Below are 119,461 nucleotides of genomic sequence, written 5' to 3' on the forward strand. Positions count from 1 at the left end.
GAAAGGAGAGGCCTGGGAGTGGGAGTGGAGCAGTGTGAAAGGAGAGGCCTGGGAGTGCAGCAGTGTGAAAGGAGAGGCCTGGGAGTGGAGCCGTGTGAAAGGAGAGGCCTGGGAGTGGAACCGTGTGAAAGGAGAGGCCTGGGAGTGGGAGTGGAGCCGTGTGAAAGGAGACGCCTTGGAGTGGGTGTGGAGCAGTGTGAAAGGAGAGGCCTGGGAGTGGAGCAGTGTGAAAGGAGAGGCCGGGGAGTGGAGCCGTGGGAAAGGAGAGGCCTGGGAGTGGGAGTGGAGCAGTGTGACAGGAGAGGCCTGCGAGTGGGAGTGGAGCAGTGTGAAAGGAGAGCCCTGGGAGTGGGAGTGGAGCAGTGTGAAAGGAGAGGCCTGGGAGTGGAGCAGTGTGAAAGGAGAGGCCTGGGAGTGGAGCCGTGTGAAAGGAGAGGCCTGGGAGTGGGAGTGGAGCAGTGTGAATGGAGAGGTCTGGGAGTGGAACAGTGTGAAAGGAGAGGCCTGGGAGTGGATCAGTGTGAAAGGAGTGGCCTGGGAGTGGGTGTGGAGCCATGTGAAAGGAGAGGCCTGGGAGTGGGAGTCGAGCAGTGTGAATGGAGAGGCCTGGGAGTGGAGCAGTGTGAATGGAGAGGCCTGTGATTGGTGCACTGTGAAAGGAGAGGCCTGGGAGTGGGAGTGCAGCAGTGCAAAAGGAGAGGCCTGGGAGTGGAGCAGTGTGAAAGGAGAGGCCTGGGAGTGGAGCTGTGTGAAAGGAGAGGCCTGGAGTGCAGCAGTGTGAAAGGAGAGGCCTGGGAGTGGGAGTGGAGCAGTGTGAATGGAGAGGCCTGGGAGTGGAGCAGTGTGAATGGAGAGGCCTGTGATTGGTGCACTGTGAAAGGAGAGGCCTGGGAGTGGGAGTGCAGCAGTGCAAAAGGAGAGGCCTGGGAGTGGAGCAGTGTGAAAGGAGAGGCCTGGGAGTGGAGCTGTGTGAAAGGAGAGGCCTGGAGTGCAGCAGTGTGAAAGGAGAGGCCTGGGAGTGGTGCCGTGTGGAAGGAGAGGCCTGGGAGAGGAGCAGTGCGAAAGCAGAGGCCTGGGAGTGGAGCAGTGTGAAAGGAGAGGCCTGGGAGTGGAGCAGTGTGAAAGGAGAGGCCTGGGAGTGGAGCAGTGTGAAAGGAGAGGCCTGGGAGTGGAGCCGTGTGAAAGGAGAGGCCTGGGAGTGCAGCAGTGTGAAAGGAGAGGCCTGGGAGTGGAGCCGTGTGAAAGGAGAGGCCTGGGAGAGGAGCAGTGCGAAAGGAGAGGCCTGGGAGTGGAGCAGTGTGAATGGAGAGGCCTGGGAGTGGAGCCGTGTGAAAGGAGAGGCCTGTGAGTGGAGCGGTGTGAGAGGAGAGGCCTCGGAGTGGGAGTGGAGCATTGTGAAAGGAGAGGCCTGGGAGTGGAGCAGTGTGAAAGGAACGGCCTGGGAGTGGAGCAGTGTGAAAGGAGAGGCCTGGGAGTGGGTGTGGAGCCGTGTGAAAGGAGAGGCCTGGGAGTGCAGCAGTGTGAAAGGAGAGGCCTGGGAGTGGAGCCGTGTGAAAGGAGAGGCCTGGGAGAGGAGCAGTGCGAAAGGAGAGGCTTGGGAGTGGAGCAGTGTGAATGGAGAGGCCTGGGAGTGGAGCCGTGTGAAAGGAGAGGCCTGTGAGTGGAGCGGTGTGAGACGAGAGGCCTCGGAGTGGGAGTGGAGCATTGTGAAAGGAGAGGCCTGGGAGTGGAGCAGTGTGAAATGAGAGGCCTCGGAGTGGAGCAGTGTGAAAGGAGTGGCCTGGGAGTGGAGCAGTGTGAATGGAGAGGCCTGGGATTGGAGCACTGTGAAAGGAGAGGCCTGGGAGTGGGAGTGCAGCAGTGCAAAAGGAGAGGCCTGGGAGTGGAGCAGTGTGAAAGGAGAGGCCTGGGAGTGGAGCCGTGTGAAAGGAGAGGCCTGGGAGTGGAGCAGTGTGAAAGGAGAGGCCTGGGAGTGGAGCAGTGTGAAAGGAGAGGCCTGGGAGGGGGAGTGGAGCAGTGTGAAAGGAGAGGCCTGGGAGTGGAGCAGTATGAAAGGAGAGGCCTGGGAGAGGAACAGTGCGAAAGCAGAGGCCTGGGAGTGGAGCAGTGTGAAAGGAGAGGCCTGGGAGTGGAGCAGTGTGAAAGGAGAGGCCTGGGAGTGGAGCAGTGTGAAAGTAGAGGCCTGGGAGTGGGAGTGGAGCAGTGTGAAAGGAGAGGCCTGGGAGTGGAGGAGTATGAAAGGAGAGGCCTGTGAGTGGAGCGGTGTGAAAGGACAGGCGTGGGAGTGGGAGTAGAGCAGTGTGAAAGGAGAGGCCTGGGAGTGGGAGTGGAGCAGTGTGAAAGGAGAGGCCTGGGAGTGCAGCAGTGTGAAAGGAGAGGCCTGGGAGTGGAGCCGTGTGAAAGGAGAGGCCTGGGAGTGGAACCGTGTGAAAGGAGAGGCCTGGGAGTGGGAGTGGAGCCGTGTGAAAGGAGACGCCTTGGAGTGGGTGTGGAGCAGTGTGAAAGGAGAGGCCTGGGAGTGGAGCAGTGTGAAAGGAGAGGCCGGGGAGTGGAGCCGTGGGAAAGGAGAGGCCTGGGAGTGGGAGTGGAGCAGTGTGACAGGAGAGGCCTGCGAGTGGGAGTGGAGCAGTGTGAAAGGAGAGCCCTGGGAGTGGGAGTGGAGCAGTGTGAAAGGAGAGGCCTGGGAGTGGAGCAGTGTGAAAGGAGAGGCCTGGGAGTGGAGCCGTGTGAAAGGAGAGGCCTGGGAGTGGGAGTGGAGCAGTGTGAATGGAGAGGTCTGGGAGTGGAACAGTGTGAAAGGAGAGGCCTGGGAGTGGATCAGTGTGAAAGGAGTGGCCTGGGAGTGGGTGTGGAGCCATGTGAAAGGAGAGGCCTGGGAGTGGGAGTCGAGCAGTGTGAATGGAGAGGCCTGGGAGTGGAGCAGTGTGAATGGAGAGGCCTGTGATTGGTGCACTGTGAAAGGAGAGGCCTGGGAGTGGGAGTGCAGCAGTGCAAAAGGAGAGGCCTGGGAGTGGAGCAGTGTGAAAGGAGAGGCCTGGGAGTGGAGCTGTGTGAAAGGAGAGGCCTGGAGTGCAGCAGTGTGAAAGGAGAGGCCTGGGAGTGGTGCCGTGTGAAAGGAGAGGCCTGGGAGAGGAGCAGTGCGAAAGCAGAGGCCTGGGAGTGGAGCAGTGTGAAAGGAGAGGCCTGGGAGTGGAGCAGTGTGAAAGGAGAGGCCTGGGAGTGGAGCAGTGTGAAAGGAGAGGCCTGGGAGTGGAGCCGTGTGAAAGGAGAGGCCTGGGAGTGCAGCAGTGTGAAAGGAGAGGCCTGGGAGTGGAGCCGTGTGGAAGGAGAGGCCTGGGAGAGGAGCAGTGCGAAAGGAGAGGCCTGGGAGTGGAGCAGTGTGAATGGAGAGGCCTGGGAGTGGAGCCGTGTGAAAGGAGAGGCCTGTGAGTGGAGCGGTGTGAGAGGAGAGGCCTCGGAGTGGGAGTGGAGCATTGTGAAAGGAGAGGCCTGGGAGTGGAGCAGTGTGAAAGGAACGGCCTGGGAGTGGAGCAGTGTGAAAGGAGAGGCCTGGGAGTGGGTGTGGAGCCGTGTGAAAGGAGAGGCCTGGGACTGGGAGTGGAGCAGTGTGAATGGAGAGGCCTGGGAGTGGAGCAGTGTGAATGGAGAGGCCTGGGATTGGAGCACTGTGAAAGGAGAGGCCTGGGAGTGGGAGTGCAGCAGTGCAAAAGGAGAGGCCTGGGAGTGGAGCAGTGTGAAAGGAGAGGCCTCGGAGTGGAGCAGTGTGAAAGGAGTGGCCTGGGAGTGGAGCAGTGTGAATGGAGAGGCCTGGGATTGGAGCACTGTGAAAGGAGAGGCCTGGGAGTGGGAGTGCAGCAGTGCAAAAGGAGAGGCCTGGGAGTGGAGCAGTGTGAAAGGAGAGGCCTGGGAGTGGAGCCGTGTGAAAGGAGAGGCCTGGGAGTGGAGCAGTGTGAAAGGAGAGGCCTGGGAGTGGAGCAGTGTGAAAGGAGAGGCCTGGGAGGGGGAGTGGAGCAGTGTGAAAGGAGAGGCCTGGGAGTGGAGCAGTATGAAAGGAGAGGCCTGGGAGAGGAACAGTGCGAAAGCAGAGGCCTGGGAGTGGAGCAGTGTGAAAGGAGAGGCCTGGGAGTGGAGCAGTGTCAAAGGAGAGGCCTGGGAGTGGAGCAGTGTGAAAGGAGAGGCCTGGGAGTGGGAGTGGAGCAGTGTGAAAGGAGAGGCCTGGGAGTGGAGGAGTATGAAAGGAGAGGCCTGGGAGTGGAGCGGTGTGAAAGGAGAGGCGTGGGAGTGGGAGTAGAGCAGTGTGAAAGGAGAGGCCTGGGAGTGGGAGTGGAGCAGTGTGAAAGGAGAGGCCTGGGAGTGCAGCAGTGTGAAAGGAGAGGCCTGGGAGTGGAGCCGTGTGAAAGGAGAGGCCTGGGAGTGGAACCGTGTGAAAGGAGAGGCCTGGGAGTGGGAGTGGAGCCATGTGAAAGGAGACGCCTTGGAGTGGGTGTGGAGCAGTGTGAAAGGAGAGGCCTGGGAGTGGAGCAGTGTGAAAGGAGAGGCCGGGGAGTGGAGCCGTGGGAAAGGAGAGGCCTGGGAGTGGGAGTGGAGCAGTGTGACAGGAGAGGCCTGAGAGTGGGAGTGGAGCAGTGTGAATGGAGAGGTCTGGGAGTGGAACAGTGTGAAAGGAGAGGCCTGGGAGTGGATCAGTGTGAAAGGAGTGGCCTGGGAGTGGGTGTGGAGCCATGTGAAAGGAGAGGCCTGGGAGTGGGAGTCGAGCAGTGTGAATGGAGAGGCCTGGGAGTGGAGCAGTGTGAATGGAGAGGACTGTGATTGGTGCACTGTGAAAGGAGAGGCCTGGGAGTGGGAGTGCAGCAGTGCAAAAGGAGAGGCCTGGGAGTGGAGCAGTGTGAAAGGAGAGGCCTGGGAGTGGAGCTGTGTGAAAGGAGAGGCCTGGAGTGCAGCAGTGTGAAAGGAGAGGCCTGTGAGTGGTGCCGTGTGAAAGGAGAGGCCTGGGAGAGGAGCAGTGCGAAAGCAGAGGCCTGGGATCGGAGCAGTGTGAAAGGAGAGGCCTGGGAGTGGAGCAGTGTGAAAGGAGAGGCCTGGGAGTGGAGCAGTGTGAAAGGAGAGGCCTGGGAGTGGAGCCGTGTGAAAGGAGAGGCCTGGGAGTGCAGCAGTGTGAAAGGAGAGGCCTGGGAGTGGAGCCGTGTGGAAGGAGAGGCCTGGGAGAGAAGCAGTGCGAAAGGAGAGGCCTGGGAGTGGAGCAGTGTGAATGGAGAGGCCTGGGAGTGGAGCCGTGTGAAAGGAGAGGCCTGTGAGTGGAGCGGTGTGAAAGGAACGGCCTGGGAGTGGAGCAGTGTGAAAGGAGAGGCCTGGGAGTGGGTGTGGAGCCGTGTGAAAGGAGAGGCCTGGGAGTGGGAGTGGAGCAGTGTGAATGGAGAGGCCTGGGAGTGGAGCAGTGTGAATGGAGAGGCCTGGGATTGGAGCACTGTGAAAGGAGAGGCCTGGGAGTGGGAGTGCAGCAGTGCAAAAGGAGAGGCCTGGGAGTGGAGCAGTGTGAAAGGAGAGGCCTGGGAGTGGAGCCGTGTGAAAGGAGAGGCCTGGAGTGCAGCAGTGTGAAAGGAGAGGCCTGGGAGTGGTGCCGTATGAAAGGAGAGGAGCAGTGCGAAAGCAGAGGCCTGGGAGTGGAGCAGTGTGAAAGGAGAGGCCTGGGAGTGGAGCAGTGTGAAAGGAGAGGCCTGGGAGTGGAGCAGTGTGAAAGGAGAGGCCTGGGAGTGGGAGTGGAGCAGTGTGAAAGGAGAGGCCTGGGAGTGGAGCAGTGTGAAAGGAGAGGCCTGGGAGTGGAGCCGTGTGAAAGGAGAGGCCTGGGAGTGCAGCAGTGTGAAAGGAGAGGCCTGGGAGTGGAGCCGTGTGAAAGGAGAGGCCTGGGAGAGGAGCAGTGCGAAAGGAGAGGCTTGGGAGTGGAGCAGTGTGAATGGAGAGGCCTGGGAGTGGAGCCGTGTGAAAGGAGAGGCCTGTGAGTGGAGCGGTGTGAGAGGAGAGGCCTCGGAGTGGGAGTGGAGCATTGTGAAAGGAGAGGCCTGGGAGTGGAGCAGTGTGAAAGGAGAGGCCTCGGAGTGGAGCAGTGTGAAAGGAGCGGCCTGGAATGGGAGTTGAGCAGTGAGAAAGGAGAGGCCTGGGAGTGGAGCTGTGTAAAAGGAGAGGACTGGGAGTGGAGCCGTGTGAAAGGAAAGGCCTGGGAGTGGAGCCGTGTGAAAGGTGAGGCCTGGGAGTGGAGCAGTGTGAAAGGAGAGGCCTGGGAGTGGGAGTGGAGCCGTGTGAAAGGTGAGGCCTGGGAGTGGAGCAGTGTGAAAGGTGAGGCCTGGGAGTGGAGCCGTGTGTAAGGAGAGGCCTGGGAGAGGAGCCGTGTGAAAGGAGAGGCCTGGGAGAGGTGCAGTGCGAAAGGAGAGGCCTGGGAGTGGAGCAGTGTGAATGGAGAGGCCTGGGAGTGGAGCCGTGTGAAAGGAGAGGCCTGTGAGTGGAGCGGTGTGAGAGGAGAGGCCTCGGAGTGGGAGTGGAGCATTGTGAAAGGAGAGGCCTGGGAGTGGAGCAGTGTGAAAGGAGAGGCCTGGGAGTGGAGCAGTGTGAAAGGAGAGGCCTGGGATTGGATCAGTGTGAAAGGAGAGGCCTGGGAGTGGTGTGGAGCCGTGTGAAAGGAGAGGCCTGGGAGTGAGAGTGTAGCAGTGTGAATGGAGAGGCCTGGGAGTGGAGCAGTGTGAATGGAGAGGCCTGGGAGTGGAGCACTGTGAAAGGAGAGGCCTGGGAGTGGGAGTGCAGCAGTGCAAAAGGAGAGGCTTGGGAGTGGAGCAGTGTGAAAGGAGAGGCCTGGGAGTGGAGCCGTGTGAAAGGAGAGGCCTGGAGTGCAGCAGTGTGAAAGGAGAGGCCTGGGAGTGGTGCCGTATGAAAGGAGAGGCCTGGGAGAGGAGCAGTGCGAAAGCAGAGGCCTGGGAGTGGAGCAGTGTGAAAGGAGAGGCCTGGGAGTGGAGCAGTGTGAAAGGAGAGGCATGGGAGTGGGAGTGGAGCAGTGTGAAAGGAGAGGCCTGGGAGTGGAGCAGTGTGAAAGGAGAGGCCTGGGAGTGGAGCCGTGTGAAAGGAGAGGCCTGGGAGTGCAGCAGTGTGAAAGGAGAGGCCTGGGAGTGGAGCCGTGTGAAAGGAGAGGCCTGGGAGAGGAGCAGTGCGAAAGGAGAGGCCTGGGAGTGGAGCAGTGTGATTGGAGAGGCCTGGGAGTGGAGCCGTGTGAAAGGAGAGGCCTGTGAGTGGAGCGGTGTGAGAGGAGAGGCCTCGGAGTGGGAGTGGAGCATTGTGAAAGGAGAGGCCTGGGAGTGGAGCAGTGTGAAAGGAGAGGCCTGGGAGTGGAGCCGTGTGAAAGGAGAGGCCTGGAGTGCAGCAGTGTGAAAGGAGAGGCCTGGGAGTGGTGCCGTATGAAAGGAGAGGCCTGGGAGAGGAGCAGTGCGAAAGCAGAGGCCTGGGAGTGGAGCAGTGTGAAAGGAGAGGCCTGGGAGTGGACCAGTGTGAAAGGAGAGGCCTGGGAGTGGAGCAGTGTGAAAGGAGAGGCCTGGGAGTGGGAGTGGAGCAGTGTGAAAGGAGAGACCTGGGAGTGGAGCAGTGTGAAAGGAGAGGCCTGGGAGTGGAGCCGTGTGAAAGGAGAGGCCTGGGAGTGCAGCAGTGTGAAAGGAGAGGCCTGGGAGTGGAGCCGTGTGAAAGGAGAGGCCTGGGAGAGGAGCAGTGCGAAAGGAGAGGCCTGGGAGTGGAGCAGTGTGAATGGAGAGGCCTGGGAGTGGAGCCGTGTGAGAGGAGAGGCCTGTGAGTGGAGCGGTGTGAGAGGAGAGGCCTCGGAGTGGGAGGGGAGCATTGTGAAAGGAGAGGCCTGGGAGTGGAGCAGTGTGAAAGGAGAGGCCTCGGAGTGGAGCAGTGTGAAAGCAGCGGCCTGGAATGGGAGTTGAGCAGTGAGAAAGGAGAGGCCTGGGCGTGGAGCTGTGTAAAAGGAGAGGACTGGGAGTGGAGCCGTGTGAAAGGAGAGTCCTGGGAGTGGAGCCGTGTGAAAGGTGAGGCCTGGGAGTGGAGCAGTGTGAAAGGAGAGGCCTGGGAGTGGGAGTGGAGCCGTGTGAAAGGTGAGGCCTGGGAGTGGAGCAGTGTGAAAGGTGAGGCCTGGGAGTGGAGCCGTGTGTAAGGAGAGGCCTGGGAGAGGAGCAGTGCGAAAGGAGAGGCCTGGGAGTGGAGCAGTGTGAATGGAGAGGCCTGGGAGTGGAGCCGTGTGAAAGGAGAGGCCTGGGAGTGGAGCGGTGTGAAAGGAGAGGCCTGGGAGTGCAGCAGTGTAAAAGGAGAGGCCTGGGAGTGGAGCCGTGTGAAAGGAGAGGCCTGGGAGAGGAGCAGTGCGAAAGGAGAGGCCTGGGAGAGGAGCAGAGCGAAAGGAGAGGCCTGGGAGTGGAGCAGTGTGAATGGAGAGTCCTGGGAGTGGAGCCGTGTGAAAGGAGAGGCCTGTGAGTGGAGCGGTGTGAGAGGAGAGTCCTCGGAGTGGGAGTGGAGCAGTGTGAAAGGAGAGGCCTGGGAGTGGAGCAGTGTGAAAGGAGCGGCCTGGGAGTGGAGCAGTGTGAAAGGAGAGGCCTGGGAGTGGATCAGTGTGAAAGGAGAGGCCTGGGAGTGGGTGTGGAGCCGTGTGAAAGGAGAGGCCTGGGAGTGAGAGTGGAGCAGTGTGAATGGAGAGGCCTGGGAGTGGAGCACTGTGAAAGGAGAGGCCTGGGAGTGGGAGTGCAGCAGTGCAAAAGGAGAGGCCTGGGAGTGGAGCAGTGTGAAAGGAGAGGCCTGGGAGTGGAGCCGTGTGAAAGGAGTGGCCTGGAGTGCAGCAGTGTGAAAGGAGAGGCCTGGGAGTGGTGCCGTATGAAAGGAGAGGCCTGGGAGAGGAGCAGTGCGAAAGCAGAGGCCTGGGAGTGGAGCAGTGTGAAAGGAGAGGCCTGGGAGTGGAGCAGTGTGAAAGGAGAGGCCTGGGAGTGGAGCAGTGTGAAAGGAGAGGCCTGGGAGTGGGAGTGGAGCAGTGTGAAAGGAGAGGCCTGGGAGTGGAGCAGTGTGAAAGGAGAGGCCTGGGAGTGGAGCCGTGTGAAAGGAGAGGCCTGGGAGTGCAGCAGTGTGAAAGGAGAGGCCTGGGAGTGGAGCCGTGTGAAAGGAGAGGCCTGGGAGAGGAGCAGTGCGAAAGGAGAGGCCTGGGAGTGGAGCATTGTGAAAGGAGAGGCCTGGGAGTGGAGCAGTGTGAAAGGAGAGGCCTCGGAGTGGAGCAGTGTGAAAGGAGCGGCCTGGAATGGGAGTTGAGCAGTGAGAAAGGAGAGGCCTGGGAGTGGAGCTGTGTAAAAGGAGAGGACTGGGAGTGGAGCCGTGTGAAAGGAGAGGCCTGGGAGTGGAGCCGTGTGAAAGGTGAGGCCTGGGAGTGGAGCAGTGTGAAAGGAGAGGCCTGGGAGTGGGAGTGGAGCCGTGTGAAAGGTGAGGCCTGGGAGTGGAGCAGTGTGAAAGGTGAGGCCTGGGAGTGGAGCCGTGTGTAAGGAGAGGCCTGGGAGAGGAGCAGTGTGAAAGGAGAGGCCTGGGAGTGGAGCAGTGTGAATGGAGAGGCCTGGGAGTGGAGCCGTGTGAAAGGAGAGGCCTGGGAGTGGAGCGGTGTGAGAGGAGAGGCCTCAGAGTGGGAGTGGAGCATTGTGAAAGGTGAGGCCTGGGACTGGAGCAGTGTGAAAGGAGCGGCCTGGAGTGGGAGTTGAGCAGTGTGAAAGGAGAGGCCTGAGAGTGGAGCAGTGTAAAAGGAGAGGCCTGGGAGTGGAGCCGTGTGAAAGGAGAGGCCTGGGAGTGGAGCCGTGTGAAAGGTGAGGCCTGGGAGTGGAGCAGTGTGAAAGGAGAGGCCTGGGAGTGGGAGTGGAGCCGTGTGAAAGGTGAGGCCTGGGAGTGGAGCAGTGTGAAAGGTGAGGCCTGGGAGTGGAGCAGTATGAAAGTTGAGGCCTGGTAGTGGAGCCGTGTGAATGGAGAGGCCTGGGAGTGGGAGTGGAGCGGTGTGAAAGGAGAGGCCTGGGAGTGGAGCAGTGTGAAAGGAGAGGCCTGGGAGTGCAGCAGTGTGAAAGGAGAGGCCTGGGAGTGGAGCCGTGTGAAAGGAGAGGCCTGGGAGAGGAGCAGTGCGAATGGAGGGGCCTGGGAGTGGAGCAGTGTGAAAGGAGAGGCCTGGGAGAGGAGCAGTGTGAAAGGAGAGGCCTGGGAGTGGAGCCGTGTGAAAAGAGAGTCTTGGAGAGGAGCAGTGCGAAAGGAGAGGCCTGGGAGTGGAGCAGTGTGAAAGGAGAGGCCTGGGAGTGGAGCCGTGTGAAAGGAGAGGCCTGGGAGAGGAGCAGTGTGAAAGGAGAGGCCTGGGAGTGGAGTGGTGTGAAAGGAGAGGCCTGGGAGTGGAGCAGTGTGAAAGGAGAGGCCTGGGAGTGGAGCGATGTGAAAGGAGAGGCCAGAGAGTGGAGCAGTGTGAAAGGAGAGGCCTGGGAGAGGAGCAGTGTGAAAGGAGAGGCCAGAGAGTGGAGCAGTGTGAAAGGAGAAGCCTGGGAGTGGAGCAGTGTGAAAGGAGAGGCCTGGGAGTGGAACAGTGTGAAAGGAGAGGCCTGGGAGTGGAGCAGTGTGAAAGGAGAGGCCTGGGAGAGGAGCAGAGTGAAAGGAGAGGTTTAGAGGGAGAGGGTGGTAGGAGTGTGGAACTCCCTGCCTGAATGGGGTAGTGGAGGCAGAGACCCTCTTAACATTTAAGAAGTATTTAGATGTGCATTTGTGATGCCAAGACTTTGAAAAATCGGCTTAGCATACCTGGGATTCGGATTGGTTGTGTGGATGTTTTGGGGGAAAGTGGAATTAGGCTATTGACTTGGATGATTAACCATGATCATAATGAATGGCAGACCAGGCTCCAATGGCCTTCTATTTTCTACATTTTGGACTGGTTCTGTGCTGTGGACATCTGTGACTCAATGACTCTGATATTATCCACAGTTCAAACTCCCCCTGTCAGCATTAAGCTGTCCTGGAGCAGGTGGAACAGAGATCACCCGATTTAAAATCCCATTTGCCCAAAGATCACAAGACAAATCCCTCTTCCACCAATTTCCTCCACCACTCTACCTTTTCCCCACTCTGTCTCTGATTCCCAGCATGTGGACCGGTCAAATGTGGAGGAAATTTGAAAGTGATGAACGGAGAATGAGATCCGGATTAAACAGGTCCAACCCAGATCATCCCCTACCCACCCAGATTGGGGAGATTTTCCAAACAGTAAAGAAATTCCCAACACCAGGTGGATGACCGATCCATGAATTATTGTGTGTTGGGCTCTGTCCGGTGATATCCCATTAACAGAGTTAGAAAGACTGTTCAGAGTGGAGTTTGACAGATTGAAGTGTCAGGCTGCACGGGGATGTGAGCTGTCACCTGACCAATATGGAGCTCACTCTCCAAGTGTTACATCTCTCAATAAATTACTCCCTGTCTCTTCATTCTTTCTCATTCTTTAATTTTACACCTCAATGTTTTTTTTAAATAAATATTTTTATTCTCTTTTTTCACATTTTTTCCCAAATTTACCCCCACCAACAATAAACAATAATCAGCAACAGATATGTCAATCCCCATAAAAATAACAACAATACCATCCTCCCACCAACCCCCAAACATCATCAGCCCGCATGTTTACATTAAAAAATGACAAAAAGGCATCGGGAATTACCCATAGTCATCCTTAATATACACAGACCCCCTACCCCCCAGCCCTCCCACCCATCCCCCCCCAACTAATGTTCGATGTTATCCAGTTGATGTTATGCACTTGAAAGTGCATAATAAATAGTCCCATGACTTGTAGAACCCCTCTGAGCTTCCCCTCAGATCAAACTTAACCTTCTCAAGGGTCAAGTATTCCAACAGGTCCCCCTGCCACGCCAGGGCACAGGGTGGAGAGGCTGCCCTCCATCCCAGCAGGATCCGCCTTTGGGCGATCAACGAGGCGAAGGCTACGATATCCGTCTCCGCACCTGTTTCCAACCCTGGCTGGTCCGACACCCCGAATATGGCCTCCCGGGGACCCGGGTCCAGTTTCAAGCGCACCACCTTGGAAATTACCCGAAACACCTCCTTCCAGTACTCCCCTAGCTTTGGACAGGACCAAAACATATGAACGTGATTAGTGCCCCCCCCCCGCAACGCTCACACACGTCTTCTACTCCGTCGAAAAATCGGCTCATCCTCGCCCTCGTGAGGTGCACTCTATATACCATCTTCAGCTATATCAGCCCCAACCTCGCAAATGAGGTGCACCCTCCGGAGCACCTCACACCAGACCCCCTCCTCTATAACCTATCACAGCACTTCCTCCCACTTTGCTTTGATCCCTTCCAGTGGTGCCTTATCCTCCTCCAAAATAGCTCCATACACCGCTGACACTGCCCCCTTCTCCAGCCCCCTTGTCGTCAGCACCTCCTCCAGCAATGTGGAGGCCGGTTCCTCCGGGAAGCTCTGTATCTCCTTCCTGGCAAAATCCCGAACCTGCATGTACCTAAACACTTCTCCCTGCTCTAGCCCATACTTCGCTTCCAGCTCCCTCAATCCCGCAAACCGACCTCGAAGAAATAAATCTTTTAGCGTCTTAATCCCCTTCTCTTCCCATTTCTGAAAACTTCCATCCCACCTCCCTGGCTCAAATCTGTTGTTCCCCCGAATCGGCATTTCCCTTGACCCAGCCCTCAACCTGAAGTGTTGGCGAAACTGCCTCCAGATTTTCAATGAAGCTATTATTACCGGACTCGCTCAGTATTTCCCCGGAGCTATCGGGAGCGGCGCTGTTGCTAATGCTTTCAGCCCTGACCCCCTACACAAACTCTACTACATTCTGACCCATTGGGAATCCACCCCTCTGACCCAGCTCCGTGCCTTCTCCACACTCGCCGCCCAGTAGTAGTACATCAGGTTCGGGAGACCCAAACCCCCTGCCTGCCTTCCCCTCTGTAGCAGCACCTTTCTCACTCTGGCCACCTTCCCTCCCCATATGAACGAGGTGATCCTTCCCTCAATCTCCCTGAAAAAAGGCTGGCAGGAAAATCGGTAGGCATTGAAAAATAAACAGAAATCGCGGTAATACATTCATTTTAACCGCCTGTACCCGACCTGCTCGTGACAGAGGAAGGCTGTCCCACCTTGCCAGATCGGCTTTCACTGTCCCCACCAAACTAGTGATGTTGTACCTGCGAAGCCTCCCCCACTCCCGGGCAACCTGCACCCCCCCAGATACCTAAAGTGAGTCCCTGCCCTACAGAATGGCAGCCCCCCCCCCCACCCCTACCCCCACCCCCGGCCGAGACACCGCAAAATTCTCATTCTTGTCCAGGTTCAGCTTGTACCCCGAGAAAGACCCAAATAACTCACAGTAGCTCCAATATTCCTCCTATAGACGCACTCTGTTCCGACACATACAGCGGCAAGTCATCGGCATATAAGGACACCCTATTCTCTATCCCGCCCCGCACTATTCCTTTCCATGCTCCCGAACTTCTTAATGCGATGGCCAACGGCTCAATCGCGAGTGCAAACAGCAGGGGGGACATAGGACATCCCTGTCTCGTCCCACGGTGGAGAGAAAAGTACCTCGAACTGATATTGTTTGTACGGACACTCGCCTTCGGCTCATTGTATAATAGCTTTACCCAGTTCACAAATCTTCGTCCAATCCTAAACCGCTCCAGCACTGCCATCAGGTACCCCATTCTACCCGATCAAATGCCTTCTCGGCGTCCAATGCCACAACCACCTCTGTTTCCTTCTGTGAAAGTGTACAAACTCAGCAATAGCATGATGGGAAAAATAGCCAACTTATGTAACCAAGTGTAAGACAGCTGTGTCAGCTAAGTGCCAAGTTCAGACCCTGACAAACTAGACAAAGCTAAGAATCCACATAATTGTATCATACAAGGCCAGAAGAGGGAAAATAGTGCCTGACCTTAGTAAAACCTGATAACAAAGCCACGATCTAGGAATGTCCTAATAACACAACCTCCTCATGACCTAGGTCCATCTGCGTCAAGGCATCATGAGGGCAGAGGTGAAAAACAAAATAGGACCACGTCTTAAATCCTCTAAAGACAAAATACTGCAAATAAGCCGAGTCAGGGTCTTTCCATGACAACATGTTTGATCAGAAGTTATGACTGTATTGACATTTTTGAACAAGGTCTGTTTTTGTAAAATGATACAGCTTTTGTATAAATATTGAACGTTTTCTCCATGTCTTTGAGAGCTTGAGAAAGAATGAGCAGGTTTACCTTAACAGCTCTCTCTCTAACCTGTAGTCATCTGCATGCAGACTTTGGTCAATAAAGACAAAGTTATTTATTTCGAAACAGAGTTGTAAAGTTGTTTTCTTCACAGTCTTGAAGTAGGAAAAATTTTAATAGACGACACTTCCCTTCCACCGGTGCCATAACAACGTTCAAAACCCCCCTGATGTTCAAAATCAGCTGCCTCCCTTTCACGAACCCCGTCTGATCCTCCCCTATCACCTTCGGGAGGCACTCCTCCAGCCTACCCTCAGTACCTTCGCCAATACATTTGCATCCACATTCAGAAGTGACCTGGGCCTATACGACCCACACTCCGTCGGATCCGTATCTTTTTTTAGCAACAGTGTTAGCCAAGGCTTGTGGCAGCACTCCCTTCCCTATCGTCTCTTCAAACATCCCCACCATCAGGGATGCCAACTTATCCTTGAATTTTTTATAAAATTCCACCGGAAACCCATCCGGACTGCCACCTTCCCCGACTGCATCCTCCAATCGCATCCTTTATCTCCTGCTCCACTATTGCTCCTTCTAATGTAGTCCTGTTCCCCTCCCCTAGCCTCGGGTACTCCAACCCATCTAGAAATTCATGCATCTCACGGTCTCCCCCGGGTGGCTCTGACCTGTACAACCTCTCATAAAACTCCTCAAAAACCTTGTTAATCAGCTCCGGAGCCACCACCAACCTCCCTGCCCAATCCCTCGCTTGAAGTATTTCCCTTGCCGCTGCCTCCCTCCGGAGCTGACCTGCCTTATCTCCATGTTCATAAACTGCACCCCTTGCTCGTCTCAGTTGGCGCACCACCTTCCTGGTGGATAGTCAGTCGAAGCTTGCCTGTAGTTCCTTCCTCTTTTCCAGCTTCACTGGGTCCCGATCCTCTGCATACCTCCTATCCACCTCCAACATCTCATCTATTACCCTCTGCCGCTCCAACCTCTCCTCTTTGTCCACACCTCAAAGTTTTAACAGAATCATTTCACTGAAATGTGGAGTTTATCTGATATGAAACTAGTGATATGATCATTGACCCAGATTTATTTCTGAGGAAGAATCTAACACGAGACGAAATGTGTAAATGCATCACCCTCTTTATTTCACAGTGAGAAGACATTCCCAGCAGTTTTGAAAAACAAAAGACAAACAAAGACTAGAAGACGATGGTTTATTTACTCCACAAGAGAAACCTGTGAATGGGTCACCTGTTAACAGGAGTCAGATCTGAATCGATCATTTTCTCAATCACAGATTCTGTCTGTCGATATTCCCAATGTCAGCTCCCAGTGTGGGTTTGAGGAGATCTGAATTGAAACTTAATTCCACCTTCAGTCTCTGGATTCTAATTTTAGATTGGGATTCTTGCTCCGGTTTAAGGACCGGTTTTAAACTGCTTCACACCTGAGTCACAAAACTCCCACTTCACTTTCCTGACCTGGACCCATCTGTTTCCTGAACCTGGACTGGTCTGAGTCAGAACAAACTGGATTGAGAAACAACCTTTAAAAAAAATAAAGAATTTAGAGTACCCAATTCATGTTTTTCAAATTAAGGGGCAATTTAGCGTGGCCAATTCACCTAGCCTGCACATCTTTGGGTTGTGGGGGCGAAACTCGTGCAAACATGGGGAGAATGTGCAAACTCCACATGGACAGTGACCCAGAGCCGGGATTGAACCTGGGACCTTAGCGCCGTGAAGCTGCAATGCTAACCCATTGCGCCACCGTGCTGCCCCGAGAAGCAACCTTTTTAATCATCCCCACCACAATGTCCAGTGTTTGATTATCAAGAATGACAGGAAAAGGGAATACTTTACTCCCCATACAGGGTGTCCCCATTCACAGGTTTCTCCAGTGAGTGTCGTGTTCTTCCTACAGTGTACAGTGTCTATTCCACACAGTCTGTTATATGGTCCATTCCCATTATATTTCAGAACTATTCAAACATTGAAGGAAATTCTTCCAGATGATGTGATGAAAATCTCAGTAATTTACAAATGGTGAACACACTGTCTCTTTACAATTTAAACATTCCCTTGTAATTAAATAATTCAACCTGGAACTAACTCCGAGTGAGAGATCCCAGGATCAATCCCACATCTGAACACCTCATGATTTCACATTGACCAGCTTCAATACTCTGTGCTCTGTAGCAAATCCCAATTTCAATTAACTCTTTTCACATCAACTTTAAACATTCTGGTCAGTATGACGGATAGACATGGATATAATCCATCGCTGTGTGATGATAGGAAATTCCAGAACTGTATCTGTCACTCGGACCATCTCAGTCTCAGCCTGTGCACAATTCATTTAAAGCAAAATCACAGAAAAAGCAAATGCAGTGATTAATCCCCGTTACCCAATAGAAGGTCCTCCACCCTGTACAATTGAGTTTTGCCCTGTATCTGTGCAGTGGTGACAGACTAATATCATCAATGCTGCCTCACTGAGGTGGTTGGTCAGCAATGCTCTTGAGACATTGCAAAATAATTTGGAATTGAGGGGTACCTGATTATAAAAAATGTTAAAGGAACAAAAGGTAGGGGTTTAGCACAGGGCTAAATTGCTGACTTTTAAAGCAGACCAGCAGCGCAGGTTCAATTCCCGTATCAGCCTCCCTGAACAGGTGCCGGAATGTGGCGACTAGGGGCTTGTCACAGTAACTTCATTTGAAGCCTCCTTGTGACAATAAGCGATTTTCATTTCATTTTTCATTTCGATAGCAGCCGGGATTCCTCTGTCTGGGATAGCCAGATTTTCCAGGCTGGAGGCTCAAGTCTGGTTAATGTGGTTGGAAAACCATGTGATTTCTCCATATCTGGTTAGTTAAGTGAGTGGGTAAGATCATGGAGGCTGGAATATGATGTATTGTGAGAAAAAGTATAAATGTTGAATCATTTGCACTGGAAAATGTTGTTATTCGGAGAGGCTTGAGTGTCATTCCACATGAACGATAGAAATGTAATTATGCAGATACAACAAGCAAGTCTCACCTATTTGATCCTTGAATACCTGCCATTGCCTGTCCACTGTCATACCTTTCAGTAATATTTCCCAGTCCGTCATAGTCAGCTCATGCCTCATACCATCATAGTTACTTTTACTGAGGTGCAGGACCCTGCACACAGAATTAACTACCTCACTATTCACCTTGATAAAGAAATCTACCATATTATGGTCACTCATTCCCAGGGGTTCTCTCAACTAGATTGCCAACTAATCCTTTCCCATTGCACAACACCCAGTCCAAGATGGCCTGGGGTTGACCTTGTTGGTGACCAAGATGACCTTGTTAGTTCCTCAATATATTAGTCCAGAAAGCCATCCTGTATACATTCCAGAAATTCCTCCATTATTGTACTGTGACTAATTTGAGTTACCCAATCTATATGCAGATTAAAGTCACCCATAATCACAGATGTTCCTTTATCACATATGTCTCTGATTTCCTGTCTAATGCTATTCCCAACATTACCACTGCAGTTTGGTGGTCTGTATATCACCCCTATGAATGTTTTTTGCCCCTTGATGTTTCTTAACTCGACCCAGACAGATTCCACATCATCTGTACTAATATATTTCCTCAATATCGTCTTTAATCAACAATGCAACTCCACCGCCTTTCCTTGCTGCCTGACTTTCCTAAAAAATGAATAGCCCTCAATGTTTAGATGTTTAGTTCCCACCCTTGGTCACCTTGGAGCTATGTCTCCGTAATCCCAACTATATCATATCCCTCTACATCCATCTGCACAACTAATTCATGCATTTTATTTTGAATGGACAGACATTGCATTCCCTCTGAGGTAAATATATCCTGTCTTAAGTAAGGAGATGTAATTTATGGTCAATATTCCAGGTTAAACTCAATGTGTACTTTGTGGAAAATGAAAACAGTTTTAGAATAGAGGCCGGAATTCTCCGGCCATTCGCTGGCGGCAAGCTTCTCTGGTCCCGCTGGCAGGGTACCAGTGTTGTGGGGTCGCTTCAATGGGAATTCCCATTGACTCTGGCGGGAGCAGATAATCCCGCCGCCAGTGAATGGCGCTCCGCTTCCTGCTGCCGAAAAAACACTTGGCTGGAGGCCCGGAGAATCCCGCCCAGAGTTAAGCACATCTCACTGTTTAGTGTCCACAAAGGTAACAATACCTAGTTTTCAGCTTCTTCAGTTCTTTCAAAAAGAATGAACATGAGCCCACGTGTGTCATACCAAGCGATACGAAATACTTCTCCAAAACTTTGATTGTCTTCTTCCAAGTCTTGCTGGAATTGAGCCACGCGATTTTCAATTTCATCTTCATCAGCTTCCTCGTCAAAAGCCCTGGAACAGAATTAAGAACAGAGGAATTTAATTTTAATTCATCCTGACAATACCTGTTCGGAAACCAAGTTGGTTGCCAGGACAACAGGAACAGGAGTTGACCATTCAGCCCATTGAGGCGCCTCCACCATTCAGTTAGTCCACAGCTGTAGTGACATCATAAAGAAGCTCGCCAAAGGTACAGACAAGTGACAGAGTTTAATACAAAGAAATGTGATTGCTCTTTGAAGGTGGCAGCAGATCTTGAGAAAGTTGTCAATAAAGCATATGGGCACCTGGTTTCCCAGTCACATGGGTTGTGATGATATGAAGGCACCAATCTCTTATATGGATGGCATTGTCCATGGGGGGTGGGGGGCCCTGAAGCTCACTTAGAGATCAGGGTACCCTTTCAAAATGGCGCCACAATCTCTGAGGAGCCGGTCTCGCCGGCAGGTTCGGCCCGAAGTGTGGGCCAGACCGGGGGAAAACCTCCCAAGGCCGAAAAAATGACCATAAGATATAGGAGCAGAATTAGGCTATTCGGCCCATCGGGACTGGTCCGCCATTCGATCATGGCTGATACGTTCTTCATTTCCATTCTCCTGCCTTCTCCCCTAACCCCTGACCCCCTTATTAATCCATAAACTCCCTTATTAATCGAGCACCCCAGATTGGTGCTTCAGGTGCTGTTACCTACAGGGCTCCAGACCCAGAGCTGGAAGGTGGAATTAGCAGAATCGTTCTCTTCTAGAACATAAGAACTAGGAGCAGATGTTGGCAATTTAACCTCTCTAGCCTTCTCCACCATTCAATATGATCATGGCTGATTTCATCATGGCCTCAACTCTACCATTCTCACTAACCCTTAAACCCATTATGAATTAAAAATCGGTCTAACTCCTCCGTAAATGTACTCACTGTCCCAGCATCCCCCGCACTCTGTGGTAGCGAATTCCACTCATTCATGACTCTCTGGGAGAAAAAGTTTCTCCTCATCTGTTTTACGCTGCTGCTTATCCTGAGACTATGACCTCTTGTTCTAGAATGCTCCACAAGAGGAAGCATCGGCTCCACGTCTACTTTATCCACAGATTTCATCAATCATTAAAGTCGCCATAGTCCTAAATGACCATGGGCTGCTTTCCCCTTTGAGGGGGTGAGCTGAATGGTGGTGATTTAACCTGAGGGTCACCACACCTCAGGAGGGGGGGGCAAGGGTGGGGCCTTGATGAATAATCTCAGTCAGTAGGGGCTTTGAGCCCGCACTGCTGGCCCTGCTCTGCCTCACGAACCAGCTGATTCGCCAGTGAGCTGAACTGGCTCCCATATCACTTTTCTACCTTAATTTGATCCCCCTCATTCTTCTAAACTTATAGGCCTAAACTGCTCAATCTGTCTTCATAAGCCAGACCCCTCGGGTGGGATTCTCCATGCAGCGTCCAGTGACACCGGGATCACGAATCACAATTGGGCAGAGAATCGTGTGTCAGCTGAAAATCGAGGCCAGTGCCTGGCGCCAGCGGAATGCCGTGCTCCGGTGCCTCGGCAGTGGCATGAATGTATTCCAGGACGCATACCGGCGTGGACATGCAAATTATACAGTGAACACCATTGGCCTATCATTAACCGCCACGACCTGGCATTCTCCGGGCCTCCCGCAATGCTCCGCCTCCGCCAGGAGAAATTACTGACGGCAGGATTCACTTGTATTTAAAATGGGGAAACAATCACCATGGCTGCTGAGGGAGGTAGAGAGGGTAAGATATGATCCTAAATGCACAGCCATGGGCTGCCAGTCCTGCCGCTGGCCAGGAACAGTCGCGGGGGGTGGTGGGGGGGTGCAGCAGGGGATGGTGAATTGGGTCCTGCAGCGCATCCCACTGACCACCCACTGCGGGCCTTAGTTGCCCAGAGCACCACCGGTCGTACGGGTGTCCCCCCCATAAGGCTGCCCCCCTGAGGAGCCTACTGACCCCAACACCCCCACCCACAACCTGGCGCCACACTACTGCTGGGGTACACGCAGTACACCCAAGGGGTTCGCCCACAGTAGATCCCACAGGACGGGCTGCAGAGCGCACTGTTGGCATGGGTAGTGGAGCAACCGGTACTCCTGCTGGCAGAGTCACAGGGCCGCCCCCACCGCCCCAGTGCTAGTGGACAAGGGCTGCGGTGCAGATGGGGGCATGCGGAGAGGCAGCAATGCAGACTGGGGCCACCATGTAGCCCGTTGGACCTGGATGGACTCAGGTGTACCGTGCTAACATGTTCGCTTTTCAGCCCCTGCAGAGAATGGATTTCGGTATCCAACCGGGAATGGCTGGAATCTGCCTGGCCGTCGCAGCCCTGGCGGATGTACTGTGGCTGTACAAGCTGGAGATGCTCCACGAATACCCTGCCGAACAGGAGTCAGCCCCAGAGGAGCAGGGGCCAGCGGGTGGGAATGGAGAGCCGGCCATCCAGCAGGCGGAGGAGGAGGTGGGAAGGGGGCACTGCATCAGACCCTGTGTGTACCGGCAGCACCTGTCATTGGAGGACCTGCCGGACCCAGCATGTCACCAAAGACTCCGGCTGGGCAACGAGACTGTGCGACATCTCTGCTGCATCATGGAGCATCTTGAACCATGGGGAGTCTGGGGTAGGGCACCTGCTCCTCAAGGCCGCCAAGGTGATGGTCACCTTGAACTTCTATGCAACGGAGCCCTTCCATGTGCCGAGTGGGGACCTGTCGCGGATGTTCCAGACATTTGTGGACCGGTGCATCCGTGCCATATACCCAGGCACTGCAAGACATCAATCTCAATGTGGACCAAGCCCACCAGGATGCCAGGCAGCGGGATTCGCTGCCATCGCTGAGATGCCGCAGGTCCAGGCGGTGATCGACGAGACACGTCCCCGCATGAGGGGTTGGCCTTCATAAACCGAAAGGGGTACCACTCCATGAACATGCAGCTGACCACCAGCTGCACATCTGCGCTGATTGCCAGACAGCATGCTCAACGCCTTCATCCTGGCACACTTGGATGTTTCCCGACACATTTGAGGCACTACCCTGGGTGAGGGGTTGGCTCCTGGGCAGCAGGAGTTATCCACTGCGGTCGTGGCTGATGACGCCTATCCGGAAGCCACAGACCGAAGCACAGACCCGCTATAATGACGCCCAGGCAGTGACCAGGGGCATGATCGAGCAATGCTTCGGAACACTGAAGGTGCGATTCAGGTGCCTGGACCACTCTGATGGGGCCTTCCAGTAAAACGCTGGGGGAGTCTCCCACATTGTGGTGGCCTGCTGCATCCTCCACAATACCGCGCAGCAGAGAGACTAATTGCTGGAGGAGGAGGAAGTACGCCAGACCTCGTCCAACGAGGAACATGCGGAGGAGGGCCAGGAAAGCAGGGCATGGGGCCAGGGCAGCCTCTGGAGGCCGCACAATGTGTGCACCTGGGCCGCCACACACGGGACACTAACTGCCAGCAGTTCACCACACATCCACCTGTCCCCCATGTCCAACTGCCCCATCCCCTGTGCACCCTCCCTCCGGCACCTGAAACCCCCTTGGTGCTTCCTACCTGCTGCACTACAGGGTGCGGGCCCTGGGTTGGTAGTATCAGCGGGTTTGGTCCATGGGATGGAGGATAATGATGACCCGCACCGTGATGAGCCTTGGTGTTCCGCATTGCTGGACGCAGTCTGACTCCTGCCCTCAGCAGCACTCTCCACCGTCCGCCCGGGTGATCCCTGCATGCTCGCTGGCCAGTCCATCTCATGGTCCCATGGAAGCAGGGACGAGGTCCAGTTTAGGGTGGGGAACCAGGTAATGGCCCTAGGGGGTCATTCCTACCTCCAATGCCTGTGCCCCAAACCAGTGGGATCTGCCCCCCACACCACCAATCGGCACACCCTCTGCTCCCAGCCCTATCCATCCCTCACATCCTTCAGACAGAACACCAAGGCGGTTTGGAACGTTGATGAACAGTTGTTTATTGTGCTATTTACAGATATTGTGCTGTCGCCCCTCTCGCTAACCTCTGCCATCACCTGTGACTGCCAGTCCTAGAGGCTCGCTCTCGCATCAACCAAGGTCTCGATGTTCACGGCCGTGGAGCACAGGGCGTTTGCCACGTCCCTCTGAGACCATGTCATGTCACTCAGTGCCTGTGCCAGGTCCCTCTGTGGCTGGTTCAGGCCAGCCAGCGTCAGGCCAATAACGTCGACGCCGCAGCCTTGCCCTGTTGTGACTGGGCCACGCTCTGGAGCGCCGCTGCAATGTCGAGGTGGCCCTGGTACATGGCTGCCTGTGACATGGCTTCCTCACCCTGAGCCTCGGCAACCACCCATCCAGGATGCCCCAGGTCTTGGAGATTGTGACACACGGTCGATACCGCCGCACCCAAGACCTCCACCGAGATGCCAACTGTGCGGTGTTGGCCTGAGTAGCAAACATGGTCAACATCACCTCCTGCCCCTGCAGGAAGTTGGACTCCTCCAACTCTACCTGAAGGTGCTGGATGATTTTGACACTCCCCCATCTAGTCCCTGGCTCTGTGCCTCCAACATTGATGAGACCCCTGTTTCCAGAAGTCCGAGGCCAGTCTGGAGAGAAGCTGGAAGCTGGGGTCGGGCCATGCTCTGACTGTCCACCCCCTTGCGGGTTCCCTTCTCCACCTGATGTGCCCCAGCATTTGTGTGGCGCACACCAGATAGTGCCCCAGGAGCCTCTTCACTAAAATGTCCAACTGAGTTGAGTGCCTCTGGGGTGGTGGAGGGTGCCGGTGACAGCAGTGATAGGAAGTCATTGTTGTCCCCGGACTGGCCATCCGGCGTGTCATTGAGCTGTGCCTGGGGGCTGGCACTGCTAGCAGGCCCCGCCTCATTGCCAGATTTGTCTTGGCGTTGCGGAGCATGCCTGATGCCCCGCCTCATTGCTGGGTGATCCTGTAAGACAAAAGACAAGGCGCATGGTTAGGTCGTGGGTAGGGGTAGTGTTGGCATGTGGTGCTGGGTGGGGTGCATACTGAATTCCGGTGGGTGCGATTCGATTACCCTCTAAGGGGAGGGAGAGTGCCACGGGTGTGTGGGACGGCGACTGGTACCAGGGGCATGGTGGAGGTGGCTATCCCTGGTTCGCCTCACCCAGCCCTGCCTATCAGTCCGCCTGGTGGTGGCCGCATGGATGAAGCTGGGGGAGGGGAGGGGTTATGCGTATGGAGGGGGGGTGATGTGGGATGGAGGGGTAACTCACCTAGGTTGCCCTGTGGAGGTTCTTGTGCCGAGGCCTGGTTTACGTCCGTGGGTGGTTCCTTCCACCCTGGGAAACAGGGGGTCTCGCTTCTCCTCTATGGCATCCAACAATGTCTCCATCTCAGCACTCGCGAATCTCGGATCCGCTCTTCCAGATGGCATCACCTTGGCTGGAATGCATGTGTGTGGGGTGTGGGGCCTCTCTGCGGCTGCAGCCTGTGAGGCTCTGCAGTGCAAACCCCTACCCCGGAGAATCTGACAGCAAATTCATTGGAATTGCACTGCTTCCATGTGGCGCCAGTGCTCGCCATTAACATGTTCTGAATCACTCCAGGACCAGCGCCGCCTTCGTTACCGTGGAACTCTCGCGGTTCAGTCCCGGCGTCAGCGCTTAGTCTCTCAAGCAGAGAATCCTGGCCTTCATCTCTGGAATTAATCTAGTGAACGTTCTGTGAACTGTCTCCAATGTGACTACATCTTTCCTCAAATAAGGAGACCAAATCTGTGCACAATACTCCAACTGCGGTCTCACCAATGTCTTGGACAGTTGCAACAACACTTCCTTACCTTTATACTCTATTCCTTTACTATAAATGCCAAAATTCTATTCGCTTTCCTTATTACCTGCTGCACCTACATGCTAGTTTTCTGCGACTCTTACATGCGGACCCCCAGAACCCTCTGCCCCGGAATATCCCGATGTCCCTCCCAATTTAGTTAAAAGTTGCCATTCCATTTTTCCGACTAAAATGGATGATCTCACACTTATCCACGTTAAACTCCATCTGCCACATTTTGGCCCACCCACCTAACCTCTCTATATTCGTCTGTAAGGTTCTTATGCCACTGCCAGGATGCTGGGGCGGTATTGCCAGTGTGCCAGGGTGTCAGGCTGGCAGTGACAGGCTGGTGCCCAGATGCCAGGCTGGCATTGCCAGGGCCCCGGCCCCGGGGGCTTTGCCAGTTTGAGGGGGAATTCCCGGGGGCCTCCCTAAGGCTGGGGTGTGGGAGGGATGGTCTAAAGAGCATGGGGGCCTGAAAAGGAAGGAGGGGTTGGTGAAAGATCGGGGCTGTTGAACAAAATGGTACCCTGATCTGGGAGCAGCCTTTCCTGCTGAGGAGCTTCAGCTCATCTCAGCTCATCTAACGTTTCCGAGGCCCAAATAAATGGCAACGCGCTGTTGGATAGGGGGCTGTTTGTCGGCACTGCAGCTGCCTATAAACACCCACTAAACGTGCCTTTGAGCAAACTTCCACTGAAACGCGCCCATAGTCATTTTTTGGGTGAATCACGCCCCCTTTAAATATATAAAAGGGAGAGGGAGACCTTAGACAATGAGACTGGGAAAATAAGAATTGCAAACCAGGTAATGGCAGAGGAGTTAGATCAATACATTGCATCAGTCTTCACAGCAGAACACATGAATAGTGTTGCAAAACTCCTAAATAATCAAGAGGCAAAAGTTGGGGAGGAAATAAATACAATAATCACCAGAGAAAAGTTACTGGGGAAACTAATGGGGCTAAAGGCCAATCATTCTTATGGATCAGATGCGTTGCATCCGAGGGTAATCAAGGGATTAGTTACAGAGATAATGGATGCACTGATAATTTTTCAAGAATCCTGAAATTCTGGAAACGTTTCAGAGAATTGGAAAACTGCCAATGTGAAATCCTTACTTAAAAAAGGAGGGAGCACGGTGGCATTGTAGTTGGCACTGTTGCCACATCGCGCCAGGGACCCGGGTTTGATTCCAGTCTTGGGTCTCCCCATGTCTGTGTGGGTTTCCTCCGGGTGCTCATGTTTCATCGCACAGTCCAATGATTTGCAGGTTAGGTGGATTGGCCATGGTCAATGCACGGGTCTATGTGGATGGGGTGGGGGTGTGGGTCAAGGTAAAGTGCTCTTTGGGAGGCTTGGTGCAGACTTGATGGGCCAAATTGCCTCCTTCTGCATTGAGGGAATTCTATGGAGGCAAAAAATAGATAACTGTCGGCCAGTTAGATTATCATATGTCTTTGGGAAAATATTTGAATGCATTATAAAGGATGTAATAGCAGAGCATTTAGAAATACATAATATAAACAAGCAGAGTCAGCATGGCTTCATGAATCATGCCTGACAAATTTATTAAAATTCTTTGAGGTGGTAATGAGCAGGATAGATAAAAGGGAACAAGACAATGTAATATGCTTGAACTTCCTAATCGAGTCCGATAAGGTAGTATATAAAAAGTTACTGAATAAGATAAGAGCCCATGGTGATGGGGGTAGTGTCTTAGCATGGATAGAGGATTGGCTAACTAATAAGAGACAAAGTTGGGATAGGAGGGATATTTTCAGGATGGCAACCTGTACCTAGTGGAGGGCCACAGGGATCAGTGCTGGGGCCACAATTATTCACAATATATATTAATGACTTGGTTGAGGGAAGTGAACGTACTATTACCAAGTTTGTGGCTGACACAAAAATAGGTGGGAAGGCAAATGGCGAGGATGATGCAAAGGGTCTCCAGTGGGATATAGGCAGGTTAAGTGAATGGGCAACAACTTGGCGGATGGAATATGATGCAGGAAAATGTGAAGTTATGCGCTTTGGTAGGAAGAATAAAGGAACTGAAAACTATTTAAATGTAGCAAAATTGCAGAAAGTTGCAGCTCAGAGGGATATTATACTCGTGCATAAATCACAAAAAGCTAGCAAGCAAGTTCAGCAGGTAATAGGGAAGGCAAATGGAATTGTTGGCCTTTATTTCAAAGGGAATGGAACAGAAAAATCGGGAAGTCTTGCTAAAACTGCAAGGCACTAATTCGACCACACCTAGAATACTGCGAATAGTTTCGGTCTCCTTATCTAAGGAAATATATATTGCAATTGCAGGCAGTCCAGAGAAGATTCACCAGGTTGAGCCCGGGTATGGATTTTCTTATGAGGAGAGGTTGAGTAGGTTGGGCCTGTACTCATTGGAGTTTAGAAGAATGAGAGGTGACCTCATGAGACATACAGGATTCGCAGTATATGACAGAGATAATGAGGATTTTTCTCTCTTTGGGTGAAAATAGAACTAGGGGGCACAGTCTCAAAATAAGGGGGAGCCGGTTTCGGACTCAGTTGAGGAGGAATTCCTTCGCCCAAAGGGTTGTGAATCTGAGGAATTCCCTGCCCAGTGAAGCAGTTGAGGCTACCTCGTGTTTTTAAGGCGAAGATAGTTAGATTTTTGAACAGTGAAGGAATTAAGGGTTATGATGAGCGGATGGGCGAGTGGAGCTGAGTCCACAAAAAGATGAGCCATGATCTTATTGAATGGCAGAGCAGGCTCGAAGGGTCAGATAGCCTTCTCCTGCCCCTAGTTCTTATGTTCTGTCAGGGGGTAGTGAATCTTTGGAATTCTTTACCTGGGGCTGCGGAGGCTGGGATGTTAAGTATGTCCAAGGTTGAGGGGGACAGATATTTAATCAGGAAGGCAATCAAAGATTATTTGGCTAAGGTTGGGAAGTGGAGTTGAGGATTATCATATCAGATCAGTCATAATCTCATTTAATGGTGGAGCAGACTCGATGGGCCTACGTCTTGTGACCTAACGGTATGACAGTTTTTAAATGGTGCATTTAAACGTCGTGGAAGAGACATACTCTCAGTGGTCTGTCCTTATGGACACACAGAATTGAGCTGCACAGTTCGGCCTGTTTGGCTGAAGAGGCTCCAGGGTCAGATTCACCGACTCTTGCTCCAAATATGCCCTTACGTTTGCGTGGTTTTTCTGTGCAAAGATTGCCCGCAGAGATTCCTGTGCTACAACTCCAGCACATACTGTCCACACCCAGCAGATATCTCAGAAACTCCTTCTCCATCACCGTCTGTACTTTTGAAGGGAGAACTTCCATTTTTTCTGATTGTTCATGAGATCTGAATCCCTGATCAGGAATTCCTGGGGTGAACTGTTGTTCACAGGAATGACTGGCTGGAAATTCACAGACCCCCAAGTCCATGAATTTCTGCCAATGATTTAAATAGATTAAAAATCAGCCCATAATTTCTGACACTTCAGCAACGTCTGCTATCAAGGCTACAGATGAGAAATAGCATCACAGTTCATCACAACAGGAGAAGAATGTCAACATTGGGATTGTGCTGTGGTGTGACCCACGCCGATGGTGTGATATGGGGGATGTCGAATGAGGAATTGACTAGGCCCAACTCTGTTACTCTTGTTACAGTAAATCAAACTGACATTCATCATCCAGACACAATGTCTCCACCCCCCACCCCCCCCACTCCCCCCACAACCCCCACAGGTTATGGGAGGGTGGCGAGTAACATTGTAACTGTGTCAGGAAAACAGAGGTCATTTTAAGTGATCAATAGTTCCAGAGTTAAATATTAGGAATGAGATATAGCTTTAAGAGGGTTTAATTAAGTGTTGCCGTTTAAGGCAGTGTAAACCTGTCGATAGATTCATTCCAGACAGAACTGTTTGTATTTGACAGGGTCTAGTCAACTCTTCTTCTTTTGTGCTTAGAGGGGGTTATGACATGAAACATAAACAAGCTTAATAACCAGCGGCACTGTTAGGATAGGAATGCTTTCTGAGTGTAGATTTTGCTGAATATAGCAGTTGGTTTTCGAAGGCTAGATAGAGAGGAAACATCTCTTTCAGATTTGCTCGAAGAAAAGCTGTTCCATGATGCAATGGTTAAGAAAACAATTGCAAGGCAGCACGTTGGCGCAGTGGTTAGCAATGCCTCACAGTGCCGAGGTCCAAGGTTCGATCCCGGCTCTGGGTCACAGTCCATGTGGAGTTTGCACATTCTCCCCGTGTTTGGGTGGGTGTCATCCCCACGACCTAAAGATGTGCAGGGTAGGTGGATTGGTCACGCTAAATTGCCCCTTAATTGGAAAACTGAATTGGGTACTCTGAATTTATAAAAAACAAAGAAAACAATTGCAAGAAACTTAAAGATCAGGGGCGAGATTCTCCGACCCCCCACCGGGTCGGAGAATCGCTGTGGGCCATCGTGAATTCCGCCCCCGCCGCCTGCCAAATTCTCCGAAGGGAGAAAAGTCGGCAGGGCGTCAATTGCGCCGCACGCCTCGGAGAATGGCACAGGTGGGCGCGAGGCAATGGATTTTAAGGCTGCCGATATTCTCCCGGATGGGCCGAAGTCCTCACGTCGGCGTAAATCAAAACACCTTTAAATCGGCATCAACCAGTGCTCATGGTTGACGCCGACCAGCGTGGAGGTGGGTGGCGGCCTGGGGGGTTGGCCGCTGGAGAGGTGATGGCGTGGCCGCAGTCTGTATGTGTGGGGGAGAGGTGTGTGTAGGGTTGTGTGTGTGTGGGGGTGGGGGTGGGGTGGGGGAGGGGGTTAGAGTGAGGTGGGCTCCGGGGGAGTGCCGGGAGGGGGATGAGTGCCGGGGGGGGGGGGTCCGTGCCGGGGAGGGGGACGGGGAGGTGCGTGCTGGGGAGGGGGACGGGGAGGTGCGTGTCGGGGAGGGGGATGGGGAGGTGCGTGCCGGGGAGGGGGACGGGGGGGGTCCGTGCCGGGGAGGGGGACGGGGAGGTGTGTGCTGGGGAGGGGGATGGGGAGGTGCGTGTCGGGGAGGGGGATGGGGAGGTGCGTGCCGGGGAGGGGGGGGGGTCCGTGCCGGGGAGGGGGACGGGGGGGGGTCCGTGCTGGGAAGGGGGATGGGGAGGTTATGGGGGAGGGGGGATATGGGGGAGGGGGGATATGGGGGAGGGGGGATATGGGGGAGGGGGGATATGGGGGAGGGGTGATATGGGGGAGGGGGATATGGGGAGGGGGGATATGGGGAGGGGTGATATGGAGGAGGGGGATATGGGGGAGGGGGGATATGGGGAGGGGGGATATGTGGAGGGGTGATATGGGGGAGGGGGGATATGGGGAGGGGGATATGGGGGAGGGGGGATATGGGGGAGGGGGGACATGGGGAGGGGGGACATGGTGGAGTGGGGATATGGGGAGGGGGGATATGAGGGAGGGGGGATATGGGGGATGGGGATATGGGGGATATGGATATCCTGCGGGGGGGGGGGGGGGCTCACCCTGGCTGCCCTGACGAGGTCGTTCACCTTCTTGTGGCACTGGGTGCCTGTCCGTGGTGTCAGGGCCACAGCGCTGACGGCTTCTGCCACCTCCCTCCACAGACGCCGGCTGTGGCGTGGGGCGACTCTGCGGCCATGTCCGGGATACAGGGCCACCCTCCTCTGCTCCACTGCGTCCAGGAGCGCCTCAATGTCACTGGACTGGAACCTCGGGGCTGAGCGGCGGGCGGCCATCCGGTCGGGTCTTCTGGTCGGGTGGGGGGAGCAGCGCGTTTTATGAGCCGTCACGCCGTGCGGCGTGCACCATGTGAGCCAGCGCGGATAGCGTCCCGTCGCTGCTAGCCCATTCCGGGCCGGAGACTTTGCGACGTTTGGGGCGGCGCGAAGCATGTGGGATTTGCGCCGTTTTGGGCGCCGGTCGGCGGACATCGCGCCGATACCGGAGGATTTTGCCCCAGGGGCGCGATTCTCTGACCCCCCACCAAGTCGGAGAATCGCCGGGGGCTGGCGTGAATCCCGCCCGGCCGTGTCCCGATTTCTCCGCCACCAGAGATTCGGCGGGGGGCGGGAATCGCGCCGGTCGGCGCCGGCGGGCTCTGGGGTCCTGGGTGGGGGCGCGGGGCGATCTGGCCCCAGGGGGTGCCCCACGGTGGCCTGGCCCACGATCGGGGCCCACCGATCCGCGGGCGGGCCTGTGCCGTGGGGGCACTCTTTCCCTTCAGCCTCCACCACGGTCTCCACCATGGCGGAGGCAGAAGAGACTCCCTCCACTGCGCATGCGTGGGAAGCTGTCAGCGGCCGCTGACGCTCCCGTGCATGCGCCGCCCGGAGATGTCATTTCCGCGCCAGCTGGCGGGGCACCAAAGGCCTTTTCTGCCAGCTGGCGGGGCGGAAATTCGTCCGGTGCCAACCTAGCCCCTCAATGTTGGGGCTCGGCCCCCAAAGATGCGGAGCATTGCGCACCTTTGGGGCGGCGCGATGCCCGTCTGATTTGCGCCGTTTTGGGCGCCAGTCGGCGGACATCGCGCCGTTTCCGGAGAATTTCGCCCCTGGTTCTGGATTCTTTGTTAAAAGTGAAGTGGAAGCTTTGTTTGACAGGATAGTTGGAAAATCTGGTGTATTTTTAATTCAAACAGCTGATGGAAAGCATTGATTGAAAAAGTGTTTTAAAGCGTGCCTTTTTGAGAGTGGAGTTAGGAAACTCATGTGACAATCATCTGGGGGATTTTGAGAGAAATTCACGGAAGATCAGTTGATCGGCATCGACCATTTGGTTTTGGAGTGGGATATTATTTTTGAAAACTGTATATACATTTATGAACCTCGTGGAGTAAAGGAGCATTGAATTATAATCAAACTTTCCATGTTTAATAAATGTTTTCCTTCATATTATTAAAAACTTATGAGCAATCCAGTGACTGTTCCTCCACGTTTTCTAAAAAAACGTAAATGTTACAATCATAGAATTATAGAATTTACAGTGCAGAAGGAGGCCATTCAGCCCATCGTGTCTGCACCGGCCCTTGGAAAGAGCACCCTACTCAAGCCCACGCCTCCACCCTATCCCCGTTACCCAGTAACCCCACTTAACCTTTTTGGACATTAAGGGCGATTTTTAGCATGGCCAATCCACCTAACCTGCACATCTTTGGACTGTGGGAGGAAACCGGAGCACCCGGAGGAAACCCACGCAGACACGGGGAGAACGTGTGGACTCCGCACAGACAGTGACCCAAGCCGGGAATCGAACCTGGGACTCTGGAGCTGTGAAGCGACTGTGCTAATCACTGTGCTGCCCAAATTCCGCCCTTGGGTGACTGCCCATGTGAAATTTGCACTTTCTCCCCATGTCTGCGTGGGTTTATTCCGGGTGCCACCGCAGTCCCAAGATGTGCATTTATGTGGATTGGCCATGCTAAATTGCCCCTTAGTACTCAAATAGGCTAGGTGGGGTTATGGGTTATGAGGATAGGGTGGAGGTGTGGGATTAAGTACGGTGCTCTTTCCCATGGCCGATGCAGACTGAATGGGCCAACTGGCCTCCTTCTGCACTGAAGATCTATGATCTCTGATGTTGGCTCAAGAGCTGATACGTTGAAGGGTCATTTGGACTCAAACCATTGATTGCTTCTTTCCACAGATGCTGCCAGACCTGGTATGTTTATCCAGTTTTTCTTGTTTTTATTTTGATGTCAAATATATCAACAATTAAACTCACCTGACATAGAACCACTTATCAGGTGCGTTTCCTACTTGAAGTGCTTCATCTATTGGTTCCGGTACCACGTCGATTTCAGGAAGGAGCAGAAGAAATATGATGAATATCTCTTGTATTTCGCCGTTTTCCAAAGTTCCAAGAACTCCCCAAGGTGCAGAGATAGGAACAATTGTACCTGTGGATAAAGAAACACAGCAGTTCCAGGTTAGGGGACTGGGTCACTTTGCTGAGATGTGGAAAACACTGATGTGGTTACATTGAATTATGGACACAGAATGATACTTTTCCTGTGCCCTTTGCTGGAGTTATCCCCCACTGACCCACTTAAATGTTCCCCATCAGTTCAACATTTACCCTTTGAACGGCGCTATTGAATTTTCTTCCACCATCATTTCAGACAGAGCATTCCAGATCACAATGATTTATTGTTTCAATTAAAGTTTCCTCTGTTCTTTTGCCAATCATATTAATTCTCTGTCCTCCGGTTATTGACTCCTCTGCACTGAAAACAATTTCACCACATTTACTCTGTCAAAACCCTTCTTGGTTTGAAAACCTCTCAAATCTCCTGGTAACTTTCTCTGCTCAAAGGAAATTCCCTCCAACTTTCCCAGTCTCTCCATGTAGCTGAGGCCCATCAACACTCACATTATTCTCACAAATCTCTTGTGCAATCTCTCCAAGGCCCTGGGCTCCGTCTGGTCCCAGCACCTTCCCCGCGTGCATGGAGCTAACGTTGTCCATGATCTCTCTCTGTGCTAGTGTTGCTTCCAGGCCCCGTTTTCTACTCCCCCACAACTGATATGTCCAGTCCATCAAGGAACTGCTTCATCCAGGACTCCCCCATTGGGGGCCCTGAGGTGTACGAGCCCAGGATTAAACACAATACTCCAGCTAAGGCATAACCGGTGTTGCATGAAAGTTGAACAGAATTTTTTCACTTTTCTCTTCTATTCTTCTAATAATGCCAAGGATTCTGTACATTGTGACAAATCATGGAAACTGGTTGTCCCTGGTGACCACGTCCGCAGGAGGTGTGTCCAATTGCAGCTCCTGGTTGTAGCACACAATGACTTACGAGAGAGACGAGTAGAGATGAAGTCGATGAGGTTTTATTGAGCGAGACTTGTCCCCAGCAGTTCAACAACAGAATGGAGCGGCGGGGAGAAGCCCGGGTTCTTATACTTCACCTTCAGGGCGGAGCCAGGAGTCAACCAGGACCCGGGATCTGTCAGCCAATAGCATCATGGCTTCACAGTCCCACATGACCCCTAATACATACTACCACATTCACCCCTTGTTAAAAATGAACCCGGCGGGGTGGTGGTTCGCATGGTGGTAGGGGTTTACAAGGCTGGTCCTGGGAGGAAAATTTTGGGCATGTCATTACAGTGTTCGCCCTACACTGGGCTATGTATAAGGTTTGTACATTTACAACATTACACTATTTACAACATTAGTAAGAGAAATTTTTTTTTGTTACAGTCCAACAACATTCTTGGTGTCACGCCGATGCCACGAGTCGGGCGGGTGGTCTGGTCTTCCTCGTCGATCGCCTCAGCCCCGGTGGTGGTGCAGGTGCTTGTTCCGGCATTGTCGTCTCCGGGAGCGTTTCGGTGTTTGTTCCTGTTTCACTCCTGGGCGGACACGGGAGGAGGACCGATCCTCCCGGGAAGGGGTTGGTCGTGGGGTGCGCCGGTGGCAGGGAGGGGATGATCGGTGTCGGGGGGGTGCGTGTGTTGCCGGCGGAAGCCAGGTCTCGCAGGGAGACCGTGTCCTGTCGGCCGTCGGGGTGCGCCACGTAGGCGTACTGCGGGTTCGCGTGGAGGAGGTCGCGTGTTGGTCGCCCTCTCGACCAACGGGTCCGACTTGTGCGCCCGCACCTGTTTCCGGAGCAAGATGGGTCCTGGGGCCGCCAGCCAGGTCGGCAGCGACGTTCCGGAGGAGGACTTCCTGGGGAAGACAAGGAGGCGCTCATGAGGCGTTTGGTTAGTGGTGGTACACAGCAGCGACCGGATGGAGTGGAGAGCGTCCGGGAGGACCTCCTGCCACCGTGAAACTGGGAGATCCCTGGACCGTAGGGCCAATAGGACGGTCTTCCAGACCGTGCCGTTCTCCCTCTCTATTTGCCCGTTCCCCCAGGGGTTGTAGCTGGTCGTCCTGCTCGAGGCTATGCCCTTGTTGAGCAGGAACTGGCGCAGCTCGTCACTCATGAAGGAGGACCCCCTGTCGCTATGGATATATGCGGGGCAACCGAACAGTGTGAATATGGTGCCAAGGGCTTTAATGACTGTGGCCGCTGTCATGTCGGGGCAGGGGATGGCAAAGGGGAAACGGGAGTACTCGTCCACCACGTTCAGGAAGTATGTGTTGCGGTCGGTGGAGGGGAGGGGCCCTTTGAAATCCAGACTGAGGCGTTCAAAGGGGCGGGAAGCCTTGATCAGGTGCGCTCTATCCGGCCTGAAAAAGTGCGGTTTGCACTCCGCGCAGATGTGGCAGTTCCTGGTGACTGTACGGACCTCCTCCACAGAGTAGGGGAGGTTGCGGGACTTTATAAAATGGTAGAACCGAGTGACCCCCCGGGTGGCAGAGGTCCTCATGGAGGGTTTGGAGACGGTCTATTTGTGCGTTGGCACATGTGCCGCGGGATAGGGCATCGGACGGCTCGTTCAGCTTTCCGGGACGGTACAAGATCTCGTAGTTGAAGGTGGAGAGCTCGATCCTCCACCTTAAGATCTTGTCATTTTTAATTTTGCCCCGCTGTGCATTATCGAACATGAAGGCTACCGACCGTTGGTCGGTGAGGAGAGTGAATCTCCTGCCGGCCAGGTAATGCCTCCAATGTCACACAGCTTCCACTATGGTTTGGGCTTCCTTTTCCACTGAGGAGTGGCGGATTTCTGAGGCGTGGAGGGTTCGGGAGAAAAAGGCCACGGGTCTGCCCGCTTGGTTAAGGGTGGCCGCCAGAGCTACGTCGGATGCGTTGCTCTCGACCTGGAAGGGGAGGGACTCGTCGATGGCGCGCATCGTGGCCTTTGCGATATCCGCTTTGATGCGGCTGAAAGCCTGGCGAGCCTCTGTCGACAGGGGGAAGGTAGTGGTCTGTATTAGCGGGCGGGCCTTGTCTGCATACTGGGGGACCCACTGGGCGTAATATGAAAAGAACCCCAGGCAACGTTTCAGTGCTTTGGAGCAGTGGGGAAGGGGAAATTCCATGTGGGGGCACATGCGTTTGGGGTCGGGGCCTATTATCCCATTGCGCACTACGTATCCCAGGATGGCCAACCGGTTTGTGCTAAAGACGCACTTTTCCTCATTGTATGTGAGGTTCAAGGCGTTAGCGGTCTGGAGGAATTTTTGGAGATTGGCGTCGTGGTCCTGCTGATCGTGGCCGCAGATGGTTATGTTATCGAGATACGGGACGTGGTCTGCAACCCGTGCTGGTCAACCATTCGGTCCATCTCCCGTTGGAAGACCGAGACCCCGTTTGTGACACCAAATGGGACCCTTAGGAAGTGGTATAGACGCCCGTCTGCCTCGAAGGCTGTGTACTTGCGGTCACCTGGGCGGATGGGGAGCTGGTGGTAGGCGGACTTGAGGTCCACGGTGGAGAAAACCTTATACTGGGCAATCCGATTTACCATGTCGGATATGCGGGGGAGAGGGTACGCATCTAGCTGTGTGTACCTGTTGATGGTTTGGCTATAGTCTATGACCATCCTTTACTTCTCCCCGGTCTTTACTACTACCATCTGGGCTCTCCAGGGACTATTGCTGGCCTGGATTATGCCCTCCTTCAGCAGCCGCTGGACTTCAGACCGAATAAATATCCGCTCCTGGGCGGTGTACCGTCTGCTCCTAGTGGCGACGGGTTTGCAATCCGGGGTGAGGTTTGCAAACAGGGACGGCGGTTCAACCTTGAGGGTTGCGAGGCCGCAGATAGTGAGTGGGGGTATTGGGCCGCTGAATTGAAATGTTAGGCTCTGCAGGTTACACTGGAAATCTAATCCCAGTAATGTGGGCGCGCAGAGTTGGGGAAGGACGTAGAGCCTGTAGTTTTTAAACTCCCTTCCTTGCACCGTTAGGTTCGCGATGCAGAACCCTTTGATCTCTACGGAGTGGGATCCTGCAGCTAGGGAAATCTTTTGCGTACTTGGATGGATGGTCAGAAAACAGCGTCTTACCGTGTCGGGGTGAATGAAACTTTTGGTGCTCCCGGAGTCGATCAGGCATGATGTCTCGTGTCCGTTTATCAGCACCGTTGTTGTCGTCGTCTGGAGCGTCCGGGGCCGTGATTGATCCAGCGTCACCGAAGCCAGTCGTGGTCGTAGTGTCTCGGCGTCTTCTTCGGACCCCGTGGGGCCGTCGATGCTGGGGTCCTTTGTTGTCATCCAAGATGGCGGCATCCATGAATCGCACGCGGCCGGGGGTGGACAAAATGGCCGCCCCCATGGATCGCACTTGGTCGGGGGTGGACAAAATGGCCACCCCCATGAATCGCACGTGGCTGGGGAGTCACAAGATGGCGGCGCCCATCCCCCCCTCGTGGTGGCCGGGACCCAAAATGGCGGCGCCCGCGGGTCGCACATGGGGCGCTGGGGGGGGTTGGGGAGCGTTTGGGATGCGCTGGGCTCGTTCTTCTCCGGGGATTGCGGCGACCCCCCGGGACCGGCACACAGCCGCATAATGGCCCTTCTTGCCGCAGCTTTTGCAAATAGCTGCGCGGGCCGGGCAGCGCTGCCGGGGGTGTTTCGCTTGCCCGCAGAAATAGCAGCGGGCCCCCCAGGGCTGATCTGGCACTTTAACCGCGCAAGCCTGTGAGGGGGGGGGAGAGTTTGTCGCGACGGGGGTCCACGGAGCCAAAGGGGCTGCCGCGCGGTCGGGCCGTAGGCGCGGGCGTTTTGCGAGGCCACATGTAGGGAAGCTGCAATGGCCCGTGCCTCTGAGAGTCCTAGCAACTCTTTTTCTAAAAGTCTTTGGGGAGAGTTCATACCTGCCACAAACGCATCGCGAATTAGCATGTCCGTGTGTTCAATCGCGTTCACCGGCGGGCAGCTGCAGCCCCATCCCAAAATTAGCAGCGCATCGTAGAATTCCTCTAACGATTCTCCGGGACTTTGCCGTCTCGTTGCGAGTTGGTAGCGTGCGTAGACCTGGTTCACGGGGCGAACGTAAATGCTCTTCAGTGCTGCGAGCGCCGTCGGGAAATCCTCTGCGTCTTCTATGAGAGGGTAAATTTCCGGGCTTACCCTTGAATGCAGGACCTGCATTTTCTGGTCTTCTGTGATCCGGCCGGGGGCTGTTCGGAGGTAGCCTTCGAAACAGGCTTGCCAGTGTTTAAAAATTGCTGCCGAGTTCGCTGCGTGGGGGCTGATCCGCAGGCATTCCGGGGCGATCCGGAGCTCCATAGTCCTTTAAGCTCGCTCAATAAATTGTAGCGCACAATGACTTACGAGAGAGACGAGTAGAGATGAAGTCGATGAGGCTTTATTGAGCGAGACTTGTCCCCAGCAGTTCAGCAACAAAATGGAGCGGCGGGGAGAAGCCCGGGTTCTTATACTCCGTCTTCAGGGCGGAGCCAGGAGTCAACAGCTAACCAGGACCCGGGATCTGTCAGCCAATAGCATCATGGCTTCACAGTCCCACATGACCCCTAATACATACTACCACACTGGTTAGCCGTATTTCGGAGCTGGAGCTGAGGGTGGATTCACCGTGGAGCATCTGCGGCGCTGAGCAAGTCGGGGATATTAAGTTCAGTAAAGTGGACACACCGCAGGTGAGGATTGGACAGGCAGAAAGGGCCACCAGGCAGAGTAGAGGAAGGCAGGTGGTGCAGGAGTCCCCTGTGGCCATCTCCCTTTCTGACAACATACTCTTTTAGATACTGTTTAGTGAGATGACTGTGTAGGGAAAAGCAGTGGCAGCCAACTTCATTGCACCATGGGTGCACAGTCGGGGAGGAGGAATAACGTCAGGGCTACAGTGGTAGGGGGATTCAATTGTGGCAGCACGGAAGCACTGGTGCTTCACAGCTCCAGGGTCCCAGGTTCGGTTCCCGCTTGGGTCACTGTCTGTGCGGAGTCTGCACGTTCTCCCCGTGTGTGCGTGGGTTTCCTCCGGGTGCTCCGGTTTCCTACCACAGTCCAAAGATGTGCAGGTTAGATGGATTGTCCATGATAAATTGCCCTTAATGTCCAAAAAAGGTTAGTTTAGGTTACTGGTTTACGGGGATAGGGTGGAGGTGTGGGGCTTAAGTAGGGTGCTCTTTCCAAGGGCTGGTGCAGACTCGATGAGCCGAATGGCCTCCTTCTGCACTGTAAATTCTGTAATGGGAGCAGACAGGTATTTCTGTAGCCGCAAAAGTGACTCCAGAATAGAATGTTGCCTCCCTGGTGTCGAATGTCACTGAACGACTGCAGGGCATACTGAAGGGGGAGGACAAACAGGCAGAAATGAAGTACACATTGTTACTAACGATATAGGCAGAAGTACTGCAAGCGGAATTTAGGGAGCTAGGAAGTAGATTAAAAAACAGGAGACAGAAGGCAGTAATCTCCGGATTACTTTCAGTGCCACGTGAGAGTGAGTATAGAAATGGAAAATTGGTCAAGGTGAATGCGTGGCTGGAGAAAAGGTGCAGGAGGGAGGGCTTCAGATTTCTTGGACATTGGGACCGCTTTTGGGAATGGTGGGACCTGTACAAGGCAGACAGTTTGTACCTGAACCTAAATAGAACCAGTGTTTTGCATGGAGGTTTGCTCGTGCTTTGGGTGGGGTGGGGGGGGGGGGGGGGTGTTTAAACTAACTTGTTAGGGGGTGGGATTCTGAGAGAAGATTCAACAGGAATAGATGCACAGCCAAAATTAGAAAAGACATCAAGTGAGTCAGGAAGGCCTAGAATGACTCGACTAGTTAAGCCACAAGGGAGTTTGCTACAATTGGATGGTATTTAGTTCAATGCCAGGAGTCTGACCAACAAGGCAGATGAATTGAGGGCACAAATTAAAACATGGGGGTATGATTTCATTGCTATCACTGAGATATGGTTGAGAGAGGGGCAGGATTGACAGCTCAATATTCCAGGATACAGGATTTTCAAGTGAGATAGGGAAGAAGATAAAAGAGGAGGGGGTGTGGCAATTTTCATCAGGGAATCAAAAACAGCAGTAAGGAGGGACAACATCTTAGAAGGCCCTTCAACTGAAGCCATATGGATAGAACTTAAAAACCAAGGAGCGATCAGACTGCTGGGAGTGTTCTCCAGGCCCACGAGCAGTCCGAGAGAAATAGGTATGTGGGCAAATCTCAGAGAAGTATAAAAGTAATAGGGCAGTGACAGTGGGCATTTCAACTTCATCAATATTGACTGGTGTAGTCATACTGTGAAAGGTTTAGAGGGAGAAGAATACTTTAAGCCAGTAAGGAGAAGGCCTTCCAAGAGAGGGAGCTGTCCTGGTCTTAATCTTAGGTAACGTAGTTGAGCAAGTAGTTGAAGTGTCAATTTGCGAGCATTTTGCAGACAGTGTTCATAACTCAATCAGATTCAATATTGTTATGGAAAAGGACAAGGATGGGCCTGAAATCAAAGTCCTAAACTGGGGGAAGGTCGATTTTAATAAGATCAGATATGATTTGGACAGAGTGGACTGGAAGCAGATATTTTTAGGTAAATCTGTGACAGAACAGTGTGATACATTCAAAAAGGAAATAGGGAGAATACAGGGCCAACATATTCCAATCAAGAAAAAGAGTGAGACCAACAAATCTAGTGAAACCTGGATATCAAGGGATATACAGCTTTGAATAAAGAGAAGAAGGGAGGTTTATGCCAGATATCAAAACAGCAGGAACGCGAGAGAAATATACAATGTGCAAAAGGGAATTTAAAAAGGAAATTAGGAGAGTAAAAAGTGGAGGTGAAAGGTTACTGGCTGAACAAATAAAGGAAAATCCTAAATTGTTTTACAAGTACATTCAGGATAAAAGAATAACTAGGGAAAGAGTGGGGTCCATTCAGGACCACAATGGTAATCTGTGTGTGGAGTCGGAGGATGTAGGTAGGGTTCTAAATGAAACTTTATGTCATGTTCACTAGTGAGAGGGACGGTGTGGGTATTGAAATCAGGGAAAAGGACTGTGATAAAATTAATTGACACAGAGATTACCATAGACAGAGAGGAAGTTCTGAGAGCTCTGGAAGGCTTAAAATAGACAAACCTCCAGGTCCAGATGAAATGTTGCGTGTGGCAAGGGATGAAATAGCAGAGGTGCTGGCAATAATTTTCAATTCTTCTATGGCCACAGGAGAGGTGCCACAGGACTGTAGAAAGCCAATGTGGTACCATTATTCAAGAAGGAAGGAAGAGATTAGGCAGGAAATTACAAACCAGTCAGTCTAATCTCAGTGGTGGGGAAACTATTGAAAATAATTCTGAGAGGCTAAATTGTTCTGCAATTGGAGATGCAGATTTCATCAAGAACAGTCCGCATGGTTTTGTTAAGGGAAGGTCACATCTGACCAACTTGATTGAATCTTTTGAACAGGTGACCAGCTGTGCAGATTAGGGACATGTATTTTACATCGTCTACTTGGACTTCAGCAAGACTTTTGATAAGGTCCCCAATGGGAGACTGATAGCGAAGGGAAGAGCCTATGGGATAAAAGGAATTTTGGCAAATTGGATCCAGAATTGTCTGAGTGGCAGGAAGCAGAGGGAGATGGTAAAGGGAAGCTTTTTGGCCTGGAATCCTGTGTCCAGTGGGGTCCAACAGGCACCAGTGTTGGGGCCCTTACTGTTTGTGGTTTATATAAATGATTCAGACATTAATATCGGAGGATTGATCCGTAAGTTCTTGGATGATATGAAAATTGGTTGGGTGGTAAATGGTGAGGCAGATAGCCTTAGATTACAGGAGGGTGGACAGGCTGGTCAGATGGGCTGATCAGTGACAAGCGGAATTCAATCCAGATAAGTGTGAGGTGATGCACTTGGACAGGACAAACAAGGCAAGGGAATACAGGATAACCGACAGGGCCCTAGGAAGCACCAAGGATCAGAGGGACCTTGGTGTGCATGTACAGTAGGCCCTTAAGTTAGCAGGGCAGGTGGACAATAGCTATAAAGGCATATGGTACACTTGCCATTATTAGCCGACGTATAGAGTTATGCTGGAACTGTATAAGACGTTGGTTAGGACACAGCTGAAGTTTCTAGAAGGGATGTGATAGTAGTGGAAAGGTTGCAGAATGGATTGACCAGGATGTTGCCTGGGCTGGAAAGTTTTATCTATGAAGAGAGATTGGATAAACTGGGATTGTTTTCTTTGGAGCAGAGGAGACTGATGGGGGACATGATTGAGATGTATAACATTATGATGGGTATAGTTAGGGTAGACAGGATAAAACCTTTCTCTTGGTGGAGAGGTGAATAACCGGGGGGCAGAGATTTAAGGTAAGGAGCAGGAGGTTTAGACGGGATGTGAGGAAAAACCTTTTCAATAGAGGGTGGTGGGAGTCTGGAACTCGCTTCCTGAAAGGGTGGTGGAGGCAGAGACCCTCCTAACATTGAAGTGTTTAGATGTGGAGCTGCGATTTCAGGGCAGACAAGGCTGTGACCAAGTGCTGGAAAATGGGATTTGAATAGTTAGGCGGTTGTTTTTGACTGGCGCAGACATGGTGGGCTGACGGGTCTTTCTGTGCTGTAGATCTCTGTGACTCTATAACTTTTTAAATCCACCTTCTCAACTCGCCCTGTCCCTATGACCTAAAAATAGACGGCTGTTATCCTCTCCAGACTTTCATGGTGGGTTGGGTCGTCGTAAAAAGGCAGCTCGTCAGAATCACAGCCATCCCCCCAGTCCAAATCAAAAGACCAGCCCAGTGGCTAATTAGAGCAGGGGGATTCATCACCGGCTGGAAGTATATAAGCAGCTGGTGAATGACACTTCCTTTGTGACCTCACAGTATGGTCACCCGCCTTTCAGAGCGCTGAGATGGCGGGTGCTACGACTCTGTGCCAGGCTCCGCAGGCAAGACCAGGGGGAGCTCAAGCAAGGTTGGGGGATTCAGAGTCAAGTTTCTCCGTTGCAGACAGGCGGTAAGATGGGCTGTTGGGGGTGGAAAGGGCCAGACGGCAAAGACTTGAGTACAAGAGGGGGGGGGGGGTGCAGCAGCGAGGGGAGAGTGCTTTATGATTCAAGACATGGGCAAGGGAAGAGGCCAGAGGGCCAACCTTTTTCTGTGGGGTGGGAAGACAGGGGAGGGGTTCACACAGGCACATAATTGTGGGGAGGAAAGACTGGGTAAGATTGCACACACAGACAGAGAAACATGGAAAATAGAAGGAGGAATAGGCCTTTCAGCCCTTGGAACCTGTTCCGACATTTAATATGATCATGGCTTAGTTACCTGTTCCCTTTTCCCCCCATATCCTTTGATCTCTTTAGCCTCCAGTGCTGTATCTGATGCGACCATCAATTCACACGAAACCAGGAGTAGAAGTAAGTTGTGGCTTTAATCAACTAGAACAGTGCCTGCCTGCGACTGATCTGTTAGTGGGAGTTGCCTACAGGGTGACTGCTCTTATACCTCCCTTCAAGGGGAGGAGCCAGGGGCGGAGCCCACACAGGCCCCAACATGCTACATCATAGGTAATACCTTATAATGGTCCATAGGTGGAGCCCACATGGGCAACAGCGTAATACAGATATGTACATGGTGAATTGTTGGAGCAATACATTCACCAAATTCACCCCTTGTTAAAAAAATGAAGTCCGGCGGGGGTGAAGGGTTCATAAGTTCAGCCTGTCCGGCGCACGGATTGTGCGCTGTGATCGCCGAAGCTCTGGAATCGCAGCTGGCCCGGGTGTCGAACTCGGCCGTGCTGGCATGGGTAGTGAAGTCGCCGGTGCGGGCACAGACGTGGACTCTGGGAGCGTGTCTTCTGGGGCTTCACTCCTGTGGGCCGGTGAAGGGGGAATGGCGGGTGGGAGGGAGTGTGGGTGCCATGTAGAGGTGGAGGCACTGGTCAGCATTGGTTGGGCGGGGTAAGATGGGGTAGCGGTGGTAGTGGAACATGCGGGTGCCAGGTCCCGGAGGGAGACCGTATCCTGTTCGATGTATGCGTACTGGGGGTTGGAGTGTAGGAGCTGGACCCTCTCGACTAGGGGGTCGGACTTATGGCTCCTGACGTGTTTGCGGAGCAGGACGGGCCCCGTTGTCTTCAGCCAGGACGGAAGCGAGGCCCCTGAGCTGGATTTCCTGGGGAAAACGAATAGATGGTCATGAGGGGTCTCGTTTGTGGCCGTGCAAAGTAGGGACCTAATAGAGTGGAGTGCGTCGGGGAGGACCTCCTGCCAGTGGGGAACTGGGAGATTCCTAGAACGTAGGGCAAGGAGGACAATCTTCCGGCCTTCGCGTTCTCCCTCTCCACCTGCCCGTTTCCCCTGGGGTTATAACTGGTAGTCCTGCTCGAGGCGATGCCCTTACTGAGCAGGTACTGACGCAGTTCGTCGCTCATGAACGACGAGCCCCGGTCACTGTGAACGTACGTGGGGAAACCAAACAGGGTGGAGACACTATGTAGAGCTTTATTGACGGTGGCCGCGGTCATGTCGGGGCAAGGGATTGCAAAGGGGAAGCAGGAGAACTCGTCAAGGATGTTGAGGAAATATGTGTTGCGGTTGTTGGAGGCGAGGGGCCCTTTGAAATCGATACTGAGGCGCTCAAAGGGCCGGGATGCCTTTACCATGTGGGCCTTATCCGGTCGATAGAAGTGCGGTTTACACTCCGCACAGATTTGGCAGTCCCTGTTCATGGCTCTGACCTCCTCAGTGGAGTACGGCAGGTTGCGGCCTTGATGTAGTGGAGAACCGGGTGACCCCCGGGTGGCAGAGGTCATCGTGGATAGCACGGAGTAAGTCAGCTGGCGCATGGCCTGCGGGACAGGGCATCTAGGGGTTTGTTGAGCTTCCCAGGACGATATACTATATCGTAATTATAGGTGGAGAGTTCAATCCTCCACCTCAAGATCTTATCATTCTTGATCTTGCCCCGCAGCGTATTATCGAACATGAAGACTACCGATCGTTGGTCGGTGACAAGCGTAAACCTCTTACCAGCGAGGTCGTGCCTCCAGTGCCGCACGGCTTCCACGATGGCTTGGGCTTCCTTTTCGACTGAGGAGTGTCGAATTTCGGAGGTGGTGAGGGTTCGTGAAAAAAACGCTACTGGCCTGCCTGCCTGATTGAGGGTAGCGGCGAGGGCGACCTCTGATGCGTCGCTCTCCACCTGGAAGGGGACGGACTCGTCCACCGCACGCATCGTGGCTTTGGCCTGTCGGGCCTCAGCCGCCAATGGGAAGATGGTGGCTTTGATTAGTGGGCAGGCTTTGTCCGCAAAGTTGGGGACCCACTGGGCGTAATATGAAAAGAACCCGAGGCACCTTTTCAGGGCCTTGGGGCAGTGGGGAAGGGGGCGTTGCAGGAGGGGGCGCATACGGTCGGGGTCGGGTCCGAGAACCCCGTGTTCCACGACGTAGCCGAGGATGGCTAGTCTAGTTGTGCGGAAAACGCATTTCTCCTTGTAAGTGAGGTTAAGAGTTTGGGCGGTTTGGAGAAATCTCTCGAGGTTGGCATCATGGTCCTGCTGATCATTTCCACAGATGGTGACGTTGTCCCAAGTATGGAAATGTGGCCCGCAGCCCGTACTGGTCCACCATTCGGTCCATCGTTCTTTGGAAGACCGAGACCCCGTTCGTGACGCCAAAGGGGACCTGGAGGAAGTGGAAGATGCGGCTGTCTGCCTCAAAAGCTGTATAGTGGCGGTCCCCCGGGCGGATTGGAACTGGTGGTACTCAGACTTCAGATCCACCGTGGAGAACACCCGGTAGTGCGCGATCTGATTGACCATGTCTGCGATCCTGGAAAGGGGGTACGCATCAAGGCGCGTGTACTGGTTTATGGTTTGGCTGTAACCTACAACCATCCGATTCTTTTCCCCGATCCAGGCAACCACCACCTGGGCTCTCTAGGGGCTATTGCTGGCCTCGATGATTCCCTCCCGCAAGAATCGCTGGACCTCGGACCTGATAAAAGTCCTGTCCTGGATGCTGTACCACCTGCTTCTGGTGGCGACTGGTTTGCAGTCGGCGGTGAGATTTGCGAAGAGCGGGGGAGGGTCGACTTTTAGGGTCGCGAGTGGGGGTAGGGGCCCGCCGAACTTCAGGGTTAGGCTCCTGAGGTTACATTGGAAATCCAGTCCCAATAGAAGAGGAGCACAGATTTCGGAGAGTACGTATAATTTAAAATTGGCGTACTCGGCGCCCTGTATTGCGAGGGGTGCGGTAGTGCACCCCCGGACCTGCACCGAGTGCGACCCGGAGGCGAGGGAGATGGTTTGATGGGAAGATTGGGAGCGAGCAACGTCTTACCATGTCTGGGTGAATGAAGCTCTCTGTGCTCCCAGAGTCGAAGAGGCAGAGCGTTTTGTGTCCGTTTACCCGGACGGTCATCATAGAGCTCCGGAGGTGTTTCGGTCGCGACTGGTCAAGGGTGACCGCGCTGAGTTGCGGGTGGCCGGCGTGGTCGGAGGTGCTGGGGCGGTTCCAAGATGGCTGCCCCCGTTGGTCGCACGTGTCGGGCGGTGAGGAAGATGGCGGCCCCCACGAATCACACGTGGCGGGCTGCGTGGGCGAGGATGGCCAAGATGGCGGCCCCCGTGAGTCGCACACGCTGGAAGATGGCGGCCCCCACGGACAACACGAGGCCGATGACTCGTCCGGGGGGGGTGCGGAGCCGGCAGACACGCTGCCACACTGCGGGATCTGAGGGCCTGTGAGTCTGAGGGTTGGGCCAGCGATTTAGAGTTTTTGGACCTGGCCATGCAAACTTTAGCGAAATGTCCTTTTCTCCCGCAGTCGCTGCAGTTCGCATTCCGGGCCAGGCGGCGCTGCCGGGGGTGTTGAGGCTGGCCGCAGAAATACCAGGGTAGCCCCCCATGGTGGGTGGGCAGCCACGCGGCACAGGCCTGGGGTATACTTTGGTCGGAGGTCCACAAGGGGGGTCACGTGATCGGACGGGAACGCGTTAAGGCTTTGGAACGCTATTTCCAGAGAGGAGGCTAATTTTACCGTCTCTTCCAGGTCTAGGGCACATTTTTCGAGTAGGCGTGGCTCACGTGGTTGAACCTGACTCCAGCCACGTAGGTGTCCCGGATGGCGAGGTCCACATGTTCAGTGGCCGTAACGGCCTGGTAAGTGCAGCTTCGTGCAAGGGCTTTGAGGTCGCGTAGGTACTCTTCCAGCGTTTCCCTGGGACGCTGGCGGCAAGTGGTGAGGAGATACGTACCGTATACCTCGTTCACGGGCCTTACGTAGAGGCGCTCTAGCATCACGAGAGCGTCTGCATAGGTGGAGGCTTCCTCGAGTTGAACAGAAATTTGATGGCTCACCCGTGCGTGGAGGAGATTCAGCTTAAGACCATAAGACCACAAGACCATAAGACATAGGATCGGAAGTAAGGCCATTCGGCCCATCGAGTCCACTCCACCATTCAATCATGGCTGATTTCAACTCCATTTACCCGCTCTCTCCATAGCCCTTAATTCCTAGAGAAATCAAGAATTTATCAACTTCTGTCTTAAAGACATTCAACGTCCCGGCCTCCACCGCCCTCAGTGGCCATGAATTCCACAGACCCACCACTCTCTGGCTGAAGAAATTTCTCCTCTAAAGTGACCCCCTTTTATTCTAAGGCTGTGCCCCCGGGTCCTAGTCTCCCCTGCTAATGGAAACAACTTCCCTATGTCCACCCTATCTAAGCCATTCATTATCTTGTAAGTTTCTATTAGATCTCCCCTCAATCGCCTAAACTCCAATGAATATAATCCCAGGATCCTCAGACGTTCATCGTATGTTAGGCCTACCATTCCTGGGATCATCCGTGTGAATCTCTGCTGGACGCGCTCCAGTGCCAGTCTGTCGTTCCTGAGGTGTGGAGCCCAAAATTGCTCACAGTATTCTAAATGGTGCCTAACTAATGCTTTATAAAGCTTCAGAAGTACATCCCTGCTTTTATATTCCAAGCCTCTTGAGATAAATGACAACATTGCATTTGCTTTCTTAATTACGGACTCAACCTGCAAGTTTATCTTTAGAGAATCCTGGACTCGGACTCCCAAGTCCCTTTGCACTTCAGCATTATGAATTTTGTCACCGTTTAGAAAATAGTCCATGCCTCCATTCTTTTTTCCAAAGTGCAAGACCTCGCACTTGCCCACGTTGAATTTCATCAGCCATTTCTTGGACCACTCTCCTAAACTGTCTAAATCTTTCTGCAGCCTCCCCACCTCCTCCATACTACCTGCCACTCCACCTATCTTTGTACCATCGGCAAACTTAGCCAGAATGCCCTCAGTCCCGTCATCTAGATCGTTAATATATAAAGAGAACAGCTGTGGTCCCAACACTGAACCCTGCGGGACACCACTCGTCACCGGTTGCCATTCCGAAAAAGAACCTTTTATCCCAACTTTCTGCCTGACAGCCAATCGTCAATCCATGTTAGTACCTTGCCTCGAATACCATGGGCCCTTATTTTACTCAGCAGTCTCCCGTGAGGCACCTTATCAAAGGCCTTTTGGAAGTCAAGATAGATAACATCCATTGGCTCTCCTTGGTCTAACCTATTTGTTATCTCTTCAAAGAACTCTAACAGGTTTGTCAGGCACGACCTCCCCTTACTAAATCCATGCTGACTTGTCCTAATCTGACCCTGCACTTCCAAGAATTTAGAAATCTCATCCTTAACGTTGGATTCTAGAATCTTGCCAACAACCGAGGTTAGGCTAATTGGCCTATAATTTTCCATCTTTTTCCTTGTTCCCTTCTTGAACCGGGGGTTACAACAGCGATTTTCCAATCCTCTGGGACTTTCCCTGACTCCAGTGACTTTTGAAAGATCATAACTAACGCCTCCACTATTTCTTCAGCTATCTCCTTTAGAACTCTAGGATGTAGCCCGAAATTTATCAATTTTTAGACCTCTTAGTTTCTCTAGCACTTTCTCCTTTGTGATGGCTACCATATTCAACTCTGCCCCCTGACTCTCCTGAATTGTTGGGATATTACTCATGTCTTCTACTGTGAAGACTGACGCAAAGTACTTATTTAGTTCCTCAGCTATTTCCTTGTCTCCCATCACTAGATTACCAGCATAATTTTGGAGCAGCCCAATGTCTACTTTTGCCTCCTGTTTGTTTTTAATGTATTTAAAGAAACTTTTACTATCATTCCTAATGTTACTGGCTCGCCTACCTTCATAATTGATCCTCTCTTTCCTTATTTCTCTCTTTGTTATCCTCTGTTTGTTTTTGTAGCCTTCCCAATCTTCTGACTTCCCACTACTCTTTGCCACATTATCGGCTTTCTCTTTTGCTTTAATGCATTCCCTAACTTCCTTTGTCAGCCATGGCTGCCTAATCCCCCCTCTGATAACCTTCCTTTTCTTTGGGATGAACCTCTGTACTGTGTCCTCAATTAATCCCAGAAACTCCTGCCATTGCTGTTCTACTGTCTTTCCCACTAGGCTCTGCTCCCAGTCGATTTTCATCAGTTCCTCCCTCATGCCCCTCTAGTTACCTTTATTTAACTGTAACACCTTTACATCTGATTCTACCTTCCTTCTTTCAAATTGGAGATTGAATTCTACCATATTATGATCACTGCCTCCTAAGTGTTCGCTTACTTTAAGATCTTTAATCAAGTCTGGCTCATTACATAACACTAAGTCCAGAATGGCCTGTTCCCTCGTGGGCTCCATCACAAGCTGTTCCAAAAAACCCTCCTGGAAACATTCAATGAATTCCCTTTCCTTGGGTCCACTGGCAGCATTATTTACCCAGTCCACCTGCATATTGAAGTCTCCCATGATCACTGTGACCGTGCCTTTCTGACATGCACTTTCTATTTCGTGGTGCATTTTGTGTCCCTGGTCCTGACCACTGTTAGGAGGCCTGTACATAACTCCCATTATGTTTTTTTTGCCCTTGTGGTTCCTCAACTCTACCCACACAGACTCCACATCATCTGACCCTATGTCGTTTAGTGCTCTTATTTAATTTCCTTCCTAATTAACAAGGCAACCCCGCCCCCTCTGCCCATCTCTGTCTTTTCGATAGGTTGTGAATCCCTGGATATTTAAATGCCAGTCCTGAACCCCCTGCAACCATGTCTCTGTGATGCCTACCACATCATACCTGCCAGTCACAATCTGGGCCACAAGCTCATCTACCTTGTTCCCTACACTGCGCGCATTTAAATATAGCACCTTTAATTTTCTATTGACCGTCCCTTTTTGTTTTCTTAGTGTGGTGGACCTTGGACCTTGGTTTACTGAGCCTTTCCATACACTGTGTCATATTTTGTGGGATGGGGACTATCGTAACCTCTCCTGAGTTCTGTCTTTTCGTGCTTTTTTGTATTCCTAAGCAGCTACGCTTCCCACTGATTACTTCACCTCTTGGTTCCCTGACTTTCCCTTCCCCCCCAATCTCTAGTTTAAAGTCCTATTGACCACCCTATTTACTCTTTTCGCCAGAACACTGGTCCCAGCTCGGTTCAGTTGGAGACCATCCCAACGGTATAGGTTCCCCCTGTCCCAAAACTGATGCCAGTGTCCCATGAAAAGGAACCCCTCTTTCCCACACCACTCTTTCAGCCACGTGTTAACTTCCCTTATTCTTGCCTCCCTATGCCAATTTGCACGTGGCGCGGGCACTAATCCGGAGATTATGACCCTTGAGGACCTGTTTTTTAATTTGAATCCTAGCTCTTTATAATCTCTAAACAGGTCCTCTTTTCTAGACTTGCCTATGTTGTTGGTACCGACATGGACCACAACAACTGGATCCTCCCCCTCCCTCTCCAGTATCCTTTCAAGCCGGTCAGAGATGTCCCGAACCCAGCACCGGGCAGGCAACATACCATGCGGGACTCTTTATCCTGCTCACAAAGGATACTATCTATCCCCCTAATAATAGAATCCCCTACAACTACAACTTGCCTATTTACTCCCTCCCCTTGAATGGCCTGCTGAACCATGGTGCCTTGGTCAGCTGACTCATCCTTCCTGCAGCCCTGTTCGCCATCCACACAGGGAGCAAGTGCCTCATACCTGTTGGACAGGGTCAAGGGCTGAGGCTCCTGAGTTCCTGACTGCTGGTTCCCTTTACCTGCCTGGCTTGCAGTCACACCCTGCTGTCCCTGGCCACTGGCAGGATTTAAACTACTTACTCTGACAGGAGTGACTGCCTCCTGAAACACAGTGTCCAGGTAAGTCTGTTCCTCGGTAACGGAAGGTGAGGAGGGGGCGACGAGGTAGGCCTTGAAACAGTGGAGCCAGTGCGAAAAAATCTCTTTCGCCTCCGCTGCCTGCGGATCGAGTTCCAGTTGGTCAGGTTTGAGGGCCGATTTCATAGTGGCGTTGTAGTTGATTAAATTGATGCGACCAGCAATTCACACAAAACCAGGAGTGGAAGTAAACTGTCGCTTTAATCAACTAGAACAGTGCCCGCCTGCGACTGATCTGTTAGTGGGAGCCGCCTACAGGCGACTGCTCTTATACCTCCCCTCAAGGGGAGGAGCCAGGGGCGGAGCCCACACAGGCCCAACATGCTACATCATAGGTAATACCTTACAATAGTCCATATGTGGAGCCCACATGAGCAACAGCGTAATACAGATATGACATCGGTGCTATGGAGGATAAGGTTGAATCCATTTGTGTGGAAATCAGGAATAGTAAGGCGAAAAAGTCACTGATAGGAGTAGTCTTTCGGCCACCAAATAACATTATGGTGGGGCAGGCAATAAACAAAGAAATAACTGATGCATGTAGAAATGGTACAGCAGTTATCATGGGGGATTTTAATCTACATGTCGATTGGTTTAACCAGGTCGGTCAAGGCAGCGTTGAGGAGGAGTTTATAGAATGTATCCGCGATAGTTTCCTCGAACAGTATGTAATGGAACCTATGAGGGAACAAGCGGTCCTAGATCTGGTCCTGTGTAATGAGACAGGATTGATTCAGGATCTCATAGTTTGGGATCCTCTCGGAAGGAGCGATCATAATATGGTGGAATTTAAAATACAGATGGAGGGTGAGAAGGTAAAATCAAGCACTCGTGTTTTGTGCTTAAACAAAGGAGATTACAATGGGATGAGAGAAGAACTAGCTAAGGTAGACTGGGAGCAAATACTTTATGGTGAAACAGTTGAGGAACAGTGGAGAACCTTCCAAGTGATTTTTCACAGTGCTCAGCAAAAAGGAAGGACGGTAGAAAGAGGGAAAATCGACCGTGGATATCTAAGGAAATAAGGGAGAGTATCAAATTGAAGGAAAAAGCATACAAAGTAGCAAAGATTAGTGGGACTAGAGGACTGGGAAATCTTTAGGGGGCAACAGAAAGCTACTAAAAAAGCTATAAAGAAGAGTAAGATAGATGATGAAAGTAAACTTGCTCAGACTATAAAACAAAAAAAGAGTGGCTAAGGTAAATATTGGTCCTTTAGAGGATGAGAAGGGAGATTTAATAATGGGAGATGAGGAAATGGCTGAGGAACTGAACAGGTTTTTTGGGTCGGTCTTCACAGTGGAAGACACAAATAACATGCCAGTGACTGATGGAAATGAGGCTATGACAGGTGAGAACCTTGAGAGGATTGTTATCACTAAGGAGGTAGTGATGGGCAAGCTAATGGGGCTAGAGGCAGACAAGTCTCCTGGCCCTGATGGAATGCATCCCAGAGTGCTAAAAGAGATGGCTAGGGAAATTGCAAATGCACTAGTGATAATTTACCAAAATTCACTAGACTCTGGGGTGGTCCCGGCGGATTGGAAATTAGCAAATGTGACACCACTGTTTAAAAAAGGAGATAGGCAGAAAGCGGGTAATTATAGGTCAGTGAGCTTAACTTCGGTAGTAGGGAAGATGCTGGAATCTATCATCAAGGAAGAAATACCGAGGCATCTGGATGGAAATTGTCCCTTTGGGCAGACGCAGCATGTGTTCATAAAGGGCAGGTCGTGCCGAAGTAATTTAGTGGCATCTTTTGAGGACATTACCAGTGCGGTAGATATCGGGGAGCCAATGGATGTGGTATATCTGGATTTCCAGAAAGCCTTTGACAAGGTGCCACACAAAAGGTTGTTGCATAAGGTAAAGATGCATGGCATTAAGGGGAAAGTAGTAGCATGGATAGAGGATTGGTTAATTAATAGAAAACAAAGAGTGGGGATTAATGGGTGTTTCTCTGGTTGGCAATCAGTAGCTAGTGGTGTCCCTCAGGGATCAGTGTTGGGCCCACATCTGTTCACAATTTACATAGATGATTTGGAGTTGGGGACCAAGTTTGCAGACGACACTAAGATAAGTGTTAAAGCAAAAAGTGCTGAGGATACTGGAAGTCTGCAGAGGGATTTGGATAGGCTAAGTGAATGGGCTAGGGTCTGGCAGATGGAAGACAATGTTGACAAATGTGAGGTTATCCATTTTGGTAGGAATAACAGCAAAAGGGATTATTATTTAAATGATAAAATATTAAAACATGCTGCTGTGCAGAGAGACCTGGGTGTGCTAGTGCATGATTCGCAAAACGTTGGTTTACAGGTGCAACAGGTGATTAAGAAGGCAAATGGAATTTTGTCCTTCATTGCTAGAGGGATGGAGTTTAAGACTAGGGAGGTTATGCTGCAATTGTATAAGGTGTTAGTGAGGTCACACCTGGTGTATTGTGTTCAGTTTTGGTCTCCTTACTTGAGAAAGGACGTACTGGCACTAGAGGGTGTGCAGAGGAGATTCACTAGGTTAATCCCAGAGCTGAAGGGGTTGGATTACGAGGAGAGGTTGAGTAGACTGGGACTGTACTCGTTGGAATTTAGAAGGATGAGGGGGGATCTTATAGAAACAGATAAAATTCTGAAGGGAATACATAGGATAGATGCGGGCAGGTTGTTTCCACTGGCGGGTGAAAGCAGAACTAGGGGGCATAGCCTTAAAATAAGGGGAAGTAGATTTAGGACTGAGTTTAGGAGGAACTTCTGCACCCAAAGGGTTGTGAATCTATGAAATTCCTTGCCCAGTGAAGCAGTAGAGGCTCCTTCATTAAATGTTTTTAAGATAAAGATAGATAGTTTTTTGAAGAATAAAGGGATTAAGGGGTATGGTGTTCGGGCCGGAAAGTGGAGCTGAGTCCACAAAACATCAGCCATGATCTCATTGAATGGCGGAGCAGGCTCGAGGGGCCAGATGGCCTACTCCTGCTCCTAGTTCTAGTTCATATGTACATGGTGAATTGTTACAGCAATACATTCACCACAGTATCTTAACTCCTGGAAAACATGAAATGCTTTGTTCTCAACACATTCAGGTGGTCGCGAATTCCACAGGATTACCACTCTCTGGGTAAACAAATTTCTCCTCATCTTAGTCCTAAATGGTCAACCCCGTATCCTCACACTGTGACCGTTAAGACACACCCACCATCAGGAACACCATTCCTGCATCTACCCTCTCTCGTCCTGTTAGAATTTTATAGGTTTCTCTGAGATTCCCCTTTATTCTTGTGAACTTCAATAAATACAATCCTAATTGACTCAATCCCTCCTCATACGTCCATCCTGCCATCCCAGAAATCAGTCTGTGACTGGGGAGGTGGGAACTTATTCAGAGTCAGAAAGCATAGACAGTCCTGCACAAGGCCACAAGAGGCGGTCAAGGCCAGACACAACAGATAGTCCTGTGGCTCTGCTCCACAATTGTGGGTTGTGTTTGGAATGACTGCCCTTGACCCAGTCAGGGAGGGGGAGTGCCTGTTCGTTGTATGACAGTTGTGCCCAGCATGGTGTATGCAAGGTTTCGTCAGCCCCTCACACAAGCCCGTTCTGTGCGGTTTTGGCTTCATATTGGACCATAGTTGGCATGGTCACAGTCGGGAGGCATCTGCAAGAGGTAGATGGGAAAGTGGTAATAGAGGGGACAGGCACTCGATGGTCTCATGGTGGGCAGAGGGCTGGAGGTGGGAGGGTGAGGTGTCTGTAGGTCACAGTGCTATAAGCCTCAGGATGGAGGGGGTGAAAGATCTTCATGGGGCATCGAGACATCAACATCAAAAGTTTCCAGGGACTAGGACAGGGATATCCATGACTATTGCAGGAAAGGATCAAGGATTAGAGGGGGGGGTGGGAGGATTGTGATTGGAGGGAGGGAAACCTGCACGTGGTGCTCCTCCAGCATATTGGAAGGGATTTCCGCAGTCACGGGGGAAGGGTGAAGGTGGTCTGTTAGTAGAACCTCTGCACCACCATTTTCCAAGAGAACGATTTGACAATGGCATTCAAAATCACGTGGGATCTGGAGAGAGAAGATAGAGAGGAATTTTCCCACTGGTCGAAGGAATAAAATCAAGAGGGCACAGTTCTAAGGTCAATGTCAAAAGATGCAATAGTGACACAAGGTAAAATGTTTTAATGCAGTTCATGGTTAGGATCTGAAAGCACTGCCTGTGAGTGTGGTGGAGGCAGATTTAATTGAGCCATTTAAGAGGCAAGTGGATGATTATCTTGGGGCGGCACAGTGGTTAGCACTGCTGCCGCATAGCTCCAGGGTCTCTGGTTCAATTCCGGCCTCGGATGACAGTATGTGTGGAATCTGAGCGTTCTCCCCGTGTCAGTGTGGGTTTCCTCTGAGTGCTCTGGTTTCCTCCCACAGTCCAAAGATGTGCAGGTTAGGTGAATTGGCCATGCTAAATTACCCCTTTGTATCCAAAAGGTTAGGTGATGTTACTGGGTTACGGGGATAGGGTGGGGCTTAAGTAGGGTGCTCTTTCCAAGGGCCGATGCAGACTCGATGGGCTGAATGGCCTCCTTCTGCACTGTAAATTCTATGATTCTAAAAGGGCAAGGGAAGAAGGCTACATGGATGGCAGTGAAAAAAGTGTACAAAATTGATAGAAGTACTTTAGAAAGAGCGTTTGTTTCTTTATTGATTGGGTGTGGACATCGTTGGGTATACCAGCGTTTATTGCCCATCCCCATATTGCCCTTTAACTGAGTGGCTTGGTAGGTCATTTCAGAGGGCAGTTAAGAGTCTGGAGTCACACGACAGCCAGGTAAGTTTGGCAGATTTCCTTCCCGAAAGGACATCAGTGAATCCGATGGGTTTTTCCAATAACCAACAATGGTTTCATGGATCATCATTTGACTTTTTATTCCAGACATTTTTATTTCAAATTTCACCATCTGCCATGGCAGGATTCAAATCTGGATGCCCAGAGCATTGCTCTGGGTGTTTGATAACTCGCCCAGTGACAATACCACTACGCTATCGCCTCCCCCATGTTAAGAAGTTAGGAAGGGAGGAGGTTAAAGGGCAGGTGTTTTATCTTCTCCGCTTCCATGGGAAGGTGGGTGAGAACAGGAGAGGTTTGGGGTGATTTGAGTAAATATGAATTGAACGTGAAATGCCACATTTAATAATTCATACACAGACACCACAGATCTCTATTTTTCCACCCCAGTAAAATTATTGGATTTAGTTCATATCGGTTTTCCTGTTAGCACCCTCCTCCATTTCCCAATTATTCTATCACCTGCAAAAGTTGAAATTATGCCAAATCCATATTATTAACATTTATCCAAAGCATAATTATACTAATACAGATCCCTGGGGAACATCACTGATTACTTCTCCCAGCCTGAAAAACAACTGTTCACCACTACTCTCTAGTTTCTGTCACTGAGTTAATTCTGTATCAATGATGCCAATCACTTTAAACCCATGCGTTTAAATGTCGCTATCATATTGTAATTTCACAAACGCCTTTTGAAAGTGTATAACCACAATAACAGCTGTACAATCCCCATCAACCATTAAATATCTGGATGAAGTTAGTCAAACACAATTTCTCTTTAACAAGACAGAATTTCCTGCCACTGAGTCTCAGTCAGGAGCCAGCATTCCCGCAGCATCCAGTAAACAGAGAGACGCAGTTTATCAGCTTCCACAAGGGTTCATGTCGACTGCAATCGTGGGATTCATGTGCTTTAAATAGCCTTTATTATACTCGGAAAATTCAGCAGCCACAGCTAGAGTCAGATCATGACTTTGGAATCTCACTCCCAACACTCATGGGAAACCTTCCCAGATTCTGGGAGCATAAATCCTGCAGGTAATAAAGAAGTTGCCCAAATGGCCCTTCAACCCACTAGTCACATGTGAACGAGGAACGCTCTGGGATTGACAATGGTGGAATTCTTTGGTCAGTGTGTCAGTCTGTACAGAAAGTTTCAAACGTGACAGGTTAAAGAGTGAATGGTTGGTTTATATTCTGTTGTTACTTTGAAGGAACACCTGACATACCTGCAGAATTACTGAGTCTTGCATAATTGAAAAGTTTCTCCAGGCCGATCTCCAGTGCACTTTCCATATCCATTCCATAAACCTCAGTTTGAATCCATTGGTGGGTTTGGAATTTCATTACGTCATAATTCTAAGATTAGAAGAGAAAATCTATTACGATCTGAAAACTGAACTTGTACCAAAATAGATCAATGTTGAGAGGATTGTCCTCAGTTCCAAGGTGTGGTCGTAGTATTCATGTCCTGGATGGACTGACCGCGTCAAAGATTTCAGAGTTTTGATGGAATTCTTGGCATCAGCACTTCCAGATTAATTTTCCTTTCTCTCTCCCTCTTTCAACTTTAGTGTTCTGCACTCTGGGCCTCGTCCCTTCCCCTTCATTTAAAAAAAATAATAACATACATTGTGAGAGGTTTATTGATGTTTTTCTACACTGAATCAATGCAATGAACACATTCCCAGTTTTGTAACCCCCATGTGACCCATGGGGACAACCCGTCCAATCTTCCCGTGGGGCTTGTGGATTACGAGCTTGCCCGCTGAGGGGCGGAGGCTTGTTAATTTCACCAGATAAAAGCCAACCTAGAAAGGAACCGGCATCTTCAGATGGTCCTGGCTGGGACGAGCTGTGCCCTTCACTTAGCTTAGCTGAAGGAGTTGAGTAAAATATACCCATGTTTGCTGATGATACAAATCTAGCTGGGAATGTAAGCTGTAAGCAGGACACAAAGAAGCGAAGAGGTATAGGCAGGATAGGTAAATGGACAACACATTGCCGGATCCTTGTGATATGCCCCTAGTTATAGCCTGTCAACCTTTAAATATCCTGTTTATCCCTAATCTCTGATTTCTGTTGAAACCCAAGCTCCTCAAACTCCCAGTAGGATCTCATTCTCAGTTCCACCCATGTAATTGATTCAGGGCATTGCTGAAAGGACCCATTAGTCTCTCGTACTCCAACTTCCTTTCCAGTTGCGATGAGATATCCTGAAACCAAGCACAGGGCAGACAACACCCAGTCTCTCCACTGGATTGTACTATCCCCGAACACGAGTCCATTCCCTTTTTCGCTATCCCCACCGGAATGACCCACCAAAGTGCCATTCTCGCTTTGCCCATCCACCCTGCACTTCATGTTCCCAACAATTGATGTTAGGCTACCTGGCCTGTTGATCCCTGTTTTTCTCTCTCCCTCCTTCTTGAATAGCGGTGTTACATTCGCTGGTCTGGAACCGAGGGAATTTTGGAAGATCCCAAGCCAATCCATCCACTATACCTGAGGCCACCACTTTTAGAGGATGAATATTATCAGGTACAGGCAATTTGTCAGCTTTTAGTCCTATTAGTTTCTCGTATTTGTTTTCTTCAATATATTAGTTTAACATCTGTCATTGGGAAATTGTTGGAATCCATCATTAAGAAAATAGTAACAGTACATTTGGAAAGTCAAAACGCAATCCATAAGAGTCAGAATGGTTTTATGAAGGGTAAATCACCGGCCTCCCCGAACAGGCGCCGGAACGTGGCGACAGTAACTTAATTGAAGCCTACTTGTGACAATAAGATTATTATTATTATTATAAATCATGCTTGACTAATTTGACTAATTTGCTCGAGTTCTTCAAAGATGGGGTTACGGGCACAGGGTGGAGGCATGGGCTTAAGTAGGGTGCTCTTTCCAAGAGCCTGTGCAGACTTGATGGGCTGAATGGCCGCCTTCTGCACTGTAAATTCTATGATTCCAAGTAACAAGCAAAGTGGATAATGGGCTTCCTGTTCATGTAGTGTCCTGTAGATGTAATGTGTCTGGACTTCCAGTTGGCATTCTATAACGTGCCGCACAAAAGGTTAACATACAAGGTAAGATCCCACGGGGCTAGAGGTAATAAATTCGCTTGAAAAGAGGATTTGCTAATCAACGGAAAGTAGACAGTGGAGATAAAGGGATCTTTCTTTGGTTGGCAAGCTGTAACAAGTGGTCTGCTATAGGATTCGGTCCTCAGGCCCCAACTATTTACAATCTATATTAATGACTTGTATACAGAGATAGAAGGCACTGTAGCCAAATTTGCAAACAACACTGAAATTGGTGTGAGAGCAAATTGCAATGAAGAAATAAGATGTAAAAATGGATATGAATAGGATCGGTGAGTGGGCCTCAATTTTGCAGATTAAGTTTAATGTAGATAAATGTGAGGTTATCCATTTTCGAAAGTGCTACACGTTCATTAATTAATCCCATATCATTACACAATGATCTAAAACAGCCTGCTCCCTGGTTGGTTTGACAACATATTGTTCCAAGAAACAATCTAATAAATTCTATGAACTTTCCCTTGAGGTTACCCTTGGCAATTTGATTAATCCAGTCTATATGCATATTAAAATCACCGATGATTATTGTTGTACCTTTCTTATATGTCCCAGTGTTTCCTGGTTTATAACTGTGGGACATTGGACCTATGGATTACCCCCAGCAGGGACTTATTTCCCTTACTATTTCTTATTTGCACCCAGACTGATTCCACATCTTGATCTCCAGTGCCAATATCATTTCTCACCACAGTACTGATCCCGTCCTTTCCTTTCAATCTCCTGAAACACTAAGAACCCTTGGATATTTAACTTTTAAACCTGGTCTCCTTGTAAGCATGTCTCAGTCGTCACCACAAAATCACACCCTGTTGACTCTATTTGCTCCATTAACTCAATTTTATTCCAAATCCTACGCACATTCAAATAAAACCTTTACGTTTGTTCTATTATTAATTTTCCTAGCTCTTGTATGATTCCCTGGTATAATATGACTCCATTGCTGGTTGTATTCCAATGTCCATTGGCTGCAGGGGGTGAAAGGTCGACATGTTGGTGGTTCCCCTGTGCCTAACATGGTCGTACCGGTTGGCACTGCAGGCTCTGGCCCTGCATATGCCCCCTCCACATTCCTACATCCCTGGCCCCGTCGATGCCTGGCACCGTGAGGATTCTGGCACTGGCGCCCAATCCCTACTGCCAGGTGTACCGTCGGCTAGTGCTGCCCTTGCCAGTAGTACACTCCACGTCCCCCGCCCGTATAGGGGCTACAGTGGGAGTTGCCCTGGGTGGGATGCCTGATGCCCTACTGGCGGGAGGTGGCCAGTTTGGTGTTGGAGGGTATGGCGGGGGTAGGGGGGGTTTGGGGTGCCCATACGGCCGGTGTCACTGCAGAACCAGCGGCCAAGGTGGAGTGGTCAGTGGACTGCACAGCGAGATGGCTGCCTTGCAGGTCACGGTAATGGTGATCCGTGACTGGACACCTCCTGAATCCTGTGGTGGGGGTCACCCCGGCCATACGTCCTGTTCCCCCATCACGACCCCCCCCCCACCCCCACTCCAGCAGGCCCGGCCAATGACCGGCCCAGTAGCCCACAGTTGTGCCTCTCCGTGTCCTACCTCCTCTCTCTCTCTCTCCCTCATCAACCACAATGCCGGTTTCATGATGTTTAAAAGCACAATGGAACCTCACCATCGGAAATTCGGCCCATCGGAGGTGGGGAATTGCGGAGGTCCCGGAGAATACCGGGTCGGGTCCGCTCGTGATATGTAAACGACATTTACTGTACATGCGGTCCAGAACGCATTGACGCCGCTGACGAATGCGACGGAGATCGTGATTTGGCTTCAAATTGGCGGCAACTTCGATTTTGACGTTGAACCTATTCTCCGCCCAATCGCGTTTCCCGACTTCGGTGTCGGCCGAAGGAGAATCCCGCCTCACATCTGTTAAGCCAGGCTTCCATTCTGGAATCTTCCTGTCCAGTTATCAGATCAACTTGGATCGTAACATTGGTAACAATTAACTGCATCATTAACCTTTACTCCTAGATTCTCCTTACACTATGGATTTCTTTTAATTTTCATGCAACTAAACCTCTCAGCATCCCCCCCCTCTCCCCAACCCCCATTTAGTTTAAAGCTGTGAAAGCCCCAGGACACTGGTCCCAGCGTGATTCAAGTGGAGCCCGTACCAATGGAACAGCTCTCTCTTTTCCCAGTACAGGTGCCAATGTCCTACCACCTCACCTCCATTTCTCCCACACCAATCTTTCAGCCACGCAATTACCTCTTTAATCTTGTTGACCCTGTGCCAATTAGCTCGTGGTTCACATGATAAATGGAGATTATTATTTTTGTGGTTCTGCTTTTTAATTTTGCGCCTAGATGCCCTCCCTCTGCAGAACCTCTTTTCTCGTTCTACCTGTATCATTGATTCCTACATGGACCACGACAAAAGGATCTTTCCCCTCCCACTCCAGGTTCCTCTGCAGCCCAGATGAGACATAATTAACCGTGGCACCAGGTAGGCAACACAGCCTTTAGGACTCTCAATCCTGACTGCAGAGAAGAGTGTCTATTCCCCTAACTATTCAATCCTCGATTACATCTACATTTCTCTATTCTTCCCCCACTTGAATGACTCATCGGAACAGGAGGAGGCCATTCAGCCCCTCGAGCCTGTCCCGCCATTCAATGAGATCATGTTTGGTCTGTGGCCTTACTTCAATATACCTGCCTTTGGCCCATATCCTTTCATACCTTTGCTTAACAAAAATATATCAATCTCAGGTTTAAAATGAACAACTGTTCCAGCTTCAATTGTCATTTGTGGAAGAGAAACCAAACCCTCGACCACCCTTTGTGTGTGGTCGTTCTTCCTAACATCTCTCCTGAATGGTCTGGCCCTAAATTTTAGACTGTGCCCCTTAGTTTTAGAATCTCCAACAGTTTGTCGTTTTAAAAATTAAATTTAGAGTGCCCAATTATTATTTTTTCCAATTAAGAGGCAATTTAGCGTGGCTAATCCACCTAACCTGCACATCTTTGGGTTGTGGGGGTGAAACACACGCAGACACCGGGAGAATGTGCAAACTCCACACAGACAGTGACCCAGGGCCGGGATCTGAACCCAGGTCCTTAGCGCCATTGTCTCAGTGCTAACCACTGTGTCACGTGCCACCCAAACAGTTTGTCTTTAACTACCATATCTTCTCCTGTTAATATCTTGAGGACCTCGATCAGATCACCCCTTAACCTTCTAAATTCATTGAATGTGTGTCGGATCGGAACGGCCTATCACATTCGCGTCCCACATACTGGCTGACACAGAGGGCAATTATGCGCAAATTGAGAAGATAAAACATAGTGCCCTTAACTCTGTTATAAGTTTCCTTTCAGAAATTGAGTGAGATTCAGTGAATACAGGAGGAGCTGGAACGATCCCCAAGTGTACAGTCCTTCACATTGTCCCACTAACTCATCCCAGTTCCCACACCGACCCCTCTCTTGATCCGGTGCTAGAGAAGTAATCCCTGATATTTTCCTTACTATTCTACCTGGTAGTGAAGACCAATCAGGCGATGACAGCTCCTGTATAGTATGTTAATGAGAGCTGAGGACCGATTCCAGTCCAGTCTCATGTCTCAGGGTTGACGTGTGAGCTGTCGGTGTGTCGCACATGTACCCCAAAAAACAGGCATTAAATAATTTCCACAAACAATAGAGAATGCAGTAAATTCTGAACTATACTCACCTCGCCCTTAATGATGAAAACGGGTTTAAGGCAGTGAACTTCATCACAGAGGTCGAACACCTCGTCTGTCGCATTCTGTGCAGCGAGTTGGTTCCAGAAGAGGACAGACACAGTTAAGAAGATTCTCAGCATCCTGGTGTCGGCTCAGATCACTGGTGAATCCACTGAATGACTCTCAGCACCTTCAGCTCGATCTGCAGTTTGAGCAGAGAGCTCAGAGATTTTTATACTGTTTAAGGGAGATGATTTAGAATAAAGTTTAGCTACAGGCATGAACATAATGTGTTGAAGAAATGCCCCAGCTAATTAACTATGGAAATGTTTTTTGGTCCCCGCCTTGAATTTAGAAATCATTAACCCCGTGAGTGCTGGTTCCGGGGCAGCTATTTCACTATTGGTTCCAGTTCACACACTAAGGATTGACCTCCCTGTTTGCAAGGTGAGTGGAATGGAAGATTCTGGTGTTAGTGACCCAGCAGAAAACAATTTCACATTCGGGTTTTATATCCGCTCAATTTTATTTGCTGGGTTTCCTGCAGCGGCAGTAAGTGTGGACACAGTGACCATGCTGCACTCCTACCACAGCACAGACCACTATGTCCTCAGTGAGTTGGTGAGGCTGCTGTGCCTCTCACATTTCACATTGTTTCTCTTTCATCTCCACTTTTCCAAGACGGGCTGAGGTACATGGGGCGGGATTCATCATCAGCCGACACCAAAATCGCGGTGGACGCCAGTTTGACTCCAAATCGGATCCTACAGCACCCCGAAAAATTAGTAATTGCATCACTCGCCGAGTTTAACCACAGTTGACATATCTTTAGCAGCCTTGAGCCTCGATTCTCCGGGGCCTCCGCGATTCACCGCCTCCGATGGGCCGAGTTCCCGATGGCGCGGTTTACTTGTGGTCTCAAAAATCATGAACAAGGCGTTGTGGCTGCTGAGAGAGAGGGAGAAGAGGTAGGACACGGAATGGGGTGACTGCAGGCTGCCGGTCCAGACGCTGGCCGTGCTGGCCAGGGAGGTGGGACCCCCTGCCGTGGGAGGGGGGAACAGGCCGAGGAGCCGGGAGGCCTCCCCACAGGACTGGGGAGGTGCCCAGGCACCGACCACCATTATGGCGCCCTCCACCCCCTTCCAGCCCCAAACACCGCGGCCAACCGGCCGCCACCCACCGGCCGACCACCCAGAGCAGCCTCCAGTGAGGGCAGTACCAGCCAATGGTACCCCTGGCATTAGGGATGGGACTTTGAACCAGGGACCCCAATGGTGCCGCACACCGACGGGACTGGGGTAAGGATATGGGGGGGAGGAATGGGGGGAGCCCACAGTGCCAATCGAAGTCAGCGTATAGCCCATGGAACCTGGTTGGGCATGGGAGTACGCACCATGTTAACATGTTAGCCTTTCAGCTCCTGCAGACAATGGCGTTTGCAGTTCGACCAGCAATGGTAGCTGCCCTGGTGGTCACTGCAACTCTGCGAGAACACCCGGCCGTATGAGGGGAGCCGTTTGAAGTGGATGCAGAAGCTGCAGCAGCGGAGCGGGCAGCAGCGGAGCGGGCAGCAGCGGAGGAGGCAGCAGCGGAGCGGGCAGCAGCGGAGGAGGCAGCACTGGAGCGGGCAGCAGCGGAGGAGGAGGCAGCAGCGGACGAGGCAGCAGTGGAGCGGGCAGCAGCGGAGGAGGCAGCAGCGGAGGAGGCAGCAGTGGAGCGGGCAGCAGCGGAGCGGGCAGCAGCGGAGGAGGCTGCAGCGGAGCGGGCAGCAGCGGAGCGGGCAGCAGCGGAGCAGGCAGTAGCGGAGCGGGCAGCAGCGGAGCGGGCAGCAGCGGAGCGGGCTGCAGCGGAGCGGGCAGCAGCAGAGCGGGCAGCAGCGGAGCGGGCAGCAGCGGAGGAGGCAGCAGCGGAGGAGGCAGCAGTGGAGCGGGCAGCAGTGGAGCGGGCAGCAGCGGAGGAGGCTGCAGCGGAGCGGGCAGCAGCGGAGCGGGCAGCAGCGGAGCAGGCAGTAGCGGAGCGGGCAGCAGCGGAGCGGGCTGCAGCGGAGCGGGCAGCAGCGGAGCGGGCAGCAGCGGAGCGGGCAGCAGCGGAGCGGGCAGCAGCGGTGCGGCAGTAGCGGAGCGGGCAGCAGTGGAACGGGCAGCAGCGGAGCGGGCAGCAGCGGAGCGGGCAGCAGCGGAGCAGGCAGCAGCGGTGCGGCAGTAGCGGAGCGGGCAGCAGTGGAACGGGCAGCAGTGGAGCGGGCAGCAGCGGAGCGGGCTGCAGCGGAGCGGGCAGCAGTGGAGCGGGCAGCAGTGGAACGGGCAGCAGCGGAGCGGGCTGCAGCGGAGCGGGCAGCAGCGGTGCGGCAGTAGCGGAGCGGGCAGCAGTGGAATGGGCAGCAGCGGAGCGGGCAGCAGCGGAGCGGGCAGCAGCGGAGCAGGCAGCAGCGGAGCAGGCAGCAGTGGAACGGGCAGTAGTGGAACGGGCAGCAGCGGACCGGGCAGCGGCGGAGCGGGCAGCAGTGGAACGGGCAACAGCGGAGCGGGCAGCAACGGAGCAGGCAGCAGCGGAGCGGGCTGCAGCGGAGCGGGCAGCAGCAGAGCGGGCAGCAGCGGTGCGGCAGTAGCGGAGCGGGCAGCAGTGGAACGGGCAGCAGTGGAACGGGCAGCAGCGGAGCAGGCAGCAGCGGAGCGGGCAGCAGCGGAGCGGGCAGCAGTGGAACGGGTAGCAGTGGAACGGGCAGCAGTGGAGCGGGCAGCAGTGGAACGGGCAGCAGCGGAGCGGGCAGCAACGGAGCGGGCAGCAGCAGTGCGGGCAGCAGTGGAACGGGCAGCAGCGGAGCGGGCAGCAGTGGAACGGGCAGCAGCGGAGCGGGCAGCAACGGAGCGGGCAGCAGCGGAGCGGGCAGCAGCGGAGCAGGCAGCAGTGGAACGGGCAGCAGTGGAGCGGGCAGCAGCGTAGCGGGCAGCAGTGGAATGGGCAGCAGTGGAACGGGCAGCAGTGGAGCGGGCAGCAGCGGAGCGGGCAGCAGTGGAACGGGCTGTAGAGGGGCAGGTGGCAGCCGCACAGGCTAGAGTGCCAGCCGCCGAATAGAGCAAGGAGGAGGAGGTACCAAGGAGGCCCTGCATGAAGCTTCGTGTGTACCGGCAGTGCCTGTCATTCGAGGACTTGCCGGACACGACATGCCGTTGGTGACTCCGGCTCAGCAGAGAGTCAGTGCGACACATCTGCCACGTGATGGCACACCTGGCACCGTGGAAGTATGGGGAGGACATCCCTCCAGGTGACCGTCAACGTGACGGTTGCCCTGAATTTCTATATGATTGGGTCCTTCCAATCGCCGAGTGGGAATCTACCCGGGATCTCACAGACATCGCCGCATAGGGGCATCCACACTGTCACTGAGGCCCTTTATGCCCATGTGGCTCAATACATCCATTTTGATATGGAGCGAGCCCACCAGGATGCCTGGGCAGCGGGGTTCATTGCCATTGCAGGGATGTCCCGGGTCCAGGGGGTGATCGACAGGATGCATGTCGCCCTATGGACACCTATGGATAATAGGTCGCTCTACACAAACCGAAAGGTGTACCAGTCAATGAAAGTGCAGCTAACCTGTGACCATCAGCTGGGTATCGTACACCTTTGCCCGATATCCAGGCAGTGTGTACGATTGCTTCACCCGGGCATACTCGATGATTCCTGACATTTTAGAGCCCCTCCCCCACCCCACTGGCTGAGCGGTTGGCTCCTGGGGACAGGGGTTACCCGCTGTTGCCATGGCCCATGACACTTATCCAGAGGCCACCGACCAACGCGGAGACCCGCTACAACGCCACCCCTAAAGCGACTAGGGGTGTGATTGCGCGGTGCTTCGGCGTCCTGAAGATGCGGTTCAGGTGCCTGGACCACTCTGGAGGGATCCTCCAGTACGAGGCTGACAGTGTCGCCCGCATCATGGGGGCCTGCAGCATTCTTCACAACACCACACGGCAGAGGGGCGATGTGCTGGAGGAGGATGAGGAGGAAGGGCAGGCCTCGTCCGATGAGGAGGATGCGGGGGGGGGGATGGACAATGAGCAGGACATGGGGCACAGGCAGGCAGGGGAAGCTTCATGACTTGTGCACCAGGGCCAACGCACACGGGACGCTCTGATCGCATCCAGGAACAACAGTGTCGGACGTGCCGGGTCCGTGATTGGCATTCATGAGGCTCACATGCTGCAACCGTACTTAAACGGTCCATCCCCCATACACACCGTCCCAGCCAACAAGATGGTTGGAAGGAGAGCAGCACCACGGTTCAGAGACACTGAGCTGGACGCGGTGGAGGAGAGGTGGATGACCCCGGCATGGGAGGAAGGCCGGCAGGCTCTGCTGTTCGCCATGGCTGGGCGCCGGTGGCAGAGGTGGTCAGCGCCATGGGCAATTTTGCCCGGACAGGCACGCAGTGCTGCCAGAAACATCAGGACCTTATCAGCGTGGTCAAGATGAGTTGGCTGATCCATACCCTGGCACGAACCCCGCCCCCCCATGCACTCGGAACCCAGCCCCTCCCTCCGAGGACGACTGAACCCCAAACCCTGCCCCACATGCCAGCACCCATGCCATCTGCCATGGCCGGGTACCCTGACCACTGACGCCACCATCGACCCAACCCCTGGGCTGTCTGCGTCGTTATATGAGTTTCCACGGCCCCCCCATCTTGTCTCTCACTCTGCATGTTAAAAATTATCCAGGTCACTTGATGATTTAAAAGTGATAACTGTTTTCTGGAAAGAATTCAAACCTATTGTTTTGGTAAAAGGGGTTGTCTGGCTTATTGGATATTGTTATCAAATTGAAACAGTTAAAAGGGAAGTTATTAATAGTTATATATATATAGGGAGAGAGAACTGAAGCTGTGTGGGGTATTTATGTTTGTAATTGATAAAAATACCTACTGTGTGTGTTTATAGAAAAGTTAACTGAATTTGTAGAATAAACTTTGTTTTTGCTTAAAAGTACTTATGGCCTCTGTTGAATAACACCTGAAAGGTAGGTCCTTAAGCTCCTCATAACCAAAATCTATAAACAGTTGTGGGTCAGGTGAACTCCATGATATACTTTGGAGTATTCTAAACCCTGGGTCATAACAAATTGGGGGCTCGTCTGGGATAAAAGTCTATCTTTCATGATTGGGATGGCTTCGTGAACTTAAAAGACAGTGCGGGGTGAGCATATTTGTGTTTGCTTTTCAGGTGTGGTATTCCAGTTTAAGTAGGGAATGTGTTGTGGACAATGGCTCTTTCAGAGGCTCAGGGGTTTTTGAGGGTGGAGAAGGTCACACGCAGTACCTTACAAACAGAGACTAAAAAAAGGCTTTTGGATTTGGCAAAAATATTGCAGTTAACATTACCTGACAAAATACGAAAAGAAGAGGAATTGCGGCGTTAGCTGAGCATTTAAAATTGCCTGAGACACAGTCAAAATCATTGGAAATAGCAAGAATTTCAATTACAGATCAAGCAGCTTGAACATGAAAACAGCTTGACTATGAAGTGAGGGGAAAAGAAAAGGAGAGAGAAGAGAGGGAAAAGGAAAGAATTGCCCTAGCAGAACAAAAAGAAAACGAAAGGGAGGTACAGATCAGGGAAAAAGAGAGAGAAGAAAGGGAAGAAAGGAGATTCTTTGAACTTCAGAAAATGGCCAATAAACATGACAGTCAGTTAAAATTGGTGGATGTAAAGAGAAACGTTAGTTGGATGATAGTGATGAGGATAGTGAGCATGAGCGTCATAGTCGAAGGCTTGGTGGGGATCTATTTAAAAATGTCCACGCATTGCCAAGATTTGATGAGAAGGAGGTAGAAGCCTTTTTCATTTCATTTGAGAAGATAGCTAAACAAATGAAATGTGGGTATTACTGATTCAAACAAAGTTGGTAGGTAGAGCTAGTGAAGTGTTTGCATCACTACTGGAGGAGGTATCTGGGAAGTATGAGGAGGTGCAAAATCCATCTTAGGTGCATATGAACTGGTGCCTGAAGCCTACAGACAAAGGTTTAGAAATTTAAGGAAAGAACCTGGTCAAACATACATGGAGTTTGAAAGGATCAAACAGAGTAATTTTGATAGGTGGATAAGGGCTTTGAAAATAGACCAAACATATGAAGCTCTCAGAGAAATTATACTTTTGGAGGAGTTTAAAAATTCAATTCCTGATGTAGTGAGAAGAGCAGAAGGTTAAAATTGCGAGGTTGGCAGCAGAAATGGCAGATGATTATGAATTAGTTCATAAATCAAAGTTTGGTTTCCGAAATCACTTTCAGCCTGTGAGGGATATAAACTGGGGAAAAGAGAAATACTCGAGTGGTAGATATAAAGGATATCTGATGGGAGATAATAAGGAGAGTGTACCTCAACAAAAATCTGTTGTCATGAGAATGTCGCTTTAAGAAATGGTTAGCTGCAGTGATGTCAGAGTGTGGGTGGAGCTGAGCTCTGGTTCTGCTTTTTAGTTTCACTTTGAGAAAAGCTTGGGTGTGTCTCTTTTGGCTTCGTTTTTCAGTGTGTTGTAGCTGAAGTCAGCCAAAGCAGCTGTACTATTGATCTCTCTGCCGTGAAGGACTATCTCTTGATCATTTGGTGAATTCAGAAATTTAAATGTTTTCAGTGTTGAATGTAAACCCTGATGTGCGTCTGTTTAAAGGTTGTGAAGTCTTTTGGATGTTAAAAGGACAGCTTAAAGGATTACTTAGTGTTGTATTCTTTGGAGGTTATCTTTGAATTAATGGTTACTAATATATTCACTGTTTGTTTTAAAAAGGTTAACTTGAGTTCATAGAATAAACATTGCTTTGTTTTAAAAGATACTTTTCCATTTCTGCTGTACCACACCTGTAGAGTGGGCCGTGTGCGCCCCATACCACAATCTATTAAAAGTTGTGGGTCAGGTGAACTCCATGATACACTTTGGGGTTCTCTAAACCCTGACCCATAACAATTGGGGGCTCGAGGGGTAGAAAAGTCTATCTATTGGATGGCTTGGTGAACTTAAAGACAGTGAGGGGTGAGCATATTGTGGTTGCTTTTCAGGTGTGGTATTTTAGTTTAAGTGGGGAGTGTGTTGTGGACAATGGCTCTTTCAGAGGCTCAGATGTTTTTGGGGGTGGAGACGGTCACACACAGTACTTTACGGACAGAGACAAAAAACAGACTGTTAGCTTTGGCAAAAACATTGCAGTTAACATTACCTGACAAAATGCGAAAAGTTGAGGTAATTATGGCGGTGGCTAATCATTTAAAGTTGCCTGAGATACAGTCTGACTCAATAGAATTGGCAAAGATCCAGTTGTAGATTAAGCAACTTGAACATGAAAAAGAATTAAAGCAGCTTGAATATGCAATGAGAGAAAAAGAAAAGGAGAGAGAAGAAAGAAACAAAGAAAGAATAGCCCGAGCAGAACAAAAAGAAAAAGAAAGGACGATACAGATCAGGGAAAAAGATAAAGAGAGAGAGTTTGAACTTCAGAAAATGGCCATGAAACATGACAGTCAGTTAAAATTGGCAGACATAAAGGGAAATGTACAGTTGGATGATTGTGATGAGGATAGTGAGAAAGAGCGTCATAGTCTAAGGCGTTGTGGGGATCTATTTAAATATGTCCAAGCATTGCCAAGGTTTGACGAGAAGGAGGTAGAAGACTTTTTCATTTCATTTGAGAAGGTAGCTAAACAAATGAAATGGCCACAGGACATGTGGGTATTACTGATTCAAACAAAGCTGGTAGGTAGGCTAGTGATGTGTTTGCATCACTACCGGAGGAGGTATCTGGAACGTATGAGGAGGTGAAAAACTCCATCTTAGGTGCATATGAACTAGTGCCTGAAACTGACAGACAAAGGTTTAGAAATTTAGGGAAAGGATTTGGTCAAACATACATGGAGTTCGAAAGGTTCAAACAGAGTAATTTTGATAGGTGGATAAGTGCTTTGAAAATAGACCAAACATATGAAGCTTGCAGAGAAATTATACTTTTGGAGGAGTTTAAAAATTCAATTCCTGATGTAGTGAGAACTCATGTGGAAGATCAGAGGGTTAAAACTGCGAGGCTAGCAGCCGAAATGGCAGATGATTATGAATTAGTTCATAAATCAAAGCTTGATTCCGACATTAGTTTCAGCCTGTGAGGGATAGAAACTGGGGACATGAGAAATACTCAAGTGGTAAAGGTAAAGGTGATCTGATGGGAGATAATAAAGAGTGTACCTCAGATTTTAAAAAATCCAGGAGGGTGGAAACTAAATGAAAAGTTTCAAATGTTTTCACTGCAATAAACTAGGCCATATAAAGTCACAGTGTTGGTGGTTGAAGAAAAGCACTGGGAAGGCTGATGTGGTAAAACAGGATAAGACAGTGGGGTTTGTTAAAGTGGTAAAGGAAAGCCCAAGTGAAGCGAAGGAAGTACAAAAGATTGTACAGCCTGATCAAGAGGTGATTGATAAGAAGGTGCCAGATCTCTTTAAAGAATTTACTTGTGTGGGTAAAGTTTATTCATGTGTATCAGGAGGAGTAGGTAAAGAAGTCACAATTTTAAGAGATACGGGAGCTAATAAATCTTTAATGGTAAGAGATGAGGAGTTATGTAGTTTGGGAAGAATGTTGCCAGAAAAGGTGGTAATATATGGAATTCAGGGTGAGAGGAGTGGTGTTCCATTATATAAGGTAAGGTTGGAAAGTCCAGTGAAGAGTGGTGAAGTGGTAGTAGGAGTAATAGAGAAACTATCTTGTCCAGGAATACAGTTTATCTTGGGTAATGATATAGCTGGATTTCAGGTGGGAGTGATGCCTACTGTGGTTGATAAGCCATTGGAAAATCAGACAACTGAAGTGTCAAAGGACGAATATCCTGGGATTTTTCCGGATTGTGTAGTAACAAGGTCGCAAAGTCACAGGTTAAGACAAGAGGAGAAATCAAAGAGTGAAGATGAAGTTGAAGTGCAATTATCAGAAACGATTTTTGATCAGATGTTTGCAAAAGAACACGAACGGGTGGAGGATGGGGCAGATATTTTTAGTTCGGGAAAATTGGCGGAGTTACAACAAAAAGATATAGAAAAAAAACGGATGTATCAAAAAGCATACACGGAAGAGGAATCTGTGTGTGTACCCGAGTGTTATTTCTGTAAAAGTGATGTCTTGATGAGAAAATGGAGACCTTTACATATTCAGGCGGATGAAAAGTGGGCAGAAGTTTATCATGTAGTATTGCCTGCCAGTAGGGTATAGACAGCAGGTATTGCGAGTTGCACATGAGGTACTAGTGGGAGGTTATTTAGGAATAAGGAAAACTCAAGCTAAAATCCAGAAACATTTTTATTGGCCTGGACTACATAAAGTAGTAGTTAAATTTTGTCAATCATGTCACACATGTCAAGTGATAGGGAAACCTCAAGCAGTGATAAAACCAGTGCCCTTAATACCCATTCCAGCATTTGAGGAACCTTTTACAAGGGTCCTAATTGATTGCGTAGGACCGCTTCCTAAAACAAAAAGTGGGAATCAATATCTTTTGACTATAATGGATGTGTCTACTAGGTTTCCAGAGGCCATTCCCGTACGTAATGTTACAGCTAAAAAGATTGTGGAGGAGTTACTTAAATTCTAACTAGATATGGACTATCCACAGAAGTTCAATCGGATCAAGGATCAAATTTTACCTCAAGGTAAAAGAAGTTATGGATAGCTTAGGAATAAAACAATTTAAATCAACTGCATATCATCCAGAATCGCAGGGAGCGTTAGAAAGGTGGCATCAGACATTAAAGACAATGTTGAGGGCTTATTGTCAAGATTATCCAGAGGATTGGGATAAAGGAATTCCATTCGTACTGTTTGCAATTAGGGATGCACCTAATGAGTCAACCAAATTTAGTCCTTTTGAACTAATTTTTGGTCATGAGGTAAGAGGCCCACTTAAATTGATTAAGAAAAAATTGGTGGGTGAGAAATCGGAAATTACATTATTGGATTACGTGTCAAATTTAGGGAATGATTAAATAGAGCAGGTGAATTGGCTAGACAACATTTGAAAGTGGCACAAAATGTGATGAAACGGGTAGCGGACAAGAAATCCAAAGTTCGTAGTTTTGCCAGTGGGGATAAAGTTTTAGTGTTGTTCACCAGTGGTAGGTGAACCTTTAAAAGCAAGGTTTTGTGGACCTTATCAGATTGAAAGGAAATTAAGTGAGGGGAATAATATGGTAAAAACACCAGATAGAAGGAAGACTCACCGAGTGTGTCATGTGAATACACTTTAAAAGATACTTTGAAAGGGAAGGAGAGAAAAAGGAGGAGGTTTTAATGATTCTAACTCAAAGTGATGAACCAAATTCAGATGACTGTGAATTTGACGTACCTCAACTTAAATTGGAAAATGAGGATGTTCTTAAAAATTGGGATAAATTGTTGAGTTACCTTGCAGAGGAAAAACGAACTGACCTGAAAGAGTTATTGATATCACATGGGCAAGTTTGTAGAGATAATTTGGGAAGTACTAAAATGGCTATACATGATGTAGATGCGGGAAATGCTGTTCCAATCAAAAAGCATCCATACAGATTTAACCCTTTAAAATTGGCACACGTTAACAAAGAGATTGAGAGTATGCTTAAAAATGGCATAATTGAAGTGGGTTGCAGCCAATGGAGCTCACCCATTGTGATGGTATCAAAACCAGACGGTACCCAACGGTTGTGTGTGGACTATAGAAAGGTTAATGCAGTTACAAGAATGGACTCTTATCCTATCCCACGTTTGGAGGATTGCATTGAGAAAGTGGGACAATCAGCTTTTATTTCCAAATCAGATTTACTTAAAGGGTACTGGCAGGTACCTTTACCCGAAAGGGCGAAGGAGATTTCAGATTTTGTGACTCCAGATGGTATATACCAATTCAAATTTATGCCATTTGGCATGAAAAACGCCCCAGCCACATTTCAACGGTCAACAAAGTCATTTCAGGATTACCCAATTGTGCGGTATACATCAACGATCTCGTAATTTTCAGTCAGACATCGAAATAACATTTAAATCATCTGATGGAGTTACTTGACCGACTTCAGGAGGGGGGTTTGGTGATGAACATAGCCAAAAGTGAATTTGGAAAAGCCCAAGTCACTTTCTTTGGCCATACAATTGGACAGGGTCGAATGGTCACACGGGATGTGAAACCAACAGTTTTGAGGAGTTTCCGATACCCTCAAGACGAAGGGAAACAATGCGAGTTCTTGGCATGAGTGGATTTGATCGAACATTTGTGCAAAAGTTTTGTAGCGTGATTGCTCCACTGGTGGACTTGCTGAAGAAACGTCGAAAATTTCAGTGGACAGCGGAGTTTCAACATGCATTTGACTGCCTGAAGGCTGTGATAACCAATGCTCCTGTGTTGGAGAATTACAAGGGACTCTGTGATCAAATTGAACGAAAGTATCTGACTTTAAAGAGAAATGCCGAGGCGTAGAGAAATGGATGGATTGTGCAGAGACCCTCTTGTTCTAAGAGACTGTCAATTGAGAAGGATTTCAGTTCGAGGAAGAAGAACAAAAAAAAATGGACTATAGTATTATACCTGTTGCGTGTGTTGTTTTTTGAAACGAAAAAGTATATTTACTGTGTGCATTTCTTAAAGAATGGTGAAAAGGTGAAAAATGAAACCATCTTGAAGTTGATGGGTTTTTTTTTCTTGGGGTGAGGTGTCATGTGAGAGTACCTTTAAGAAATGGGTGTTTATAAATGGGTATGTATATAAATATCTATAGTGAGAGAAATGGGTGTTTACTACTGCAGTGATGTCAGAGAGTGGGTAGAGCTGAGCTGCCTGTCAGCTTTTTAGTTTTGTTTTAGGCTGTTTGCTGCAGGGTGTGTTTTAGTTTCGTTTTCAGAGCTGGATAGCTGCAGTCACAGCCAGAAGGTGTATGAATCTCTCTCTGTAATCTAAATACTGTAAATCGATCATGGTGATTTAAAACTAATAATAGTAGTGACTTGTAGAAGGGTCTTTAGTTGGCGGATTAGTTGCCTTAATACTCTGTATTCATTTTAACCAGCTGCTTGCCTGTATTTCATGGAAATAGGCACTTGGCAAAGCATGATGGATATTTAGCTTTATTTCAGTCAAGAAGTTCTGTGTGAAACAGTCAGAAGGTCATACAATGTAAACAAGCGTACAGCTGCACATTGTTTTGCTGATAGCAGACAATCATTATTTTTCTTATTCGAGGAACTCAAGGCCTGTTATTAAACTCTAACTCCAGCCTCCTCGCTTTTCTGTCTTTTTGCTAATCTAAAGAATGCCTTTTGTCCTAGATATTGCTTATTGTATCATATAAATTTATTGCCTTACCTTTGTAAAGCGGGGACATTTGGAATGACTGTGGTCTCTCTAATTCCCCCCACGAACTTTGTTAAATACGGGACCTTTGGCGAAAACTCGAAGTGCTGACATAATTTCTTCAACAAATTGGCGTTGTCGTGCAGTTTCCCTAATTTAATGGGAAATGAACCCCAAAACAAATCTCTAAACAGGACTCTCTCAGCTGAAAGGGAGAGAGCCATAGTGCAACCCCAGCTGAAAGGGGGTCTGCCGCTCGGCAGCCTTAATTACTGGCCAGTGACTCATGCTTGGAGAGTTATCTTAATTAATAAATTAATGATAGCTGCATGAGAAGAACAAAGGTGCCTTAGAGACCAGAAAAAAAACGGAACAATCAACAGGCTTCGAGATTCGCAAAAGGACAAACACCGGTGTGCGCTCCCTGTAATATTTGTGAATGATTTTCGCGGTCGTTGTTATTGATGTATGTATATGCTCTAAAGTATTTTTCAGAAGGAACGATGAGCAATAAACTCGACGCCCCCACACAGGTCGTCCCGAATCCAGAGCGAGAAAGAAGGTGAACTCCTTGAAGAAGACAGATAAGGGAGTCAAAATGAGTAAGAAAATGAAAAGAAACAATTGTAAAGCAATGGAATGAAGTAGGAAAACCTGTATGTCCCGCATAGGAATCTAATGAAGCTGACCCCCTCTCAAAACAAAAAAACAGGGAAGTAAGAGTAAATAGAAGATTAAGGGAAAAGCGTAACAGATGGGTTCCTATCTAAAGGGAATTCAGATTTGTCTGTAGCCGTGAGATAAGGCTAACGGTTAACTGTGATATTTGTGAGCTGTAAGAATCTGTGTTTTGTTTAACCAATTAATTTTAGTCGAAGCATGAAGTGCTAAGTGGGTTGCATTTTTTATTGTCTATCGTTGTGAGTCCGAGCATATAACTTAACTGATTTTTGTTGAAATTTCTTTAATGCACTGAAACATTGGAGATTAAAATCAGTTTAAAGAAAGAAAATGCCTTTACGAAAAAAAGTAATTGAATATGAATAAGTTTTTAGATGACATGAAAAGTCGTAAATGGCATCATTCCAAGTTCTCCGCCCCCTTAGGTTCTGCAGGAAACATTAACCATTTCAACAGACAGTTGACCTTTTCTGAATTGACAAAGAAAAATATACGGATCTAAAAATAGCTAATGCCTATAAAATCAATCATTGGAAATTGACTTAAATGTGTGGTATTTATTGCCCCCTCCCAGGGGATGTTTTGCTGCTTCTAAAGTACTCTTATGGTGCATCTTGGCCAGCTTTGAAGGATGGGATTGCAGTCCAACCCGGCATAAATGGGGGCCGGGTTCCCAATAATGATAATCATTTAAATGAAGGAAATGAGTCCCTCAAACACTGGTTAGCAAATAGAGAGAAAGAGGCTATCATGCAAGGGGCCAAGAAGCATTTAACCCCCAGGAAGGATGTACCCCATCTAGGGACACCTTCCCCTATTAGGTAGACAAACACTCTGCAAATTAGGAGCGGTAATACATTGCATTGATAATGGAATGTTTATAGAACTGTCTCAAATACGAGCTCACCAGCTGCAAAATTTAATAACTTCTGAGCCTGCGCCCGATCGCTCTGTGTCTGTGTTGTATGCTGGCAACTGAACGTTAACCCTTACAGTGCCACTGTTAAAAAAAAATTTTTTTTTAAACTGCAGGAAGTCTTACAAAAGGTTAATCACCATTGGGCACAACTATTAAAACACCTGATAGAGTCCAGATGAGAGAATATAGTGACCCATTGCACAGCTTGGTATGCTTGTGAGGATGAGCAGGCATCCAATTTACAAACGCAAAGTCACTTAGGAAAGCAGACCTCATTGCATATCACTCCTTTTTATTTTTCGGTGTTGTGGGATTAGGAATGTTAGTACAGTTGACCCATAATCAGAGGGACCTTTTAAGGATGGGTTTAACTTCAGAACCCTATTTAACATTGGCCGTAAGACATCCCGCTAAGGCAAAGCAAATAGGAGAAGCGATCAAAGAGGTCAAAGAAAAAGAAATACATGGGATTTATATTGAAATGGACGGACAAAATTGCCTGATAGAATTTTATGGCAAACAGGAGGGCAAAGTGACCTGGAAAGAGGAGCAATGGCCCGCTACATTTGAAAGACAACAACCTCCCCGAGACAGACATCATTTACTCCCTTCAATCCTGGCTCAGGTACTGGCACATCTATGGCCCCAACATAAAAATCATGTTGGAGAAGTACATTCTGTCCCAGCGCATAGGGTGCAGTTACAGAAGAACGTTGCCCTGCCCTGCTTAAAACTATACAGGTTGGCACTGGAAGCAGAAAAAGGGATAGAGGGAGTGGTCAATGCACGATTACAGCAAGGGGTGCTGAAGAGAACACAAAGCCCCTTTAACACCCCTATACTCCCCATTCCAAAGGTAGGAAGACCCAATGAGTGGTTTGTGCAAGATCTCAGAGCCATCAATAAAATTGTTAGCACTATTGCTCCATTCGTGCCGGACACAAATGTCATTTCGTCTTCTATACCACCAACGGATACTTTCTCAGCCTTTTTCTCTATACCATTGCACTCAGAAAGTCAATGCCTATTTGCCTTTACATATCGGAATCAACAGTATTAAGAAAGACTTGGTCGAGTGCCAGTTGTCTGCAGGCTCAATATTCCCTCAATATAATGACGATTTATTGATAGCCTCAGAGGGAGGGCCAGTTGGGCTAGTTTGTCAACAGAATACCGTTTTGTTATTATCACATCTGGCAGAAAGAGGGCAGAGGGTCCCAATGGACAAGCTGCAATTCTGTCAGGAGACAGTTCAGTATTTGGGATTTCAGCTGCAGCAAGGACAGTGGAGGCTTGGGTCTGAAAGAATACAGGCTGTAGCCAGGGTTCCAACTCTGCATACGAAAAAGGAAATGCTCACCTTCCTCGGAGGAACTTATGAATCCCCTGTTTTTCCATAATTGGCCAAAATCTGTACTACCGCAAAGCGGATCGGGAATCAGTATAAATACTGACTGTTTTATTTTTAGCTAGAATACATGCTTTAGTAAGGGCAAACTATTCGGCCGCTTGAGCAGACGTTCCCGAAGGCAGAGCAAAAGCTTCCACTACCTTGAATGGAGTTACTATTGCATAGCTGGCCAGGAGGGTCATATCATTTGGTCGGTTTGCTGACCCATCGGTGAAAAAGATAGTGGGCTATTGCAGGCAGTGGATCCCGGACTATAGAGATATGGGTGCAGTATTGCACAAGGCTACCCTACAGGACACCCCTTCGGTTGTTACCTGGATCCCAGGGAGGGAGCAAGCATTTTGTAACTTGAAACAAGCCATGATTAGTGCCCCTGCCTTGGGACTTCCAAATTTCAGCAAGCCCTTTACTCTTTATGTGAATGAAGCAGGGTGATTTGCAACAGGGGTCCTGGTGCATTGCATTGAGGAGGGAAAATACCCCTTGCCTATTACTCGGTCGCCCTATGTGCTGTGGTAAAGGGTATGCTAAGTTGCTTAAAAGCAGTAGCAGCCACGGCCGCCATAGTAGAAAAATCAGTACCCCTTGTACTCGACCACCCATGTACAGTATTGGTTCCTCACTCTGTTTTGCTGCTGCTTAATTCATCCGCAATGCAGCATTTTACTGCGGCTCGACGCACTGGGTACGAGGTTATCCTTCTCTCTGAAACTAACTTTGCCTACAAGCGAGCACCAGCTATCACCACTGCTACACTCTTACCTGCGCCCTCGGAAGAAGACCATCTGTTTCATCATGACTGTGTACAATTGGTTGAAGCCACCACAACTCCTCGCCCTGATTTATTGAGTCACCCACTCGAAAATCCAGACATCATCTTTTTCACCGATGGGTCAGCAAACCGAACAAATGATAGGACCCTCCTGGCCGGCTATGCAATAGTAACTCCATTCAAGGTAGTGGAAGCTTTTGCTCTGCCTTCGGGAACGTCTGCTCAAGCGGCCGAATAGTTTGCCCTTACTAAAGCATGTATTCTAGCTAAAAATAAAACAGTCAGTATTTATATTGATTCCCGATCCGCTTTGGTCAATGATTTTGGCCAATTATGGAAAGAAGGGGATTCATAAGTTCCTCTGGCCAACTTATTAAACATGCTAAATTGGTTTTAAATTTACTAGATGCTGTTCAGCTGCCCAGCAAGGTAGCCGTTTTAAAGTGCGAAGCGCACACTGCTGCAGATGGTGAAGTCTTCAGTGGTAATAGATTTGCTGATAAAATAGCAAAAGAAGTGGCTCTCAAACAGCAGCCACAACTGCAAGCTGCTGTAGTAGAACTTCCGTCCACCATAACAGAACCAAAGTTAAAACAGGCACAGGAGCAAGCCTCCCACAGGAGCATCGCTCGTGGCAAAAAGTCGGTTGCTACCAAGACAGCCATCAGATCTGGGTCCACCCGATACCCGCGCAGTATGCCCCAGAAGTCTATTTTTGCCACTATGCTGCCTTGCCCATGGGCAGGCACATATGGGCAAAGGAGGGATGACACATGCCATATGTCAACAAAGGTATGCTCCAGGTATTACGGTAACAATTGAAAAAGTAGCCCGCACATGTATGATTTGTCAGAGGAATAATTGGGGCAAAACACCCGCTGTCTTTGATCATCTCCCACAGCCCGAAATGCCTTTTGAAAATTTGCAGAAAGATTTTGTACACATGCTGATGGATAAGGGATTCAAAAACATGCTGGTGATAGTGGACATGTTTTCACGGTGGGTAGCGGCTTTTCCGATCAAAAGAGATGATGCTAGAACAGTGGTAAATATTCTATTGAAGGAAATAATACCGAGGTTTGGAATAGCGATGGGTATTAACAGTGACAGGGGAACTCATTTCACTAGCAAATTGACCAAAGCCTTCCCAGAAGCCATGGGATTTGATTGGAAATTGCATATCCCATATCAGCCGCAATCCTCAGGAATGGTGGAATGGGTGAATGGAATAATTAAAACTGCAGTTACAAAAGTGTGTGAACATAATGGGCTGCTATGGCCAGATGCCATACCCATCGTAATATATGCACTGCAAAATCAGAGAAATCACAATACAGGTTTAACCCCGTATGAGATATTAATGGGACGTCCCATGACAACTGGAACTGAACCCCCAATGACTCCAGCGGCAGTAGCCTTAATATGGGCAGATGAGGCATCACTAAAATATTTCCAGGCCATGTGTGAAATCGCTGAACAGGTGCAACGTGTTCAGATGCATCCGAAAGAGGGAAATACACACCCCTTTAAACCTGGAGACCAAGTATATGTGAAAGCACAAAGATTCTTTCTCTGCTAAGTGGAATGGACCCTACCAAGTGCTGCTAACAACCCGAACAGCCGTTAAAGTAAAAGAAAAGCCAGATGGGATCCATGCAACCCGTGTAAAGTACATCAAATGGAACTTTGAGAGTACTAGCGAAAAGCTGACCTGAAGAGAATGACGGCGTTGATGTTTTTATATTATCATATTAATCCAACATCATGTTGAGGGTAAACTGAACACTAACACCTTGTCCAACATGTCCCACTCATACGCAGAGAGAGTAAATAGATCCAGTTGTTGGGTTTGTACACAAATTCCCAGATGCTCGGGGGAGAGCATCCCGGTGTGACCCATCCCATTCACCAGTAACGAGATAGCAGAGTGGGCCCTGCGACGGAATAATACAGAGCATGGTGAAGATAGACAGGATATCTTAGATTGGAGATCAGCTGGATACGATATGAATAGGTTTAAAGGATGGTGGTGGCCTAGATTTAATATGACACACCAGCCGCCCTGTTTGATCCTTCCCAATTATACTGGAGTCCCAAAGGGTAGTATATGCTTTAGGAAACATAAAACATATGGGACCTACCCAATAGGGACGAGTCAGTGCGACCAGACCTTGAATTGGCGACCCTCTATGCTCCATCTTACAGTTAAAGGACTATTCATCTTTGGTCAGCGGTTGAAAATCGAACTTGTGGAGGCCCCCGGGGAGGGGATCTGATTAGACTAATGATGACGATAGTAAAGGAAACCTGACCGCATATAACGGCAGGTATTTTATCTGTGGATGTAAGGCGTACCCGTGGTTACCAGAAAATTAGGAAGGCTCCTGCTATTTGAAATATGTAGTCCCTTATGTAGATCACGTCCAGCAACTGCAGGACCATCCCCACCACAGGTCGACACAAAGTGTTATGACATGGGCACAAATGCTGGGAATCATGATACCACCATTAGGAATAGCCACGAATGCATACGACCTACGCGAATTACGAAACATCCTTGAGCAGGTAGCTAATGACACTGCGGAAGCTGTTAACCAGACAGAAGCTGAGATTGTTGCTATAAGAGCGGTTGCCCAGCTGAATAGGATGGCCCTTGACTTCTTGTTAGCTGAAAAGGGAGGTACTTGTGCCCTGATTAGCAGTGACTGTTGCACATACATCCCTGATAACTCAGAGAAAATTGATAACCTGGTGGATCACATTCGTAGAGAGGTAGCATGAGGATGGGGGATGGGACTTTGGCTTTGGGTGTTGAGAACATTAGGACAGAGGATTGTGATTTGGATTATAATCATTGTTGTAATCCTGATTGTTGTATGGTTACTGTTTAACTGCTGCTCGGGATGTTGTCAGGGCATGGGGGCGAGTATGTCAGCTTTGCCTCCGTGGTCCCAGCCGCTTAACAATCAGGTGCCTATCGTACGTCCATTCTCCTTACATTATAGCCCACCCTTTGCTGCTGAGGACACTGTAATGTACTAACAATGTAAGGAGGGAATTGTAGAAGGGTCTTTAGTTGGCGGATTAGTTGCCTTAATACTCTGTATTCATTTTAACCAGCTGCTTGCCTATATTTCATGGAAATAGGCACTTGGCAAAGCATGATGGATATTTAGCTTTATTTCAGTCGAGAGGTTCTGTGTGAAACAGTCAGAAGGTCATACAATGTAAACAAGCGTACAGCTGCACATTGTTTTGCTGACAGCAGACAATCATTATTTTTCTTAGGCGAGGAACTCAAGGCCTGTTATTAAACTCTAACTCCAGCCTGCTCGCTTTTCTGTCTTTTTGCTAATCTAAAGGACTGCCTTTTGTCCTAGATATTGCTTATTGTATCATATAAATTTCTTGCCTTACCTTTGTAAAGTGTGGACATTTGGAATGACTGTGGTCTCTCTAATCCCCCCAGGAATTTTGTGTTAAATAAAGGACCTTTGGCGAAAACTCGATGTGCTGACTTATAATTTCTTCAACATGACTTTAACCTGATGTGCTTCTGGTAACAGGTGTTTTAAGTCTTATGGATGTTAAAAGGAAAGCTTAAAGGATTACATGGTGTTGTATTCTTTGGGGGTTGTATTTGAATTAATGGTTGCTAAGATGTTCACTGTATATTTTAAAAAGGTTAACTTGAGTTCATAGAATAAACCTGGTTTTGATTTAAAAAATACTTTTCCATTTCTGCTCGACCATACCTGTAGAGTGGGCCATGTGCTCCCTATGCCACAATCTAGTAAAAGTTGTGGGTCAGATGAACTCCATGGCCCATAACAGTGTACCTTGTGTTGCTCTATTATGTATTTTCTTTTTCTTTTCTTTTCTTTTTATGTACTAAATGATCTGTTTGAGCTGCTTGTAGAAAAATACTTTCCCATGTACCTTGGTACACATGACAATAAACAAATCCAATCCAACTCTCTGCTGCGCAATGTTCTGGAGGATGCAGCAGGCTGCCACGATGCGGATGACCCTCTCAGCTTCATACTGGAGGGCCCCTCCAGGTGGTCCAGGCACCTGAACCACATCTTCAGGAGGCCGAAGAGCCACTCGATCACGGACTAGGTCGTTGTATGGGTGTCGTTGTAGCAGGTCTCTGCATTGGTCTGTGTCCTCTGGATAGGTGTCATCAGCCACGACAGTGGATAACCCCTGCCTCACAGCGGCCTATCATCTACAGGTGATCGTAGGGGATAATTCATCGATCACCCCCTGGACCCAGGGCATGCCGGCGATGGTGGCGTTCACCGCTGCCCCGGCATCATGGTGGGCTCAGTTCACATTGAAATGGATGTATTGAGCCACCTGGACATATTGGGCCTCCGTGCCGGCACGGATGCACCTGTACACTGAGAGGTTCCGGAGAGATCGCCACTCGTCTGGAAGGACCCCGTGGCGGGACCATCCCCATCACAGGTCGACACAAAGTGTTATGACATGGGCACAAATGCTGGGAATCATGATACCACCATTAGGAATAGCCACGAATGCATACGACCTGGGTGACCATCACTTGTCGGCCACAGGGAGCGGGTGTCTTCCCCCATACCCCCGTGGTGACAGGTGTGCCATGATCTGGCAGATATGTCGCACTGACTCTTTGCTCAGCTGGGGTCTTCGACGGCATGTCAGGTCTGGCAGGTCCTCGAATGACAGGCGGTGCCAGTACAGATGAGACACAATGTGGCTCCTCCTTGGTACTTCATCCTCCTCTGCTTTGGCCTGTAGGGCCGGCTCTCCATCCTGGGCCGCTGCCTCCTGTTCGTCTGGGGCACACTCCGCTGCTGCACGCTCCGCTGCTGCACACTCCGCTGCTGCACGCTCCGCTGCTGCACACCCCGCTGCTGTACACTCCGCTGCTGCACGCTCCGCTGCTGCACACTCCGCTGCTGCACGCTCCGCTGCTGCACACCCCGCTGCTGCACACTCCGCTGCTGCACACTCCGCTGCTGTACACTCCGCTGCTGCACACTCCGCTGCTGTACACTCCGCTGCTGCACACCCCGCTGCTGCACACCCCGCTGCTGTACACTCCGCTGCTACACACTCCGCTGCTGCACGCTCCGCTGCTGTACACTCCGCTGCTGTACACCCCGCTGCTGTACACCCCGCTGCTGTACACCCCGCTGCTGTACACCCCGCTGCTGCACACTCCGCTGCTGCACACTCCGCTGCTGCACACTCCGCTGCTGCACACTCCGCTGCTGTACACTCCGCTGCTGTACACCCCGCTGCTGTACACCCCGCTGCTGTACACCCCGCTGCTGTACACCCCGCTGCTGCACACTCCGCTGCTGCACACTCCGCTGCTGCACACTCCGCTGCTGCACACTCCGCTGCTGCACGCTCCGCTGCTGCACACCCCGCTGCTGCACGCTCCGCTGCTGTACACCCTGCTGCTGCACACTCCGCTGCTGCACACCCCGCTGCTGCACGCTCCGCTGCTGCACACTCCGCTGCTGCACACTCCGCTGCTGCACGCTCCGCTGCTGCACACCCCGCTGCTGCACGCTCCGCTGCTGTACACCCCGCTGCTGCACACTCCGCTGCTGCACACCCCGCTGCCGCACACTCCGCTGCTGCACACTCCGCTGCTACACACTCCGCTGCTGCACACCCCGCTGCTGCACACTCCGCTGCTGCACGCTCCGCTGCTGCACACCCCGCTGCTGCACGCTCCGCTGCTGTACACCCTGCTGCTGCACACTCCGCTGCTGCACACCCCGCTGCTGCACGCTCCGCTGCTGCACACTCCGCTGCTGCACACTCCGCTGCTGCACGCTCCGCTGCTGCACACCCCGCTGCTGCACGCTCCGCTGCTGTACACCCCGCTGCTGCACACTCCGCTGCTGCACACCCCGCTGCCGCACACTCCGCTGCTGCACACTCCGCTGCTACACACTCCGCTGCTGCACACCCCGCTGCTGCACACTCCGCTGCTGCACACCCCGCTGCTGCACACTCCGCTGCTGTACACCCCGCTGCTGCACACTCCGCTGCTGCACACTCCGCTGCTGCACACTCCGCTGCTGTACACTCCGCTGCTGCACACTCCGCTGCCGCACACTCCGCTGCTGCACACTCCACTGCTGCACACTCCGCTGCTGTACACCCCGCTGCTGTACACTCCGCTGCTGCACACCCCGCTGCTGCACACTCCGCTGCTGCACACTCCGCTGCTGTACACTCCGCTGCTGCACACTCCGCTGCTGTACACTCCGCTGCTGCACACCCCGCTGCTGCACACCCCGCTGCTGTACACTCCGCTGCTACACACTCCGCTGCTGTACACTCCGCTGCTGCACACTCCGCTGCTGTACACTCCGCTGCTGCACACCCCGCTGCTGCACACCCCGCTGCTGTACACTCCGCTGCTGCACACCCCGCTGCTGCACACCCCGCTGCTGCACACTCCGCTGCTGCACACTCCGCTGCTGCACACTCCGCTGCTGTACACCCCGCTGCTGCACACTCCGCTGCTGCACACCCCGCTGCTGCACACTCCGCTGCTGCACACCCTGCTGCTGCACACCCCGCTGCTGTACACTCCGCTGCTGCACACTCCGCTGCTGCACACCCCGCTGCTGTACACCCCGCTGCTGCACACCCCGCTGCTGTACACTCCACTGCTGCACACCCCGCTGCTGCACACTCCGCTGCTGCACACTCCGCTGCTGCACACTCCGCTGCTGTACACCCCGCTGCTGCACACTCCGCTGCTGTACACTCCGCTGCTGCACACCCCGCTGCTGCACACTCCGCTGCTGTACACCCCGCTGCTGTACACTCCGCTGCTGTACACCCCGCTGCTGTACACTCCGCTGCTGCACACCCCGCTGCTGCACACTCCGCTGCTGTACACTCCGCTGCTGTACACCCCGCTGCTGTACACTCCGCTGCTGCACACCCCGCTGCTGCACACTCCGCTGCTGTACACCCCGCTGCTGCACACTCTGCTGCTGCACACCCCGCTGCTGCACACTCCGCTGCTGCACACCCCGCTGCTGCACACTCCGCTGCTGTACACCCCGCTGCTGTACACTCCACTGCTGCACACCCCGCTGCTGCACACTCCGCTGCTGCACACCCCGCTGCTGCACACCCCGCTGCTGTACACCCCGCTGCTGCACAGTCCGCTGCTGCACACCCCGCTGCTGCACACTCCGCTGCTGTACACTCCGCTGCTGCACACCCTGCTGCTGCACACTCCGCTGCTGCACACCCCGCTGCTACACACTCCGCTGCTGTACACTCCGCTGCTGCACACCCTGCTGCTGCACACTCCGCTGCTGCACACCCTGCTGCTACACACTCCGCTGCTGCACACCCCGCTGCTGTACACCCCGCTGCTGTACACCCCACTGCTGCACACCCTGCTGCTACACACTCCGCTGCTGCACACCCCGCTGCTGTACACTCCGCTGCTGTACACCCCGCTGCTGTACACTCCACTGCTGCACACCCCGCTGCTGCACACCCCGCTGCTGTACACTCCGCTGCTGTACACCCCGCTGCTGCACACCCCGCTGCTGTACACTCCGCTGCTGTACACTCCGCTGCTGCACACTCCGCTGCTGTACACCCCGCTGCTGCACACTCCGCTGCTGTACACTCCGCTGCTGCACACCCCGCTGCTGCACACTCCGCTGCTGTACACTCCGCTGCTGCACACCCCGCTGCTGCACACTCCGCTGCTGCACACTCCGCTGCTGTACACCCCGCTGCTGCACACTCCGCTGCTGTACACCCCGCTGCTGTACACCCCGCTGCTGCACACTCCGCTGCTGCACACCCCGCTGCTGCACACTCCGCTGCTGCACACTCCACTGCTGCACACCCCGCTGCTGCACACTCCACTGCTGCACACCCCGCTGCTGCACACTCCACTGCTGCACACTCCACTGCTGCACACCCCGCTGCCGCACACTCCGCTGCTGCACACTCCACTGCTGCACACTCCACTGCTGCACACCCCGCTGCTGCACACTCCGCTGCTGCACACCCCGCTGCTGCACACTCCTCTGCTGCACACCCCGCTGCTGCACACCCCGCTGCTGCACACTCCGCTGCTGTACACCCCGCTGCTGTACACTCCACTGCTGCACACCCCGCTGCTGCACACTCCGCTGCTGCACACCCCGCTGCTGCACACCCCGCTGCTGCACACTCCACTGCTGCACACTCCGCTGCTGTACACTCCACTGCTGCACACTCCGCTGCTGTACACCCCGCTGCTGCACACTCCGCTGCTGCACACCCCGCTGCTGCACACTCCGCTGCTGTACACTCCACTGCTGCACACCCCGCTGCTGTACACCCCGCTGCTGTACACTCCGCTGCTGCACACTCCGCTGCTGCACACTCCGCTGCTGCACACTCCGCTGCTGCACACTCCGCTGCTGCACACTCCGCTGCTGTACACCCCGCTGCTGGACACTCCGCTGCTGCACACCCCGCTGCTGTACACCCCGCTGCTGCACACTCCGCTGCTGCACACCCCGCTGCTGCACACCCCGCTGCTGTACACCCCGCTGCTGCACACCCCGCTGCTGCACACCCCGCTGCTGCACACTCCACTGCTGCACACCCCGCTGCTGCACACTCCGCTGCTGCACACTCCGCTGCTGCACACTCCGCTGCTGCACACTCCGCTGCTGCACACTCCGCTGCCGAACACTCCGCTGCCGAACACCCCGCTGCTGTACACTCCGCTGCTGTACACTCCGCTGCTGCACACTCCGCTGCTGCACACCCCGCTGCTGCACACTCCGCTGCTGTACACTCCGCTGCTGTACACTCCGCTGCTGCACACTCCGCTGCTGCACACTCCGCTGCTGCACACTCCGCTGCTGTACACTCCGCTGCTGTACACTCCGCTGCTGCACACTCCGCTGCTACACACTCCGCTGCTGCACACCCCGCTGCTGCACACTCCGCTGCTGTACACTCCGCTGCTGCACACTCCGCTGCTGCACACTCCGCTGCTGCACACTCCGCTGCTGCACACTCCGCTGCTGTACACTCCGCTGCTGCACACTCCGCTGCTACACACTCCGCTGCTGCACACCCCGCTGCTGCACACTCCGCTGCTGCACACTCCGCTGCTGCACACTCCGCTGCTGTACACTCCGCTGCTGCACACTCCGCTGCTGCACACCCCGCTGCTGCACACTCCGCTGCTGCACACTCCGCTGCTGCACACTCCGCTGCTGTACACTCCGCTGCTGCACACTCCGCTGCTGTACACCCCGCTGCTGCACACTCCGCTGCTGCACACTCCGCTGCTGTACACCCCGCTGCTGCACACTCCGCTGCTGCACACTCCGCTGCTGCACACTCCGCTGCTGCACACTCCGCTGCTGTACACTCCGCTGCTGCACACCCTGCTGCTGCACACTCCGCTGCTGCAGCTTCCTCCTCCTCGAGCATCTCCAGCTCACAGAGCTGCAGGACAGCCCCCAGGGCTGCGGCGACCAGCAGGAAGGCCGCCATTGCTGACTGAATTCCAATATTCATTGTCTGTAGGGGGTGAAAAGCCAACATGCTAGCATGGTGTGTACCCGCATGCCCAACCAGGTCCAATGGGATACACAGTGGCCCCGGTTGGCACTGTGGGCTCTGCACAGACAGTGACCCAAGTCGGGGATCAAACCTAGGACCCTGGAGCTGTGAGCCATGCCTCTTTGTGTCCTAATTCTCTCTGTCCTACCTCTATTGCAACCAGGTGGTTAGCACTGCTGCCTCACAGCTCCAGGGACCCGGGTTCAATTCCGGCCTTGGTTTCCTGTCTGTGTGGAGTCTGCACGTTCTCGAGGGGCGACATTCTCCGTTCCCCCGCCGGGTCGGAGAATCGCCGGGGGCTGGCGTGAATCCTGCCCCCGCCAGTTGCCGAAGTCTCCGGCACCGGATATTCGGCGGGGGCGGGAATCGTGCCGTGCCGGTTGGCGGGCCCCCCCGCTCGATTCTCCGGCCCGGATGGGCCGAAGTCCCGCCGATAAATTGCCTGTCCTGCCGGCGTAAATTAAACCACCTACCTTACCGGCGGGACAAGGCGGCGTGGGCGGTCTCCGGGGTCCTGGGGGGGCACGGGGTGATCTGACCCCGGGGGGTGCCCCCACGGTGGCCTGGCCCGCGATCGGGGCCCACCGATCCGCGGGCGGGCCTGTGCCATGGGGGCACTCTTTCCCTTCCGCCTCCGCCACGGTCTCCACCATGGCGGAGGCGGAAGAGACTCTCCCCACTACGCATGCGTGAGAAAATATCAGTGGCCGCTGACGCTCCCGCACATGCGCCGCCCGGGGATGTCATTTCCGCGCCAGCTAGCAGGGCAACAAAGGCCGTTTCCGCCAGTTGGCGGGGCGGAAATTCCTCCGGCGTCGGTCTAGCCCCTCAATGTTGGGGCTCGGCCCCCAAAGATGCGGAGCATTCCGCACCTTTTGGGCGGTACAATGCCCGTCTGATTGGCGCCATTTTAGGCGCCAGTCAGCCGACATCGCGCCATTTCCGGAGAATTTCACCCCCTGTGTCTGCGTGGGTTTCCTCCGGGTGCTCCGATTTCCGCCCAAGATGTGCGGGTTAGGTAGATTGGCCATGGTAATTGCCCCTTAGTGTCCAAAAGGTGAGGTGAGGTTACTGGGTTATGGGGATAGGGTGGAGGCATGGGCTTCAGTTGGGTGCTCTTTCCAAAGGCCGGTGTATACTAGATGGGCTGACTGGCCTCCTTCTGCATTGTAGATACTATGATTCTCTCTCTCCCTCATCAGCCATGCTGCCAGTTTCACGATTTGTAAAAGCACAAGTGAACCGGATCATCGGGAACTCGGCCCATCGGAGGCGGAGCACCACGGAAGCTGCGGAGAATAGCCGGTCAGGCCCGCGAATGACATGTAAACGGTGTTTATGGTATTTGCGTTCCGGAAGGCATTGATGATGCTGTCGAGATGACGGAGAATTGCGATTTGGCAACAAATCAGCACCTGCCGCGATTTTGGCATCGGAACCTATTCTCCACCCAATTGCGTTTCCGATTTCGGTGTCAGCCAACAGAGAATTCAGAATCTTTTGTGCTGTGTAAATGGGGGAGGCAGTAGTGTTGTGGTATTGTCACTGAGCTAGTAATCCAGAGACTCAAGGTATTAAGACCATAAGACATAGGAGCGGAAGTAAGGCCATTCGGCCCATCGAGTCCACTCCACCATTCAATCATGGCTGATTTCAACTCCATTTACCCGCTCGCTCTCCATAGCCCTTAATTCCTCGAGAAATCAAAAATTTATCAACTTCTGTCTTAAAGACACTCAACGTCCTGGCCTCCACCGCCCTCTGTGGCAATGAATTCCACAGACCCACCACTCTCTGGCTGAAGACATTTCTCCTCATCTCTGTTCGAAAGTGACTCCCTTTTATTCTAAGGCTGTGCCCCCGGGTCCTAGTCTCCCCTGCTAATGGAAACAACTTCCCTACATCCACCCTATCTAAGCCATTCATTATCTTGTAAGTTTCTATATTGCTCTCGGAACCTGGGTTCGAATCCCACCAGGGCAGTTGGTGGAATTTGAATTCAATATAAGTCTAATGATGACTATGAAACCATTGTCGATTATCGTAAAAACCCATCTGGTTCACTAATGTCCTTTAGGGAAGGAAATCTGCCATCCTGACCTGGTCTGGCCTACATGTCACTCCAGACCCACAGCAACGTGATTGACTCCTAAATGCCCTCAGGGATGGGCAATAAATGCTGGCCCAGCCAGCGAGGCCCACATCCCATAAACAAATAATAAAATAAGAAAAATAATGGTTATTGGAATAAACCTTTATTTCTTTTAACTACACCGTGTGGACTCCTTTGTGGTCGACAAAAGGCCCTCAGCTGATTTGATTACTTTGCATTGACAGAGCCACCCACCATCTCCTGGCTTCTCTTCACAGTTACATTTACATGGTGCTTTGCATCTTTGATGTTGAATTCATGGGAGATGAAGAAAAACAATGTCACAAGATCTAAGTGACTTCAGCTGCACCTGGACAAACCAAATTCCTGAATTTTACTAATTTGAGATTTTCTAACATGATATTCAAAATGTAATTCTCCCTGACACTTAATTCCCTGGATTAGTTACACAGCTTGTCGTCAAACTCGAACCTAACAGGGATGAGGAGGTGGGTGGTGGGGGTGAGTGTGATTCCACACAGCATGAGGACACCACCAGAGACTGGAGGGATGATACCTGATATCGGGAACTGGTGAGGGAAAGGTTTCAGAGGGAATGCAACTGAGAAAGGTGTAGAGAGAGAGAGACCTGTGCCAAGAAGTAGTCACGAGTTTTGAGTGGGTCCTTGATTGGTGTTCAGATAGACTCTCGGGTCTGAATGGAGGGACAGACTCCATGGGACAACGGGTCCATTCTTGCCCTCTTTGCACACTGGGAAACTTTCAAAACATTAAAAACATGCATTTACCTGGGCTTGTCCTTATTTTTAAACTACGCCACTTAGTTCAGGGTTCTCCCACAGGAGGAACTTTCCCACGCGATCTACCCTGTCATCCTCTCAGTATTTTATAGGTTGCTATAAGATCTCATTCTTCTAAACTCCATTGTGTCTCGGCCCAATTTACTCAAGTGTTTCTCACAAGACGCCCCCTTACCACCAAGACCCAGCTGAATGAAACTGCCTCCAGTCATACGCATAGAGCCATGCAGAAAAGGCCCTTCGGCCCATCGACTCTACATGACAATAACTACCCTTAATCTCGTGCAAATCCCACTTACCAGCACTTGCCCCAAACCCTTGAATATAACAGTGTTTCAAATGCCCATCCAAGTACTTTTTAAAGGTTTGAGGTTTCCAGCCTCCAGTACCTTCCCAGGCCGTGCATCCCAGATTCTCGACTACCTTCCCAGGCCGTGCATTCCAGATTATCCACTACCTTCCCAGGCCATGCATTCCAGATTCTCACCACCTTCTGAGTGAAGATATATTTCTTAAATCCCCTTGGAATCTCCTGCCCCTCAACTTAAAACCGCCCCTTTATGATTGACCCCTCAACCATGGGAACAGCTTCTTATGTACCTGGCCAAACATCCTCATTATCTTATACACCTCAATCATATCCCCCCTCAGCCTTCTCTGCTCTAAGGAAAGCAATCCAAGGCTAACCAGTCGCTCCTTACAGCTCAGATGCTCCATCCCAGGCAATAGGGGAGGCAGTGGTGCAGTGGTATTGTAACTGGATAGGATGTGAAATCGACAGTGAAGCAATATAGAGGAAGCTGCTTACGGAAACCGCGTTAACTCTTGAATCAGTGATAGAAATTGCCATGTCAGTGGAGCTAGCAGCAAAAGAGGATCCACAGTGAGGAGCTGGAGTGAAGATTCATAAAACGGAGACCGCCAGAAATAAGTCTGAAAGAGTATTATTATTATTATTAGTCGGCACACAGAATATTGTTTAATTTCAATCTTGTATTATCAATCCTTTCACCCAAAAGCTTAGCTGTTATCTCCCAGCTAGCCACTGCCCTTCTAATGAGTGAATAACCTTGCTGGTGAGTTCTGCTGGTCGTTAGTCCTTGAGGTGGAGCATTTGACTATCACATTTATTTACTGTAATGCAGGGGTGTTTGATCTATCTACCCTTTTACTAAATCCCTTCATTCACCTTTACAATATCAAACACCACACCCCGATGAACGCAATGCATTCTGTGCTAATTTCAAGCAGGAAACCATTGTCAACTGCACTAGCAGCCTTGGACATACTCATACCTACCATCACAGCTTCCAAAGTCAGATCGGCCTTCTTGAAAGTGAACCCTCAGAAAGCAATGGATCCCTACTCATTCACTCAGATCCTGTGTGGACCAACTGGCGTGTGTGTTTGCGGACATCTTCAACCTCTCCCGACTCCATTCCGAGCTTCCCACCTGCTTCAAGAAGACCACCATCATACCGGTGCCACAAAAAAAGCAGGTGACGTGCCTCAACGACTACTGTCTGGTGGCCCTGACTTCAATCTTAATGAAGTGCTTTGAGAGGTTGATCATGAGACATTTCAAATCACTACTCCCAGAATGCCTTGATCCAGTGCAATTCGCATACTGCCACAACCGGTCCACAGCAGACACCATCTCCCTGGCCCTACACTCATTTCTGGAGCATCTCAACAACAAGGACTCCTGTGTCAGACTCTTATTCATTGACCACAGCTCTGCCTTTAACATCATAATCCCAGCCAAACTCATCATAACTCCAAAACCTAGGACTTGGCTCCTCTCTTTCAATTGGATTCTCACTTTCCTATCCCATAGACCACAATCAGTAAGGATAAGCAACAACACCTCCTCCACGATGGTCCTCAATACTGGGGCCCAGAAGGCTGGGTACTTAGCCCCCTCCTATACTCCCTGCACACACATGACTGTCTGGCAAAATTTGGCTCCAACTCCCATCTACAAGTTTGCTGACGATAAGCGCGAAATAGGTCGGATCTCGAACAATGATGAGTCAGAGTACAAGAGGGAGATAGAGAATCTAGTGGTGTGTAACAGCAACCATCTCTTGCTCAACATCAGAAACATGAAGGAGCTGGCCTTTGAATACAGGAAGTGAAGTATCGTACACACCCCAGTCTACATCAATGGTGCCGAGGTGGTGATGCTCCAAATTCCTAGGTGTGCACATCGGCAAAAACATGATTCACCCACGTCGACGCTATGCCAAGAAAGCACAACAGAGCCTATACTTCCTCAGGAAAATGTGAAAATTCGGCATGTCCACATTGACTATTACCAATTTCTATAGTTTTACCATAGATAGCAACCTTAACCCAGCAACCCCACCTAACATTTGGACACTATGGGGCACTTTAGCGCGACCAATCTACCTAACCCAAACGTCTTTGGACTGTGGGAGGAAACCAGAGTGCCCATAGGAATCCCACGCAGACATGGGAGAACGTGCTGACTCCGCACAGACAGTGACCCAAGCTGGGAATCGAACCCGGGTTCCTGGTGCTGTGAAGCAACAGTGCTAACCATAGTGTGACCATGCCACCCTCATTTAGATACTCAATTATTTATTTTTTACAATTAAGGGGCAATTTGGCGTGGTCATTCCACCTAGCTTGCACATCTTTGGGTTGTGGGGGCGAAACCCACGCAAACACGGGGAGAATGTGCAAACTCCACAAAGACAGTGACCCGGGGATGGGATCGAACCTGGGGCAAAGAAAAAATAAAAACATGAAAAGCTTTCGACAGCATGTCTGTGTTTTCATCCATATTTCCTTAATAATAGATCCCAACATTTCCTGACAACTGATGTCATGCTAACTGTTTTATTTTCTCCTCCCTTTCTTCAATATTCGTGTAAAATTAGCTCACTTCAAACCATTGGGGTGATTCTAGAATTTATGGAAGTTTTGACAAATCATAACCAGTGTATTCACGATCTCAGTAATTCCCTCGCTGACAATCCTGGGATGCAGCCCATCAGGTCTAAGGGATGTGTTGACTTTCATTCATTTAAAATTCACCGATATTTTTTTTCTGCTGATACATAACTTTAAACTAATGGGATTTAGTAGAAGTTACATTTCAAGCTGCAAACAAGATCATGGAATAAAGAGTCAGAGAGAATTATAGGTATTATCGCTGGACACGAAATCCAGAGACCCAGGGTAATGCTCTGGGGTGACGGGTTCGATCCCACCAGCGCAGATGGTGAAATTTGAATTCAATAAAAATCTGGAATTAAAAGTCTAACGGTGACCATAAACCATTGTTGATTGTCGTAAAAACCCATTTGGTTCACTAATGTCCTTTAGGGAAGGAAATCTGCAGTCCTTACCTGTCTGTCCTACATGTGACTCCAGATCCACAGCAATATGATTGACTCTTAAATGCCCCCAGGGATGGGCAATAAATGCTGGCCCAGCCAGCGACGTCCACATCACGTGAACGAATAAAAAAAAAAGGTACATTTTGAATATCAGGTTCGAAAATGTCAAGTTAGTAAAATTCAGGAATTTGGTTTGTCCAGGGGCAGCTGAAGTCACTTTGATCTTGTGACAATGTTTTTCTTCATCTCCCATGAGTTGAGCATCAAAAGATGCAAAGCACCATGCAAATGTTACTGTGAAGAGAGGCCAGGAGATGACTTGGGGCTTTGTCAATGCAAAGTAATCAAATCAGCTGAGTGCCTCACTCAAAAACAAGGGGCGACATTCTCCGACCCCCCGCTGGGTCGGAGAATCGCCGGGGGCTGGCGTGAATCCTGCCCCCGCCGGTTGCCGAAGTCTCCAGCACCGGATATTCGGCGGGGGCGGGAATCGCGCCGCGCCAGTTGGCGGGCCCCCCCACTCGATTCTCCGGCCCGGATGGGCGAAGTCCCGCCGATAAATTGCCTGTCCCGCCGGCGTAAATTAAATCACCTACCTTACCGGCGGGACAAGGCGGCGTGGGCGGGCTCCGGGGGCCTAGGGGGGGCGCGGGCCGATCTGACCCCAGGGGGTGCCCCCACGGTGGCCTGGCCCGCAATCGGGGCCCACCGATCCGCGGGCGGGCCTGTGCCGTGGGGGCACTCTTTCCCTTCCGCCTCCGCCACGGTCTCCACCATGACGGAGGCGGAAGAGACTCCCTCCATTGCGCATGCGTGGGAAACTGTCAGCGGCCGCTGACGCTCCTGCGCATGCGCCGCCCGGAGATGTCATTTCCGCGCCAGCTGGCGGGGCGGAAATTCCTCCGGCGTCGGCCTAGCCCCTCAATGTTGGGGCTCGGCCCCCAAAGATGCGGAGCATTGCGCACCTTTGGGGCGGCGCGATGCCCGTCTGATTGGCGCGATTTTGGGCACCAGTCGGCGGACATCGCGCCGTTTCCGGAGAATTTCAATTGTCCATCGGGACATTTACAGGGCCCACATTTCAGAGCAATAGGTGGAGCTGACTTTTATATTGATCATTTTTTCTTGCCAATATATGCAGTAAATGTATTTGGAACATATTTGGCTGGATTATTAGGCATTGTGTTATCATTATTTGTTTCTTCCTTCTTGAGATGAGAACGTCATTGATAAAATTGCCCTTCCCTCTGTGCCCTTGTGAAGATGGCGGTGAGTCACATTGGTGAACTGCTGCAGTCTGTACTATGAAGGCGTTATTGGTTATTGTAATTGTGGGCAAGTCTCTTTATGAAAGGAGTCAGCTGACTTACATGATGTCATTGGCTATTTCGCAGGCCTTTGGGGAGCCTAGTACCAAACCTTGTACAATGCGGACCTATTCAACAAACCTCTGTTAACCTTGCATCAACCCCATGTGCTTTGGCAATCTATTTATTTTGGTAGCCCAAAGATACAACAGTTTACTGGGAATATCCAGGAACTTGACCAAGTGAAGATGAATAAATGTCAATTTTGTCTCTTTGTTGAGCACTGGGTGCTACTCCTGGGCACCAATTGCTCTGTCCTTCTAGACAATGATAGTTGTGGGTTTGGGAGCTACTGAGGAAGCAGATTGGTGATTTGTTGCGGTGTGTCCTGTAAACTGTACACACTAGCTACCACTGTTGTGGGAAATGGCTGTTTAAACTCATGACCGGGGAACCTGTCAGGTCAGGCCTTGTTTCTGGATATTAGAGTGATGGAGTCATTTGAGCTTCCTGAGTGTTGTTGGAGCTGCACCTATCCAGGCAAGTACAGCACATCCCATGATACTCCTGGAGCGTTCGCTATCTTTTATCTTCCACAGTACATACATTTGAGGTTATGCGAATCTCTGTTGCCTGGGATCTAACACACATCATGTCCAATGATGTCACTCATGTGCTCAGTGACCGACACGCCTAGCAATGTTTCTGTTGGAGGGAATAAACGAACTGTGTCTTTTGAGATCGTATCAAACTTCAACAAAAGTGGCTTTTATTCAACCAGCATGAGGGAGAGCAGGACTCGGAGCTGTAATTCCAGTTTGCTTCCGAGCTGCTCTGCCCCTCCAAAGTTCTTTCACATTCTAATACACTTTGCGTTACAAAGTATTACATTTACATTAGGTCATCATATTGTTACTTTGAATTTGTTACAGTTCCGTTCTGATCACATTTTGCAGATCCGTTGTCCTGTGATCTTAATCGTTACCTGGACATATCCTGTGACCTGTTTATATCAAAGTGTTGGGTTTGCCAAGCCAATTTCGATGGTGTGTTAATTGTCCCCATTTCCCTGATACTTGATTAGTTTCCAGAGGCCTCGTTAAGCGGTATCGATTCTCTTCCTGTAGCTGTCGCCTCGGAAAGATCTCACCTGGGGTGCTCCTGTTTATTGCTGTCTGGGATGTGGTCATATGTCGTCTCTGTCCACAGTGAGGGTGAATACTACAGTCAGGCTGTCTGTTTAACCCTTTCCATTCATTCCTCTCCTGCTGCAGCCCACACTCCCTGGGTTCGCCACACTACAAACTCCCCCCCCCCGCCCAATGGCTCTTGCTCACACCCAAGGTAGCCACTAACAGGCATTAGTTGGTGTCCGTATGCTCATTATATTAATTAGGACTCTACCTTGTGGATATCATTTGCCGGTCCCCATGGATGCTTTTCTGCCTTTTGGTTAGTGTTGAGGACACGGTACCGGATCCTTCCAGCCCTCCAGATCACGGAAAGTGTCCTAAACCACCCTGCTGTAAGGATCAGCCGCTACCTTCTCCCTTTTCCGTGTGCGGAGGGATGCGCCGAGGGACTGTCAGAGTCTTTCCCACTTTTTGTAGTTGACAACACATAACCGTTGCCCATACCAGCATTATGCCCGTGCTGTAGCCACTTAAAATGGCCAACTCCCGATGGAATGGCGAACGGCAAAGGCTGATGGGAAAGTCAGCCAACAAGACAAAAACGAGCAGCTGCAGGTTGGCTGTGTATTTACCTCTGGAAAGGCCAGACACTATCGATACCAGCAACCATCAGCATAACACAACACCAGCCATCTGCATACTAATGAGCAATCCCCGGGAACAATGAGCTACATTTAGACACACAAAGCAAAACCAGACTCTTCGGCGCCAGCAGAAGCCGACACAAAAGGAGGTGAACGACCACCTCAAGACCGCCCATCGATCAGGGAACCGCTCCAGCATTGGAGAAAATCAAACCAAGTGATTGGGACAAAGTCCAATCACTTGGAACCAGGTACAGGGTCCGCCCCGAAAAGCAGGAAGCCCCTGTGGACTATAAGAATTAAGCCCCAAGTTCAAGTCGCTCTCTTCTCCACCGCTTCTCCAGCTCTTCACTCTTCAGCAGCTGGTCAGAACTGTAAGTCTTACTTCAACGCTCGCTACGAGATAGGCGGTCCTAGCTATCAATCTGTACCAACTTCTAATCCCGCAGGCTCAGAACCCAAATGAAAGGCCATTTGTTTCCCTGACCTGGTGGGCCAGTTCCAAGTTAAGTATAGGCCTGTTAGTTGTAGAAGTAGCTTCGACGTAGAATTTATGCATGAGTAGTGATTACTGTGTATAATAAATGTGCTTTGATTTAAATCTTACTAATCGGTGTATTGGATTATTGACATTACTCGGACTTGAACCATGTGGCGGTATCATAAAGATACCTGGCGACTCAAGAGCAAAGGTGATAAAAGAGAGCAATTAAACTCAGGCAAAGTTCAGCAGCTGGTCAGAACTGTAAGTCTTACTTCAACGCTCGCTACGAGATAGGCGGTCCTAGCTATCAATCTGTACCAACTTCTAATCCCGCAGGCTCAGAACCCAAATGAAAGGCCATTTGTTTCCCTGACCTGGTGGGCCAGTTCCAAGTTAAGTATAGGCCTGTTAGTTGTAGAAGTAGCTTCGACGTAGAATTTATGCATAAGTAGTGATTACTGTGTATAATAAATGTGCTTTGATTTAAATCTTACTAATCGGTGTATTGGATTATTGACATTACTCGGACTTGAACCATGTGGCGGTATCATAAAGATACCTGGCGACTCAAGAGCAAAGGTGATAAAAGAGAGCAATTAAACTCAGGCAAAGTTAGCAACAGTGCCAATGGTCATCTCTATTCTAATCACCTCCCACCCGTCTGCTAGGAGGTGGCCTGCTGACCCTGGAGTAAGACCCACCAATGGTGTGTCCGGGAGAATCCCAGCAGTGTGGCGGTCTGGATTGCGAGGTTCACCTGGATCCTCCCCTTGCTTTTCTGTACCTTAGAGTGCCTGACATACTCCTGGGCGAGTTCTGTTGCTCTGTCCATTGATTATATTGCCTGGTGGTTCATCAATATACAGGGAATCATCCCATCAGGACCCATTCTTCCTGGGAGGTGAAATTCTCCCACTGTTAAAGAGTCTGTCACTTGCAGGCAGAAGGTGTGACTGCTACCACAAAGTAGGCCCCCGGAAATTATCTCTGTCCCTGGTGTGGCAACACACCACTGGGTAGGGCCGACCTGTATGGTTTTAAAAGCTTCCTTCAATGGCAGAACGTCGACTTGCTGTTATTTGACAAGGGTTCAAGAGTCCTACAGGCCCACACTATGTAATGTGCTGACTCCGAACAGCACTCCTCTGTTTCTGTCTGCCAGGTCTCCTTGATTTGCTATGTAGCCCCTGGATCCAGTCCGGTAAACCCAGCCCTCTTGAACCGTTCCCAACAATTCAAATCTGTAACTGTCCCTATAGGTTCCTTTGGATGGGTTTTCCTGTGGGACCGTCATAACAAAGTTTATCCTTCCCTCTACTGGTCCGCCTCCTGGTCTGGTGACCACAGGTTCATGCCTGTCCCTGTGTTCTGACAAGGGGTAAATACATGAATAGGATGGGAATAGAGGGATACGGACCCCGCAAGTGTAGAAGATTTTAGTTTAGACGGGCAGCATGGTCGGCGCAGGCTTGGAGGGCCGAAGGGTCTGTTCCTGTGCTGTGCTTTTCTTTGTTCTTTGTATGTTAAGGAGGTTTACTTTACATAGGGAGATGAATGAGTGCCGCAGGATAGTCCCGATCTCAAGTCCTCAGTGCCCGTTTCACGGCGCCAGGGTCCCAGGTTCAATTCCCGGCTTGGGTCACTGTCTGTGCCAAGTTTGCACATTCTACCCGTGTCTGCGTGGGTTTCCTCCGGGTGCTCTGGTTTCCTCCCACAAGCCCCGTTAGACGTGCCGTTAGATAATTTGGACATTCTGTATTCCCACTCCGTGTACCCGAACAGGAGGCGGAGTGTGGTGACTAGGGGCTTTTCACGGTAACTTCATTGTATTGTTAATGTAGCCTACTTGTGATAATAAAGGTTATTTTAAAATATTTAATCAATCGAATCTCTAGCAAGGGTATCACAGGCTTTCCCTTTGCTTGTGCTCTGGTGGTGTTAATTATACCCGCAGAGACTTCGTCCAAAGCCTGCAGGAGTCTTTCTCCCTGTCGATTTAAAAAATATATATTTTTATTTTCCTCCTTTTTCACATTTTCACCCAAATTTACACCCACCAACAAACAATCAATGGTAACAAATACAATGTCAATCCCCTGGCCAACAATTCCTCTCTCCCACCAACCACCAAACAACCCTCAACATTTAAATACAAACATCAAAGAAAAAGAATCAGGGGTGAAATTCTCCGGAAACGGCGCGATGTCCGCCGACTGGCGCCCAAAACGGCGCCAATCAGACGGGCATCGCGCCGCCCCAAAGGTGCGGAATGCTCCGCATCTTTGGGGGCCGAGCCCCAACATTGAGGGGCTCCGGAAGAATTTCCGCCCCGCCAGCTGGCGGAAACGGCCTTTGGTGCCCCGCCAGCTGGCGTGGAAATCACATCTCCGGGCGGCGCATGCGCGGGAGCGTCAGCGGCGCTGACAGTTTTCCACGCATGCGCAGTGGAGGGAGTCTCTTCCACCTCCGCCATGGTGGAGACCGTGGCGGAGGCGGAAGGGAAAGAGTGCCCCCACGGCACAGGCCCACCCGCGGATCGGTGGGCCCCGATCGCGGGCCAGGCCACCGTGGGGGCACCCCCGGGGCCCCCCCCCCCCAGGACCCCGGAGCCCGCCCACGCCGCCTTGTCCCGCCAGTAAGGTAGGTGATTTAATTTACGCCGGCGGGACAGGCAATTTATCGGCGGGACTTCGGCCCATCCGGGCCGGAGAATCGAGCGGGGGGGCCAGCCAACCGGCATGGCGCGATTCCCGCCCCCGCCGAATATCCGGTGCCGGAGACTTCGGCGGGGGCGGGATTCACGCCAGCCCCCGGCGATTCTCCGACCCGGCGGGGGGTCGGAGAATGTCGCCCCAGGAATCCACCCTCACCCCATACATAGTCACCAGCAACATACACAGTCCAAATGCCCCCTCTCCATCCCCCCCTCCCCCCCCCCCAATGTTCTATGTCATCCAATTCTTGGAAGTGCATAATAAACAAAGCCCATGAATTGCAGAATCCCTCCATCCTTCCTCTTAACTCAAATTCTACTTTATCGAATGTTAAGATCTCCAACAGATCCCCCTCCACGCCAGGGCACAGGGCAGCGAAGCTGATCTCCACCGCAATAGAACCCGCCTTCGGGCAAGCAACGAGGCGAAGGCTTAAGACGTCTGCCTCCGCAACCGCTTCTAACCTCGGCTGATTCGATACCCGAAAATGGCTTCCAGGGGACCGGTTCAAGTTTCATATGCGCCACCTTTGAGATTACCCTGAATACCTCCCTCCAATACTCCTCCAGTTTTGGACAGGACCAAAACATATGAACGTGATTTGCGGGGCCTCCTCCACAACACTGACACACATCCTCTACCCCATCAAAGAGTCGGCTCAACCTCGCCTTTGTGAGGTGCGCCCTATACACCACCTTCAGCTGTATCAGTCCCAACCTCGTGCACAAAGTAGAAGCATTCACCCTCCAGAGCACCTCACACCAGAGCCCCTCCTCTATGCCCTCCCCCAATTCTTCCTCCCACTTTGACTTAATCCCCTCCAGGGCTGCCTTCTCCTCTCCCAGAATTGGCCCATAAATCGCCGATACCAGCCCCCTCTCCATTCCCCCTGTCGTCAGCACCTCCAGCAGTGGGGGGGGGGGGGGGGGGCGGCGCCACCGGAAAGCTCTCTATCTCCTTCCTAGCGAAATCTCGGACCGACATATACATAAACATCTCCCCCTGCCCCAACCCATATTTCGCCCCCAGCTCCTCCAGTCCCGCAAACCGGCCCCTCAAAAACAAATCCTTTAGCACCCTAACTCCGTTCACCTCCCATCTCCGAAAACTCCCATTTCCCTGGCTCAAATCTATGATTCCCCCGAATCGGCATTTCTCTTGAACCCGCCCCCAGCCTAAAGTGCTGGCACAACTGCCTCCAGATTTTCACCGTCACAACCACACCGGACTCCCCGAGTATTTCCCCAGCGGCGCTGTTGCCAACGTCCTCAGCCCCGCCCCCTGCACAGACCCTCCTCCATTCTAACCCACTGGGAGTCCCCCCCGTCTAACCAGCTCCTCACCTTCTCCGCTTTCGCTGCCCAGTATTAATACAGCAGCTTCGGGAGACCCAGCCAGCTGACTGCCGTCCTCTCTGCAACAGCACCTTCCTGGCCACCTTCCCCCCTTCCCATGCAAACGAGGTAATCATCATTTCGACCTCCTTAAAAAATACCTTTGGCAGGAAGATCGGCAGACACTGAAAAATAAAAAATAATCGCGGCAACACATTCATTTTAATTGCTTGTACCCGACCTGCCAGAGACAGAGGGAGACCATCCCACCTTGCCAGATCCGCTTTCACCCTCCCCACCAAAAGTTATACCAATGGAGCCCCGCCCAGTCCCGTGCCACCTGCACCCGCAGATATCTAAAGTGGGTCACTGCCCTACGGAATGGTAGCCTCCCAATCCCTGCCCCCACCCCGGCCAAGGCACCACAAAATATTTACTTTTATCTAAATTTAGCTTGGACCCCGAAAAAGACGCAAACAACCAAAGCAGCTCCAATATACCCCCCATTGCCACACTCAGTGCCGATATATAAAACAACAATTCGTCCGTAAACAAAGATACCTTATGCTCCACCCAACCCCCGCACTATCTCTTTCCACACCTCCGAATTCTTCAACGCGATGGCCAACAGCTCAATCGTAAGCGCGAGCAACAGGGGGCAAATAGGCCATCCCTGCCTGGGCCCTCGATGCAAAATATCCCGAATTCATGTTATCCATGTGGACACTCGCCCTCGGCTCCCTGTACAGCAGCCTTACCCAATCCACAAATCGTGGCCCAATCCAAAACCGCTCCAGAACTGCCATCAAACACCCCCACTCTACTTGGTCAAATGCCTTCTCGGCGTCCAATGCCACAACCACCTCTGTCTCCCTCCCCTCCGCCGGTGCCATAACCATGTTCAATACCCTTCTAATGTTCGGAAAGAACTGCCTCCCCTTCACAAACCCCGTCTGATCTTCAGCTATCACCTTCGGGAGGCATTCTTCCAACCTACGCGCCACAACCTTCGCCAACACCTTGGTGTCCACATTCAAAAATGATAGGGGCCTATATGACCCACATTCTGTCGGATCCTTATTCTTCTTGAGCAACAGGAAGATCGATGCCTGCGCCAAAGTCTGTGGCAACCACCCCTTCCCTATTGCTTCCTCAAACATCCCCACCATCAGCTGTGCCAACTTCTCTTTAAATTTCTTGTCGTGCTCCACCGGAAACCCATCTGGCCCTGCTACCTTCCTTAATTGCATCCTCCCAATCGCATCTTTTATCTCCTGCTCCACTATCGCCCCCTCCAATATGGCCCTAACCTCATCCCCCAACTTTGGGTATTCCAAACCATCCTGGAATTCCTGCATCTCCTGATCCTCCGACCTATAAAATCTCTTGTAGAACTCCTCAAACACTATCAATCTGATCCAGAGCCACCACCAACTTCCCTGCCCTGTCCTGCACCTGGGCAATTTCCCTCGCTGCTGCCTCCCTCCGAAGTTGGCTTGCCAAGTTGCACCCTGCCTTCTCTCCATACCCGTAAACTGCTCCCCTCGCCTGCTTCAGTTGACGCACCGCCTTTCTTGTGGACAGCCGGTCAAAGCTCGCCTGCAACTCCTTCCTCTTTTCCAACAGCACCGAATCCCTGTCTTCTGAATACCTCCTGTCTACCTCCAACATCTCGGGCTGAATTTTCCGCTTCCCGACGCTGAAATCACGTTCGGCGACGGGGTGGAGAATCCGTTTTGGCACCAATAGCGGGAGCGGCTTGGTGTTTGTATTCTCCGCCCCCTGGCCTGAGGCCCGCCCTGCGATGCTCTGTCCCCGACCGGCCGAGTTCCCAATGGCGAGGGACTCTCATGGTCTCACGCGACGGCTGCGGACTCAGTCAAGTGAGTCTCCTGCAACATCGCCACATTGGCCTAAAACCTTTCAAGCGCCCTCGATCTATTGACTGGACCTCCCAATGCCCTCACGTTCCAGGTAACTATCCTAACCGGGGGTTTCTCACTCCTCCCCTCCTATCCACCATGCTACCAGGACTTGATAGTCTAAGGTATAAAGAGAGGCTGGATAGGCTGGGACATTTTTTTGCTGGAGCGTAGGAGGCTTAGGGGTGATCTTATAAAATAATGAGGGGCATAGATAAGGTAGGTAGTCAACATATTTTCCTAAAGGTAGGAGTCTAGAACTAGAGGGCATAGGTTTAAGGTGAGAGGGGAGATACACAAAAGGGACCAGAGGGGAAATTTCTTCACACAGAGGGTGGTGAGCATTTGGAACCAGCTGCCAGAGGCAGTGGTAGAGGTTGGTACAATTTTTTCCTTTGAAAACCAGGAAACAGTTACATGGATAGGGTGGGTATAGAGGGATATGGACCAAATGCGGGCAAGTAGGACTAGCTTAGTGACAGAAACTGGGCGGCATGGACCAGCTGGGCTAATGGGCCTGTTTACATGCTGTAAACATCTATGACTCTATCATCATAACACATGGCTCTGCCCCATGAGCCTGACCCGCCCCATCCATTGTTAACATCAAAACCCCTCCCCCTCCCAGAAACCCCCCTGCACTTCCTCTTGAGAAACCCTCACTCAGTATCGATCCCCTCCCCTCCCTTTTCACACCTCCAAGGCCCATCGAAACCTGCTCGCCAGGCTCCAATGTCCGCAGCCCCTCCCCCCACCACACCTCCGTTCACTAGCTGACTTAAGATATCAAGTGCGGGGGCTCCCACCCAGGCCTTCCCTCCCTTCCCCTCCCGCCCAGCCCCAGGAAAAGCAATCAAACACAAACATCTCAGCAAAATAAAACTGTCCCAACAAAGAATAACAATAAAAAACTTAACCTCTATAGCAGCATGAAGTTAAAAAAAAAATCTACAGGTCAAAACTCCATTTATACACTGTCTCAAATCCCCGTTCACAGTCGACAATCCTCCTTCAGTCCCATTCTTCACTTCTGTCCCAAGCCTTCTGCCTTCATGAACGCCTCCTCCCCTTCCGCCGTCTCGAAATTGAAATCTCTGGAGTTGTAGGTCACCCTCAGCTTTGCTGGGTACTCCACTCCGAACCGTACCCCGCTGTTGCACAATGCCTTGATTCGGCCGAAAGCCGTCCATCTCTTTGCCTGTTCCACCATCAAGTCCTGGTAAATATGAACACCAGCACCAGCCCACTGTACCTCCCGCTTCTGCTTCGCCCAGTTCAAAACCTTCTCCGTCATGTGGTCACTGTGTGATGGATCTCTGTGTCTATTCCGAACCCTGGATATCCGTTATCCCTTCTCAGTTCCCAAATAACAGAGGTCAAGTCTGTGCTTTTTGGCAAAGTCCGCTGGAACTTTATTAGTCAGCTGTAGTGCCCACTGGTAACTTTATTTTCAATGCAACATTTTGTGAGTTCCGACTAGCCCTTTAGCAAACTAGTCAGATTGATTGTCTTTAGAGAATACAGTGGTTGAGTTTAAAATACAGATCGTGGTAATTCTTCAAATCATAATACACAGAATAACATAACTAAATGATTTAAACAAAAGAAAGATGGCGATAGCAAAGGCAAGCAGCAAAAGCATTGGTTTCAGAAAGAGAGAGGGAGAGAGAGAGTGATTCCGGAAAGAGTTTTTCCATCCCGGGTAAGTGATTCTTAAGGAGATTATTATCTTAAGGTCTAGCCTTCTTTTCACCTCTGATTAGCTTTAACTAATTTATAATTCACTCAATTCAGCCAAATTGTCTGTTCATCAGTTTAAGAGATATATGTATTTAAATGTACTGGCATAAATTTTCCCATACCATCGCTTGACAATTTCCATTCAGAAAGTATCTCTAGACTGTTTCCATAGAGATGGAACTACCAGTTCTTACTGTATAACAATGGGGCCTTTTAGCTAGTTGACGTCACTGTTCTTATAGTCTCAAGCAATTTGCAAAATGCTCCCAGCTATTCAGCTTCCCTTACTCGCATGGTTAATATTATTACAGTTAATTATTTGTAATAAGTTTTCATTTAAACCTCTTATGTCTGACTAGAAAAGTCAATTTCTATCATTGTGGAAGCAGATGATCACTGTCCTTGGCTGCTCGTTCAACTTCAGCTTAGGCCTCAGCGACCGATGGGCTCGGTCCAGTTCATACCAAGAGGGCCCCTCTCCCTCCCCCACCAGTTCTGCTAACATCTAGGTGAAGTACTCCGTCGGCCTCGAGCCCTCAACCCCCTCGGGCAGGCCCACTATCCTCAACTTTTACCGCCTCGAGCGGTTCTCCAAATCCTCCAACTTTGCTCGAAACCCCTTTTTGGACTCAACCACCCTCTGCAACTCATCTCCCATCGAGGTGAGCTGATCGCTGTGCTGCGACCTGGCCTCCTCCACTCCCTTCATCTTCTCGCCCTGCTCCCTCACCTTGGCCGATGTCTTCGCTACCGCCACCCTCACCAGGGCAATTACATCCTCCACCAACGCCTTCAAAGCCACCGCCATCTCCTTTCTCAACACCTCCATATGCTTCGCAAACTGCTTCCGCAGCTCCAAGAACATCACCTCAGTCACATTCTCTGCTGTAAGCAGTGAGGTCCCACCCAGCAGCCCAGCCTCTGCCATCATGTTAGCTCCTGGGTCGGCCCTCACACTCGATGATGAACTCTCACTCCCTCCCTCCTTCACGGCTGTTTTCCTTAAACCTTTTGACGGTCTTTGCCTCCTTTATACCTTCCTACACCCAAGCATTCGCAAATTGTCCCCAGGACCAGGCATTAAAACTTCTAAAAACACGCCTCAAGCAGGAGCCACTCAACATGCGACTTCCTCTCTGCATGGCACCACCGGAAGACCTCCTGTAGATTTATGGTTGTCGGTCCATACTCAGACCCATAGGCCCATATTGTAGCCCTTTTCCGACTCCGCGGCTACCCAGGAGGCGTAATTATTTATTTCAGCTAGCTGCACTGAATTCATTACTGGGTTTGTGCAGCCAAATAACCCTCTATTGTCTCCTAACCTGCTCCTTTTATTTCGCTGGCATACCCTTGACTCAGGAGTTATCCAATAATTATAATCATCTATGGCCTCCTGTAGGCTGATTTTTGCCCACTTGATGGCACTTGGATGGTCGTGGCACTTGGACTGTAGAACTTCTCATAACCCTGAGACGTCATACGTTATTTCTAAAGATATCATTGTGACATCATGTAATAGGGTTAGAACATAGAACATAGAACATAGAACGATACAGCGCAGTACAGGCCCTTCGGCCCACGATGCTGCACCGAAACAAAAGCCATCTAACCTACACTATGCCATTATCACCCATATGTTTATCCAATAAACTTTTAAATGCCCTCAATGTTGGCGAGTTCACTACTGTAGCAGGTAGGGCATTCCACGGCCTCACCACTCTTTGCGTAAAGAACCTACCTCTGACCTCTGTCCACCACCACAAAGAGTGGTGAGCCTGTGGAATTCATTACCACAGGAAGTAGTTGGTGCTAAAACTTTGAATATATTCCTGGATATAGCACTTGGGGAGAATGGGATCAAAGGCTATGGGGAGAAAGCAGGATTAGGCTATTGAGTTGGATGATCAGCCATGGTCGTGATGAATGGTGGAGCAGGCTCGAAGGGCCAAAAGGCCTCCTCCTGCTCCTATCTTCTATATACCAAAGATTATAACATCTATCATCACTATATCTGAGTCTATCAACTACATGGGTGCAGTTTTCCTGACAGTGCTGACCTCCAAGGCTGGGTTTCCACACAAATGGAGGGAGATTGGCCCATCCTGCTGTTAAATTTAAATATGGACCGAATACCCACACTCCCTCTTTTGGTTCCGTTATGTTACACATATAAGCCCACAGACCAAACCCCAAATGTCCCACCGAGTTTGTATCTGTTTTTAGTCCCAATTCAGAAGGTGTGGTGAACCATTGTCCCTTTCGTAATTCCTGCAGGAAATGCCATCCCGTTGGTTGTTTTACGATGTCAGATCTACAGTCTGTATTATCTCCATTCACATCCTGGATCTTTGATCCTAATTGGCATTCTGGGTCACCCTAGGGGCACAAAGACGGTGCGTTTTGACATGGTCTTTCCCCAATCTGGCATAATCACTTGTGTCTGATGGCTGGCGGGAGTTACTTGATTCAAAGTCCAGGCGTTTGGTTTCTTAATCCATTCTCCTGGTCCCTCCTGCGGGGAGCTGGACCTATTGTCCCGGGCGCAGGCAGGTATCCCCCTCCACGTATACAGTCGGCACCTCCCATGTCTTTGTACAGGTCACCAAAGGGAGTAAGAACCTAGGAAAAAGGTAACATTCACCCCGCAAGTCATCGGGAAAGTTAGATCTCTTTAGTGTCTTTATACAACTTTAACTGTGTATAGTGTTTCCATCTCGGCAAGACTTTCATATCTACCAAGGTGTAGGTATCTCCTGCGACAATCACCTCATAGGATCCTACCCATCAGGGCTGCAAACCTGCTCTTTTGGGAAGTACCTTGACCATTACCTTATTCCACGCCTTGGGATTTTGATTATGGATGCGTTCCTTCTCTCTTTTCCAATCTTTAATTCTCTGCATGTCTACTACCTCTCCTTTTAGGCTATGCAGTTGCTCAGCTAGGTGTCCGATAAAATTGAACACCCTTTCCCTTGTGTTGCAAATCTCTGCTCCCCCTGTCTCTACATCCTTGGGAAGTATCATGGCTTTCCCCATCATTAGCTCAAAGAGCGTCAGTCCCATCCCTCTAACTGGGGTGGTTCACATCTTCATTAATATAGTAGGTAAGACCTTCACCCAACCCTGTCCGGCCTTCACTAAGGACTTTGTCAGGCTCTTTTTCAGAGTTCTGTTTGTCCTTTCTATCATCATAGATTACAATGCAGAAGGAGGTCATTCGGCCCATTCAGTCTGCACCTGTCCTTGGAAAGAGCACCCCACCCAAGCTCACACGTCCACCCTATCCCTGTAGCCCAGCAACCCAACCTAAATTTTTTCGACAATGAGGGCAATTAAAAAAAAAAAAATTTAAGGTGCCCAATTCATTTTTTCCAATTAAGGGGCAATTGAGCGTGGCCAATCCATCTAACCTGCACATCTTTGGGTTGTGGGGGCGAAACCCAAGCAAACACGAGGAGAATGTGCAAACTCCACACGGACAATGACCCAGTGCCGGGATCGAACCTGGGACCTCGGCGCTGTGAGACTGCAATGCTAACCACTGTGCCACCCTGCTGCCCCACTAAGAGCAATTTAGCATGGCCAATCCGCCTAACCTGCAAATCTTTGGACTGTGGGAGGAAACCGGAGCACGCGGAGGAAACCCATGCATACATGGGGAGGACATACAAACTGTACAGACAGTCACCCAAGCTGGGAATCGAACCTGGCACCCTGGAGCTGTGAAGGACCTGTGCTAACCACTGTGCTACAGTGCCGCCCTGGTTTTGTGGGTGGTATGGAACGTGAAATCGTTGTCTGATTCCTAGCAGGGCACAAGCCTGCCTCATTACTCTCCCTGCAAAGTGAGTGCCATTGTCCGAATCTAGCTGCAGTGGGACGCCCCACCGTGGTATTACTTCCTCTGCGAGTATCCTACCAATGGTTCCAGCTGAGCAGTCCCTGCAGGGGATTGACTACATTGGTCAGTGAGGAGAGTGACGGCCAGGTAATGCCTCCAATGTCGCACAGCTTCAACGATGGCTTGGGCCTCCTTTTCAATGGAGGAGTGGCGAATTTCGGAGGCATGGAGGGTGAGGGAAAAGAATGCCATGGGTCTGCCTGCCTGGTTGAGGGTGGCGGCCAGAGCGACGTCTGATGCATCGCTCTCGACTTGAAAGGGGAGGGTCTCATCGACCACGTGCATCGCAGCCTTGGCGATGTCGGCCTTGACATGGTCGAAGGCCTGGTGAGCCTCGGCCGTGAGGGGGAAAACGGTGGAGTGAATGAGTGGGTGGGCCTTGTCCACACAGTTAGGGACCCACTGGGCATAGTATGAGAAGAACCCCGGCATCGTTTGAGGGTCTTGGGGCAGTGGGGGAGGGGGAGTCCCATGAGGGGGCAAATGCGGTCGGGGCCAGGCCCTAAAACTCCATTTTGCACCACATAGCCAAGGATGGATAAGCAGTTGGTGCTGAACACGCACTTCTCTTTGTTAGACATTAGGTTCAGAAGTTTGGCGGCGTGGAGAAATTTGAAAAGGTTAGCGTCGTGGTCCTGCTGGTCGTGGCCGCAGATGGTGACAGATTTATCCAGGTACGGGAAGGTGGCCCACAGTCTGTACCGGTCAACCATTCGGTCCATCTCTCATGGAAGACCGAGACCCCGTTAGTGACGCCGAAGGGAACCCTAAGGAAGTGGTAAAGGCGGCCGTCTGCTTCGAACGCAGTGTATTGGCGGTCCGCCTTGCGGATGGGGAGCGGGTAGTAGGCAGATTTCAGGTCCACTGTAGAGAAGACCCGGTACTGTGCAATCTGATTGACAATGATTCTCCCCAGTCTTTACAACTACCACTGGGCTCTCCAGGGGCTGTTGCAGGCCTCAATGATGCCTTCCCGCAGCAGCCGCTGGACCTCCGACCTGATGAAGATCCTGTCCTGGGCACTGTACCGTCTGCTCCTGGTGGCAACGAGTTTGCAATCCGGGGTGAGGTTTGCAAACAGGGAAGGTGGGTCGACCTTAAGGGTCGTGAGGCCGCAAACAGTAAGGGGTGGTAGGGGTCCGCCGATTTTCAGAGTTAGACTTTGGAGGTTGCACTGGAAGTCCAGGCCGAGTAGCAAGGCAGCACAGAGGTTGGGCAGGACGTAGAGCTGGAAGTTGCTGAACTCTACGCCCTGGACGGTGAGGGTGGCGGTGCAATACCCACGGATCTCCACCGAGAGGGATCCAGAGGCCAGGGGGATTTGTTGGGTAATGGGGTGTACCGCGAGGGAGCAGCGCCTTACCGCATCGGGGTGGATGAAGCTCTCTGTGCTCCCAGAGTCGAGAAGGCAAGGTGTCTTGTGGCCATCGACTTTCACCGTCGTTGTCGCGGTTGGGAGGTTGTGTGGCCGGGACTGGTTGAGCGTGATGGAGGTGAGCTGCGGCTGGTGTTGGTGGGCCTTGGGCTGGTCGGCGGTGGTTGCGGGCGATGAGTGGCCCGATGAGGTGCCCAACGAGCAGGGGTCCTGAGGCGCCGTCCAAAATGGCGGCGATGATGGCGGCACCCATGGGGTGCACGTGGCGGGCGGCGTTAAAGATGGCGGCGCACAAGGTCTGATGGGAAGATGGCAGCGCCCACGGGCTGCACGTGGGTTGCGGGGGCAAAAATGGCGGCGCCCTCGGGTCGCACGTGGAGGGTGCAGGAACAATGGGGCTGGTTACAGTGGTGACCGACCGGGCCTGGCACACCGCAGCGAAATATCCTTTCTTCCCGCAGGCCTTGCAGAGTGCGCTCTGTGCCGGGCAGCGCTGCCGGGGTGCTTTGTCTGCCCGCAGAAATAGCACTTTGGCCCCCCGGGGTTGGCTGTCTGCCGCCCGGCGCAGGCTTGGGGTTGGCTGGGGGCGGTCGCTGGTGGGGTCCACGATGTCCAGGAGGGGGTCGCCGTGCAGTTGGGGGCGTAGACTTGTACATTACAGGAGGCTACGGTTAGCCAGGTCGCGAGTTTCTTGCGTGCCGCGAGGTCGAGCGTACCCCCTTCTAAGAGGCACTGGCGAATGTATGCCGACCCTATGCCCGTAACGAAAGCATCCCTGATTAGGAGTTTGGAATGTTCGACGGCTGAAACTGCTTGGCAATCGCAGTTCCTCACCAGGGCGCGCAGGGCACGCCAGAAATCTTCCAATGACTCACCGGGGAGTTGTTGCCACGTGGACAGGAGGTGCCTGGCGTAGAGTTTGTTGATCCGCCGAGTGTAGTTCTCTTTCAGAAGCGCCATGTCCTCAGTGTAGTTGGGTGCGTCCCAGATAAGGGATATCGGAGCTCAACTATGTGTACAGGATCTGTACTTTCTGTGCCTCTGAGGGTTGTTCTGTCGCTGATCCGATGTAGGCTTCAAAGCAAGCTAGCCAGTGGTCGCAGGCCAATGTTGCGTTGTCTGCTTGAGGGTGCAGCTGCAGGCGATCTGGCTTGATACGTAGGTCCATCGCTGTGAAATCTCTGCTTAATAAATTGATGCACTATCAATTGCGACGAGACGAGAGTAGAGAGCAATCGAGGCTTTATTACGCAGAGATGTGTTGCCTCCTACAGCTGCTGCTGAAATGGCTGCCGTTCAGAGAGCACACACATTTATACTCCGCCTACTGGGCGGAGCCAGCAGGCAGCGATCTACCCCCGTACCTGTAGTGCAGGAGCCTTACCGTATTACTTCTCATATGTGCATTATATACAAACAGTGGTGACTACCACAAAGGGCAACAGTGAAGTGTGAATGAGTTCACCCTTTCCAAGGGAGAGTCTTTTCATCCCCATTGCCTCTATGTTGTGACAAAAATGTTGGAATTCTTGAGGCAGCTAGATCTGTGACTCATGATTCACCTGTATTTAAAACAAAAGCATAAAGATACACTCAGCCTGGAGCCAAATGAGTTAATTTGGTATAGCTGTATCTGTCAATTTCAGAGAAAATTAAAATCCATCGTCTTCGCTGCATGAAAACTCCCGATCAGTGAATTTGATGTGCAATGAGTTTACAGAGAAATTAATGAAATGTCTCCCAGTCTGGGAATAAAAAAACAGAACAAAGTTTCCAAATGTAGGTTCATCAAGACTGCCTGGAACTAAGGAGCATATGGGCCCTTAAACAAAGGATAACTAGTCTTCATGGGTGAAATTCTCCGGTATCGGTGCGATGTCCGCCGACTGGCGCCCAAAATGGCGCAAATCAGTCGGGCATCGCGCCGCCCCAAAGATGCGGAATGCTCCACATCTTTGAGGGCCGAGCCCCAACCTTAAGGGGCTAGGCCCGCGCCGGATGAATTTCCGCCCCGCCAGCTGGCGGAAAAGGCCTTTGGTGCCCCGCCAGCTGGCACGGAAATGACATCTCCGGGCGGCGCATGCGCGGGAGCGTTAGTGGCCGCTGACGGCATTCCCGCGCATGCGCAGTGGAGGGTGTCTCTTCCGCCTCCGCCATGGTGGAGACCGTGGCGAAGGCGGAAGGGAAAGAGTGCTCCCACGGCCTGCCCGCGGATCGGTGGGCCCCTATCGCGGGCCAGGCCACCGTGGGGCCCCCCCCCCTCCCCCCCGGGGCCAGATCGCCCCGCGCTCCCCCCAGGACCCCGGAGCCCGCCCGCACCGCCTTGTCCCGCCGGTAAGGTAGGTGGTTTAATCTATGCCGGCGGGACAGGCATTTTAGCGGCGGGACTTCGGCCCATCCGGGCCGGAGAATCGCGGGGGGGCGGCCGCCAACCGGCGCGGCACGATTCCCGCCCCCGCCGAATATCCGGCGAATTCGGCAACCGGCGGGGGTGGGATTCACGTCAGCCCCCAGCGATTCTCCGACCCGGCGGGGGGTCGGAGAATCTCGCCCCATACTCCCATTTCGATGCCTTTGGTTTTTTTCCACCTTCAGCTAAGAGCACCCAGGATTATGCTAAACTCAAACTAATCATTTCCAAATCCCAATTTATGTACTTTTTTTCATTTACTTCCTGAGAATTGTGTTCTAAGTAACTTCCATGATGTTGATCATTATTACTGTTTTTTTAAAGAAATTTCAAATACTTGCCCTGTTTTAAATCACACTTCAAATGCAGTTTACAACTCCCAATTGATGTAAAACTCAGTGTTGCAAAACACATTTAAAACGAGAAACACCAAAGGAAATTCACAATTCTTTATTAAACACACACACACACATACACACACACACTCATTCATCCACGGAGGGCTCCACTCAAACAAAGAATTCAAAGCACTATACTTTAATTCAATCTCAACAAACTGAAAAATCAAAGGAGAATTTGCAAAGAAAACAAATGAAGTGCATTAAGACAGTAATCTTCATTCTTCTTAAAAACTGTAATCAAAACTCAAAGAAAAGGTAAATTCTCTCGCAAATATATATAATAAGCTTGAACACTTCTGCAGCCACAGGGACTTTTCCATTGCCCCAGAATCACTACTCTTCCACGATTGCTTTAATAATAATAATAATAATAATATTTTTTGTCACAGTAGGTTTACATTAATACTGCAATGAAGTTACTGTGAAAATCCCCTAGTCGCCACATTCCGGCGCCTGTTCGGATACTGTTATAACCTGCCTACTTACCATTGGCTGGAGACTAATGACTATCCCACAATCCTGTGGGAGTATGAGCTTCCCCAATGAGGGGGGCGGAGAAACTCCTAGTATAAATAAGCTGGCCAGTTCAGGAACCAGGAGGAAGGAGTATGTAGCAAGGGAAGTTACTGCTACTGTTATGTATATATGTTATAGTAAATAAATGTTATTACTTGTATCCTTAAAACTCTTCGTGGATTCTTCGTGGCCCTTATAAAACTGGCGACGAAGGTAAAAGTGAATAGCTGTCTACACTGCTGAAGCCACCTCCCTGGATTTTTGTTGGATACAGGTTGGGAGTTGTTTTCTATGCCTCTGTTCGGACGTTTGGATGTTTTTGATGCTGCGCTGGAAAGCTGGAACCAGTACACACAACGGATGCGTTACTATTTCCGGGCAAACAATATCACTGAAAACGAGCGCCAGGTGGTCATATTGCTCACCGCCTGTGGCCCGCATACGTTTGGGGTGATTAGGAGCCTTACGTACCCAGCTGCGCCGGACACCAAAACGTTTGATGAACTTGTGAATATAGTGGGGCAACACTTTAACCCAACCCCGTCCACGATAGTCCAGCGTTACCGGTTTAATACCGCTGAGAGGACCCCTGGAGAATCCCTTGCCGATTTTCTATCCAGGCTACGCAGGATTGCGGAGTACTGTGACTATGGTGAGACCTTGTCAGAAATGTTACGCGACCGTTTGGTTTGCGGTATTAACAATGCAGCCACCCAGAGAAAGTTGTTAGCGGAGCCAACATTGACTTTTCAACAGGCCATTCAAATAGTCTTGTCCCGAGAGAGCGCAGAGCGAGGAGTACAGGAGCTACAGGGAATGGAAGTGCATGCCTTGGGGCGCAATCCAAAAACGTCCCCCCGCACTCCTGCGGTACCTTGGGCGAGGCAACGTCCGGACCGACGCCAGTGGCCATCGGACATTCCTCCCCGAAGGGAGCCTTCTCCAGAGCCAATGGATGAGGAGCCATGTCCGTGTCAGACTTGTAGGAGCCGACCCCGTCGCGGACGGCGGTCCTGGGGACACCAGAGGCGCCGTCGTTCCGACCGAAACTGGGACCAGCCCAGGGGCCGTAACTGGGACCAGCCCAGAGGCCGTACCTTCCATGTGGATGAACCTGCGGCGACTACTCCTGAGGACGTGGAGACGGAGGACGACTGCCTGCAGCTGCATTGTGTGGCAGCTCCCCGTGTGGCCCCCATTAAGGTGACAGTACGGGTCAATGGCCACCCGCTTGAGATGGAGTTGGATACTGGCGCAGCGGTCTCCGTGATCGCCCAGAGGACATTCGACCGCATCAAGCAGGGTATACTGACCCTTACATTAACCGACTCACAGGCCATGTTGGCCACCTACACGGGGGAACCACTGGACATTGCAGGAACTACAATGCCCCCTGTTGTCTATGGACGCCAGGAGGGGCGTTTCCCACTTATCGTGGTGCGCGGCCATGGGCCCAGCCTGTTGGGTCGGGACTGGTTGCGCCATTTGCGGTTGCAATGGCAGCACATCCTCCAAACAGTTTCTGAAGGGTTGACTGAGGTGCTAGGACGATACCCAGATGTATTCCAGCCTGGTTTGGGGAAAATAAAAGGGGCCGTAGCCCGTATCCAAGTTGAACCAGGAGCCACGCCACGCTATTTCCAGGCACGCCCAGTGCCTTACATAGAACATAGAACGATACAGCGCAGTACAGGCCCTTCGGCCCACGATGTTGCACCGAAACAAAAGCCATCTAACCTACACTATGCCATTATCATCCATATGTTTATCCAATAAACTTTTAAATGCCCTCAATGTTGGCGAGTTCACTACTGTAGCAGGTAGGGCATTCCATGGCCTCACTACTCTTTGCGTAAAGAACCTACCTCTGACCTCTGTCCTATATCTATTACCCCTCAGTTTAAAGCTATGTCCCCTCGTGCCAGCCATTTCCATCCGCGGGAGAAGGCTCTCACTGTCCACCCTATCTAACCCCCTGATCATTTTGTATGCCTCTATTAAGTCTCCTCTTAACCTTCTTCTCTCCAACGAAAACAACCTCAAGTCCATCAGCCTTTCCTCATAAGATTTTCCCTCCATACCAGGCAACATCCTGGTAAATCTCCTCTGCACCCGCTCCAAAGCCTCCACGTCCTTCCTATAATGCGGTGACCAGAACTGTACGCAATACTCCAAATGCGGCCGTACCAGAGTTCTGTACAGCTGCAACTTGACCTCCTGGCTCCGGAACTCAATCCCTCTACCAATAAAGGCCAACACTCCATAGGCCTTCTTCACAACCATATCAACCTGGGTGGCAACTTTCAGGGATCTATGTACATGGACACCTAGATCCCTCTGCTCATCCACACTTCCAAGAACTTTACCATTAGCCAAATATTCCGCATTCCTGTTATTCCTTCCAAAGTGAATCACCTCACACTTCTCTACATTAAACTCCATTTGCCACCTCTCAGCCCAGCTCTGCAGCTTATCTATATCCCTCTGTAACCTGCTACATCCTTCCACACTATCGACAACACCACCGACTTTAGTATCGTCTGCAAATTTACTCACCCACCCTTCTGCACCTTCCTCTAGGTCATTGATAAAAATGACAAACAGCAACGGCCCCAGAACAGATCCTTGTGGTACTCCACTTGTAACTGAACTCCATTCTGAACATTTCCCATCGACCACCACCCTCTATCTTCTTTCAGCTAGCCAATTTCTGATCCACATCTCTAAATCACCCTCAATCCCCAGCCTCCGTATTTTCTGCAAGAGCCTACCGTGGGGAACCTTATCAAACGCTTTGCTGAAATCCATATACACCACATCAACTGCTCTACCCTCGTCTACCTGTTCAGTCACCTTCTCAAAGAACTCAATAAGGTTTGTGAGGCATGACCTACCCTTCACAAAGCCATGCTGACTATCCCTGATCATATTATTCCTATCTAGATGATTATAAATCTTGTCTCTTATAATCCCCTCCAAGACTTTACCCACTACAGATGTGAGGCTCACCGGTCTATAGTTGCCGGGGTTGTCTCTGCTCCCCTTTTTGAACAAAGGGACCACATTTGCTGTCCTCCAGCCCTCTGGCACTATTCCTGTAGCCAATGATGACATAAAAATCAAAGCCAAAGGTCCAGCAATCTCTTTCCTGGCCTCCCAGAGAATCCTAGAATAAAGCCCATCAGGACCCGGGGACTTATCTATTTTCAGCCTGTCCAGAATTGCCAACACCTCTTCCCTATGTACCTCAATGCCATCTATTCTATTAGCCTGGCTCTCAGCATTCTCCTCCAGAACATTATCTTTTTCCTGAGTGAATACTGACGAAAAATATTCATTTAGTATCTCGCCTATCTCTTCAGACTCCACACACAACTTCCCATCCCTGTCCTTGACTGGTCCAACTCTTTCCCTAGTCATTCGCTTATTCCTGACATACCTATAGAAAGCTTTTGGGTTTTCCTTGATCCTACCTGCCAAATACTTCTCATGTCCCCTCCTTGCTCGTCTTAGCTCTCTCTTTAGATCCTTCCTCGCTACCTTGTAACTATCCATCGCCCCAACTGAAACTTCACACCTCATCTTCACATAAGCCTCCTTCTTCCTCTTAACAAGAGATTCAACTTCTTTGGTAAACCACGGTTCCCTCGCTCGACGCCTTCCTCCCTGCCTGACCGGTACATACTTATCTAGAACACGCAGTAGCTGATCCTTGAACAAGCTCCACTTATCCAGTGTGCCCAACACTTGCAGCCTACTTCTCCACCTTATCCCCCCCAAGTCACGTCTAATGGCATCATAATTGCCCTTCCCCCAGCTATAACTCTTGCCCTGCGGTGTATACTTATCCCTTTCCATCATTAACGTAAACGTCACCGAATTGTGGTCACTGTCCCCAAAGTGCTCTCCTACCTCCAAATCCAACACCTGGCCTGGTTCATTACCCAAAACCAAATCCAACGTGGCCTCGCCTCTTGTTGGCCTGTCAACATATTGCGTCAGGAAACCCTCCTGCACACACTGTACAAAAAAACGACCCATCTAATGTACTCGAACTATATCTTTTCCAGTCAATATTTGGAAAGTTAAAGTCTCCCATAATAACTACCCTGTTACTTTCGCTCTTATCCAGGATCATCCTCGCCATCCTTTCCTCTACATCCCTAGAACTATTTGGAGGCCTATAGAAGACTCCCAACAGGGTGACCTCTCCTTTCATGTTTCTAACCTCAGCCCATACTATCTCGGAAGATGAGTCCCCATCTAGCATCCTCTCCGCCACCGTAATACTGCTCTTGACTAGCAGCGCCACACCTCCCCCTCTTTTGCCTCCTTCTCTGAGCTTACTAAAACACCTAAACCCCGGAACCTGCAACATCCATTCCTGTCCCTGCTCTATCCATGTCTCTGAAATGGCCACAACATCGAAGTCCCAGGTACCAACCCATGCTGCCAGTTCCCCTACCTTATTTTGTATACTCCTTACGCCTTGCTCGAGAAGGTAGAAGGGGAGCTCACTCGTTTGGAGAGTTTGGGTATTATCAGGCCCGTCCGTTTTGCTGACTGGGCAGCACCAATTGTACCTGTAATGAAGCCAGATGCCACAGTTCGCTTGTGTAGCGACTATAAACTTACAGTGAATACAGTTTCCCGACTCGACCGATATCCAATGCCTCGCATAGAGGATCTCTACGCGAAACTTGCAGGTGGACTCTCGTTCACAAAATTAGATATGAGTCACGCCTACCTGCAGTTGGAGCTGGACCCTGCCTCCCGACCATATGTAACGATTAATACACACCGGCCTGTATGAATGTACACGGTTGCCCTTTGGAGTAACCTCTGCCTGCGCAACTTTTCAACGTGTTATGGAGGGCATTTTGAGAGGTTTACCACGTGTGGCTGTCTACCTAGATGACGTTTTGATTACAGGTACGTCGGAGCAAGAACATTTGGAAAATCTGGAGGCTGTCCTGAGACGCCTTTCGGCGGCTGGAGTCCGTTTACGTCGCACAAAGTGCGTATTTCAGGCAAAGGAAGTAGTCTACCTAGGTTATCGGGTGGACCGCGAAGGTCTGCACTCCGTCGCAGAGAAGGTGCGTGCAATTCAACAGGCCCCCGTCCCGACTGACACTTCGCATCTTCGTTCTTTTCTCGGTCTCGTAAACTATTACGGGAAGTTCCTCCCCAATCTGGCAACTACGCTGGCCCCGTTGCACCTTCTGCTAAAGAAAAATCACACCTGGGTTTGGGGTCAGCCGCAAGAAACCGCTTTCCGGCGGTTAAAGCAACAATTGTCGTCGTCTGGGTTACTAACCCACTATGATCCTGGAAAGCCTTTGCTCGTCACATGTGATGCATCCCCGTATGGTATTGGGGCCGTCCTGTCCCACAAGATGG

At 51.0% G+C, this 119,461-nt stretch overlaps 1 protein-coding gene and 1 long non-coding RNA gene across 2 annotated transcripts; one reads left to right on the forward strand and one right to left on the reverse strand.

Annotated features, from left to right (window-relative positions):
• Positions 1-15,406: 15,406 nt before the first annotated feature.
• Positions 15,407-62,357, reverse strand: LOC140411130 (heme-binding protein 2-like). The gene is made up of 4 exons (XM_072500191.1): positions 62,147-62,357; positions 56,578-56,707; positions 32,159-32,333; positions 15,407-18,651 (listed from the first exon to the last, which is right to left on the reverse strand). The coding sequence occupies exons 1-4, from the start codon at positions 62,276-62,278 to the stop codon at positions 18,480-18,482; spliced, it is 609 nt and encodes a 202-aa protein (XP_072356292.1). The 5' UTR covers positions 62,279-62,357; the 3' UTR covers positions 15,407-18,479.
• LOC140411131 (uncharacterized) lies at positions 46,312-75,196 on the forward strand. The gene is made up of 4 exons (XR_011940830.1): positions 46,312-46,412; positions 57,785-57,889; positions 62,494-62,585; positions 74,981-75,196. It is a non-coding gene; the product is annotated as an uncharacterized lncRNA (long non-coding RNA).
• The last annotated feature ends 44,265 nt before the right edge of the window (positions 75,197-119,461 follow it).

The sequence above is a fragment of the Scyliorhinus torazame genome, chromosome 4, assembly GCF_047496885.1.
Source record: "Scyliorhinus torazame isolate Kashiwa2021f chromosome 4, sScyTor2.1, whole genome shotgun sequence".
Classification (NCBI taxonomy): domain Eukaryota; kingdom Metazoa; phylum Chordata; class Chondrichthyes; order Carcharhiniformes; family Scyliorhinidae; genus Scyliorhinus; species Scyliorhinus torazame.

Coding starts and splice junctions, on each gene's coding strand:
- LOC140411130 (XM_072500191.1), bottom strand. CDS start 62,278: ATGCTGAGAATCTTCTTAACTGTGTCTGTCCTCTTCTGGAACCAACTC. Junction 56,708..62,146: donor TTTTCATCATTAAGGGCGAG/GTGAGTATAGTT, acceptor TTCTAATCTTAG/AATTATGACGTAATGAAATT. Junction 18,652..32,158: donor GATAAGTGGTTCTATGTCAG/GTGAGTTTAATT, acceptor ATTCTGTTCCAG/GGCTTTTGACGAGGAAGCTG.